Source organism: Oncorhynchus mykiss, chromosome 25 (assembly GCF_057628025.1).
Source record: "Oncorhynchus mykiss isolate SJ-2025 chromosome 25, ASM5762802v1, whole genome shotgun sequence".
NCBI lineage: Eukaryota > Metazoa > Chordata > Actinopteri > Salmoniformes > Salmonidae > Oncorhynchus > Oncorhynchus mykiss.
In genome coordinates, this window is record NC_143046.1 from 83,573,666 (window position 1) to 83,717,844 (window position 144,179).

The window sequence follows — 144,179 nt, forward strand, 5'->3', positions numbered from 1 at the left end:
GTCCCTCAGCCAATACTCCAGGACGCATTAGATCAGTGGACTGGCTTGTCCCTCAGCCAATACTCCGGGACGCATTAGATCAGTGGACTGGCTTGTCCCTCAGCCAATACTCCGGGACGCATTAGATCAGTGGACTGGCTTGTCCCTCAGCCAATACTCCGGGACGCATTAGATCAGTGGACTGGCTTGTCCCTCAGCCAATACTCCGGGACGCATTAGATCAGTGGACTGGCTTGTCCCTCAGCCAATACTCAGGGACGCATTAGATCAGTGGACTGGCTTGTCCCTCAGCCAATACTCCAGGACGCATTAGATCAGTGGACTGGCTTGTCCCTCAGCCAATACTCCGGGACGCATTAGATCAGTGGACTGGCTTGTCCCTCAGCCAATACTCCGGGACGCATTAGATCAGTGGACTGGCTTGTCCCTCAGCCCATACTCCTGGACGCATTACATCAGTGGACTGGCTTGTCCCTCAGCCAATACTCCAGGACGCATTACATCAGTGGACTGGCTTGTCCCTCAGCCAATACTCCAGGACGCATTAGATCAGTGGACTGGCTTGTCCCTTAGCCAATACTCCGGGACGCATTAGATCAGTGGACTGGCTTGTCCCTCAGCCAATACTCCAGGACGCATTAGATCAGTGGACTGGCTTGTCCCTCAGCCAATACTCCGGGACGCATTAGATCAGTGGACTGGCTTGTCCCTCAGCCAATACTCCGGGACGCATTAGATCAGTGGACTGGCTTGTCCCTCAGCCAATACTCCGGGACGCATTAGATCAGTGGACTGGCTTGTCCCTCAGCCAATACTCCGGGACGCATTAGATCAGTGGACTGGCTTGTCCCTCAGCCAATACTCCGGGACGCATTAGATCATTGGACTGGCTTGTCCCTCAGCCAATACTCCGGGACGCATTAGATCAGTGGACTGGCTTGTCCCTCAGCCAATACTCCGGGACGCATTAGATCAGTGGACTGGCTTGTCCCTCAGCCAATACTCCTGGACGCATTAGATCAGTGGACTGGCTTGTCCCTCAGCCAATACTCCAGGACGCATTAGATCAGTGGACTGGCTTGTCCCTCAGCCAATACTCCAGGACGCATTAGATCAGTGGACTGGCTTGTCCCTCAGCCAATACTCCAGGACGCATTAGATCAGTGGACTGGCTTGTCCCTCAGCCAATACTCCAGGACGCATTAGATCAGTGGACTGGCTTGTCCCTCAGCCAATACTCTGGGACGCATTAGATCAGTGTACTGGCTTGTCCCTCAGCCAATACTCCAGGACTCATTAGATCAGTGGACTGGCTTGTCCCTCAGCCAATACTCCAGGACGCATTAGATCAGTGGACTGGCTTGTCCCTCAGCCAATACTCCAGGACGCATCAGAGCACTAGGCTGGCTTGTCCCTCAGCCAATACTCCGGGACGCATTAGATCAGTGGACTGGCTTGTCCCTCAGCCAATACTCCAGGACGCATTAGATCAGTGGACTGGCTTGTCCCTCAGCCAATACTCCAGGACGCATCAGAGCACTAGGCTGGCTTGTCCCTCAGCCAATACTCCGGGACGCATTAGATCAGTGGACTGGCTGGTCCCTCAGCCAATACTCCAGGACGCATTAGATCATTGGGCTGGCTTGTCCCTCAGCCAATACTCCAGGACGCATCAGAGCACTAGGCTGGCTTGTCCCTCAGCCAATACTCCGGGACGCATTAGATCAGTGGACTGGCTTGTCCCTCAGCCAATACTCCAGGACGCATTAGATCAGTGGACTGGCTTGTCCCTCAGCCAATACTCCAGGACGCATTAGATCAGTGGACTGGCTTGTCCCTCAGCCAATTATCCGGGACGCATTAGATCAGTGGACTGGCTTGTCCCTCAGCCAATACTCCGGGACGCATTAGATCAGTGGACTGGCTTGTCCCTCAGCCAATACTCCGGGACGCATTAGATCAGTGGACTGGCTTGTCCCTCAGCCAATACTCCGGGACGCATTAGATCAGTGGACTGGCTTGTCCCTCAGCCAATACTCCGGGACGCATTAGATCATTGGACTGGCTTGTCCCTCAGCCAATACTCCGGGACGCATTAGATCAGTGGACTGGCTTGTCCCTCAGCCAATACTCCGGGACGCATTAGATCAGTGGACTGGCTTGTCCCTCAGCCAATACTCCTGGACGCATTAGATCAGTGGACTGGCTTGTCCCTCAGCCAATACTCCAGGACGCATTAGATCAGTGGACTGGCTTGTCCCTCAGCCAATACTCCAGGACGCATTAGATCAGTGGACTGGCTTGTCCCTCAGCCAATACTCCAGGACGCATTAGATCAGTGGACTGGCTTGTCCCTCAGCCAATACTCCAGGACGCATTAGATCAGTGGACTGGCTTGTCCCTCAGCCAATACTCTGGGACGCATTAGATCAGTGTACTGGCTTGTCCCTCAACCAATACTCCAGGACTCATTAGATCAGTGGACTGGCTTGTCCCTCAGCCAATACTCCAGGACGCATTAGATCAGTGGACTGGCTTGTCCCTCAGCCAATACTCCAGGACGCATCAGAGCACTAGGCTGGCTTGTCCCTCAGCCAATACTCCGGGACGCATTAGATCAGTGGACTGGCTTGTCCCTCAGCCAATACTCCAGGACGCATTAGATCAGTGGACTGGCTTGTCCCTCAGCCAATACTCCAGGACGCATCAGAGCACTAGGCTGGCTTGTCCCTCAGCCAATACTCCGGGATCACTAAATTAGCTTGTCCCTCAGCCAAAACTCCGGGATCACTAAATTAGCTTGTCCCTCAGCCAATACTCCGGGATCACTAAATTAGCTTGTTCCTCAGCCAATACTCCGGGATCACTAAATTAGCTTGTCCCTCAGCCAAAACTCCTGGATCACTAAATTAGCTTGTCCCTCAGCCAAAACTCCGGGATCACTAAATTAGCTTGTCCCTCAGCCAATACTCCGGGATCACTAAATTAGCTTGTCCCTCAGCCAATACTCCGGGATCACTAAATTAGCTTGTCCCTCAGCCAATACTCCGGGATCACTAAATTAGCTTGTCCCTCAGCCAATACTCCGGGATCACTAAATTAGCTTGTCCCTCAGCCAAAACTCCGGGATCACTAAATTAGCTTGTCCCTCAGCCAATACTCCGGGATCACTAAATTAGCTTGTCCCTCAGCCAAAACTCCGGGATCACTAAATTAGCTTGTCCCTCAGCCAATACTCCGGGATCACTAAATTAGCTTGTCCCTCAGCCAATACTCCGGGATCACTAAATTAGCTTGTCCCTCAGCCAAAACTCCGGGATCACTAAATTAGCTTGTCCCTCAGCCAATACTCCGGGATCACTAAATTAGCTTGTCCCTCAGCCAAAACTCCGGGATCACTAAATTAGCTTGTCCCTCAGCCAATACTCCGGGATCACTAAATTTGCTTGTCCCTCAGCCAATACTCCGGGATCACTAAATTAGCTTGTCCCTCAGCCAAAACTCCGGGATCACTAAATTAGCTTGTCCCTCAGCCAATACTCCGGGATCACTAAATTAGCTTGTCCCTCAGCCAATACTCCGGGATCACTAAATTAGCTTGTCCCTCAGCCAATACTCCGGGATCACTAAATTAGCTTGTCCCTCAGCCAATACTCCGGGATCACTAAATTAGCTTGTCCCTCAGCCAAAACTCCGGGATGCATTTGATCACATATTTTGCAGCAGTCAATAGATTCTCTATTTAATCCAGAACTCTAAACTGATGACCTCATCGAGGCCCATCAGCATGGAGTATCATAAACACTTATCTTGGTGTGGAGTTAGGATTGATGCATTTCTTATGCGTGTTGTTTGCTGCTCTGTCCATGACTGTTACGTCTAAGTCTACTGTTTCATATATTTGCATGATTGCTGAGCTAAGTTCTGATGTGCAAGTTCAATTCCCTTCAGGCCAATAATGGTTTAATCCATTCAGGATCAAGGTAATTGTGGATTAACTCTCTCTCTCTCTCTCTCTCTCTCTCTCTCTCTCTCTCTCTCTCTCTCTCTCTCTCTCTCTCTCTCTCTCTCTCTCTCTCTCTCTCTCTCTCTCTCTCTCTCTCTCTCTCTCTCTCTCTCTCTCTCTCTCTCTCTCTCTCTCTCTCTCTCTCTCTCTCTCTCTCTCTCTCTCTCTCTCTCTCTCTCTCTCTCTCTCTCTCTCTCTCTCTCTCTCTCTCTCTCTCTCTCTCTCTCTCGTCATTTGACAGCCTTCCTAATACTCCCAGACTCTGTGTGATGAGTTAGATCCGGTCTAACCTGGAACACGCTGTCATACAAGTCAATCCAGAGCATCCCAAACATGCTCAATGGGTGACATGTCTGGTGAGTATGCAGAACATTGAAATAACTGGGACATTTTCAGCTTCCAGGAAATGTGTACAGATCCTTGCATCATGTATACGTGCATTATAATGCTGAAACATGAGGTGATGCCGGTGGATGAATGGCACGACAATGGGCCTCAGGATCTCTTCACGGTATCTTTGTGCATATAAATTGCCATCAATTAAATGCAATTGTGTTCGTTGTCCGTAGCTTATGCCTGCCCATACCATAACCCCGCCGTCACCATGGGGCGCTCTGTTTACAACACTGACATCAGAAAACCGCTCGCCCACACGACGCCATACACACCTGCACATGACCACCTGATAATTTATCACTCCAGTGTTAATCTGCTAAATTGTAATTATTCGCCTACCTCCTCATGCCTTTTGCACACAATGTATATAGACTCTTTTTTCTTTTTTTCCTACTGTGTTATTGACTTGTTTATTGTTTACTCCATGTGTAACTCTGTGTTGTCTGCTCATACTGCTATGCTTTATCTTGGCCAGGTCGCAGTTGCAAATGAGAACTTGTTCTCAACTAGCCTACCTGGTTAAATAAAGGTGAAATAAAAAAAATAAAAAAATAGTCTGCCATCTGCATGGTACAGCTGAAACCAGGATTCATCCATGAAGAGCACACTTCTCCAGCGTGCCAGTGGCCGTGGAAGGTGTGCATTTTCCCACTGAAGTCGGGTTACGATGCTGAACTGCAGTCAGGTCAAGACCCTGGTGAGGACGACGAGCACGCAGATGAGCGTCCCCGAGACGGTTTCTGCAGCAATTTTTACCCACAGTTTCATCAGCTGTCCGGGTGGCTGGTCTCAGACGATCCCGCAGGTGAAGGTGCCGGATGTGGAGGTCCTGGGTGGGCGTGGTTACACGTGGTCTGCGGTTGTGAGGCTGGTTGGACGTACAGCTTACGGTAGAGAAATGAACATTAAATTCTCTGGCAACATCTCTGGTAGATATTGCTGCAGTCAGCATGCCAATTGCACACTCCCTCAAAAACTTGAGACATCTGTGGTATTGTGTCGTGAGACAAAACTGCACATTTTAGAGTGGCCTTTTATTGTCCCCAGCAATAATGATAATGTGTAATGACCATGCTGTTTAATCAGCTTCTTGATATGCCACACCTGTCAGGTGGATGGATTATCTGGCAAAGTAAATGTAAACAAATTTGTTCACAAAATGTGAGAGAAATAAGCTTTTTGTGCGTACGGAAAGTTTCTAGGATCTGTTATTTCGGCTCATGAAACATGGGACCAGCACTTTACATGCTGATTTATATTTTTGTTCAGTATATATAATGCACCCTAAGTTGTGCACTAAATAGCGAAAAGGGTTTCATTTGGGATGAGGCCTATACAGTTACACTCTTAAAGGTGAAAATGGAGAGGAAAGAAATGATGGTTCCAGGGTATCAGAATGACTCAAGAAAAGAGGTCATAGGTCAGAGTTCATAGGTCTTCTTGTATACATGTCCTGCTGGTGCTGATCGTAATTTATGTTCTTGTGGAACAAAGCAAGGTTAAAGTGTGTCCAAAAAAACAGTTTTTTTTTGCAGCCTGATTGGATTACGAGGGAGACAGAGAGGGAGAGAGAGAGGGAGAGAGAGAGGGGGAGAGAGAGAGAGAGAGAGAGAGAGAGAGAGAGAGAGAGAGAGAGAGAGAGAGAGACAGAGACAGAGACAGAGACAGAGACAGAGACAGAGACAGAGACAGACAGAGAGAGACAGAGAGAGAGAGAGGAGACTTTTTCTCTCCTGTGTTATAGTCTTATATGTAGGAATGTAGCGATATAGGGCAGAGTAGAGTTAGGTGTCTGATCTGGTCTCTGAGCCGCTGGTCTGCTCATCATCTGGTTGTCTGGGCTCCATGGGATAGTAAAAAGTGGGTCTTCCAGAGCTGCCTGTCATCCATTGCAGATGCAATCTCCTCCTCCTCCAGTCCGGTGTCGCTCCTGTGCTGGTCCACGTACGTGATCTCTGCCCTGCCCCTTCTGCTGGTACTGGGCTGTGATTGCCAGAGGATCAGTTGACTAGAAGGGGTATTCTTCTACTTGTAGACATGACCAGGTTTGGTGTGGAATTCATTGCAGCATCAGAGGGGTTATCAGAGGGGTGAGAGGTGAAAGGTGAGGGGTGAGCCTCTTTAGTCACGGGACATGAATCTTCCACATGAGGCATGGAAGGAATCTGAAAATCCCTGCTCCAGACACTCTGGAGTTCCCTCCTGGGAGTTCTGGAATGCCAGAATCCCAGCACCTGTGATGTTCCTCTTCTTTTCCGAGCGAACTGTAATAGTCTCTGAACATCACGGAGTCTGGGGGGGGGGGGTGCAACTCACTAGATGGGTTAGCACAGGTGAGAGGAGAGCACATACAGTTGTTACCATATCACAGATAAAGCTTATAGAAAGCATCTTTCTAAAGGAATATGTGTTTTTTTCTAAAGGAATATGTGTTTTGGAGCTATTTATATTTATATAGGCAATAAATGGGAAGTTCACCCCAAAAGAGGAACGTTTGGAAAGCTGATTCTTGTGGATGTGTTATGGACAGCTCTCTCCTGTGCCAGAGGCTTTTCATAGGGAATCTTCCCAGACAGACCCTCACCAGAGAGGGATGACAACACTATTCCACCCACTGAACACTAGCGTTGCGTTCCAAATGGAGTACTTTTTGACCAGGGCCCATTTGCTTCGGTTTCACCATTTCATTTTATATTCTCTTTGCAGGTTGAACCTTTGAAGGTAGCGTGAATGTGATTTACGGTCACTATGATGACTGGAACTCAGGTGACAGTCGGTTCTGTTTGCGGTACGACTGAGACTGGGAGCTACACACAGATGGAAATTATTAAGCTAGCCCGCTATCCCAAGGCTAGTACTTTTGTGCTCAAAATCCTTAAGTTCCATCACTGGGACAAACAGTACCCTCACAGTAAACTCTTAGAAAAAGGGGTTCCAAAAGGGTTCTTTGGCTGTACCCATAAGAGAACCCTTTTTGGTTCCAAGTACGGAAACAAGCGGGCTCTTCCTCGAACCAAAAAAGGGTTCTTCAAATGGTTCTCCTATGGAGACAGTCGAATAAACATCTTAGGTTCTAGATACCACCCTTTTATTCTAAGAGTGTACACTACCCTGTCTGTACAGTACTGACACATTACACTACCCTGTCTGTACTGTACTGACACATTACACTACCCTGTCTGTACAGTACTGACACATCCCCTTATCCTCACATTACACTACCCTGTCTGTACAGTACTGACACATTACACTACCCTGTCTGTACTGTACTAACACATTACACTACCCTGTCTGTACAGTACTGACACATTACACTACCCTGTCTGTACTGTACTGACACATTACACTACCCTGTCTGTACAGTACTGACACATCCCCTGTATCCTCACATTACACTACCCTGTCTGTACAGTACTGACACATTACACTACCCTGTCTGTACAGTACTGACACATTACACTACCCTGTCTGTACTGTACTAACACATTACACTACCCTGTCTGTACAGTACTGACACATTACACTACCCTGTCTGTACAGTACTGACACATTACACTACCCTGTCTGTACAGTACTGACACATTACACTACCCTGTCTGTACTGTACTGACACATCCCCTTATCCTCACATTACACTACCCTGTCTGTACAGTACTGACACATCCCCTGTATCCTCACATTACACTACCCTGTCTGTACAGTACTGACACATTACACTACCCTGTCTGTACTGTACTAACACATTACACTACCCTGTCTGTACAGTACTGACACATTACACTACCCTGTCTGTACTGTACTGACACATTACACTACCCTGTCTGTACAGTACTGACACATCCCCTTATCCTCACATTACACTACCCTGTCTGTACTGTACTGACACATCCCCTTATCCTCACATTACACTGCCCTGTCTGTACAGTACTGACACATCCCCTGTATCCTCACATTACACTGCCCTGTCTGGCAGGGGGTAGGAGATGTAATAGACCAATGAAAATATTATACATGAGCAGTCTATCTGATGAGTCCATTGCTGCAGTGAATTAACAGATGTGTTTCTCCTCTATCTCAGTCTAATCAGCAGTCTAATCCTCCTCACCTCTTCCTCCTCCCCACCTCTTCACTAGCTCCTCCTCCCCCCCTCACCTCATCCCCACCTCCTCCTCCTCTCATCTTCCTCCCCACCTCCTCACCTCCTAACAAAACAAATCATCATTACTAACCTAGAGATATGAGTTACCACCCCCGGTCTCAGAAATGGCTAACTCTGGAAATTCCACCGGTCTGTTACTCAGTTGGGGAAATCTTTTTTTTTGCACTGTATTTGTGGAACAATCTTCAAAATGTTATTAAATGTGATGCTCTCGTGCCTCTAGGGCAGGTATGCCCTCAGGGGTACACCAAATAAAAATGTGATTTTAAAAAATGTATTGTCTCTTCATATTTTCAAAAAGTCCATTTAGATTTTCCAACGGGGCTGTACATTTGGGTGAGTTTTTTTTCTCGTCTGAGTAGCCTCGTTTCACTGCCAAAAATAAAATGAAACCATCTAGTGTTCAGCGAAATAACAACACAACGTCAAATACAGGTAGCCTAGTCAAATAATTAACATCCAAAACTGATAAATGGTTTAAAAAAGTAATGTGCATCAATAGAGACACATACCAGCTCTAATGGTAGTACTGCTACTACCATCAATAGAGACACATACCAGCTCTACTGGTAGTACTGCTACTACCATCAATAGAGACACATACCAGCTATACTGGTAATACTGCTACTACCATCAATAGAGACACATTCCAGCTCTACTGGTAGTACTGCTACTACCATCAATAGAGACACATACCAGCTCTACTGGTAGTACTGCTACTACCATCAATAGAGACACATACCAGCTCTACTGGTAATACTGCTACTACCATCAATAGAGACACATACCAGCTCTACTGGTAGTACTGCTACTACCATCAATAGAGACACATACCAGCTCTACTGGTAGTACTGCTACTACCATCAATAGAGACACATACCAGCTCTACTGGTAGTACTGCTACTACCATCAATAGAGACACATACCAGCTCTACTGGTAGTACTGCTACTACCATCAATAGAGACACATACCAGCTCTACTGGTAGTACTGCTACTACCATCAATGGAGACACATACCAGCTCTACTGGTAATACTGCTACTACCATCAATAGAGACACATACCAGCTCTACTGGTAGTACTGCTACTACCATCAATAGAGACACATACCAGCTCTACTGGTAGTACTGCTACTACCATCAATAGAGACACATACCAGCTCTACTGGTAATACTGGTACTACCATCAATAGAGACACATACCAGCTCTACTGGTAATACTGCTACTACCATCAATAGAGACACATACCAGCTCTACTGGTAGTACTGCTACTACCATCAATAGAGACACATACCAGCTCTACTGGTAGTACTGCTACTACCATCAATAGAGACACATACCAGCTCTACTGGTAATACTGCTACTACCATCAATAGAGACACATTCCAGCTCTACTGGTAGTACTGCTACTACCATCAATAGAGACACATACCAGCTCTACTGGTAGTACTGCTACTACCATCAATAGAGACACATACCAGCTCTACTGGTAATACTGCTACTACCATCAATAGAGACACATACCAGCTCTACTGGTAGTACTGCTACTACCATCAATAGAGACACATACCAGCTCTACTGGTAGTACTGCTACTACCATCAATAGAGACACATACCAGCTCTACTGGTAGTACTGCTACTACCATCAATAGAGACACATACCAGCTCTACTGGTAGTACTGCTACTACCATCAATAGAGACACATACCAGCTCTACTGGTAGTACTGCTACTACCATCAATGGAGACACATACCAGCTCTACTGGTAATACTGCTACTACCATCAATAGAGACACATACCAGCTCTACTGGTAGTACTGCTACTACCATCAATAGAGACACATACCAGCTCTACTGGTAGTACTGCTACTACCATCAATAGAGACACATACCAGCTCTACTGGTAATACTGCTACTACCATCAATAGAGACACATACCAGCTCTACTGGTAGTACTGCTACTACCATCAATAGAGACACATACCAGCTCTACTGGTAATACTGGTACTACCATCAATAGAGACACATACCAGCTCTACTGGTAATACTGCTACTACCATCAATAGAGACACATACCAGCTCTACTGGTAGTACTGCTACTACCATCAATAGAGACACATACCAGCTCTACTGGTAGTACTGCTACTACCATCAATAGAGACACATACCAGATCTACTGGTAGTACTGCTACTACCATCAATAGAGACACATACCAGCTCTACTGGTAATACTGCTACTACCATCAATAGAGACACATACCAGCTATACTGGTAATACTGCTACTACCATCAATAGAGACACATACCAGCTCTACTGGTAGTACTGCTACTACCATCAATAGAGACACATACCAGCTCTACTGGTAATACTGCTACTACCATCAATAGAGACACATACCAGCTCTACTGGTAGTACTGCTACTACCATCAATAGAGACACATACCAGCTCTACTGGTAGTACTGCTACTACCATCAATAGAGACACATACCAGCTCTACTGGTAGTACTGCTACTACCATCAATAGAGACACATACCAGCTCTACTGGTAATACTGCTACTACCATCAATGGAGACACATACCAGCTCTACTGGTAATACTGCTACTACCATCAATAGAGACACATACCAGCTCTACTGGTAGTACTGCTACTACCATCAATAGAGACACATACCAGCTCTACTGGTAGTACTGCTACTACCATCAATAGAGACACATACCAGCTCTACTGGTAATACTGCTACTACCATCAATAGAGACACATACCAGCTCTACTGGTAGTACTGCTACTACCATCAATAGAGACACATACCAGCTCTACTGGTAATACTGGTACTACCATCAATAGAGACACATACCAGCTCTACTGGTAATACTGCTACTACCATCAATAGAGACACATACCAGCTCTACTGGTAGTACTGCTACTACCATCAATAGAGACACATACCAGCTCTACTGGTAGTACTGCTACTACCATCAATAGAGACACATACCAGATCTACTGGTAGTACTGCTACTACCATCAATAGAGACACATACCAGCTCTACTGGTAATACTGCTACTACCATCAATAGAGACACATACCAGCTATACTGGTAATACTGCTACTACCATCAATAGAGACACATACCAGCTCTACTGGTAGTACTGCTACTACCATCAATAGAGACACATACCAGCTCTACTGGTAATACTGCTACTACCATCAATAGAGACACATACCAGCTCTACTGGTAGTACTGCTACTACCATCAATAGAGACACATACCAGCTCTACTGGTAGTACTGCTACTACCAGCAGTACTACACCTGCACATGTCGACGACAAGTTGTTCCTCTTCCACGAGCACATCCGATGCTAACATCAGTAATTCTACATTTGTTGTTCGCCCAGCTAGCATGGACACTGACGGTTGTGAATCTGATGCAGCTGAAGAGCTACTGCCCCCTTACCTGGGAAAGCACCGAACAACAGACAGGGACGTTGGACCATCGAAGAGGAGCAAATATGATGAGAACTACATTGATTTGGGGTTCACTTATATTGGGAGTAGTGCCTTTCCTCAGCCACAGTGTGTTATATGTCCAAAAGTACCATCTCACAACTCACATTTAGAAACAAAACATGCCCATTTGAAAAATAGACCACATTAGTTTTTTTGAGTGAGAATGAAGACAACTTTTGAGTGGTAAGACATGTATAAAAGCAACAGAAACCATTAATAAGAAGGGGTTAGAAGCGTCTTATATGGTGAGCTACCGAGTGGCTAGGACAGACAAGACCCATACTATCGTGGATAGTACTTCATTCTTCCTGCTGCCACAGATATGGCTGGGACATTTCTGGGGGAAAAGGCCCCAAAAAAACTATACAGACAATGTCTTCATCAAACAACACTGTTTCACCACGCATCAGTGAGATGTTTTGAAACAATTACTGTTTCGCATACAAGCCAGTGAATTCTATGCATTACAGCTGGATGAGTCAACAGACGTGGCGGGCCTGGCACAGCTCCTGGTATATGTCCGTTACGTTTATGGGGGGTCAATTAAGGAAGACATCCTCTTCTGAAAACCACTGGAAACCAGGACAACATGACAAGATATTTTTAAAGTACTGGACAGCTTTGTGACATCAAATGGACTTTGGCGGTCAAGCTGTGTTGGTATCTGTACTGATGGTGCAAATGCCATGACAGGGAGACATAGTGGAGTGGTAACTCGCGGAGTGGTAACGCGCATGCAAGCAGTTGCTCCCGACGCCACTTGGGTACACTGCAGCATCCACCGAGAGGCTCTTGCTGCCAAGGGAATGCCTGACAGCTTGAAAGACTTTTGACACTACAGTGAAAATGTTTAACTTTGTTAAAGCAAGGCCCCTGAACTCTCGTGTATTTTTTGCACTATGCAATGATATGGGCAGCGACATGTAATGCTTTCACAACATACAGAAGTGCGCTGGTTATCAAGGGGCAAAGAATTTACACGTTTTTTTTAAAATTGAGAGACGAGCTTTACTGACCATAATTTTCACTTGTCTGACTGCTTGTATGATGATGAGTTTATCACACGACTGACCTATCTGGGTGATATTTTTTCTCACCTGAATGATCTGAATCTAGGATTGCAGGGACTTTCCGCAACTATATTTAATGTGTGGGATAATATTGAGGCTGTGATTAAGAAGTTGGAGCTCTTCTCTGTCTGCATTAACAAGGACAACACACAGGTCTTTCCATCATTGTATGATTTGTTGTGTGAAAATGAACTCAACCTTACCGACAATGTGAGCAATTAGGTACTTTCCTGAAACGGATGAGACAAACAACTGGGTTCAGTATCCCTTTCATGCCCTGCCTCCAGTCCACTTACCGATATCTGAACAAGAGAGCCTCATAAAAATTGCAACAAGCGGTTCTGTGAAAATGTAATTTAATCAGAAGCCACTGCCAGATTTCTGGATTGGGCTGCGCTCAGAGTATCCTGCCTTGGCAAATTGCCCTGTTAACACACTGATGCCCTTTGCAACCACGTACCTATGTGAGAGTGGATTCTCGGCCCTCACTGGCATGAAAACTAAATACAGACACAGACTGTGTGTGGAAAATGATTTAAGACTGAGACTCTCTCCAATACAACCCAACATTGCAGAGTTATGTGCATCCTTTCAAGCACACCCTTCTCATTAACCTGTGGTGAGTTATTCACAATTTTCGATGAACAAATAAGGTTTTACATGTAAGATGGTTAAATAAAGAGCAAAACGATTAATTATTATTATATTATTATTTGTGCCCTGGTCCTATAAGAGCTCTTTGTCATTTCCCATGAGCCAGGTTGTGACAAATCTCACACTCATTCTTATGTTTAATAAATGTAACGTCTAGTGTGTGTGTGGCTGGCTTACAATGATGAAAAAAAAACGACATTTGAGAGTGCGCTGCCCCTGGTGCTAAAGGCGGTACGCAGCTGGAGGTTGAATGTTTGAAGGGGTAAGGGGCTATAAAATGTTTGGGAACCACTGGTCTAGGGCAATTCAGAAAGCTGATTGAGGAACTTATAACTGATGACTGTCTGGTTTTTGTTATGATTTTGATGTGTGTTATAATGTAATTTATGTCATTCAGGGCTCATCTGTAAAAATAGATATTGACCTCAGTATGACTCCCTGATAAAATAAAGGTTAAATAAATCCAAATGTATCTCTCTATTCTGCACACACACTGATTTGACGTTTCAAGTTTGTTCTGCCTGCCTGTCCTATTACATGATCTATGCGCTCGTTGCTCTCACACGCCGTCCAATACAGTAATAGATTTACCTCTGCAGTCTGAGGTGAATTCAAAGTTACTGTGTCCTTAAATAGTAGCCTACTCCTTATGCAGCGCACTACTGGTCAAAGGTAGGGAGTAGGGTGCCATTTGGGAGGTGCCATTGTGACCGCACAGGACAGTCCTAAAGGGCATAACAACCTGTCACCTGTCATTTTATTGTCACATGTGGCGAATACAACAGGTGTAGATCCTTACCGTGAAATGTTTACTTACAAGCCCTTAACCAACAATGCAGTTTTAAGGAAAAAAAATAAATATTTACTCAAATAAATTAAAAGTAAAAAATAAATAACTACAACAATGTAAAAGTAAGAAAAATGACAAATTATTTTGGAGCAACAATAAAATAACATTAGCGATGTGTCAATGTGCGGGGGCACCGGTTAGTCGAAGTAATTGAGGTAATATGTACATGTAGGTACACTTTGATGCCACATCTCACTGGGTGTGCTTCCCAAATGGCACCCTACTCCCTATATGGGCATTGGTCAAACGTAGTGCACTATCAAGGGAATATGGTGGCATTCGGGCCAGAGCACTGAGTAAAGGTAGCCCTAGAGCGCCAGGCTAACCGTAATAACAGAGGTAGATATGATAGCTGAGAACGCTGCGAAGCATCTCTCCTGTCACCACTGGTATCCTCTGGAGAGTCAACATAGTATATACCCTTTTTATTAAAGTTATTCATTTTTACATTCTGCTCAACACAGCCTATTTGAGGGTCTAGAGAGGGGTGATATGCACAAGGGCCGTCTTTCAGATCAATATGGATCCTGACTGCCAAGGAGGTAGAAACCTGGAGACAATATAAGTACAGTATCAATAGCCGATTTTACCTTTTCAAATAAACAGTATGGGGGGGGGGGGGTTATGTTTATTCAGACCCAGAGATAATGATGTGTGGAGGTTTTCGCCGAACAGCTGGGCTTGCATCCCAAATGGAACCCTATTCCCTACATAGTGCACTACTTTTGTGGGGAGCCCTATGGACCCTGGTCAAAAGTAGTGCACTATGTAGGGAATAGGGTTCCATTTGGGATGCAAGCCCAGCTGTTCGGCGAAAACCTCCACACATCATTATCTCTGGGTCTGAATAAACATAAACCCCGTTCCAACACCAGAAACAACTATCCCTTTACGTCCTGGTCACCCCAACCCACCTCAAATCCCCAAGTTACGACTTACCTAGCAGGGTACCTCGGTCACGAAGGAGGTTCCCCCGGGCCAAGGCTCGGCCATTGATGACCCCTGCAACTTTCACAAACGTAGGAATCGCGACTGCATAATTAGTGGTAGTGGCGCACTGCGTCCACAACCTCCCCTGAGTAGAAAACAAAACAAACAAACAAGGGTAGGCATTACTATGGCATCACTCAAAGAGCTGAGACATCTTCATAGGAAGTTCTGTCATTCTAGAGTTTCTTTCCCCATATTTCCCACCTCCAGTTGTCTATTAGACCTGTGTGAAACCCAGCAGTTACATTTCCCTATCTGCGTCTCAGATGGCACCCTATTCCCTATATAAGTGCACTACTTTTGGCCATGGCTCTGGTCAAAAGTAGTGCACTATGAAGGGCATAGGGTGCCATCTGGGATGTAACCCCTGTGTTTATTCTCACAGGAGCCCATGCTGCTATTTTAGTCCAGCGTACATACACAGAGAGACAGACGCATGGATGGAGACAGAAACAAGGGCATGATTTTCTCTCTAAAAATACTATCTGGGGGTTTAACAGCCTGCACTTATAGAGAGAGGAGACCTGTTAGCAGAGTCCATTTCTCAACAACATGTATTCATGAAACAATGGAGTTTCACAGATTCATACCACAAACACACAATTACTCACAGACAGTCATGCTTATTGAGAAATGTTACTGTATACAAAAGGCATAAGCCCGAAAACACTATCCCCTGAAGGCAAACACCAGTCCAGACTTAACGAAACAAGTGATGCCTTGTCCGTCCCCTACACCCCTTGCACCTCGCAAACACACACACACACTCAAACATGAACGGACACACGCACAGACACACACAGATACACAGACACACACACACAAATATGAACGGACACACACACACACACACACACACACACACACACACACACACACACACACACACACACACACACACACACACAGGACAGGCGTAAGAGGCAGAAAATACTCCCTATGTACTGATGTCATCCAGCTCCTTAAAACAGGCTAGGTGTAGCAGGAGAGAGTGAGGACAGGGTTAATGGGGGACCATAGCTACTATTGGCTGTACCACATGGAGCCTAAGCTCAGGGTATTATTTTCCACCTCCCTCTACGGAAGCCCCCTGAAAGCACAGTGTCACAGTACAGAATCATCATGCTGGAAAAGGGTTCGGCCAAGGGGGGGGAGTAGAAGGTGAATTGAGACCCGCCCCTCTTGCTGCCGGATGAGCTGTCATTCTACTCGGGAAGCACTTCCCTTTACACAGGTGGGGAGGAGGACATCTGTGAAACCACCCTGCATGGGTAGGGATGGGAGGGGAGCGCCCTAACCCTAACCCTGAGTCACTGTTTCCACCCCAGTGGAGGTGTTGGTGAGAGCACCAGACCATTAAATAAACAGTGATTTTAGAGGTCCTGCTTTTCCCATCTTCTGCTCAATGGTTGGATATATTACAAGGCTGTTTCAGGGCTGCGTTTCAGAATACAACTCAGGAAGAAACCACATGGAATTAGTGGTAGGCAAGTCAAAAATGTATTGTGCTAAAGGTTTCATGACGCTTGTATCTAAACCAAAGTAGATATTTTTAAGATTGTTCTATACATCAGTTGGGGTCTCTATAAGCTACAATATGAGGTCATAAACTTAGCATGAAAGTGCATCCTTGTAGCTGTTTGGGCTAATATAGTAAAAATGTTTGCCTTGGGTAAGTTGAGCCAATGGCCATGGGGCCTGGCCTATGTTAAAAGTGTTTTTAAAAAGTACAAAGGAATTTGTTAGGTGTTAATTAGCCTGTGTTAAAGATGCTTAAAATGATTAAAATACAAAAAAAAATGATTATGATTGTGTTGAATTGTGTTTGGGAAATAAAGATAGACATGGTTTTAAAAACTTGGTAGTACAGTGTATAATGGTATAGTATAGTGTAGTTTAATATAGTGTAGTATAATACGGTGTACTATAATATAATGTAGTAAAATTAAGTGTAGTATAATATATTGTAGTATAATGTAGTGTAGTATAGCATACTATAGTATAATGTAGTGTGGTATAGTGTAGTATACTATAGTGTAGTGTACAGTCGTGGCCAAAAGTTTTGAGAATGACACAAATATTAATTTTCACCAAGTCTGCTGCCTCAGTTTGAATGATGGCAATTTGCATATACTCCAGAATGTTATGAAGAGTGATCAGATAAACTGCAATTAATTGCAAAGTCCCTTTTTGCCATGCAAATGAACTGAATCCCCAAAAAACATTTCCACTGCATTTCAGCCCTGCCACAAAAGGACCAGCTGACATCATGTCAGTGATTCTCGCGTTAGCACAGGTGTGAGTGTTGACGAGGATAAGGCTGGAGATCACTCTGTTATGCTGATTGAGTTCGAATAACAGACTGGAAGCTTCAAAATGAAGGTGGTGCTTGGAATCATTGTTCTTCCTCTGTCAATCATTGTTACCTGCAAGGAAACACGTGCTGTCATCATTGCTTTGCACAAAAAGGCCTTCACAGGCAAGGATATTGCTGCCGGTAAGATTGCACCTAAATCAACCATTTATCGGATCATCAAGAACTTCAAGGAGAGCGGTTCAATTATTGTGAAGAAGGCTTCAGGGCGCCCAAGAAAGTCCAGCAAGCACCAGGAGCGTCTCCTAAAGTTGATTCAGCTGCGAGATCGGGGCACCACCAGTACAGAGCTTGCTCAGGAATGTCAGCAGACAGGTTTGAGTGCATCTGCACGCACAGTGAGGTGAAGACTTTTGGAAGATGGCCTGGTGTCAAGAAGGGCAGCAAAGAAGCCACTTCTCTCCCGGAAAAACATCAGGGACAGACTGATATTCTGCAAAAGGTACAGGGATTGGACTGCTGAGGACTGGGTTAAAATTATTTTTCTCCCCTTTCCGATTGTTTGGGGCATCCGGAAAAAAGCTTGTCCGGAGAAGACAAGGTGAGTGCTACCAGTCCTGTGTCATGCCAACAGTAAAGCATCCTGAGATCATTCATGTGTGGAGTTGCTTCTCAGCCAAGGGAGTGGGCTCACTCACAATTTTACCTAAGAACACAGCCATGAATAAAGAATGGTACCAACACATCCTCCGAGAACAACTTCTCCCAACCATCCAGGAACAGTTTGGTGACGAACAATGCCTTTTCCAGCATGATGGAGCACCTTGCCATAAGGCAAAAGTGATAACTAAGTGGCTCGGGGAACAAAACATCGATATTTTGGGTCCATGGCCAGGAAACTCCCCAGACCTTAATCCCATTGAGAACTTGTGGTCAATCCTCAAGAGGTGGGTGGACAAACAAAAACCCACAAATTCTGACAAACTCCAGGCGTTGATTATGCAAGAATGGGCTGCCATCAGTCAGGGTGTGGCCGAGAAGTTATTTGACAGCATGCCAGGGTGGATTGCAGAGGTCTTGAAAAAGAAGGGTCAACACTGCAAATATTGACACTTTGCATCAACTTCATGCAATTGTTAATAAAAGCCTTTGACGCTTATGAAATGCTTGTAATTATATTTCAGTATTCCATCATCTGACACAAATGGCCTCCCGGGTGGCGCAGTGGGTTAAGGCACTGCATCGAAGTGCTAGCTGTGCCACCAGAGATTCTGGGTTCGAGTCCAGGCTCTGTCGCAGCCGGCCGCGACCGGTAGGCCCATGGGGTGGCGCACAATAACCTCGCGCACTAGCGACTCCTGTGGCGGGCTGGGTGCAGTGCATGCTGACCAGGTCGCCAGTTGTACGGTGTTTCCTCCGACACATTGGTGCAGCTGGCTTCCGGGTTGGATGGGCAGTGCGGCTTGGTTGGGTTGTGTTTCGGAGGACGCATGGCTCTCAACCTTCGCCTCTCTGGAATCCATACGAGAGTTGTAGCTTTGAGACAAGACTGTAACTACTACCAATTGTATACCATGAAATTGGGGTAATTAAATAAATAACAAACATCTGTGTCTAAAGACACTGAAGCAGGAAACTTTGTGAAAATGTATATTTGTGTCATTCTCAAAACTTTTGGCCATGACTGTAACTACTACCAATTGTATACCATGAAATTGGGGTAATTAAATAAATAACAAACATCTGTGTCTAAAGACACTGAAGCAGGAAACTTTGTGAAAATGTATATTTGTGTCATTATAGTGTAGTTTTACATTATAGTGTAGTGTAGTGTGGTATAGTGCAGTACTGTATAGTGTAGTATAACATAGTGTAGAGTAGCGTCACAATAGATGTAGCGTCACAATGAGCTGCAGTGCCGTGTTAGGTCACCCCTGGTGCTTGTTTCCTGAGTGTCCCTCCTCATTAAATCACACAGGAGGCAGAAGAAGGGCACACACACACAACCTCTCTGTGGTTGAGTCAGCCAGTGAGAGAGGCAGGATCTATAACACAAGGTTGTTTTTCAGTTTGAGGCAGACAACCCCTTCTGGTCTCTGGCCCAGGGGCTTCAAGTCAAACAGGCCTCTCTACCCCACTCCTTACCTCTTCTGGTCTCTGGCCCAGGGGCTTCTAGTCAAACAGGCCTCTCTATCCCACTCCTTACCCCTTCTGGTCTCTGGCCCAGGGGCTTCAAGTCAAACAGGCCTCTCTATCCCACTCCTTACCTCTTCTGGTCTCTGGCCCAGGGGCTTCAAGTCAAACAGGCCTCTCTATCCCACTCCTTACCTCTTCTGGTCTCTGGCCCAGGGGCTTCAAGTCAAACAGGCCTCTCTTCCCCACTCCTTACCCCTTCTGGTCTCTGGCCCAGGGGCTTCAAGTCAAACAGGCCTCTCTTCCCCACTACCAACTTAAATACATGTGTGCTGTGCTGTATAGAAGTCAAAAGGACTGGACTTCCAGAGTTCTCCCATGGATGTTGGGTGGTAGGGGAGAGTGGGGTACGTTGAGCCGTTTTGTACATTCAGCATCACTCCATCAAGGGAAATATAGTATTCTTTCCTACAAAGACATCTACATACTGTATTTTCAGGATGCGTGTTCCTGTAAATAATGAAAATTCATGTAAACATTACAAATTTGAAAACATTGCTCATCCGAAATAAGTGGTCTCTTGGTACACCCATAACATACATGTAGACACTATACACCCATGATAACATACACACTGTACCCACACATGATAACATACGCCCTATACACACACACACACACTATACACACACATGATAACATAAAACCATGTATATCTTTGTTTCCTAAACACAATTCAATACAATTCAACAATCAGAATAATTTTAATAATTGGTATTAATAATTGGTATTAATAATTGGTAATAATGGTATTTTAATAAATTTTAAGCATCCTTTAACACACTTTTTCCATTATACTCTGAGTCCTCTCTCTGCACCTTCACCAGCTCCAGTCTGAGTACTCTCTCTGCACCATCACCAGCTCCAGTCCCTGAGTCCTCTCTCTGCACCTTCACCAGCTCCAGTCTGAGTACTCTCTCTGCACCTTCACCAGCTCCAGTCCCTGAGTCCTCTCTCTGCACCATCACCAGCTCCAGTCCCTGAGTCCTCTCTCTGCACCATCACCAGCTCCAGTCCCTGAGTCCTCTCTCTGCACCTTCACCAGCTCTAGTCTGAGTCCTCTCTCTGCACCTTCACCAGCTCCAGTCTGAGTACTCTCTCTGCTCCTTCACCAGCTCCAGTCTGAGTCCTCTCTCTGCACCATCACCAGCTCCAGTCTGAGTCCTCTCTCTGCACCATCACCAGCTCCAGTCCCTGAGTCCTCTCTCTGCACCTTCACCAGCTCCAGTCGGAGTACTCTCTCTGCACCATCACCAGCTCCAGTCCCTGAGTCCTCTCTCTGCACCTTCACCAGCTCCAGTCGGCGTACTCTCTCTGCACCTTCACCAGCTCCAGTCCCAGAGTCCTCTCTCTGCACCATCACCAGCTCCAGTCTGAGTCCTCTCTCTGCACCTTCACCAGCTCCAGTCTGAGTACTCTCTCTGCACCATCACCAGCTCCAGTCCCTGAGTCCTCTCTCTGCACCTTCACCAGCTCCAGTCTGAGTACTCTCTCTGCACCTTCACCAGCTCCAGTCCCTGAGTCCTCTCTCTGCACCATCACCAGCTCCAGTCCCTGAGTCCTCTCTCTGCACCATCACCAGCTCCAGTCCCTGAGTCCTCTCTCTGCACCTTCACCAGCTCTAGTCTGAGTCCTCTCTCTGCACCTTCACCAGCTCCAGTCTGAGTACTCTCTCTGCTCCTTCACCAGCTCCAGTCTGAGTCCTCTCTCTGCACCATCACCAGCTCCAGTCTGAGTCCTCTCTCTGCACCATCACCAGCTCCAGTCCCTGAGTCCTCTCTCTGCACCTTCACCAGCTCCAGTCGGAGTACTCTCTCTGCACCATCACCAGCTCCAGTCCCTGAGTCCTCTCTCTGCACCTTCACCAGCTCCAGTCGGCGTACTCTCTCTGCACCTTCACCAGCTCCAGTCCCAGAGTCCTCTCTCTGCACCATCACCAGCTCCAGTCTGAGTCCTCTCTCTGCACCTTCACCAGCTCCAGTCCCTGAGTCCTCTCTCTGCACCATCACCAGCTCCAGTCCCTGAGTCCTCTCTCTGCATCATCACCAGCTCCAGTCCCTGAGTCCTCTCTCTGCACCATCACCAGCTCCAGTCCCTGAGGCCTCTCTCTGCACCATCACCAGCTCCAGTCCCTGAGTCCTCTCTCTGCACCATCACCAGCTCCAGTCTGAGTCCTCTCTCTGCACCATCACCAGCTCCAGTCCCTGAGTCCTCTCTCTGCACCATCACCAGCTCCAGTCTGAGTCCTCTCTCTGCACCATCACCAGCTCCAGTCTGAGTCCTCTCTCTGCACCATCACCAGCTCTAGTCTGAGTCCTCTCTCTGCACCATCACCAGCTCCAGTCCCTGAGTCCTCTCTCTGCACCATCACCAGCTCCAGTCTGAGTCCTCTCTCTGCACCATCACCAGCTCCAGTCTGAGTCCTCTCTCTGCACCATCACCAGCTCTAGTCTGAGTCCTCTCTCTGCACCATCACCAGCTCCAGTCTGAGTACTCTCTCTGCACCATCACCAGCTCCAGTCTGAGTACTCTCTCTGCACCATCACCAGCTCCAGTCTGAGTACTCTCTCTGCACCATCACCAGCCTGAGTCCTCTCTCTGCACCATCACCAGCTCCAGTCCCTGAGTCCTCTCTCTGCACCATCACCAGTCCGAGTCCTCTCTCTGCACCATCACCAGCTCCAGTCCATGAGTCCTCTCTCTGCACCATCACCAGTCCAAGTCCTCTCTCTGCACCATCACCAGCTCCAGTCCATGAGTCCTCTCTCTGCACCATCACCAGTCCGAGTCCTCTCTCTGCACCATCACCAGCTCCAGTCCCTGAGTTCTCTCTCTGCACCATCACCAGCTCCAGTCCCTGAGTCCTCTCTCTGCACCATCACCAGCTCTAGTCTGAGTCCTCTCTCTGCACCTTCACCAGCTTCAGTCTGAGTACTCTCTCTGTACCCTCCCTCAGCTCTAGTCGGTATCTAGAACAAATGACACCCTATTCCTTATACAGTGTACTACTTTTAAGGGTAGTGCACTATATAGGGAATAGGGTGCCATTTGGGACATACTAAAAGGTATCCCCCAGAGGCCAGAGAGCACAGCAAGCTTCAAGTTTTATTAGTCGTATGTATAGGATACACATGGTATACATCATCCAGCGAAATGTTACCTTGCAGGTTCCTTCTGAACAATGCAACAATAATAAGAAATAAGAAAAGATAAGAAAACCAACACAAAGTAAATGGCTCAGTAGAATTAACATTGTAATAACCCCACCCCCCAACAAAAACAAATTAAGTAAAAATCAACATGAGTAGGATTGCAATTTCCTGTTTCCAATTCCCATTTTTATTAAAGCTACTAACACATTGACCTAGAAAGTACCAGTATGCACTAAACATTTACAGTAGGGTTTTCAGCATTACTGAAAAGTATGCAGGATAACTAGCTACTATGTTAGCACAAATGCAATTGTTTCAAGGCAGTAGAAAACAACATTGCCACCTATTGGACATTAGTAGTATTACAAAACTGCTATAAAACACTAAGCTGTACTGTAGGCCTACTCGGGCTCAAACCCTGTCATGAATACAGGAATTAAAAGCTTGGGGTCTGTCATTGTACAACTCTAAGGTACATACATCTAGAAGAGTGGTCTCGCTCTCTCTCCCCTCCCGGAGGACCTGAGCCCTAGGACCATGCCTCCGGACTACCTGACCTGATGACTCCTGGCTGTACCCCATTCCACCTGGTTGTACGGCTGCTCTGCCTGCAGCTATGGAACCCTGACCTTGTCCCGGACCTGCTATTTCAACTCCCTCGGTCTCTATTTCGCTCTCTCACCTGCTGTCTCGACCTCTGAATGCTCAGCTCTGAAAAGCCAACTGACTTTTACTCCTGACCTGTTGCACCCTCTATAACCACTGGTACTATTATCTGACCATCTATAAATGTTTGAACAACTTGAAGAATGATCTGGCTTTAGTGGCCATGTACTCTTATAACCTCCACCCGGCACAGCTAGAAGAGGACTGGCCACCTCTCAGAGCCTGGTTCCTCTCTAGATTTCTTCCTAGGTTCCTGCATTTTCTAGGGAGTTTTTCCTAGCCACGTGCTTCTGTCTCTGCATTGCTTGCTCTTTGGGGTTTTCAGCTGTGTATTTGTAAAGCACTTTGTGACAAATTTTGAAATACATTTGATAGAGTTCATCTATGCAATTTCTAGAAGTTATTGTAAAACCTCACAGTCCATCACTCACTGTGAGTCACCTACACAGAGTGACAAGTACAGATCGATTCAAACAGGAGTTGATTCTTTATTGAAGAAGCTCTCGTTGGACACCGGTAAGAACAGAGTTGTCTCAGTGTTCTACGTGACATCTCTCCATGCTTCTCAAATGGCACCCTATTCCCTATATAATGCACTACTATTGACCTGCACTATATAGGGAAGGGAGCCATTTAGGATACGCACTGCAGCTGAAGCGAGGAAAGCTAGAAGCCACGGTTACATTTTAAACCACATGGATCCATGTTAAATGTTCAGGTGGGTGTATTTTGATGTTCTACCCTTGTCACAACTTGAGAAAAATAGCTTGTAGGAAAGAAACAATAGCATTTAAAAAGAGAAGCCATTGCTAAAAATGTGGAACCTCAACACAGGTCATAGGTCATAGGTCATAGGTCTACACCGGTCTGTTATACAAAGCTGGAATACATAAACAGGTTTTTGTGAGCATCTGTCAGTTCTAACAGATAATGAAAAGTCAGTAAATACTCGTTCCCGGTTACAATGCCACGTCTACTGCCCACTCAGAAAATGTAAAACTATATGTCCTACGCCAAACACTATTTTATGAACGATGCACAGTTCAGTCACAAAGTCCTTCTTGTGAGACGTCCTGTTCTACTGAAAGAACAAGACCAAACTGAATCCATAAAGCATCTCAGTATAGGAGTGCTGATCTAGGATCAGTTGACACATCTTATTCATATGATTCAAAAAGGTCAAACTGATCTCAGGTCAGCACTCCTACTCAGATGCTTTACGGGCCCTGGCTATGATCATTGGTACTCTGCATCGACTGCCCTGGGGATTTACCTTGGCCTCTTTTCAAACCATGAAAATAGGTTAATGACCTAGAGTTCAAACTCTTAGGGACAGTTTCCTGGAGACCAATTAAGCATAGTCCTGAAGAATGTACATTGAAATAGCTTTTCATTCCAGGATTAGGCTTAAATCGGCATCCAGGAAATTTCAGTTAAACTTCAAAAAGCAGTCTCTCGCCATCCCCCTCCCCCCACTCTCCCTCTCTCTCTCTCCCCCCATCACCTCCCCCCACTCTCCCTACTCTCCCCACTCTCACCATCCCCCTCCCCCCACTCTCCCCATCCCCCTCCCCCCACTCTCCCCCTCTCTCTCGCCCTCTCACACAGAGAGAGTAAAGCAGGAGCCAGAAAACTAAGGAGCAGAAGTAGGGTTAAAATAACATCACCTGTCACGCATCCCAAATGGCTCCCTGTTCCCTATATAATGCACTACTTTGGACCAGGGCTATATGGGTCTTGGTCAACAGTAGTGAACTATATAGGGGCTAGAGTGCCATTTGTGAGCGGGATATTGAAGAACCCCCATAATAACTGTAGTTGTAAAGACGGCATGCATTGTGTCTGTCTGACCTGACAGCACTAAACTATTTCCTAGTAATATGGAAGAACATAAGATACAAATCTCACATACATTCCACTGCCAGCTTTACAAAGGGGTGGATATTAGCTTTACAGCAGAGATCAACAAAACAAGGGTATTAACATTTTACACCACAATATCTTTGTATCATGCTGGGGTTGTGAACGCAGCCCTGTTCTGGCCAAACAAGGGGCGTGCGTCTTCACAACTCCAAAACAGTTCAATCCTTAATGATCCATACTGATCAACGTCCACCTCCAGGGAGGTTTAGTAAGCACCACAATCTTTTTATAAAGTGGAGTGAGACTTCCTCAAAACCAGGCAGGCAGCAAATAGCAGTTCCCTTCCGCCAGAGATGAAAGCAACAACTGTACAACTCAACATCTTGGTGTCGACCAAACAGAAACATATGAAGGGGCCGAAGAGATTTGATCTTAGTTGCCTGTAGAAAAGCAAACTGCACTGCGCTCACTAAAGCATTATGAAGTTCAAGGGTGGGCGGATACCAGGTCTGTCAAGGAAGACTTGGATGAAAACAAACAATATGCTTTCTGAGGTAAATAAAATGATAAAATAAAAAGTGGAAGAGGAGAAACAGAAATATACAGATGGAAGATATACACTGAGTGGACAAAACATTAAGAACACCTGCTCTTTCCACGACACAGACTGACCAGGTGAATCCAGGTGAAAGCTATGATCCCTTATTGATGTCACTTGTTAAACCCACTTCAATCAGTGTAGACGAAGGGGAGGACAGGTTAAAGATGAAAGGGAGGAGACAGGTTAAAGAAGGATTTTTAAGCCTTGAGACATGGATTGTGTATGTATGACATTCAGAGGGTGAATGGGCAAGACAAAATATTTAAGTGCCTTTGAACAGGGTATGGTATTAGGTGCCAGGTGCACTGGTTTGTGTCAAGAACTGCAACGCTGCTGGGTTTTTCACACTCAACAGTTTCCTGTGTGCATCAAGAAAGGTCCACCACCCAAAGGACATCCAGCCGACTTGACACAACTGTGGGAAGCATTGGAGTCAACATGGGCCAGCATCCCTGTGGAATGCTTTCAACACCTTGTAGAGTTCACACTCTGACCAAATGAGGCTGTTCTGAGGGCAAAAGGGGGTGCAACTCAATATTAGGAAGGTGTTCTTAATGTTTTGGACACACAGTGTACAATGAAATAATGATCAAGAGCTGTATATAATTTGTTGAACAGGGATTAATGAGGAATACAATAAAAACCTAAGAAATGCATAGCACACAAAGTGGTAAAACGATCCTGTTCTAGTGCCCTCCATACCGTCAGGTAAACTCCACCCAAACACGATCCAAAGGGATTTGTTTCATTAGTCCATTGCTGACATAGTCACAAAAAGGTTTTTGCTTGTCAGCACTCAAGTTTTCAAGATACGCAACTTTGAAAATACAGCAATCATCCCCGCATGATGCAGTTTGTATCATATGAGGCAAAATGCATCACACGGGGATGATTTCTGGATTTTGAAAGTTACACATATTTTGGGACTATGTCAACAATGGACTAAAATTGGGGTGGAATTTTCCTTGAAACCTCACCTAACCACCCAATTGATCCGTTTCAAAAGAACAAGGATGAACAGGTTTGTGTTCATTAGGGACAATTTTTGTTCATTAGGGACAAATTTTCCTGTTCCAGTCTGTTTCCTTCATTTGATGCCTAAAGAACATGATAATGGTGTTGGGAGTGTGCAGTAGCACCTCCAGTCCAGGGGAGGGTGCTGGTGGTGAGAGCAGAGCGGTCAGAATACGGGGCGCTCCTGGTGAAGCTGAAGGGAGAAGAAGCAAGGCGTCGCCGAGGCCTTGCCAGCGTGTTGCTATGGCTCTGTAAGCTGTAAACTCTACTGCTGCTCAGGACCAGGTCCCGTGTTCATAAAGCACCGCAGAATGGGAGTGCTGATCTGGGATCAGTTCCACCTGTCCATGGCATCTTAGTTATCATGATCTAAAAATCCTAGATCAGTACTCCTATTCTGAGGCACTTTATAAAAATGAGCTTAGGCCCCAAACCAGGCCCCCTCCCCTTCCTCGATGTTTGAAGGGGCATCTTCAGTTCCCCTCCTGGCCTCTAGGAGTCCTCATCCTGGTCCTCGCGGTTGCCCACCACCCTTTTTCGCAGCACCTCCTCTGGACGCCCCTCGGGAGACGCTCTCCTCCTCCTCCAGACATCGTCCTGTTCTCCATCTTCATCGTCCTCATCATCCTCTTCTCCGTCCGCCTCCTGCTCCTCCTCCAGCTGCTGAATCAGCCTGGCTTGTTCCATTGTCTGTTTCTCTGGAATGGGACAATAAAGACTATATGAATAACGGGACAATAAAGACTATATGAATAACAGGACAATAAAGACTATATGAATAACAGGACAATATGAATAACAGGACAATAAAGACTATATGAATAACAGGACAATAAAGTCTATATGAATAACAGGACAATAAAGACTATATGAATAACAGGACAATAAAGACTATATGAATAACAGGACAATAAAGTCTATATGAATAACAGGACAATAAAGTCTATATGAATAACAGGACAATAAAGACTATGAATAACAGGACAATAAAGACTATATGAATAACAGGACAATAAAGTCTATATGAATAACAGGACAATAAAGACTATATGAATAACAGGACAATAAAGTCTATATGAATAACAGGACAATAAAGACTATATGAATAACAGGACAATAAAGTCTATATGAATAACAGGACAATAAAGTCTATATGAATAACAGAACAATAAAGACTATATGAATAACAGGACAAAGACTATATGAATAACAGGACAATAAAGACTATATGAATAACAGGACAATAAAGACTATATGAATAACAGGACAATAAAGACTATATGAATAACAGGACAATAAAGTCTATATGAATAACAGGACAATAAAGACTATATGAATAACAGGACAATAAAGACTATATGAATAACAGGACAATAAAGACTATATGAATAACAGGACAATAAAGACTATATGAATAACAGGACAAAGACTATATGAAAAACAGGACAATAAAGACTATATGAATAACAGGACAATAAAGACTATATGAAAAACAGGACAATAAAGACTATATGAATAACAGGACAATATGAATAACAGGACAATAAAGTCTATATGAATAACAGGACAATAAAGACTATATGAATAACAGAACAATAAAGACTATATGAATAACAGGACAATAAAGACTATATGAAAAACAGGACAATAAAGACTATATGAATAACAGGACAATATGAATAACAGGACAATAAAGTCTATATGAATAACAGGACAATAAAGACTATATGAATAACAGAACAATAAAGACTATATGAATAACAGGACAATAAAGACAATATGAATAACAGGACAATAAAGACTATATGAATAACAGGACAATAAAGACTATATGAATAACAGAACAATAAAGACTATATGAATAACAGGACAATAAAGACTATATGAATAACAGGACAATATGAATAACAGGACAATAAAGACTATATGAATAACAGGACAATAAAGACTATATGAATAACAGGACAATAAAGACTATATGAATAACAGGACAATAAAGTCTATATGAATAACAGGACAATAAAGACTATATGAATAACAGGACAATATGAATAACAGGACAATAAAGACTATATGAATAACAGGACAATAAAGACTATATGAATAACAGGACAATAAAGACTATATGAATAACAGGACAATAAAGACTATATGAATAACAGGACAATAAAGACTATGAATAACAGAACAATAAAGACTATATGAATAACAGAACAATAAAGACTATATGAATAACAGGACAATAAAGACTATATGAATAACAGAACAATAAAGACTATATGAATAACAGAACAATAAAGACTATATGAATAACAGGACAATAAAGACTATATGAATAACAGAACAATAAAGACTATATGAATAACAGGACAATAAAGTCTATATGAATAACAGGACAATAAAGTCTATATGAATAACAGGACAATAAAGACTATATGAATAACAGGACAATAAAGACTATATGAATAACAGAACAATAAAGACTATATGAATAACAGAACAATAAAGACTATATGAATAACAGGACAATAAAGTCTATATGAATAACAGGACAATAAAGACTATATGAATAACAGGACAATAAAGACTATATGAATAACAGAACAATAAAGACTATATGAATAACAGGACAATAACAAAGTCGTTATATTACATGCTGCACCCTGCATGCCACTGCTCTTACACTAAAAACAGAACTGTCCACAACTTAAGAATACAAAAAAGACATGTCTGTTCTCTGTAAAGACAAATGATAAAAGATGATCTTCTACTTCTTTATCCGCCCCAAGAGCTCAGCACATAACACAGTGCTGCACAGCACATTTCACAAAGTTACATTTGCATGGACGTGAACTCTCTGTCATCTCATACTCACTCTGGTAGTAGTTTGGGGAGTTATATCGTCGTGATGGGAAGACAAAATCTGCAATGAACACCAGTATCTGGTAGAGAAGGCAACAAGAGAAGTTGTCTCGGTTGGTGAGGGGAGCAGATGTTACTGTAAAATATTGAGCTCTCTCTCTCTTTCTTTCTTTGCCTCCAGTAACTTCCGCAGCCCTGTGTCATTTTTCCAACACAATACAAAATGAGATGCATTTGCTCCATTGTTTACATGTGTCTTGGTGGTCCACTATGTGAGGGAACGCACATAATACTAGATAATAACAACACTTTTTATGTGACCGGACGCCTTTCAGGACACATTACATTAAAAAGTACATTAAAATCAAAAGTGTAAGATAAATCAAATCCTAGCTCAGTTAAAATTTTTAAAAAGACACATCACATAGGGATTGAACATCAAGGAGTATGACTAACGTACCAGTCCTAGGACTAGGCCAGAGAAGAGAGTGGCCAGTCCAAAGATGACATATGAGCCCCAAACTGGAATCCCCAAATGCTCTATCAGGTAGTTATGGCAACGCTGGAGGGGAGAGAACAAGAAGTCAACTGTCAGTTTCAACTTGGCAATGTCTTTGCAATTTTTTACAAACAAGCGAAGGATTAAAAATATGCTTGAAATGAAAACTGAGATGACTGCATTAAAAGATAAATAGAGTAACTACAATATATACTATATACACTGAGTGTACAAAACAGTAAGGACAGCTGTTTTTTCTGTGACATAGACTGATCAGGTGAAAGGTGTGATCCCGTATTGATGTCACCTGTTAAATCCACTTCAATCAGTGTAGATGAAGGGGAGGAGACAGGTTAAATAAGGATTTTTAAGCCTTGAGACATGGATTGCATTTGTGTGTCATTCAGAGGGTGAATGGGCAAGACAAAATATGTAAGTGCCTTTGAACAGGGTGGGGCAGCAGGTGTCTTTGAACAGGGTGGGGCAGCAGGTGCCTTTGATCTGGGTGGGGCAGCAGGTGTCTTTGATCAGGGTGGGGCAGCAGGTGTCTTTGAACAGGGTGGGGCAGCAGGTGTCTTTGATCAGGGTGGGGCTGCAGGTGTCTTTGATCCGGGTGGGGCAGCAGGTGTCTTTGATCAGGGTGGGGCAGCAGGTGTCTTTGAACAGGGTGGGGCAGCAGGTGTCTTTGATCCGGGTGGGGCAGCAGGTGTCTTTGATCCGGGTGGGGCAGCAGGTGTCTTTGATCCGGGTGGGGCAGCAGGTGTCTTTGAACGGGGTGGGGCAGCAGGTGTCTTTGATCCGGGTGGGGCAGCAGGTGTCTTTGAACGGGGTGGGGCAGCAGGTGTCTTTGATCAGGGTGGGGCAGCAGGTGTCTTTGAACAGGGTGGGGCAGCTGGTGTCTTTGAACAGGGTGGGGCAGCTGGTGTCTTTGATCAGAGTGGGGCAGCTGGTGCCTTTGAACAGAGTGGGGCAGCAGGTGCCTTTGAACAGGGTGGGGCAGCAGGTGTCTTTGAACAGGGTGGGGCAGCAGGTGTCTTTGAACAGGGTGGGGCAGCAGGTGTCTTTGAACAGGGTGGGGCAGCAGGTGTCTTTGATCCGGGTGGGGCAGCAGGTGTCTTTGATCCGGGTGGGGCAGCAGGTGTCTTTGAACAGGGTGGGGCAGCAGGTGTCTTTGATCAGGGTGGGGCAGCAGGTGTCTTTGAACAGGGTGGGGCAGCAGGTGTCTTTGATCAGGGTGGGGCAGCAGGTGTCTTTGATCAGGGTGGGGCAGCAGGTGTCTTTGATCAGGGTGGGGCAGCAGGTGTCTTTGATCAGGGTGGGGCAGCAGGTGTCTTTGATCCGGGTGGGGCAGCAGGTGTCTTTGATCCGGGTGGGGCAGCAGGTGTCTTTGAACAGGGTGGGGCAGCAGGTGTCTTTGATCCGGGTGGGGCAGCAGGTGTCTTTGATCCGGGTGGGGCAGCAGGTGTCTTTGATCCGGGTGGGGCAGCAGGTGTCTTTGATCCGGGTGGGGCAGCAGGTGTCTTTGATCCGGGTGGGGCAGCAGGTGTCTTTGATCCGGGTGGGGCAGCAGGTGTCTTTGATCCGGGTGGGGCAGCAGGTGTCTTTGATCCGGGTGGGGCAGCAGGTGTCTTTGATCCGGGTGGGGCAGCAGGTGTCTTTGATCCGGGTGGGGCAGCAGGTGTCTTTGATCCGGGTGGGGCAGCAGGTGTCTTTGATCCGGGTGGGGCAGCAGGTGTCTTTGATCCGGGTGGGGCAGCAGGTGTCTTTGATCCGGGTGGGGCAGCAGGTGTCTTTGATCCGGGTGGGGCAGCAGGTGTCTTTGATCCGGGTGGGGCAGCAGGTGTCTTTGATCCGGGTGGGGCAGCAGGTGTCTTTGATCAGGGTGGGGCAGCAGGTGTCTTTGATCAGGGTGGGGCAGCAGGTGTCTTTGATCAGGGTATGGTAGTAGATGCCAGACGCACCGGTTTGTGTCAAGAACTTCAACGCTGCTGGGTTTTTCACACAACAGTTTCCTGTGTGTATCAAGAAGGGTCCACCACCCAAAGGACATTCAGCCAACTTGACACAACTGTGGGAAGCATTGGAGTCAACATGGGCCAACATCCCTGTGGAACACTTTCAACAACTTGTAGAGTGCATGTCCCCACGAATTGAGGCTGTTCCGAGGGCAAAGGTTAAGGTGAGATTTGACTGGAGAAACCTGATCTGAGACCAGCACTGCGTTTCTTTCCATTCTATCAGTATCAACACATGCCTCAACGACACACGTATGGAATGTTCGCTCTGCATGGTGTTCTGGGAAATATGGTACATCTTTGGCGTTGTAGGAAAGATGCATCGTTAAAAACAACACTCTGTAAGCCCAAAGTCCATCGCTATCGGGAAACCCGGGCCCTGGTCAAAGTTCAAAGGTGGTGCACTACATAGGGAGCCATTTGGGATGCAGACAGTGTTAGTGTGGGTGTGGTGTTGGTGTGTGGTGTCTGACAGCTCACAGAGTGAAGGCAAAAGCAGCACTCACCCGAATGAACATTGACAGCTTGAAGAGAGCGGACATTGTGTTCATCCTTCAGGGGGAGAAAAGGGAGAAATACCTTTTAGACATTTTAAATTTAGATAATTTAAGAATTACCAGCTAACCTGGTTAAAGTGTCAAACTATCATGGTCCAAACACACCAAGAAAGTTGTGAAGACGGTACGACAACACATTTTCCCCCTCAGGAGAATGAAAATTTGTCATCGTCGGCCCCAGATCTGCACCATTGAGAGCATCCTGACCGGTTGCATCACCGCCTGGTATGGCAACTGCTCGGCATCCGACTGTAAGGCGCTACAGAAGGTAGTGCGTACGGCCAGTACATTACTGGGAACAAGCATCCTGCCATCCAGGACCCAAATACTAGGCGGTGTCAGAGGAAGGCCCCAAAAAATTGCCAAAGACTCAGGTCATCCAAGTCAGACTGTTCGCTCTGCTAACACACGGAAAGTGGTACCGGAGCGCCAAGTCTAGGTCTAAAAGGCTCCTTAACAGCTTCTACCTCAAAACCATAAGACTGCTGAACAACTGATCAAGTCGTCACCCGGACTATTGCCCCCCCCCTTTGTTTTTACACTGCTGCAACTCGCTGTGTATTATCTATGCAGTTACTTTACCCCTACCTACATGTACAAATTACCTCTAACCTGTACCTCCGCACATTGATTCGGTACCGGTACCCCTGTATATAGCCTCATTATTGTTATTTTATTGTGTTACTTTATTTAGTAAATATTTTCTTAACTCCGTTTTCTTAAACTGCATTGTTGGTTAAGGGCTTGCGAGTAAGCATTTCACTATAAGGTCTCTGTTGTATTCAGAGCATGTGACAAATACAATGTGATTTGAAGGGTTGGAGTGGCTGACAGGCACCCTATTCCTTATATTCCTACCTTTGACTAGGGCTCTGATGAAAACTATTGCACTATGCTGGGAATAGGGTGCCATTTGGGGTATACAGACTTGGATGTGTTGGTTGGATGTTTAAACACAAAACTAAGAGGCTGAGTAACTAGTGTAGCGTTTGGATATGTCCTGTTGTCCTGAAGTGTAGTGTTTGGATATGTCCTGTTGTCCTCAAGCGTAGCATTTGGATATGTTTTCATTAATCTTTTCATTTCACCTTTATTTAACCAGGTAAGCTAGTTGAGAACAAGTTCTCATTTGCAACTACGACCTGGCCAAGATAAAGCAAAGCAGTTCGACACATACAACAACACAGAGTTACACATGGAATGAACAAAACATACAGTCAATAATACAGTAGGAAAAAATAAGAAAACAAAGTGTTTATACAGTGAATGCAAATAAGGTCAAATAAGGGAGTTGAGGCAATAAATAGGCCATGGTGGCGAAGTAATTACAATATAGCAATTAAACACTGGAATGGTAGATGTGCAAAAGATGGATGTGCAAGTAGAGATACTGTGGTGCAAAAGGAGCAAAATAAATACAGTATGGGGACGAGGTAGATAGATGGGCTGTATACAGATGGGCTATGAACAGGTGTAGTGATCTGTGAGCTGCTCTGACAGCTGGTTCTTAAAGCTAGTAAGGGAGATGGGAATCTCCAGCTTCAGTGATGTTTGCAGTTCGGAGTGTTAAGAAGAATGTGCTTGGTTAGGAGTAAAAACAGGTTGTGGTTTTAGAGACGACTACACATGGAAGTGGACTGCAGCTATTTATTCACTGTTATCTACTTCTTTAAAACATACTGGCTACATTCAGACTCAGTCACTACATGTTGTAAAGTAGGGACGGGTAACTGGTGATCCACGGGCCCCTTTTGTAGGGCCACGCATAAAAAAACACACATATATACATATATATATATACAGTGCCTTGCGAAAGTATTCGGCCCCCTTGAACTTTGCGACCTTTTGCCACATTTCAGGCTTCAAACATAAAGATATAAAACGGTATTATTTTGTGAAGAATCAACAACAAGTGGGACACAATCATGAAGTGGAACGACATTTATTGGATCTTTCAAACTTTTTTAACAAATCAAAAACTGAAAAATTGGGCGTGCAAAATTATTCAGCCCTTTTACTTTCAGTGCAGCAAACTCTCTCCAGAAGTTCAGTGAGGATCTCTGAATGATCCAATGTTGACCTAAATGACTAATGATGATAAATACAATCCACCTGTGTGTAATCAAGTCTCCGTATAAATGCACCTGCACTGTGATAGTCTCAGAGGTCCGTTAAAAGCGCAGAGAGCATCATGAAGAACAAGGAACACACCAGGCAGGTCCGAGATACTGTTGTGAAGAAGTTTAAAGCCGGATTTGGATACAAAAAGATTTCCCAAGCTTTAAACATCCCAAGGAGCACTGTGCAAGCGATAATATTGAAATGGAAGGAGTATCAGACCACTGCAAATCTACCAAGACCTGGCCGTCCCTCTAAACTTTCAGCTCATACAAGGAGAAGACTGATCAGAGATGCAGCCAAGAGGCCCATGATCACTCTGGATGAACTGCAGAGATCTACAGCTGAGGTGGGAGACTCTGTCCATAGGACAACAATCAGTCGTATATTGCACAAATCTGGCCTTTATGGAAGAGTGGCAAGAAGAAAGCCATTTCTTAAAGATATCCATAAAAAGTGTCGGTTAAAGTTTGCCACAAGCCACCTGGGAGACACACCAAACATATGGAAGAAGGTACTCTGGTCAGATGAAACCAAAATTGAACTTTTTGGAAACAATGCAAAACGTTATGTTTGGCGTAAAAGCAACACAGCTCATCACCCTGAACACACCATCCCCACTGTCAAACATGGTGGTGGCAGCATCATGGTTTGGGCCTGCTTTTCTTCAGCAGGGACAGGGAAGATGGTTAAAATTGATGGGAAGATGGATGGAGCCAAATACAGGACCATTCTGGAAGAAAACCTGATGGAGTCTGCAAAAGACCTGAGACTGGGACGGAGATTTGTCTTCCAACAAGACAATGATCCAAAACATAAAGCAAAATCTACAATGGAATGGTTCAAAATTAAACATATCCAGGTGTTAGAATGGCCAAGTCAAAGTCCAGACCTGAATCCAATCGAATCTGTGGAAAGAACTGAAAACTGCTGTTCACAAATGCTCTCCATCCAACCTCACTGAGCTCGAGCTGTTTTGCAAGGAGGAATGGGAAAAAATTTCAGTCTCTCGATGTGCAAAACTGATAGAGACATACCCCAAGCGACTTACAGCTGTAATCGCAGCAAAAGGTGGCGCTACAAAGTATTAACTTAAGGGGGCTGCATAATTTTGCACGCCCAATTTTTCAGTTTTTGATTTGTTAAAGTTTGAAATATCCAATAAATGTCGTTCCACTTCATGATTGTGTCCCACTTGTTGTTGATTCTTCACAAAACAATACAGTTTTATATCTTTATGTTTGAAGCCTGAAATGTGGCAAAAGGTCGCAAAGTTCAAGGGGGCCGAATACTTTCGCAAGGCACTGTATATATATATATATATCTCTCTCAACTTACTGTTAAGAGTTAGAATAGTAGAATACACAAGGTGCAATTTCAAAATATGGTTGTGCATCAGCAGTTTTGCCCTTGAAAGCCCATTTCAGCAAATGGGGGGGGGGGGGGGGTAAGTTAGACCAGCTATCTAAACTCATATTAATCATGGTCAAATTACAGACCGGGGAAACCCCATTGATTTTGTTTGTCACTCTCACCCAGTTATCATATTAAAAACGGCAAACATTTCTCTCCACTCCATGGCAAAATGTCGGGGGGGGGGGGGCCTCTGACTGCATGTGTGGGTACGGATGTGGGTAAGCAGACCCACGACCCACTCCGGCCCCAAACCCATTAAAGTTGCCCATCCCTGTTAAAAAGTCTTAAGAGGCCTGGCTGAGGCCAAAAAGTCACAAATATCCCAACTTCAACTCATCATTTCTCAACAATCCTTTTAGACAGAAAAGTAAATAAACGTCCTTCCTTCAAAAGGACCTTTTCATGCATTACATTTCAGTATTTTTCCCCCCCTCCAGTTTCACACATTAAGGCCCCCTATTGAGAGGAGACTCACATCAATCACTCAATCAATCAATTATGAATCCACTCACATGAAGGAAGATGGTCCAAACCAGGAAGACACGGGCTCAATGCCCTGCCATTTCTTCTCATCAATAAAGCTTAGCAAGTCATCTTTGGTGCGAGCCCCCTGGTACCTCCTGAACACACCATCCTTACAGCTGACACACACCACACACACACACACACACACGGTGTCATCATAGAGATCTATCACAATTAAAGCCAAATTAAGAAGCCAATATTGTGGCATTAAACACAACAAAGCAACAGTTAGATTATTTGCCCATTGTGCCACTAAGCAATAATAGGGTCATATATTTACAGTTCTTCTACCATTGACAGACAAGGTTTTATAGCAACATATAAGGCTAGCGTCTAAACTGGGTCTAGAATCATAACAGTAGCAACAACAACAAAAAGAACATGCTAGAAAGACACTTCCTCTTCCTGACAAAGTCTGAAGCTAAAGTATATAACAGCATCTCACATTCCAGTGAGGGTTACTGGTTAAAATGTGGTTGTAAGATTATCACATTTCCTGATTAGCCTATGATGGGATGATGGGTGGTGGTTGAGTTTTGTTGGCCTGCGTCTGTGAGAGGAACAGGATGTGAGACATTGCTTGAGGCACTAGAGAGATAACTTACTGGTAGATGGTCGGAAGTGAAGTGATGATGAATCGCCCGCTCAAACCTAAGGCGTGGGTGGGGGGGTGGCGGCGGGAGGAGAGAGCAGAATGTTAGTGAATATGACTAAATATCTCTCTGAATGAGTCCAACATCATCTTGTTCTTGACTGATATTACAAAGGGTCTACAAAAACACGATAGACCTAACAAATTATATCAAATGGTAATAGTGGACTATAGCTGGATCAGATTACATGCGTCGTCTCAACTACAAAACATAGCGGACCTCTCCCCTTCTCATTCCTCTGAAAGCAGTAGTTTGCAGCTGGCCCAAGAGACAGTGATCTTTGGTCTGTTTAGCATTTTACCCACTAAAGGTTAAGGTTTGGATTGGAGAAGCTAGGATGATCTGTACCATGGGAAACTTCGCGAAACGTGAGAAGGGAAATTATTCATAGGCAGTCAGGAAGCCAGGGAGATATACATAACGTACCAGGCTGTTCTGTAACGTCCACCTTCGCTATGTTGACGCCCATGTCCTCACCCCAGTCGGCAAACTCATTCCACACGGGCTGGAGCTGTTGGCACGCCGGACACCACGGGGCAAAACTGCCGGGGACGAGTGAGGTGGGGCCAAACATTGGCATGACAATAACATTAACGTTAGATACCGTTTTTCAACAACAGAAATATCTGACACGGCTATCCAAGATTCAATGGCAGCAGGTGTCAACATGTTATGAGTGACAGGTCAACATGTCTTAACTACATCATACAACTAACGTTAGCTACATAACAAAAACACTCCGTAGTCCAGCAGCCTAGCTCTATCTTTCCAACTCCACCATGCCATGGTCTGTCACATCATTTGAGATTAATCTGAAAGCGTGGATTTTTAGATTGTTAGCTGCAAGCCTTTGAAACAATGTAACGTTAGCAAGCCATCTATCTAAGATAAGAAACTATCTAGCTAGGTGTGGCGTGGTAATCAACAAGTGCCAATTCAAGACTAGAGAACGACCTATCGCAAAGTAACGTTAGCTGTATGTATTGCCAGCCTAACTAAGCAGTTAGTTTACCATGCTTGCTACCTAGCTAGATGGACTTACAATTCAATCATCCATTCCCCTGCCAAGATGTCTTCCCAGTTTCCGTCCGTGATCTCTTTGAGGCTGCTCGGCTTGGCCAAGGATGGATGCGACGTCAGGTAAATAAGCAAAACGAGTGAACATGTCAAGAGATTAGATTTTGATCGCCAAGGTAAAGAAGATAACATAGCGTCGCCAATTTTGTGATCCAGCAAAGGCGCCATGTTTAGGTCAACTAATCTACCGTTTCTACTTCCGTTTACCTAGTTACCTCTGAAACCGCCCTTCTCAGCAGTTTTTTAAACAATTGTAAAATATACTGCTCACATTGACAGCTCTCTAATGTCACAGAAAAACACACAATGGGTGGTATTTTATTTTCTAGTTTAGCAATTTAGCAATAAAAAATATGTGTTTATTGAATCTTCCGTTGCGGCTTTTGGCACGCAAATGAAATGTACCATTCAAGACCGCAACGTTTTGCAACGTCTTGAAATAATCCGTTTCTGCTTTATGTTTACCACCAGAAAGTGGTACTGTGACGTGTTTGTGTGTGAGATGCGGTTTGAATAGAGAAAACAATGCATTTAAAATACCTAAAACTATACTTTTTGTGCAATTCATATCAATAGGCTACATTAGGTTTTCCTTTCATTATTTTTTATCTGATGTTAGTGCGTCACCTATGCCTAAACTTTAGGGCCTAACTGTACATTAGCCAAGACACATGCCAATTGCAAATGCTTTTTGGAATTTGGGCAGAACAATTTAGTCGATCCACTGAGGCAAAAAAGACACTGGGAAAGGGGGATGTTTATTATCTATTTCAGTTGGTTTGGCAATGTAAACATGTTTCCCATGTCAATAAAGCCATTTGAATTGAATTTGATATTAAAGCCACGTTCACCTGCTATTCGGAACTAGGAAACTCTGAAATGTTCTACTTGTTAACTGGTTGTAGTTATTATACACGTGCCGGTTCGATTTTCTTAGTTCCGAGTGAATAGCTATAATGAAACAACTGAATGCAAATTGCCATAAATTAAAACAATGCAAACCATAGTAGTTGTAATGTGCATAAACTGAGTTTAGGAGACGTTACAACAATTTACCAGATGAGGATGAGTAACTACAAACCAATACAATACACGAGTTTGAAGACTGATCCCTCCCTGGGACCAACCCTTCAGTTCCTTGGTTAGTCACGTGACAAATAAACTGCCGCAATATTCTGGGGGCGGGGACTTTGTTCAAATTCAAGCGTCCAATCAATGGTGAGTTTCTGACAAAGTCACTATAATCATCCAATCAAACGCCGCATCGGAGATTACTGGGGATTTTGAATTCTCAGCAGCATTTTGTCTTTCGGAGCGAAATCTCAAGAACCAGAATCACCGCTTTTAGGTGAGTTCAGATTTCTACCTAAAAATTTGTTTTGCAACAGGTTGGTAAAGCAGATAGTTAAATTGCACCCAATATTTGTTTTGAACAGTTTTGGTAGTTGCAAAAACTACTCTCTGTTCGTCCGCTGTGACTTTTACTTTGTTTACATTCGATATGAAAAGCGGTCTAGCTAGCGCTAAATGTAGGCTAACGGTAGTTTGATTAGCTAGCGTTAGCTATCTAAGCTAAAGTGCATAAACGCAGAGAAATATATTTGATAAAAGGCAGTAGAGGTATGCCTCATTTATAACCAAGACATATGATTCAAAACGAGTAAGTAGCAGAGAGTTTGAGATTTCTTTTAGTTTTTGATAGTTCATGATTCTCCACTAACGAAAGTATGCGATACATTTGATAAGAATTCTTGAAAAAAAAACATTTTTGGGTGGCGGGGGACATCTTGTTCAGTATTTTTTTTCAAGGTCTACTTAAATAATTACTTTGCCACATTGAATAGTATGAATGAGGTATTGAATCAATTCATACATACTCTTAAGCTTTTCCCAAAAATGTTTTATGTAAATACCCCTGTATGTGTTTTTGTGTTTAACGTTATCTGTTTGATGTGTTGTGTAAAAACAATTGAAAGATTTATAGATTTTTTTTTTTTGTAACACATTCGAATTTGTATCTTCAAAATGTATGGAATTTCAATAACCCCCCCCCCCCCACACACACACACTATTTACTGAGTCAAACCTGTCAGATAAACTTTGTCACTAGTAGCCCTATAAATGTGACAAATTCCTGATAATTTTATATGCACTTTTACATTTGGATATTGTATTTATTTTTATTTTTTTTACATCAATAAAATCAAATAAATATCTGAATTGTGAAATTCAATATAAAACATGAATCTGGTGTACTATTTAGTGCTATGTCACTAGCACTGCCTCCATTCAAATATGCTTAGCTAGCTAACGTTAGTTTTGGTGGTACTTCTCCCCTCCCAGGATATGCCGGTTGAGGCTTAACGTAGCTAGCTACAGATATTGAAGCATTATGAGCTGGGTAGTGGAGGAGTGGAAAGATGGTCTTTCAGGTAAAGCCCTGCAGAAGATACAAGAGATTGAGGGACAGCTGGACAAGCTGAAGAAGGAGAGGAATCAGAAACAGTTCCAGCTCGACTCACTGGAGGCTGTTCTACAGAAACAGAAACAAAAGGTTGGTGACTTAAGTTATGGTGTTGAATTCCAAAACATTAACAATACTTTATCCTATAGGGGAATTTCTGTTTTTACATTCAGTTTGTGTGTTAGACATTCAAAGTTGTGTGTTCTCCAGGTTGACAGCGAGAAGAGCGAGGCGTCTGCCATTAAGAGGGAGAACCAGGCCTTGGTAGAGTCATGTGACGCCGTGGAGAAGGCCCGTCAGAAGGCGACCCACGACCTGGGGGTCAAAGTGCAACAGGTCAGCAACCTGGAGGGTCAGCTCAGCACCAGCAAGAAGACCATAGAACGACTGGAGCAGGAACTCAAGAAGTGAGTCGCTTGCTCAGTACTACTGTACACTAGGGCTGTACGAGAAATCCGTTGGCTTTGTGCACGTACTGGAGATGCTTAGCTAGCCTAGGAATAGGATGGTTACAACATGGTAATAATAACACTGTATTCCTCTCTACAGATATAAGAATGAAAAGGACCGTTGTCAGCCCTCCCACTCCTCTGATCTTCAGTCCTACAGCACTCCTCAGAAGACCTTTGCCACTCCTGCTGCTACTCCCAGCTACAGACAGCATGGTAGAGTACCACAATATGGCCCACTTATATTCTGTGCAATTGGCTCATTCACCCCCCCCCCGCCTCCTCTCCCATGTAACTAATCCCCAGGTCGTTGCTGTAAATGAGAATGTGTTCTCAGTCAACTTACCTGGTAAAAATGTGTCACAGTGCAGTTGTAGCCATGGTTGGAGTCCATTTCAATTCAGAAAGTAAACCAAATTCTGATTTGGCTGCTGTAAAAAGTGCTTTATAAATACATTTCATTTCAATTCCAAATACTACTAATCGAAAACAATTGGAGGGAATTTCAGTGTACTTCCTGAATGGACTGGAATTGAAAGGAAATTGACCCGAACCCTGGTAGCCGCCTCCATCACTAGTATCATCTGTCTATTTTAAGTGCATGGTTGTGGTGTGAACAGATTCTCTCCCTCCCAGACTCCAGGCTGGAGGACCTTCAGGAGAGATACAACCAGGAGGTGGAAGAGAGGAAGAGACTGGAAGCCGAACTGAAAATCACACAGGTCAAAGTGAGTTGAAATGCTCAGTAGCACAACCACACAGTCAGATGCAGTGCAGGGACTACAATTGGGAGTGGTTTTGTTAGCATGATAATCCACTATGACACTCTGGAACTGAAAGGTCCCTGTTTCAAATACCAGAGTCTTTTGATGTGCCTTTGAGCAAGGTACTGAACCCTAATTTGATCCATGGGCGCCGTACTACTATGGCTGACCCTGTAGAACAACACATTTCACTGCACCTATCATACTACTATGGCTGACCCTGTAGAACAACACATTACACTGCACCTATCATACTACCATGGCTGACCCTGTAGAACAACACATATCATACTACTATGACTGACCTTGTAGAACAACACATTTCACTGCACCTATCATACTACTATGGCTGACCCTGTAGAACAACACATTTCACTGCACCTATCATACTACTATGGCTGACCCTGTAGAACAACACCTATCATACTACTATGGCTGACCCTGTAGAACAACACATTTCACTGCACCTATCATACTACTATGGCTGACCCTGTAAAACACCACATTTCACTGCACCTATCATACTACTATGGCTGACCCTGTAGAACAACACATTTCACTGCACCTATCATACTACTATGGCTGACCCTGTAGAACAACACCTATCATACTACTATGACTGACCTTGTAGAACAACACATTTCACTGCACCTATCATACTACTATGACTGACCCTGTAGAACAACACCTATCATACTACTATGGCTGACCCTGTAGATCAACACATTTCACTGCACCTATCATACTACTATGGCTGACCCTGTAAAACAACACATTTCACTGCACCTATCATACTACTATGGCTGACCCTGTAGAACAGCACCTATCATACTACTATGGCTGACCCTGTAGAACAGCACCTATCATACTACTATGGCTGACCCTGTAGAACAACACCTATCATACTACTATGGCTGACCCTGTAAAACAACACCTATCATACTACTATGGCTGACTCTGTAAAACAACACATTTCACTGCACCTATCTAGTGTATGTGACAATAAAACATCTATACCTGTTGAACTAGTCAAACAAATCAAAGCTTTGAAGTAGCATAACATATGGTATATACAGATGCGGTCAAAAGTATCGGCACCCTTGCATAATTCACTATTTCTTCTGAAATGGTTTTAAATGGCAAACACTGTTGGTGTTTACAGGTGTTATTGTTTGATTTGCAACTGCACAGGACCCAGAAGAACTCATCTAAACTGACACTGTTATTTTTCACTTTAAAATTTATAGTTGACTTTTTTTAAAAAGTTATAGTTAGTTTGGTTGGAGGCTGATTCTCGTTTGTGTAATTTAATTCACCTGTAGTGCAGGTGCCTATAGGTAAAAAAAATAGCAATTAAACATGTTTTTTTTTTTATATATATAAAATTGCAGGGGTGCCAATAAATTTGACCACATCTGGATGGTGTAATACCAGCCCCTCCAGGATTGTACTGCGTTTTTCTGTTATATTTGTGGGCAAAAATGTTTGATTTAGCTATTGCAGTTCTTTAGACTTTGCTATGGCAATTTACTATGATTTTTATCCAATTGTCCCAAAACTACGCTGACGCATTTTATGTGGTTAAAGTGCAGCGATAAGCTAAAATTGCGATCCCTCCTTTTGTAATGCTGTGAGCAGACCGTTTTATGCTGTGATATTGCAGTGATTTGTCCAATTTGCAAACCTTCGCAAATATGTTGATTTTGCACACAGAAGAGTTGCAATTGCAAAATCCTGGCGGGACTTTAATACGATGCATACTGATGCATGCTTCTGTCTCGTCTTCTAGCTGTTGAACCAGTCGTCCGTCAGTCATAAGGACATTGCCACCCGGCAACAAGCAGGCTCCTCCATATTCCCATGGCAACAGCAAGACAAGGGCCGCCAGTCCCAGGGCACCATTGAAACGCCCCTGGCTAGGCGGGCAGGGGGCGGGACATCCGCTGGCGGCTTCCTGTGGAACACGGAGGATACACCAATCAAATCCACCCAGCGAATCAGCACATCTGTATCCCAGTTTGATTCTGATGGCTCCTCCCAGCAGATGGAACAGCTGAGGATGCTGAATCAAGGTTAGGCCACGCCCTGTTATACTAATACTATCCTTTAGGCCATGCCCTGTTACACTAATACTACCCATGAGAACACGCCCTGTTATACTGATACTATCCTTTAGGCCACGCCCTGTTATACTAATACTATCCTTTAGGCCACGCCCTGTTGTACTAATACCTTCTTTACAAACCCTGTCAGTAGGCACATTTGAGAAAACGCCTTGTAAAGGAAAAAATTCAATGTTCTGACTGGGAAAACTCTGGTGGTTTCTCAATGTTTGGTCCTGTTTTTTAATGTCCTGTCAGAGCTGAAGAGTAAAGTGTCTGAGCTGGAGCAGCGTCTGCAGTCACAGGAGAAGGACGCGAGGATGCAGAGCGGCAGGCTCCAGGAGCTCCAAGGCCAGCTGGACCAGGCTAGGAGAGACCTGACCGACAGAGACAAGACCCTGGGCAAGAGCAGAGATGAACTAAGCAAGGCTACCACTCAGCACGAACAAGCTGTCGCCAAGGTAGGGGATATATGGCGTATTCAAAAACAATCATTTGCTAATGCATTCCTGTTGTGTTTCTGAGGGCTGTTTTGAACACAAGAAAATGTCTGAATCATTACTGTGCCTCCTCCCAGTGTGTGTCAATGGAGCAGAAATTGAAACAGGTCTCTGAGGAGATGTCCTGCCAGAGGCACAACGCTGAGAGCTGCAGACGAGCTCTGGAACAGAAGGTCAAGGACCAGGAGAAGGAGAGCCAGAAGGTTTGCTCGCTTTGTCCTCTGTTCTTTCAGACTCTGTAGTTGAAATTAATACTGAGAATCCACCTGTGGCAACTTCAATCTCTGTTACCCATGTTTTTTTTGTTGTTGTGTGGAACAGCTGTTGCTGAAGGGAGGTGTTTAAATGTATGTTTTCTTGTGTTTGTGTGTAGGAGCTGTCCCACCTCCAGAGCAGCCACCACTCCCTAGAGCAGCAGTTTAACCAGACCAAGACCAAGCTGAACCAGGAGATACAGCAAGCCAAGAAAGACCACAACATCCTGCAGGCTGAGATGGACAAGGTAATGTAATACGTTGTGATTATGGGCTGGAGTTATTCATTTCTACATGTCACTGACAACCACTCAAAAGTTAACTTCCTGTTACCAAGTATGTCACTTCCCTCCCTGCCCTCTGCCAGGTGTCATGCCAGAGGAGCCAGCTGGAGAGAGACCAGGAGGAGCAGAAACAGAAGTTGCTGAGGTCAGAACAGAGCCAACAGGCCAGCCAAAACAAGGAGCAGGACCTCAGGAAGAAATTTGAGGTGGGCCGTGATTCATGGAATTTCTCTTTTAAACCTGTTATGTATTCTTCTGTAATGTGTTCATTTGTGGAAAAATGTGCTGGACTAAATTAAAAAAAAAATGTTTAACCACAATGAAACCACACACACACCAAAAAAATACTGTTCTAATATACGCACACAATGTTTCACCCCTAGTCTGGATGGTCTTTAAGGACATTGGATGTCCTCCATCTTGGAACCAGAAGTAATCTGATTGTTGTGTGTTTAACTTGTCCAGGAGCTGCAGAGAGAGAAGAACACTGTGAGCGCCCAGCTGGACCAGGGTAGCAAGAGGCTCTCTCAGCTGGAGGAGGAGAAGAAGAGCGCAGAGCAGAACCTCAAACGCACCCAGAGCATGCTGGATGACTTCAGAGGTAGGTTGTTGGTTTTGTTTAACCTTTATTTGTCCAGGTACTCATTGATATAAAATCTCTTGTTTAAGTGAGACTTTGTGCATGGTTTCCAAACCTATCTATTATGATCTAGCAATGTAAAGGTAATGTTTTAAATCCTGTTTGATGTGGAATGAGCTCATTTTCATTCCATGCCTTGTCATGTCATATCTCTGGTTTTGGCTTCCCCACATTAGATGTTGTTTCTGTGTCTGTTGTTCAACAGCCAAAAATGAAGCCCAGTCCGAAGAGCTGAAAGGACTTGTCACTAAACTGGAAAGCCAGACCAGATCGTCAGCCCAAGATCTAGAGAACCTAAAGAAAACGCTCACAGACGCAGAGACCAAGAATGACAAGACTCAGAGTGAACTGAATATCCAAAAACAGGAAGTGGAACAGATCACAAACAAACACAGCGCTCTGGAGAAGGAGATCCAGGAACTGAAGACAACCCTGACCACCACTCAGGGCGAGTTTGTGCAGCTGAAGAAAGAGAACGAGACACTTCAGGGATGGAAAACGGAGAAGGAGACGCTCGTTAACGAGACTGAGGCTGTGCAGCAAGGCTTAGTCGACAAAATCACTGAGCTGGAGAAGAGTCTGGGCTCGTTGAATGACGATAAAATAGGTCTACAGGAGCAGCTGAAGACTCTGGAGGCTGAGAAGGCTTGTCTATCAGGGCAGATCGATTCCCTGAAGGGAGAACTCCTCAACAAGTGTACCGACCTGGAGGAGAAGGGCTGCATGTACGAAGAGCTCCAAAAACAGCTGAAGGAGTCTGACCAGAAACACTTAAAAAACCTGGAGACCGTTGGGTTGCAGATGACCCAGCTTGAAGGACAAGTGAAGGATCTGGGGTCCAGGCTGCAGGTGGAGACTGGCAGGGCGGAGCGGGCCGAAATGTTTCACACTGAGCTCCAGGAGCAGTACCAGGCGGCCTGCGACCTGGCCCGGTCCAAAGATGCTCTGGTGGAGTTAGGCCAGAGCGATGTAGCCCAGCTCAGGGAGAGTCTGGCTCAGACCACAGCCCTACAGGAGGAACAACTGGCCAGATTTACCCAGGAGAAGACCTCCCTCCTGAAGGAGTGTGAGGAAAGCGTAGCATCGAAGGTAGACGAGGTTGAGCACGCCAAGCTGAGTCTGGTTAAGATTCAGCAGGAGCTGCCTTTCCTCCAGGACCAGGTGTCTTCACTGGAGTCCAACCTGAAGATCCAGAAAAGTTTGGGTGTTAAACTACAGGCCAAGTATGACAACATTGTCAATACTAAAGAGGATCTTGTGGAGAAGCTTTCTGAGGCAGAAAAGAGAGGGGAAAGTCTTCAGGGTGAAGTCAATAGCCTCTCAGAGCAGGCGAAGACTGTTGGCTCTCTACAGGAGCGCTGTGATACTCTGACGGCTGCGGCACAGGAGTCCATAAGCGCTCTGCAGAACATGACCGAGACCCTGACCCAGACTGAAACAGAGCTGCACATACTGAGAGACGTGGTTGAAAAACTAGAGGCTCAGGTGTACGAAGCTGAGACCAAAGCCTCAGGTCTTGAGAGGGAAAAGGCAGAGATGGCAGAGAAAGTAGAGAAAATCCAGAGGGAAGCTGAAGAGGTTTCTGTGAAGTATCAAAGCCTTCAGGACTCCCAGGAAGAGGAGAGGAATGGTTTGCTGAAGCAGATCTCTACATTGAAGGACATACTCACTGAGAATAATGCTGCTTCCGCCCAGCTGTCTTCTGACCTGAATAACTCCCTGGAAGCTCTGCAGAAGACACACTCGGCTGCCGTGGAGCTCAACTCCAACCTGGAGAGCAGCCTAGTGGAGAAAACAAACCTAATCTCTTCTCAGGAGATGCAAGTCAAAGAGCTCTCAGAGAGACTCCATAAGGAAGCCGAGATCCATGTCACAGAGCTGGAGACTTACCTCCAGAAACAAAGAGGCCTGAAGGAGCAGCTTGAGATTGTAAAGAGCCAGCTGGAGAGTAAAAGCCAGGAGGGAGCCGAGGCTAAGGAGAAGTGGGAGAGGGCCTCACTAGAGCTGTCTAAGCTGAGAGAAGATTTGTCTTCTGCCAGAAACAGTGTCGATGAGAAAGGCCGTAAGATCAAGAGTCTGAAAGAGAGGTTGAACCAGGCTGAGTCTGAACAAGACAAAGCTACCGACGCCCTGAAAGAGAAGGTCATCAGCATGAACAAGATCAAGGTCCAGCTGGAGATGCTTCAGATGGACCTGGAGGACAACGAGGCCTGCATGAACACCTTTGACACCCAGATAGAGGAGCTTAAAGGAACTGTGGAGGAACTCAGAGGCACCGTGGCCTCTCTGAATGGGAGACTGGAGGAGAGTGTGACGCAAAGGTCCACCTTGGAGACCGAGCTGGGCTCTGTCAAAGAGCAGCTGTCAGAGAAGAGCTGTGAAGTCACCCAGGTGACAGCAACTCTTGAAGACACTCGCCAGCAGATGCAGGCTGCCTTGTCCACAGCAGGTTTAGTGGAATCACTCCAGACCACTGTTGATGGGCTGATGGAGACCCTGGAGGAGGAGGTTAGAAAACATGGCCAACTGGAGATGGACATCATTCAGCTCACTGAGGAGAAGGAGCAGTTGGCTGTGGAGAAGGAGCAGTTGGCCGTGGAGAAGGAGCAGTTGGCCGTGGAGAAGGAGCAGTTGGCCGTGGAGAAGGAGCAGTTGGCCGTGGAGAAGGAGCAGTTGACCGTGGAGAAGGAGCAGTTGACCGTGGAGAAGGAGCAGTTGACCGTGGAGAAGGAGCAGTTGACCGTGGAGAAGGAGCAGTTGACCGTGGAGAAGGAGCAGTTGACCGTGGAGAAGGAGCAGTTGACCGTGGAGAAGGAGCAGTTGACCGTGGAGAAGGAGCAGTTGACCGTGGAGAAGGAGCAGTTGACCGTGGAGAAGGAGCAGTTGACTGTGGAGAAGGAGCAGTTGACCGTGGAGAAGGAGCAGTTGACCGTGGAGAAGGAGCAGTTGACCGTGGAGAAGGAGCAGTTGACCGTGGAGAAGGAGCAGTTGACCGTGGAGAAGGAGCAGTTGACCGTGGAGAAGGAGCAGTTGACCGTGGAGAAGGAGCAGTTGACCGTGGAGAAGGAGCAGTTGACCGTGGAGAAGGAGCAGTTGACCGTGGAGAAGGAGCAGTTGACCGTGGAGAAGGAGCAGTTGACCGTGGAGAAGGAGCAGTTGACCGTGGAGAAGGAGCAGTTGACCGTGGAGAAGGAGCAGTTGACCGTGGAGAAGGAGCAGTTGACCGTGGAGAAGGAGCAGTTGACCGTGGAGAAGGAGCAGTTGACCGTGGAGAAGGAGCAGTTGACCGTGGAGAAGGAGCAGTTGACCGTGGAGAAGGAGCAGTTGACCGTGGAGAAGGAGCAGTTGACCGTGGAGAAGGAGCAGTTGACCGTGGAGAAGGAGCAGTTGACCGTGGAGAAGGAGCAGTTGACCGTGGAGAAGGAGCAGTTGACCGTGGAGAAGGAGCAGTTGACCGTGGAGAAGGAGCAGTTGACCGTGGAGAAGGAGCAGTTGACCGTGGAGAAGGAGCAGTTGACCGTGGAGAAGGAGCAGTTGACTGTGGAGAAGGAGCAGTTGACTGTGGAGAAGGAGCAGTTGACTGTGGAGAAGGAGCAGTTGACTGTGGAGAAGGAGCAGTTGACTGTGGAGAAGGAGCAGTTGACTGTGGAGAAGGAGCAGTTGACTGTGGAGAAGGAGCAGTTGACTGTGGAGAAGGAGCAGTTGACTGTGGAGAAGGAGCAGTTGACCGTGGAGAAGGAGCAGTTGACCGTGGAGAAGGAGCAACTTGAGGCTGACTTGCAGAGGCACAGTCTGAACGCTGGGGATGAGAGAGACGCGGTCAAACAGGAGAACGAGTGTCTCCAGCGTACGCTACAGAGCCTGACGGAGAACTACGAGGCTGTTCAGTCTGCGTTTGAGAGAGCGACCCGGCAGAGCGAGGACGAAACCAGAGAGAGGATCGGAACGTTTGAGAGGGAACAAACCGAGCTCCAGCAGAGACTGAGCGGACTGCAGGGTGAACTAGCCCTGTTCAAGGAGCACTATGACAGCCTGATGACTCAGGTAAATCGATAAAGTGGGAGAGCTAATTGTGTATGTAATTTTGTGATTTCGTTTTTTAGTGTTTATTTTACAAGGCAGGTCAAATTCTTATTTACAACGATGGCCTGTATTGTATAGGTCCTTGGAAGTAAAATGTGTTTAGTAAATGTATTATAATTATTATGACAGGCAAGCCAGCAGCAGTCTCTCATAGAGCAGCTTCAGACCAAGAGAGACCAGAAGGTCTCTACAGGAGAGGCGGACGGACCGACTTCCAGACAGACGTCAGGCTCCTTCTTCAACGTTAGCTTACCCTTAAAAGAAGATCCTGAGGAGATGAAACCCACAGGTTTGTTGATGATATGATAAGACATTGCATTTCTATGCTTTCCATTTACACATCTTAATGTTAATATGATATGCTTCGGGTTCACAAGGATTTACTTTATTTCATTGATCTCATCAGCTGAGCAATCAGATGACCTCCACAACTCTGAGGTACCTCAACAGACAGGAAGTGACGGCAACAATGAGCCAGCTGAAGAGTTCAGTGACTGCATGGATAAAGTCCCTGTAGAGCAGCAAAAAGCGCTCAGTAAAAGCCTAGATGATGATGATGTGACCCTCGGCGGTGAACATCTAGCAGTCTCTGAAGCTCCTCGTGATCAGGACCAGTTGGCCCAGAGCAGGGAGGTGGTCAGAAAGCTAGAGGAGGAGCTACAGACCCTCCACTCCCAGCTTGACCTCGCTACCTCTGAGATGACCCTCAGGAAGGAGCTGTGCTCTGAGCTGGAGGTCAAAGTTGAAGAGTTAGAGGTGAAGGTCCAACAGATGGAGAAAGAGATGTGTGGTGCCGCGGAGAAGATTAGCGCTGCCGTAGTGGAGAGACGAACGCTAGGTTGGTTTTTTACTAAACACTATCTCTCCTTTGTTGCTCCGCCCCCTCCATAATATAAACAAACGCCATACTGTTGTACTTGTCTTTCTTGCACTAACACTTACTAGCAGCACTCATTTGGCTTATCGCTGCTTTTATGTCGAAGGTTTTATATTCTCAATAACGGTGATATGTTGATTGTCTTACCAACCTTAGTTTCATGCAGTAACTGTAAGTTCCTCAGGTTCTTGTTTCAATCTTTTGTCCTGTGTTTTATGTTTACTCTCAAGGGTGTTTTAATGATGACAATGACATGTATTCATTATTATCAGGTGACCAGATCTCAGAGTTGACAGAGGAGGCAGAGTCCCTGAGACTGGCGCTGCAGACCTCTAAATGTCAGCTCTCTGATGTCATGGAGATGCTAGAGACGCTGGAGATGGCCAAAGGTAAGGACCAGAAACCCAAATTGTGGACCTCTGGAAATTATATTATCTCATTTAATCTTTGTAATATGCCTCATTTTAATAGTTTTAGCATCTAATTGGTTTAATTTTTTGTGCTTTAGGCTAATGTATAGAAAGTGAAAAGCTTTTTACTTTATTTATGAATGAATGAAGATATGATTCTTCCATCCTGAAGGTGGTTGGAGCGAGAGGTTCTTCCAGGTGGAAAGCGAACTGAAGAGGGTTCGTTCTGAGAAGGCCAATCTGGAGAAACACATCCTCTCCATGGAGGCTGATTTAGAGTGCCTGACCGAGCAGAAAGTCACGCTGGAGAGGGAGATGGAGGCTAGCCGCAAAGCTAAATGTGACCTGGCCCAGCAGCTGGCCACCCTCACCTCAGAGAACGGACAACTCAGACAGGAGATGGTGTCCTGCAGCGAGGATAGGAATGAGCTGGAACAGTCAGTGGCACAGTGGAAGGATAAGGCAGAGAGTCTGGAGAAGACAAACGTGGATACTAGAGAGGTTATTAAGATCTTAGAGGAAGATATCAGAAATGGGAAGAGGGAATCTGATGTGACGTCTGCTAACCTGGAGAGTCTGCAGATGGAGAGAGGTCAGCTGGTGCTGCAGTGTCAGGCGCTAGAGAAGACCATCACCCTGCAGAGCGGGGAGAAGGACAACCTGATTAACCAACTGAACAGCTTCAAAGATAACCAGAGCTCTGCGAGCAAAAACACTGAGTCCATGGCCTCTAAGATTCAGTCTCTGGAAGGGGAGATATCTAGACTAGCCCAGTCTCTGGAGTCTTCTCTGCTAGAGAAAGGAGAGATAGCCTCACGCCTCAACTCAACCCAGGAGGAGGTGGCCCAAATGAGGTCGGGCATCGAGAGGCTCCGGGTCCGCATAGAGTCCGACGAGAGACAGAAAAAACACATGAGCGAACTGCTGAAGGCTGCCCAGAGGAAAGCAGATGCTCTTCAGGACCAGCTAGACAAACAGGAGAGGGAGAGGGAAGACGCTGACCAAAACCTAGAGGAGGCTGTGCTTCAGGCCGAGACGGCCACGGTCCAACTTGAAGAGTTGGAGGAAGAGAAGAAGGAACTGGCCAGTAAGATTGAGGAGATGACTGCCGAACTGGACAGCCTGAGAAATGAGAAGGAGAGGCTTGAGGAATTGCTCTCTCTGAAGAACGCAGAGATTGAGGAGATGAAGGCAGCAAACCGAGCTGCCACTGAGGAACTGGAGAAAGGGATGAGAGAGGCGGAGGACAAACAGAGGGCAATGGTGGAAGAGTTACAGGCCCAGCTTGACTCTGTGAGCTCTGAGCTGCAGAAATGCAGAGAAGGCCTGGAGGGAGAGAAGGAGAGAATGCGGTCTCTAACGGAGGAATGGGAGAAAGAGCGGGAGAGGCTGAAGAAAGAGGTGGATCGACTGCAGGCTTTGGAGATCGAGCGGGAGAAGAAGAGAGAGATGCTGACTCTGAGACTGCAGGAGGACCTGGAGGCACAGCAGAGAGAGATGGGGGACATCCGAGAGAACAACAACACCCTGCAGCAAGAGATGGAGAAGCTGCAGGCACTACTGTCGGAGCGGGAGCAGAAAGAACAGGCTCAGTCTGCAGAGAGACTAAAACTACAGCAGCAGTCAGAAAGCTACAAGGTCAGTCGTTTTCTATAGTCCTATTGATATCATGTAGAATAGCCTATATTCTTAGTATTTGGGGTTTTCATTCATCAATACGAGACTGGAATGATCTTGGTACTTTGTACTTTTCAACCACGGTTAGCGGTGTTGGAAACAGATGTGTTAAACTGTGCCGGTCTTCTGGTTCAGCAATGCAGTGTGTCAGTCACACTATGTATGTCCTCTTTCTAACACACTACTGACTCCTCCCTAGTTATCCCTGGAGGAGGTTACCTCAGAGAAGGAGGTGCTGAAGGCACAGCAGGAGGAGGAGGTTGCAGCCCTTAGGGGTGAGCTGACCTCGGAGCAGGAGGTGCTGAGGGGACAGTTGGCTGCAGCGGAGGAGGAGGTCAGAGGTCATCTGTCAGAGTTGAGCAGTCTGAGAACCAGAATGGAGGAGCTCAGCACTACCATCACACAGCAGGACAGCAGCAAACAGGTATACAGCCCTTGTCACATTGTTGCTTTACGGCCTGGAAATTCATTGCATTACATTTCAAGTGGTTTTCACTCCTAAATGTATTACTTTTTAAATGTTTTATTATCTGTGAGTGATTATTATGGTAACTAATATTTTTTTATCTGTGTCCTGTCTGGAAGGTATCGGAGCTGAGCTCCAGAGTGGCCCGTCTGTCTAAGGAGAGGGACTCAGCCCTCGGTAAGGTTAACATGTGGATGAACTCCTGTAAACAGCTGGAGAAGGAGAGGGAGGCTCTTGTACTGGAGACCCAGAAACTACAGGCCAGCCAGACACCAGGTACCATTATCTACTACATTACCATCAATAATAAATATCATTGATATATGAAGACAGTAGGGGCCACAGAATTGAACCCTGGGGAACCCCACATGAATACTTACATTATTTGAAACAAGTGGTGGAAAAAGTACCCAATTTGTAAAACTTGAGTAAAAGTAAAGATACCTTTTAGTATAACTTTTATCAAGTAAGTCACCCAGTAAAACACTACTTGAGTAAAAGTCTAAAAGTATTTGGTTTTAAATATACTTAAGTATCAAAAGTAAATGTAATTGCTAAAATATACTTAAGTGCTGAAAGTAAATGTATAAATCATTTCAAATTCCTTATATTGCAAACCAGACGGCACCATTTTAAAATGTATTTTATTTACGGGTAGCCAGGGGCACACTCAGACATAATTTACAGTGCATTTGGCAGGGATACAAAAATTCACCGTTTTTAATCCAAAATAGGTGACCTACATGGTTCGTGTCGATCCGATGCGAAAGTGGAGCTTTGGATCAGTACTGGCTGTAAGCGAAAGAGTGATGCGCGTTTGGAGCGATACTGTCTGTGTCCAAGGCTCAGCCAATCGTTCACATCACATCAGAATGCAACACGCGACTGAAGAGAGAAGAGACAACCAATTCGCTAGTTACAGCATCAGCTTTGTAAAGACGAAGTGTAGAAAGGCAGTTTGTCAGTAAACAGCAGCGCGTCCCCTGAACCATAGGTGAGAAGCCTGACCAGGGGTGAGAAGGTGATGAAGTGTACTTCATGAGCTGTAACTGAAAAAACAACTGGCATTTGGAAAGTTTGAGGTGGGCGAGAAAGTGTGGTGGTACAAGTATTGTTAAGTAACGTTATCTTGCTAGCTTGATCAAATTATCCGTTAGCTAGCCAGAGAAATGTTGCGCAACATTAGCCAACTTAAGTGAACAAATAATTGTGTTTATGGTGTGAAAAATGTGCAGGCTAATAACATCAGACAGCTAACGCCAGCTAGCTAACGTTAGTAACCTAACCAATTCGCTAGTGTTATTAACTGGTCTACGACTCCTTGCCGTTCCTCAATTTGCGTTACTGGACTCTGGTAATCTGTGTGAAATGATAACTAGTTTACGAACTAACTAATATCTGTGAGCTAATGTTTTCCCTCTACAGTATGTGGTTAATTTAAAGAATGAGAGTTAGTTGAAAATAAGGCGTTTGTTCTTTAAACAAGTGGATTCAGGGATCAAGTGTAGCTGGGCAACTACAACTTGGAGTCCACCTGTGGCAAATTCAATTGATTGGACATGATTTGGAAAAGGCACACACCTGTATGTAAGGTCCTACATTTGACAGTGCATGTCAGAGAGAAAAAAACGTTATTATGGTTATTAGAAGTTATTAGGTCAAAGGAATAGTCCGTAGAGCTCCGAGACAGGATTGCGTTGAGGCACATCTAGGGAAGGGTACCAACAAGAACACAGTGGCCTCATTCTTAAATGGAAGAAGTTTGGAACCACAAAGACTATCCCTAGAGCTGGCCGCCCAGCCAAACTGAGCAATCGGGGGAGAAGGGCCTTGGTCAGGGAGGTGACCAAGAAGCCGATGGTCACTCTGACTGAGCTCCAGAGTTCCTCTGTGGAGATTGTTGTCCTTCTGGAAGGTTCTCCCATCTCTGCAGCACTCCTTTTTAAGTTTGCCACCTAAAGGATGCTGACCATGAGAAAAAAGATTCTCTGGTCTGATGAAACCAAGATTGAACTCTTTGGCCTGAATGTTAAGTGTCACGTCTGGAGGAAACCTGGCACTATCCCTATGGTGAAGCATGGTGGTGGCAACATCCTGCTGTGGGGATGGTTTTCAGAGGCAGGGACTGGGAGACTAGTTAGGATCAAGGAAAAGCTGAACGAAGCAAAGTACAGAGATCCTTGATGAAAACCTGCTCCAGAGCACTCAGGTTCTCCGACTGGGGTAAAGGTTCACCTTCCAACAGGACAACGACCCTAAGCACACAACCAAGACAAGAAAGGAGTCTCTGAATGTGCTTGAGTGGTTGAGTGGCTCAGTCAAAGCCTGGACTTGAACCCAATCGAACATCTCTGGAGAGACCTGAAAATAGCTGTGCAGCGACTATCCCCATCCAACCTGACAGAGCTTGAGAGGATCAGCAGAAAATAATTGGAGAAACCACTCAAGTACAGGTGTGCCAAGCTTTGTAGCGACATACCCAAGACTCGAGGCTGTAGTCGCTGCCAAAGGTGCTTCAACAAAGTACTGAGGAAAGGGTCTGAATACTTATGTAAATGTGATTTATATTTCAGGTTTTTTTAACACGTTTGCAAAAATGTCAAATCCTGTTTTTGCTTTGTCATCATGGGGTATTGTGTGTGTGTGGATTGATGAGGAAAAATATAAATTTCATCCATTTTAGTATAATACTGTAGCATAACGATGTGGAAAAAGTCAAGGGGTCTGAATACTTTCCGAATGCACTGTACAAACTAAGCACTTGTGTTTGGTGAGTCCTCCAGACCAGAGACGATGGGGATGACCCAGGGATGTTCTCTTGATAAGTGCATGAATTTAACCATTTTCCTGTCCCGCTAGCCATTCAAAATGCAAGTTGTACTTTTGGGTGTCAGGGAAAATGCATGGAGTTAAAAGTACATTGTTTTCTTCAGGGATGTAGTGAAGTAACAGTAATGGGTCAAAAACATAAATAGTAAAGTACAGATATCCCAAAAAACTACGTAAGTTAAAAATACCTTTTAAAGTACTACTTAAGTACTTTACACCACTGTCTGAAAAGACTTCAGATTGTGGAACATCATATTAGATGTAATTGACAGGGACAATGCACATTAATCATCATTTCTGTAAATGTTGCTAAAAACAGATATAGATTTTTTTTTTCTCCCTTTTCTCTCCATGTAAAACACAACCCCATTTTTATGTAAAACCTCCCTGTTGTTCCAGCTGGTGAAGAGAGGAGTGATGAGGTACAGAAGAGGAGCTCTGAGGAGGTGCAGGCTGAACTCAAAGAGTTGAAGAAAGCTCTAGAGGAGAGGAGTGAGGAGGTGCAGGAGCTCAGCAAGACTCTAGCAGAGAGAAGCAGGGAGTTGGAGGCGCAGAAGAGGAGCAGTGAGTCTGAACTGGAGGAGCTTACTGAAGCCTTGGAGGAGAGGAGCAGGGAGGTGGACGAGAGCATGGATAAATACTGCAGCCTGATGGTCCGTGTCCACAAGCTGGAGGAGACCAACGACACGCTGGAAACACGCCTGGAGCGCCTTGTCACGCAGACCACTAGCAGCACGGCTAACAACGCTAGCAACACGGCTAACAATGCTAGCAATAAAACACCCAGGCGAAAGTCAGGCAGGAGGTCAGCCTCCAGGGCACAGGAAGCACTCATACCGTTGGGTCCCGCAGAGACAGACTCTGAGAACACGGTGCCTGCTGGTCAGGGTCAGGGGTCGTTGGGGAAGAGGGGTTGTGGTGTTCTAGCAGCTAGTGACAACAGCAACACTCCATTTAAAGCCCAGGAGGCCCTGCTGAACACTGCCAAGAGGATCAAAGCAACAGCAACCACGCCCAAACCAGGAAGTAGACAGGAAGAGGAGGAGTTTAGGCCAGAGGGACTTCCTGAGCTGGTGCAGAGAGGTGAGACATGGGAACATGGATTCCAACAATAACTTTGTTCTTATTGAAGCATAATAAACCTGAGCCACTACTATCGGCCTCGTGTTCGATTTGTCTCATGTCTCTCTCAGGGTTTGCTGATATCCCTCTAGGAGAGGCCAGTCCCTTCATCATGAGGAGAACCGCAGTGCAGCGCTGTAGCCCTCGTCTGGCCGCCGCACGACACAATGCCACCACCCCAACTGTAACCCCCCAACACAAGGTGAGTTACACACACACCCACCCACAGGGGGGCAGCAGAGTCCTGAAGGTGAGCCACACACTGCAGTTAAATTAGTGTGTCATTGGTCAGCAGAGAGTTGATATAAGCCATGGGAGAGATGGAGGGTAGAGAACAGACTTGTCACTAAAAGAAGGTGATAGATGGTTGTATTCAGTCAGTCAGCCGGATGTGACCCTAGCCTGGGTCACATCTGCAATGGGGACCCTCTTTCCTCGACATAGAAAATCACTCTTGACTACGGCTCGCTGGAGACCTGATAACATATACATTCACTCACACTCGTCAGTAGCTACGTTTCCATCCAATTGGTGACCAGATTTTTGAAAGATGCCACCATGTCAAAAATGAACAAATTGTCTGCATTTTATAGAATTGTACTGGCATTTCCATCAGCCTGTTGTGACTTTTATTTCTCCGCAAGACATTTGTGAGACGGCTTCCTCTCTCGGGCCCATTCAGGAATAGCACTTAAAATAACACCCTCTCCATAACTTCAGTCTAGTGAAAGATCACATCCATATTCTGGACATATTAACTTGTGGTGAAGCCTCCCTGTGGTAGTTGCAGAGCACAGGAGGTTGGTGGCACCTTCATTGGGAAGGACGGGCTTGTGGTAATGAGTGGAGTGTTATCAAATACATCGAACTCATGGTTTCCATGTGTCCGATGCCATTCCATTTGCTCTGTTCCAGCCATTATTCTGATCCGTCCTCCCCTCTGCAACCTCCAGTATCGCAGAGGAACTTTGCTATGCTGTAACTAGTTTGTCATTACCACCAGGTACCTTAGAAGACGGGGGGGGATGGACCATTTCACTTTAGGAAGCTGGGGGGGGTGGACCATTTCACTTTACGAAGCCGGGGGCGTGGACCATTTCACTTTAGGAAGACGGGGGGGGGGGGGGTGGACCATTTCACTTTAGGAAGACGGGGGGGGTGGACCATTTCACTTTACGAAGACTGGGGGGATGGACCATTTCACTTTAGGAAGACGGGGGGGATGGACCATTTCACTTTACGAAGCCGGGGGCGTGGACCATTTCACTTTAGGAAGACGGGGGGGGTGGACCATTTCACTTTACGAAGACGGGGGGGGGGGGGGGGGTGGACCATTTCACTTTAGGAAGACGGGGGGATGGACCATTTCACTTTAGGAAGACGGGGGGGGTGGACCATTTCACTTTAGGAAGACGGGGGGGTGGACCATTTCACTTTACGAAGACGGGGGGGGGTGGACCATTTCACTTTACGAAGAGGGGGGGGGTGGACCATTTCACTTTACGAAGAGGGGGGGGGTGGACCATTTCACTTTAGGAAGACGGGGGGGTGGACCATTTCACTTTACGAAGCCGGGGGGGTGGACCATTTCACTTTAGGAAGACGGGGGGGGTGGACCATTTCACTTTAGGAAGACGGGGGGGTGGACCATTTCACTTTAGGAAGACGGGGGGGGTGGACCATTTCACTTTACGAAGCCGGGGGGGTGGACCATTTCACTTTTGGAAGCCGGGGGCGTGGACCATTTCACTTTAGGAAGACGGGGGGATGGACCATTTCACTTTACGAAGCCGGGGGCGTGGACCATTTCACTTTAGGAAGACGGGGGGATGGACCATTTCACTTTAGGAAGACGGGGGGATGGACCATTTCACTTTAGGAAGACGGGGGGGATGGACCATTTCACTTTACGAAGCCGGGGGCGTGGACCATTTCACTTTAGGAAGACGGGGGGATGGACCATTTCACTTTAGGAAGACGGGGGGGGTGGACCATTTCACTTTACGAAGCCGGGGGCGTGGACCATTTCACTTTAGGAAGACGGGGGGATGGACCATTTCACTTTACGAAGCCGGGGGGGTGGACCATTTCACTTTAGGAAGACGGGGGGGTGGACCATTTCACTTTACGAAGCCGGGGGGGTGGACCATTTCACTTTAGGAAGACGGGGTGGACCATTTCACTTTACGAAGCCGGGGGGTGGACCATTTCACTTTTGGAAGACGGGGGGGTGGACCATTTCACTTTTGGAAGAGGGGGGGGTGGACCATTTCACTTTTGGAAGACGGGGGGGTGGACCATTTCACTTTACGAAGCCGGGGGATGGACCATTTCACTTTACGAAGCCGGCGGGGTGGACCATTTCACTTTAGGAAGACGTAGGGGTGGACCATTTCGCTTTTGGAAGACGGGGGGATGGACCATTTCACTTTTGGAAGACGGGGGGTGGACCATTTCACTTTTGGAAGACGGGGGGGTGGACCATTTCACTTTTGGAAGACGGGGGGGTGGACCATTTCACTTTTGGAAGACGGGGGGGTGGACCATTTCACTTTACGAAGCCGGGGGGTGGACCATTTCACTTTACGAAGCCGGCGGGGTGGACCATTTCACTTTAGGAAGACGTAGGGGTGGACCATTTCGCTTTTGGAAGACGGGGGGATGGACCATTTCACTTTTGGAAGACGGGGGGGTGGACCATTTCACTTTACGAAGCCGGGGGGTGGACCATTTCACTTTAGGAAGACGGGGGGGTGGACCATTTCACTTTAGGAAGCCGGGGGGGTGGACCATTTCACTTTAGGAAGACGGGGGGGTGGACCATTTCACTTTAGGAAGACAGGGAGCGTCCACTCATGTCTCTGTCCATAACATGACCATTTAAAACCCTTTCCTCCTCTTGCAGGTGCTGGAGCCCCTGTCCCTTCAGAGCCCTGTCGGCATGGCAACTCTGTCTGACAGCCCTGGTGGGAAAGGCCTGTGTGTTAGTCCTGCCTCCAGTGGCGAGGAGAGGCGTGGCCGTCGGTCCCTGAGCACACGGAAGACTCCGGAACAGAGGGAGAAACGCAAAGAGGCCATGATGACTGCATCACGCCAAGAGGAGAACTGCCAAGTGCAGTAACATAGCAACTAACTAACCTGTACAAAGCCAGTAACACCCCAGCCCAAACCAATGTGATGACAGAATACTGGTGTCAGAATGTCTGTAAACTGCATTACTAATGTAATTCATCTGTCTGCTGTCTGTGGTACAGGTGAAATGCGATTCTCCAATGTAAGCTGTAGATATTAAATGTTTCTGTGTTTTTCCTCTGAACCTGTTTTATACTTTCTATTCCTCCTGGTTTACTACTACTGTTAATAGCACAAAAATAAACTTTTTGTTTTGTTTTAATCTGTTATTAGGGCTGTTTTTCCAGACCCAAGTGAATCCTACTGGACTAGAAAGCATGCTCGATGGAGAATCTCCATGCCATTGGAACTTAATGTGTGTCTGTAGAAACTATCCCATAAAGTCGTATAAGATAAAACTCCAATACCTAGTTCTGTAGCAGTTCTAGGCTCTTTTCTGTGTCAATAACTAATAATTCCACTTCACTCCAGCTCGTTGGTTGTTCATAATGATATAACTGCTGTTTTACTAAACATTGTGATCACATTGGCTTGACTGCGTCTCTTTTAACCCATGGTCTCACATCGGTGTACATGTGATTTCATTTTGCTTTGTCTTACTTGGCATTTTCTCACTCTTGGTTGTATTCAGTCAGACGGCGACTAGTCTGTCGACACACACACACACACACCTCGACTCTTATCTCTCACACACGCACAGCTCAGGAAATCAATAATCCTGTCTTTTGAAGCCATAGGGAGAGAGATCTCACTGCACAAAATACCCCTGTATCAAGATCTGACACATTCTGATACACATTGAAATATGATGTATCTGATTGTGTCCAACTCACGTCGTATCAAACTGCTTCAGCCCACGTTGATGCGTCACGTCAATCACCAATCATATTCGTTGACACATCCTAACATCTCAAGTATGCATTTGATCCCTTATTGACTAATTGTATGAAATTAATCTTAAAAGTTACGGTGCTCATTGCTGTCACCATGAAAATACCCCCCTCCCAAAAAACAAAATGTTACAGTAGAACCCAGACCTACAGACCAGGGCTTTTGATAATCGAACTTAATACTGGGTCTAAAACATGTGAATGAAATGTCCCCCCTGTGGGGGCAGTATTGTACAATTTTTCTATTTAAACGGGGAAGTTTATACCTTAATTTCAAGTCTTGTCAGTCAAATTTCAAGATGTAATTTATAGGCCTGCGGTACTTGCTGCATCAGACACTACAAAGAACTATCATTTATAACCCAACAAACAAACATATGGGGATAAAATATAATTCATTTAGTATTGATCTAAATAAATGTTCCTTGTATTCTCAAATGGAAACAAGCGAGGGCCCTCAGGCTCTCTCAGCACTACATATGCTTACTTGTGAAGCGAGGGCCCTCAGGCTCTCTCAGCACTACATATGCTTACTTGTGAAGCGAGGGCCCTCAGGCTCTCTCAGCGCTACATATGCTTACTTGTGAAGCGAGGGTCCTCAGGCTCTCTCAGCGCTACATATGCTTACTTGTGAAGCGAGGGTCCTCAGGCTCTCTCAGCACTACACATGCTTACTTGTGAAGCGAGGGTCCTCAGGCTCTCTCAGCACTACACATGCTTACTTGTGAAGCGAGGGCCCTCAGGCTCTCTCAGCACTACATATGCTTACTTGTGAAGCGAGGGCCCTCAGGCTCTCTCAGCACTACATATGCTTACTTGTGAAGCGAGGGTCCTCAGGCTCTCTCAGCACTACATATGCTTACTTGTGAAGCGAGGGTCCTCAGGCTCTCTCAGCACTACATATGCTTACTTGTGAAGCGAGGGTCCTCAGGCTCTCTCAGCACTACACATGCTTACTTGTGAAGCGAGGGTCCTCAGGCTCTCTCAGCACTACATATGCTTACTTGTGAAGCGAGGGCCCTCAGGCTCTCTCAGCACTACACATGCTTACTTGTGAAGCGAGGGCCCTCAGGCTCTCTCAGCACTACACATGCTTACTTGTGAAGCGAGGGTCCTCAGGCTCTCTCAGCACTACATATGCTTACTTGTGAAGCGAGGGTCCTCAGGCTCTCTCAGCACTACACATGCTTACTTGTGAAGCGAGGGTCCTCAGGCTCTCTCAGCACTACACATGCTTACTTGTGAAGCGAGGGTCCTCAGGCTCTCTCAGCGCTACATATGCTTACTTGTGAAGCGAGGGCCCTCAGGCTCTCTCAGCACTACACATGCTTACTTGTGAAGCGAGGGTCCTCAGGCTCTCTCAGCACTACACATGCTTACTTGTGAAGCGAGGGTCCTCAGGCTCTCTCAGCACTACATATGCTTACTTGTGAAGCGAGGGTCCTCAGGCTCTCTCAGCGCTACATATGCTTACTTGTGAAGCGAGGGTCCTCAGGCTCTCTCAGCACTACATATGCTTACTTGTGAAGCGAGGGTCCTCAGGCTCTCTCAGCACTACATATGCTTACTTGTGAAGCGAGGGTCCTCAGGCTCTCTCAGCACTACATATGCTTACTTGTGAAGCGAGGGTCCTCAGGCTCTCTCAGCACTACATATGCTTACTTGTGAAGCGAGGGCCCTCAGGCTCTCTCAGCACTACATATGCTTACTTGTGAAGCGAGGGTCCTCAGGCTCTCTCAGCACTACATATGCTTACTTGTGAAGCGAGGGTCCTCAGGCTCTCTCAGCACTACATATGCTTACTTGTGAAGCGAGGGTCCTCAGGCTCTCTCAGCACTACATATGCTTACTTGTGAAGCGAGGGCCCTCAGGCTCTCTCAGCACTACATATGCTTACTTGTGAAGCGAGGGTCCTCAGGCTCTCTCAGCACTACATATGCTTACTTGTGAAGCGAGGGTCCTCAGGCTCTCTCAGCACTACATATGCTTACTTGTGAAGCGAGGGTCCTCAGGCTCTCTCAGCACTACATATGCTTACTTGTGAAGCGAGGGTCCTCAGGCTCTCTCAGCACTACATATGCTTACTTGTGAAGCGAGGGTCCTCAGGCTCTCTCAGCACTACATATGCTTACTTGTGAAGCGAGGGCAGCTGCACTGCATTATTTCATCAATAAAAATTGCAGCACCCTCACCCCCAAGCTACTTCCAGTGGCACGTTGCCCCGAGCCTCGGGCTAGTGGGCTAGATCCTACTACCCTGATCTGAACAGTTCTAGCCTCGGGCTAGTGGGCTAGATCCTACTACCCCGGTCTGAACAGTTCTAGCCTCGAGCTAGTGGGCTAGATCCTACTACCCTGATCTGAACAGTTCTAGCCTCGGGCTAGTGGGCTAGATCCTACTACCCCGGTCTGAACAGTTCTAGCCTCGAGCTAGTGGGCTAGATCCTACTACCCCGATCTGAACAGTTCTAGCCTCGGGCTAGTGGGCTAGATCCTACTACCCCGGTCTGAACAGTTCTAGCCTCGAGCTAGTGGGCTAGATCCTACTACCCCGGTCTGAACAGTTAAAGCCTTGAGCTAGTGGGCTAGATCCTACTACCCGGTCTGAACAGTTCTAGCCTTGAGCTAGTGGGCTAGATCCTACTACCCGGTCTGAACAGTTCTAGCCTTGAGCTAGTGGGCTAGATCCTACTACCCCGGTCTAAACAGTTCTAGCCTTGAGCTAGTGGGCTAGATCATACTACCCGGGTCTGAACATTTCTATCCTTGAGCTAGTGGGCTAGATCATACTACCCCGGTCTGAACAGTTCTAGCCTTGGGCTAGCGGGCTAGATCCTACTACCCCGGTCTGAACAGTTCTAGCCTTGGGCTAGCGGGCTAGATTAATATCCATATTATATCCCCCTCTGTTGTTGTTCTCTCTGTCTACTGTGTTGTTCTGTTGTTGTTCTCTCTATCCATTGGATTAGACAGTAAATGGATTTGTTCTACTGTAAATGGGTTGGCTGTGCTGAAAACATATTTTAGCCCTGTGTGTGTGTGTTTGTGTGTGTGTGTGTGTGTGTGTGTTTGTGTGTGTGTGTGTGTGTGTTTGTGTGTGTGTGTGTGTGTGTGTGTTTGTGTGTGTGTGTGTGTGTGTGTGTGTGTGTGTGTGTGTGTGTGTGTGTGTGTGTGTGTGTGCTTCTCTATTCAACCTGGAGTGTCTTTACATGTATAAAGAAAAGCTTTATTCAGAGGGTTTATTTAAGTATTTGGTCCTATTGTTTGATAATTACCTCAAGTCAATGTATTGATCCCTTAGCCTCCCGAGTCTAGGTTTTTGTAATCAGAACTACTGCTATATGAGCAGAATTAGATTCATTTATTGATTGATGACTGTTTGACTATATGCCACAATAGAAAGGCTGTCAGTATAACTGAAGTTGTAAGGTTCTCCATTGACCTAGATCCTGTCTTCTCAGTCTAGGCTTAAAAACAGACGCCTCACAAGTCCTCAACTGGCAGCTTCATGAAATAGTACCCCTGTAATCGAACCCACAATTGTTGATGCTCCAGACACTCAACTAGTCTAAAGAATGCCAGTTTTCAGCTGTGCTAACATGATTGCAAAAGGGTTTTCTAATGAGCAATTAGCCTTTCAAAATTATAAACTTGGATTAGCTAACACAACTTGTCATTGGAACACAGGAGTGATGGTTGCTGATAATGGGACTCTGTACGCCTATGTAGATATTCCATAAAAAATCTGTTGTTTCCAGCTACAATAGTCATTTGCAACATTAACAATGTCTACGCTGTATATCTGATATATTTTATGTTATTTTAATGGACAAAAAAATAGCTTTTCTTTAAAAAGTAAGGACATTTCTAAGTGACTCCAAACTTTTGAACGGTAGTGTATATGAAAGTACAGTTGAAGTCGGAAGTTCACATACACCTCAGCCAAATACATTTAAACTCAGTTTTTCACAATTCCTGACATTTAATCCCAGTAAAAATGCCCTGTCGTAGATCCGTTAGGATCACCACTTTATTTGAATAATGTGAAATGAATAATAGTAGAGAGAATTATTTATTTCAGCTTTTATTTATTTCATCACATTCCCAGTGGGTCAGAAGTTTACATACACTCAATTAGTATTTGGTAGCATTGTTTAACTTGGGTTTAATGTTTTGGGTAGCCTTCCACAAGCTTCCCACAATAAGTTGGGCGACTTTTGGCCCATTCCTCCTGACAGAGCTGGTGTAACTGAGTCAGGTTTGTAGGCCTCCTTGCTCACACATGCTTTTTCAGTTCTGCCCACACATTTTCTATAGGATTGAGGTCAGGGCTTTGTGTGGCCACTCCAATACCTTGAGTTTGTTGTCCTTAAACCATTTTGCCACATCTTTGGAAGTATACTTTGAGTCATTGTCCATTTTTGGAAGACCCATTTGCGACCAAGCTTTAACTTCCTGACTGATGTCTTGAGATGTTGCTTCAATATATCCACATCATTTTCCTCCCTCATGATGTTATCTATTTTGTGAAGTGCACCAGTACCTCCTGCAGCAAAGCACCCCTACAACACGATGCTGCCACCCCCGTGCTTCACGGTTAGGATGGTGTTCTTCGGCTTGCAAGCATCACCCTTTTTCATTTCATTCAGCATTTACCCTTTTTTTTTCAAACAGTTCTATTTTTGCTTCATCAGACAAGAGGACGTTTCTCCAAAAAGTACGATCTTTGTCCCCATGTGCACATGGCTTTTTTATGGTGGTTTTGGAGCAGTGGCTTCTTCCCCGCTGAGCGCCCTTTCAGGTTATGTCGATGTAGGACTCGTTTTACTGTGGATATAGATACTTTTGTACCTGTACAGCATCTTCACAAGGTCCTTTACTGTTGTTCTGGGATTGATTTGCATTTTTCAAACCAAAGTACGTTCATCTCTAGGAGACAGAACGCGTCTCCTTCCTGAGCGGTATGACTGAGTAATTGCGTACTATTGTTTGTACAGATGAACATGGTACCTTCAGGCGTTTGGAAATTGCTCCCAAGGATGAACCAGACTTGTGGAGGTCTACGTTTTATTTTCTGTGGTCTTGGCTAATTTCTTTAGATTTTCCCATGATGTCAAGCAGAGTCACTGAGTTTGATGTCAACTGGCCTATCAGAAGCTTGTAAAGCCATGACATCATTTTTTTGAATTTTCCGAGCTGTTTAAAGGCACAGTCAATTTAGTGTATGTAAACTTCTGACACACTGTAATTGAGATACAGTGAATGATAAGTGAAATAATCTTTCTGTAAACAATTGTTGGGAAAATTACTTGTGTCGTTCACAAAGTAGATGCCCTAACCAACTTGCCAAAACTATAGTTTGTGAACAAGAAATTTGTGGAATGGTTGAATAACGAGTTTTAATTACTCCAACCTAAGTACATGTAAACTTCCGACTTCAACTGTATGTGGACACACCTTCAAATTAGTGGATTCAGCTTTTTCAGACACACTCATTGCTGACAGGTGAATAAAATCGAGCACACAACCAGGCAATCTCCATGGACAAACATTGGCAATAGAAAGGCCTTACTGAAGTGCTCAGTGACTTTCAATGTGGCACCGTCACAGTCAGTTTGTCAGATTTCTGCCCTGCTACATACACACCGGTCAACTGTATGTGTTGTTATTGTGAAGTGGAAACCTCTAGGAGCAACAACGGCTTAGCCGCGAAGTGGTAGGCCACACAAGCTCACAGAACGGGAACACCAAGTGCTGACGCGCGTAACGTGTAAAAATCATCTTTGCTTGATTGGAACACTCACTGCCGAGTTCCAAAATGCCTCTGGAAGCAACATTAGGACAATGACTGTTTGTCGGGGGCTTCATGAAATGGGTTTCCATGGCCGAGCAGCCGTACACAAGCCTAACATCACCATGCACAATGTCAAGCGACTGTTAGAGTGGTGAGAAGCACGCCGCCATTGGATTCTGGAGCAGTGGAAATGCGTTCTCTGAAGGGATGAATCACCGTCTGGCATTCCGAAGGAAGTATCTGGGTTTGGCGGATCCCAGGAGAACGCTACCTGCCCGAATACATAGTGCCAACTGTAAAGTTTGGTGGATGAGGAATAATGGTCTGGGGCTGTTTTTCATGGTTTGGACTAGGCCCCTTAGTTCCAGTGAAGGGGAATCTTAACGCTACAGCATACAATGACATTCTAGATGATTCTGTGCGTCCAACTTTGTGGCAACAGTTTCGGAACAGTACTTTCCTGTTTTAGCATGAAAATGCCCCCATGCACAAAGCGAGGTCCATACAGAATTGGTTTGTCAAGATCAGTGTGGAAGAACTTGACTGGCCTGCACAGAGCCATGACGTCAACCCCATCGAACACCTTTGGGATGAATTGGAATGCCAACTGTGAGCCAGGCCTAATCGCACAATATCAGTGCCCGACCTCACTAATGCTCTTGTGGCTGAGTGGAAGCAAGTCCCTGAAGCAATGTTCCAACATCTAGTGGAAAGTCTTCCCAGAAGAGTGGAGGCTGTTACAGTATAGCAGCAAAAGGGGGACCAACTCCCTATTAATGCCCATGATTTTGGAATGAGATGTTCGAGGTGCAGGTGTCCACATACTTTTGATCACATAGTCTATGTATGTATTAACACATGCGGCAAAATGCACAACAATGGGTAAGAATATGTAAGAACAACAATCTATAATGTCAATTGTCCTTATTATCATTTATTGGCCTACTGTTGTTTTATATGTCAAATATCCACCTTTTAGTGAATGAAAAAATGTCATCTTTGTGTAAATATCAATTTTTTTTGATACACCAGTTGTATGTCCTTGAACCGATTATTTTAACATCACACACGTACACACACGAGAGCCGATGTCCAGAACACTTTCTCTCTCTCCCTCTCTTCCAAAGCGAGCGGATGCAGTCCCGGAGAGCCACGCAGCGCTGTCCATGTTGCTGATCCTGTCTGTGGAAGTCAGCAGTAAAAGCTGAGCCAATAACAACTGGACCTGGGAGATGCGCTGGCACAGGATATGATGCGCTAGCTTGGCCAAGCAATGTTTTGACTGGCACTGAGATGGGTGTTTGAGTGGTGGGAATTGTGTGTTTTGACAGCCGCTGACACAAGTGTGTGTGTCTATGTTCTTTCGTTATGACTGATGTGTGTGCGGTGTTGGTGTATGCATGAGCTGCTCTATTTTCTCCCCGGCAACGCTGTCTAAGCAACCTTCGCCGGGGACAACGCCTGGGCCAAACCACGGCAGGAAGGTGAGACTGGTGAACGAGGGAGAGAGGGAGGAGAGGGGGAACCAGGGATCCCGGGAGATGTTGTGGTACTTGGAGAGCAGGGATGTGTTAACCCAGATTAAAATGGGATTCCTAGACAACTCCCCTGACACACATTCTGCCTTGAGTGTCTCTGTCCCTCCATCTTTCTATCTCTCTCTCTAATTCCGTCCTTCAGTTGAGCCAAACAGAATGGTCAATTTAAAACAAGTCATAATTTCCTCTCTCACAGGAAGGAAGCTCCAGTCTGAGTTCTCCATAGAGAACGATAGAGGCCTCTAGTGGCCAACAGGCCAGGTATTAGCATTGGCAGCGCCATTGAGGGCTTCCACTATTTTAATGCGGTCAACACATACCTTATTTTAAGTGTTTCTAAAATCCCCTATGGGAGAAATTTATGGTGGAAAAAACGATTGGAACCATTTCCCTGTTTGACCGCTAGGTTTTATGGGTATTATGACACCTACACTGTGGCGCTCTATGGCACTGCCAATGCTGTCACAGACTCTAAAATTGCACAAATGCAAAGATGAGTCCTCTATCTATCTCTATGGAGTGCTCTTACTGGTGGTCACCTACAGCATGCTGCTGCTACGACACTGGTAGCTTTGTTTTGACTTGTGACTGTCATTTACTGTAAATACACTATAAATACAGCTTGACCTAAATTGAAATTCATGGTTCATAGGCATCTTCCCCAGGGGATGCTTTTAAAGGTCGGACCTTGGCCTTTTGACAGAGACTCGGTAGTGAACAGCCTTTATATGAAACCCAACCCGAATGTAGATACAGTAACATGATTCTGGAGAAGACTGTCGGTTATATGGCCGCATTAGGTACAACTCCTGTATATGCAGGACATACTGATGGCCTGGGGGTAGAGCTGATGACGTCCTTGTCACGCCCTGATCTGTTTCACCTGTCTTTGTGATTGTTTCCACCCACCTCCAGGTGTCACCCGTTTTCCCCATTAGTCCCTGGGTATTTATTCAGGTGTTCTCTGTTTGTCTGTTGCTAGTTTGTCTTGTTTTATGAAGTCAACCAGCTTGGTTTTCCGTGTGCCTGCTTTGTCTTAGCTCGCTTTTCCCAGTCCTCCTGGTTTTGACCCTTGCCTGCCTTTACTCTGATCCCGCCTGCCTGACCGTAGTGCCTGCCTGCCACTCTGTACCTCCTGCACTCTGACCTTGTTTATGATATTTTGCCTGTCCACGACCATTCTCTTGCCTGCCGCTTGGATTATAATAAATATCAGACTCCAACCATCTCTATCTGGGTCTCGCCCTGTGCCCTTATAGTCCAATTACACACACACACACACTATAGTGCTTAATTTGAACAGGATCCGGGCATCTCAGTTGGAAAAATTCGGATAAAAGCGATTCAAAGTTCATTCGAGTTGACTCTTCGTTAATTATCCTGCCCCGAAAAAAAAGCGTAATGTGGAAAAAAGTATATTTATGGTTTGCGCAACATTGTAACCTACAGTATGTGTGATACGGATTGGACTGTATATCTCACAACTAGAATGAGATGACTTTTCTATGATCTCTGATAGACATGAGAATGCAACTCATCTCTCCTGCCTTGACCTTTAATGTATTTCCTTACTGAATCGTCGCCACGCGACGGGTTCTGAAGGAACTGTATCTCCCCTGACAACTTGAAATACATTTGCCGAAGTTATAGAATTATTTGTCTGTTCAGAGAAAAGATTTCATTCAGAATAGCCTACTACACCACGAGAAGGCCTATAATTTAACCACAGAGGATCAATCATTTATTGTGGAGTGTTACCCAATAACAAGAAATTGCCTGCAGTCGGGAACGCGCGGCAAATCTGCCAGGGAACAAACAGCATGTAGACAACTGGCCTTTTGCAATATTTCAAATGCAATCGCGGGAAAACACAGGTTGGATAAGACTCTATGCTGTAGGCTACCAACATATTTCATCAACTTCCAAATATTGTTTTAAAGTAAAACAAGAGAGAGAGAGCGAGAGAGAGATGGGTTTTTGGCACGAGCGCATCTTCCATCACCATTAGGACTATCATTTCCTCTTCATATTGTAGCCTTCAGTGTCTCCACACACCTAGACTATTGACGGATTCAAGACAAGGTCGTTTTTTATTGATCTCTGATTCTCAGTTTGTCAGTGTCATAGTTTCGATAATTTGTGCTGTATTAAAAAAGATTCCGCCAAAGTCTCCAGTCATTTAAAATAAAGTAGAATTGCATGAAATGCGTTTATGAAAGGCCACACTTTTCCCAGACCATAGGCTACTCAAATTTTACCCAATGTGTGCAACTTCTGTACGTGCTCTTTGTCACTACGGAAATGCGATGAGATTCATTAAATGAAGCACAGCTCGCTGGTTGGTGATGGCCGATGCGCTCGTGCCAAAAACCCATCTCTCTCTCTCTTGTTTTACTTTAAAACAATATTTGGAAGTTGATGAAATATGCTGGTAGCCTACAGCATAGAGTCTTATCCAACCTGTGTTTTCCCGCGATTGTATTTGAAATATTGCAAAAGGCCAGTTTTGTCTACGTGGCATTTGTTCACTGACAGACTAGCCGCGCGTTCCCCACTGTAGGCACAGTGGGGAATCCGTGGGGAATCCGGTTCTGGATCCGGTTCTGGCAGCATCCGGCTCAAATTATGCACTGGATAGTTCACTCTACAATTTACAAAATTACGTATTGGTTTCTTTACCCTGCAGGCAGTCTATGGATAAGGTATGACAGAAATCCATGCTTTGCTTTAGTTTACACAGGCTAACTGTTTCAGCAAGAAGGAGCTGGCTGCTCCTGGCACAGATAAGAGGACTGGCCACCCCTCTGAGCCTGGTTCTGCTCTAGGTTTCGTCTTAGATTCCTGTCTTTCTTGGGAGTTTTTCCTAGCTACTGTGCATCTAAATCTCCAATGCATACTTTTGGGGATTTTAGTCTGAGTATCTATATAAGGCTCCCAAGAGGCGCAGCACTGCATCTCAGTGCTAGAGGCGTCACTACAGACCCTGGTTCGATTCCAGGCTGTATCACAACCGTCTGTGATTGGGAGTCCCATAGGGCGGCGCACAATTGGCCCAGCATTGTCCGGGTTTGGCTGGGGTAGGCCGTCATTGTAAATAAGAATTTGTTCTTAAATAATAAATAAGCACTTTGTGACAACTGTTGATGTAAAAGGGGATTTCTTTATGAAATACATTTGATTGATTGATTTATTGATTGTTAGCATTTGTGGCACAAATACCATTCAAGTCATGGAACCAATATCAGCGTTTTTCACGCATCACATTCAAAATCATCTATAAATTACTTTTTTAGCTTCTTAAATACATTTTTAATAGTTCTGGATCATTTGGACACGATGCACATTAAAATGCTAATATCAGGCCCATGACTTGAATGGGATTTGTGCCACAAATTGCTAAAATGTTAGCATTTGGAAACAGTACCAGGAAAACTAAACCAAAGCATGGACTGCTGTTGTTGAGAGAACACCGAGAGAACATTACGTACAGTGGCGTCTGAGAACATTAGAATATAGAGCAGCATCCCATACAGGGACATCCGAGAACACAGAACAGTAGTCAATAATACATCCTGCCATTTATAATATTAATCCCAGTTCTACTGGAAACTACATGCTCTCCACTGCTTTCTGTGTCATGGTTTCTCTTTTTCCTGTATCTTTCTGTACCATGATCTCTCTTCTTCCTGTGTATCATGATCTCTCTTCTTTCTGTATCTTTCTGTATCATGATCTCTCTTCTTCCTGTGTATCATGATCTCTCTTCTTCCTGTGTCTCTCTGTATCATGATCTCTCTTCTTTCTGTGTCTCTCTGTATCATGATCTCTCTTCTTTCTGTATCTTTCTGTATCATGATCTCTCTTCTTCCTGTGTCTTTCCACTGCTGACCATTCAGATCCTTGACCCTCATCCTCCTGCTCCATATCATCAGAACTTTCAGCCATTTCCAACCATCCGCCATACGTTCCTCGCCCCCCCATTTCCAATCATCCGCCATACGTTCCTCGCCCCCCATTGAGTAAGTCCCCGCTCTCTCCTTGCTGTTATTATGCCGGACAGTTTTGTGCCTTGGCTGTGTTTATTGTGGGTCCTAGAGCTGGCTGTTTTCTAGTCGGTGTTTGGGTTCTGGGTTGCTGCCTATAACTGTGGTGATCGTACAAACTGTGTGATTCAATCTAACTATCACCCTGTGCGGATTGATAGATTTTTTGCTGATTCCTCACAAAGCTATTTTATTTGCGTGAATTTTAACTGACTTTTTCCAAAAAAGGTGTTTACCAATATCTGCGGGGAACTGACCTTTTCCAGGCGACTACCACCTTCAGAAACTACGGAGAAATGTTCATCCTATGTAGGATCTGCACCTATTTTGCACAGTTCCGGGATAATATTGGCTGACCAAATGTCCAATGTAGAAACGTTCAGCTTATTGAGGAATATATGTCTGAGCTGGACTTCCAGAGTAGGCAAATGGAGATATTGCAATGTATCCCATCCCCCCCACACTCTTTATGAGGAGCTGGCCGATGCCGCGGTTATCGATCCTGCATCCCAGTGGAGGCACGTCACACAGTGTAATCCCAGCGCAAGGCAGCGGTCTTTGGTGAATGGGGCTGAAAGGGCTTTGGGGGAATCACATCCTGCTGACCAACAGTTTCGCCCACCTGATTCCAGAGGTTCCTGCTCCTTCATCCTCTACCCTGTCTCCTGAGGGTCCAGCTCAGCGCGTTTCTACCACAGGCCGTACCCCCCTGGTGCCCTCTCACATCAGGCCTCGAGGGTGTCTGAGGTTCCAGCCTCCCCTCTGGTCCTCCGTCCCCCATCTCCTGTCGGTCCTCAAGTAGGCACAATAAAGGCTGGACGTCCATGGCCACTCACCTTCCTCCAGCCATCATCGTTGGTAGCTCCATGGTGAGGCACACCTCAGTTCCTGGAGCAAAAACACTGTGCCACCCAGAGGCTACGATGAAGGATATCACAGGATTTTTTCCATCTGTCCTACAGCCAAGGGCTGCTGCTGTCGTAGTGCCTGTGGGATTAAATGACATCAAAAAGGGTCAATCAGAGATGATGAAACAGGATGTTATTGAGCTGATCAACACCCTGAAAGGCTCTGAAAAGCAGCCGAATATCTCTGGCCCTGTGCTGTCACTGGGTCGTGGCTGTGAAAGGTTCAGCAGGCTCTTAGGACTTCATATCTGGCTGAAGACTACTGCCACTCTTGTTGGCATAACTTCTATTGACAATTTCGACACTTTTTAGAAACAAAAAGGTGCTCTGCATAGGCGATGGATTCCACCCCAACTATCTAGGAGCCTGGACTCTCTCTTCACATTTCAAGGCTGAGTTAAGGTATTGACTCAGAGTTAGACCAAGCCCCGCTTAGAACCTGCGCCTCATGACACTCACCTGGACTCCATCACCTCCTTGATTATCTTCCCTATATCTGTCACTCCCCTTTCGTTCTTTCCTCAGGTGTTATTGACTCTGTTTTCATGTCTGTGCGTTGTTTGTGTTCTCACCCCCTGAACTTGCTTCCCGACTCTCAGCGCACTCACATGTTGTTCTCTAGTTCTGGCAAGAATATTCCAGATGGACTACATATTTATTAATTGGATGGTTCTCCCATTGATCAGGTTCCTGCCTACAAATATTTGGGCATTTAGATTGACAAATACATTATGTTTAAAAAACATACGGATGAGCAAGTTAAAAAGCTAAGATTTAAAGTGGGAATGTATGGAAATGGAAATGTATCTTTCCTCTCCCTAAATAGCAGGAAGTAGATTGTACAGTCAACTTCCCTGCCAGTTCTTGACTGTGGTGACACCATTTCTCTGAACGCAGCAGCCACTACTCTTAAACCTTCGGATGCCGTTTACCATAGTTCCCTTCGCTTTATCACTGATGACAGTTGTAATACACATCACTGCATCCTGTATCAAAAGGTTGTCTGGTCCTCATTAAAGTCCCGTAGTCCACTTCATTACTCCCTCTTTGTTTGCAAAGCTCTACTGCACAAGCTTCCAACATCTCTCACCTCATTGTTGAAGTATGAAGACATGATTTACAAAACAGGTTCGCAGGGTTGGTTAACTCTTGAGGTTCCTCAGGTCTTCACTGAATTGAGTAGATTGGCTTTGAGTTTTAATGCGCCCCACTGCTGGAACAATCTGCAGATGATGTTCTGGTGCTGCTCGGGCAGTTCAGGGTATTAATTGAAGACCTGGTAGCTGAGCGATGTAGATGCTATCTATGATTGTATTTTCCATTGTTTTTTTTTTGTATTTTAACTGTTGCTTGTATTCTATAAAATGTGTAAATTGTAAATTGCAGGGCTGCCTTGTATAAGAGACCTTGGTCTCATTGGGATTCCCTGTTGAAATAAAGGTCAAATTAACTATTCAAATACTGTGAATTATGGATATACTGCATGGCAGGCCTATAGTACTGTTAGCTGGGTAAAGAGTTAGGCCTACAGTAGGTTACAGTAGGCTGAGTAAAGACTTAGATATACTGTACAGTAGGATTCTTCTCTAGTAATAACAGCTCCTGTTGTTGGGTAGCCCTTCACACTCATACCCATATACAGTGCCTTGCAAAAGTATACATCCCACTTGGCGTTTTTCCTATTTTTCATTACAACCTGTATTTTAAATGGGTTTTAATTTGGATTTAATTTAAAGGACATACACAAAATAGTCCAAATTGGTGAAGTTAATTTTAATTTAATTTTTTAATTTAATTTATTTGTAATACATAAATACAGAAAAGTGGTGTGTGCATATGTATTCACCCCTTTGATATGAAGCCCCTAAATAAGATCTGGTGCAACCAGTTACCTTCAGAAGTCACATAATTAGTTAAATAAAGTCCACCTGTGGGCAACCTAAGTGTCACATGACCTCAGTATATATATACACCTGTTCTGAAAGGCCATAGTGTCTGCAACACCACTAAACAAGGTGCACCACCAAGCAAGCGGCACCATGAAGACCAAGGAGCTCCAAACAGGTCAGGGACAAAGCTATGGAGAAGTACAGATCAGGGTTGGGTTATAAAAAAATATCCAAAACTTTGAACATCCCACGGAGCACCATTAAATCCATTATTAAAAAATGGAAAGAATATGGCACCACAACAAACCTGCCAAGAGAGGGCCGCCCACCAAAACTCATGGAGCAGGCAAGAAGGGCATTAATCAGAGAGGCAACAAAGAGACCAAAGATAACCCTGAAGGAGCTGCAAAGCTCCACAGCGGAGATTGGAGTATCTGTCCATAGGATCACATTAAGCTGTACACTCCACAGAGCTGGGCTTTACGGAAGAGTGGCCAGAAAAAAACATTGTTAAAGAAAAAAACAAGCAAACACGTTTGGTGTTCGCCAAAAGGCATGAGGGAGACTCCCCAAACATACTGTATGGAAGAAGGTACTCTGGTCAGATGAGACTAAAATTGAGCTTTTTGGCCATCAAGGAAAATGATACGTATGGCGCAAGCCCAACACCTCTCATCAACCCGAGAACAGCGTCCCCACGGTGAAGCATGGTGGTGGCAGCATCATGCTGTGGGGATGTTTTTCCATCGGCAGGGACTGGGAGACTGGTCAGAATTGAAGGAATGATGGATGGCGCTAAATACAGGGAAATTCTTGAGGGAAACCTGTTTCAGTCTTCCAGAGATTTGAGACTGGGATGGAGGTTCACCTTCCAGCAGGACAATGACCCTAAGCATACTGCTAAAGCAACACTCGAGTGGTTAAGGCCAAACATTTAAATGTCTTGGAATGGCCTCGTCAAAACCTAGACCTCAATCCAAATGAGAATCTGTGGTATGACTTAAAGATTTCTGTACACCAGCGGAACCCATCCAACTTGAAGGAGCTGGAGCAGTTTTTCCTTGAAGAATGGGCAAAAATCCCAGTGGCTAGATGTTCCAAGCTTATAGAGACTGTCGTGGAAATATTCAGTCAATCATATTTCACAAATACCGGAGCATGTGAGTTCAAACATACTTTTATTACATCAATTTAACAAAAGCCGAGCTGGTTCATGAAAACAATAGTCTTCCAGTCTTTGCACAGACTACTATTTGTCCTCCTTACGTCATACTCATAGTAACTCCTCTTAATGGCTCATCACCTCTGGCATTTAGCCACCGTTATCATATTGCCTTCATATTAGGACATGGAACCTGTAGAGCCACAGAAATAGTTTCATGCATGTAGGACCATAGCAACAGACCGTGGCACTCTACAGGAATAACCAATACATGTCATCCTGCTAACTCCTCTGAAAGGGACAACCCCGTTCTGGAAAATACCCAAGAGGTGTAACCATAGCAACAGTACATCGTTGGACATAACAGTTATAGGAATAACCAGCCGTGCATGTCTAATGGTGTCAAATGACCCAAAGCACATAACTAGTTTTGCTGGCTCCTTCTGAAATAAAGAATTGCCACATATGTACTGAAAAATTCACAATAAGACATACCCCAAGAGACTTGCAGCTGTTACTGCTGCAAAAGGTGGTTCTACGAAATATTGTCTTTGGGGGGGGTGAATAGTTATGAACACTCAAGTTCTGTTTTTTGTTGTTTTATTTCATAATAAAAAATATTTTGCATCTTCAAAGTGGTAAGCATGTTGTGTAAATCAACCCCCCCCCCCCCCCCAAAAAAAAAAATAATATTTTAATTCCAGGTTGTAAGGCAACAAAATAGGACAAAAGCGGGGGTGAATGCTTTCATAAGCCACTGTATAAGTTGAAAGTTGAAGATTTGGGTTTGATAAGCACCTAAATTGGAACGCAGTGGCTGTACAGTAACATGCTGTACATGGCATCAGACCATAGGGTCTGCGCTTCACAGCTTTGTATGGGTTTTGACTGACAACTGTTCTTGAGCACCACACGTGACGAGAATTTGCCCCCATCCTTCCCGCTAATTGAGAAACTTTTTCACATGTTTTGTTGTCTGAGTGAGGGAAATGCTGTAAATGAAAGCTGCAATATGTAACTTTTTGGGCGACCTGACCAAATTCACATAGGAATATGAGTAATAGATCTGTCATTGTCATTGAAAGCAAGTCTAAGAAGGGGTAGGTCGGTTCTGTGTGTGCTATTTCTATGCTTCCCATTTTCAAGTTTTGTTTTTGCGTTTTTTACTTTCGGTTTTGTACACCAGCTTTTTTTTTCACCAGCTTTACATTTTTTTTTTTCAAACAGCTGAAAATACAATATTTTTGGTTATGAAAAATATATTTTACATTGGTTTAGATGGTACGGTGATTCTCTTACACTATCCTTGCTTATTTTGTCACATAACCTGAAATTATTTTACCAACCAGGAAATGCCAGATTTTTACAAAGTGCATCTCTAAGAGGTTGGGGACTCCTCAGATAGCACATGAACACGCAATAAGCAATGGTAAAATGAGTAGAATTGCAGAAAAGTAGCTTTAAAGCAACCGTCCACCTGTATTATAACTTATGTACATTACACCACTGCACTCAGGAACATTTAAGCATTCCCATGACATGATGTAGCCACCACCATGCTTGAAAATATGAAGAGTGGTACTCAGTGACGTGTTGAGTTGGAAACAAACATAACGCTTTGTATTCAGGACATTTCACTCTGTCATTTAGATTAGTATTGTGGAGTCATTACAATGTTGTTGATCCACCCTCAGTTTTCTCCTATCACATCCATTAAACTCTGTAACTGTTTTAAAGTCACCATTGACCTCATGGTGAAATCTCTGAGCGGTTTCCTTCCTCTCCGGCAACTGAGTTAGGAATCACGCCTGTATCTTTGTAGTGACTTGGTGTATTGATGCACCATCCAAAGTGTAATTAATAACTTCATCATGCTCAAAGGGATATTCTATGTCTGCTTTTCTTTGTTTTACCCATCTACCAATAAGTGCCCTTCTTTAGGCTTGCTATAACAAAGGGGTTGAATACTTATTGAATCAAGACATTTCAGCTCTTCATTTTTAATTAATTAGTAAAAAATTCTAAAAACATTATTCCACTTTGACATTATGGGGTAGGCCAGCAACACAAAATCTCAATTTAATCAATTTTTAATTCAGGCTGTAACACAACAACATGTGGAATAAGTCAAGTGGTGTGAATACTTTCTGAAGGCTCTGTAAGGTTAAAAAGCAGCTTTTTTTTGTGTGTTTTCTGTTTTGCAATGGTGGCCATACCGGTCATTAAAAATATCAATGCGAGTAGACCACTGATTGGCCAGCTCGTCCTCCTCAGGAGGATGACATCATCCTCTATGAGGAAATAGCAAGCATTTTTGAGATACAAGTTCGAGGTGGATTTTGAAGTGTTTTCTTTTCTTCTCCAATTTATGCTTTGACCACAAAAACGAGTATATGAGTTAACCGAATATTAACTTTAAGAAGTACAATTTTCACTTGACATTTATTTTAAAACTCTTAGCCTCATGGCAAAGTGTGTAGAGTAGCAGGAAATTAGCTTTTAAACTACAAAATGTTTTCATACTCATAGCAAAATATGCTGAATAGTAGAGATGAGCTATAAAAAAAAAAAAAGCACATTTGTCTCTCTGCTCCATGGCAACATTTGTAGAATAGTATAAAACAACACGTGTTGAAATGCAGGAAGTTAGGAATGCACAGGCTTAAGCTCAGCAGGCTAAGACAGTCTTGTGGGGGTAGATGACAAACCCAGTTGATCACACCAGACTTGTCCACTCTCTTCCGTTGAGCTGTTTCTCCTTCCGTGAAACACCTGAATGGACGCTCCTTTCTATAAGCACCAACATTACGATGCGGATCTCTGAATTGCCCTGTGAAAGCCTAACATTTTATAACTTAGCTTGTCATGTGAGCAATAGAATAAGCTGCCGAATGATGCCCACCTGACCCAGATTGTGATTTATAATAGGCAGTTTTTGGATTGCGTTAACAATAGTAATTGTGTGAGGGCGCGGATGCAGGGTAGTGTCCCAAACAAAACAACTACCAGTGTACTTGCTCTAGTTCCTCAACGGCACAGCTAGGAGAGCTTCAAAAAAAGCACCTTATAGTTGAACAATCTTCTTTGAGTCATAAAAATGCATTGGAATTACGTAAGAACTTTGCACATTTTGGAGAGCTGTGGGACCACCAGATAGTCCTCTCACTCAAACCCTTGTCATTGTTTTGTCTTACAGTATGTTGCACCTAGCCCACATTTTCCAGGAATATTCTTACCATGTTACTGAATGTATCCAGAGTATTTTCTAGATTTCGTTAACAAATGCGTACAGTAAAGTACAGTAAATGTAAAATGTACATAAAAATCAACAGTGTAATGTTTGGATTCAGTCTTGTGTCATTTGAACTGTTGTGTCCTCAACTTTGGTCTAATCATTTTCATATAATATCCAAATTGTTACCTTTCAATTGTTACAATGTTTATGTATATGCTATTCATATTTATTCTGTAAGAAACATTTACATTTATCTCTATCCATATAGGCCAGTTCCCACCAGTGTAAAGGGTAATGGCTTCAGGTCAGACAGTAGTCTATTCGTTTCCTGTCACATATGTACAGTTGAAGTCGGAAGTTTACATGCACTTAGGTTGGAGTCATTATAACTAGTTTTTCAACTACTCCACAAATTTCTTGTTAACAAACTATAGTTTTGGCAAGTCAGTTAGGACATCTACTTTGTGCATGACACAAGTCATTTTCCCAACAATTGTTTACAGACAGATTATTTCACTTATAATTCCCTGTATCACAATTCCAGTGGGTCAGAAGGTTGCATACACTAAATTGACTGTGCCTTCAAACAACTTGGAAAATTCCAGAAAATTATGTCATGGCTTTAGAAGCTTCTGATAGGCTAATTGACATAATTTCAGTCAAGGTGTACCTGTGGATGTATTTCAAGACCTACCTTCAAACTCAGTGCCTCTGCTTGACATCATGGGAAAATAAAAATAAATCAGCCAAGACCTCAGAGGTCTGGTTCATCCTTGGGAGAAATGTCCAAATTCCTGAAGGTACCACGTTCATCTGTACAAACAATAGTATACAAGTATAAACACCATGGGACCACACAGCCGTCATACCGCTCAGGAAGGAGACACGTTCTGTCTCCATGAGATGAACGTACTTTGGTGTGAAAAATGCAAATCAATCCCAGAACAACAGCAAAGGACCTTGTGAAGATGCTGGAGGAAACAGGTACAAAAGTATCTATATCCACAGTAAAACGAGTCCTACTGTATATCGACATAACCTGAAAGGCCGCTCAGCAAGGAAGAAGCCACGGCTCCAAAACCGCCATAAAAAAGCCAGACTACGGTTTGCAACTGCACATGGGGACGAAGATCGTACTTTTTGGAGAAAGGTCCTCTGGTCTGATGAAACAAAAATAGAACTGTTTGGCCATAATGACCATCGTTATGTTTGGAGGAAAAAGGGGGAGACTTGAAAGCAGAAGAACACCATCCGTGAAGCATGGAGGTGGCAGCATCATGTTGTGGGGGTGCTTTGCTGCAGGAGCGACTGGTGCACCTCACAAAATAGATCACATAATGAGGACGGAAAATTATATGGATATATTGAAGCAATATCTCAAGACATCAGTCAGGAAATTAAAGCTTGGTCGCAGATAGGTCTTCTAAATGGACAATGACCCCAAGCATACTTCCAAAGTTGTGGCAAAATGGAATGCGATGAAAGAAAGAAATCTGAAATAAATAATTCTCTCTACTATTATTCTGACATTTCACTTTCTTAAAATAAAGTGGTGATCCTAACTGACCTAAGACAGGGAATTTGTACTAGGATTAAATGTCATGAATTGTGAAAAACTGAGTTTAAATGTATTTGGCTAAAGTGTATTTAAACTTCTGACTTCAACTGTAGGTCATAATAACTTTTCCACAAACAGATTTAGCAGCTGAGTGATTGTTATGCAGTGATACCACTGTGGGAACTAGGATTGTACAATAACATCCTCTGCTCTGTCACACTGCCATGCATATCTGTGCTGTATGATGTGCAGGGTTGGGGGTCAATTTCATTTCAATTCCAGTCTATTCAGAAAGTAAACCAAACACTAAATTCCAAAATTTTCCTCATTGAAAAGCATTGAAGATAATAGGAATTTCAGTGTACTTCCTGAAGTGACTGGAATTCAAAATGGAATTGACCCTGACGCTCTGTGTGAATCCGTGCCTGCCTGTGTGTAGTAGGTTGATGGATTAATATCTGTGGGCTGCTGTATCTGAGGCCTGGGATATCGGTCTGCATACCGTCTGTCTGTCTGTTGACTTTGGCCACCCAGTCCAGCTTACATAACATCACCTCACACTCCAAATGGCCCGTTCTGAGGACAGACAGTATGTCCCAACCAGAGACTTAGTTTGGGGGTGTCTCTCCGCTCTCATCATCAGATTAAAGTGCTAGTCCACCCCGAAACAAAACCCTGTCACAACTTACCATACCTCAAAATATATGGTCTAGAGTCCATATCCCATGCTATCTGTTGTGTAGATACTGTAACAGGAGAAATATGCAGGCTTTTCATACCAATGAAGGGGAAAGTTGGGCAGGCACCATCTGATTCCATTATATTTTGAGGTGAACTATCGTTGTAAAATGATAATGAAACAACCATCACATACTCATCCACATGAAAGGTCAGTTATGTTGTCTAATTGAACAAAACCACTGACCTCAAGTTATATCAATAGATGTCCTATGGCAGGTGAGTGTTTTTGAATGAGGCAGTAAACAGAAGAATTGAGAATAATGTATATTTTCAAGCCATTAGATATATCAAAAAGAAAGAAATCAGTTATATAGACTGGTTCTACAGACGTTTTTTTTCAGAATCAACGTTTATCTGTGGATGACAAAGTCTGGGCCGAACAGCCAGAGCGCCAACAGTGTAGAATAAAATAAAACAAACAAAACAAAGATGAACAATCATAAAATACTTAACATATCTGGTGTTGTATTTGCAGAACACTTAATAACAGTTCATACATGTTAATTAATAGCCATCAGTAACCCATGTTAGAGTCAAAGCTAATGATACTGTAATAATAGCCAGACATGGGCCAAATACACAGTTCGTATGCGCTTGATTTAGCTTGTCTGGCCCAAGCCCAATAATGGACTATAAGGAGCCTAACGTTCCTCCTCCTTGTAGTCCAAGGACCTTTCATGTTCTATGTAAGAGGGGGAATTGGCTCTGGCAGCCAAAACAACCAAATACTCCATCTAAATGTGAATCGATTCTCAATTGCGGTACAGTTCAGGAAATAATAAAGTCAGCTACTTTCATATCACATCAAAAATTATTTCACAAAAATGCAAAATATACACTTTTACTGTAGAGTATTTTAACTGGTTTTACCACAGTTTTGGAGCCGACAGTGCTAATGCTAGTTAGCGTCTATGAAAAGGACTAGTCCAGCCCAATGGAACCTATGGAATAGTCCCAAGTGCAAACTCTGCATGCTAGCCATGATAAATCAAATGCACCTCAAGTATTTGGAACAAAACAAATGCATATTGGACCCAGGCCTGACAGTAACACAGACAGAGAAAAGGCAAAAGACAGACAGACCAAGCCACTACTATGGCACAGCCGTGGAAACAACAAGCAACACATTGTCAGGACCGGAATCACTTCTCCCCAAGCTTGTAAGACCATGGCTGTGTCCTAAATCATGCCTACTACTTACTACAACAACATACCGTGTGCTAATACTAGTAGTACATACTATTAAGAAAATGCTGTTTAGTAAAAACATATGCAGTAAGCAACAAATAACATACTGAGAAGACGGCATCTACTTCCTCGTTACCTTGTTATCTTACCTTGTCATTTGTTCATTTTAGTTGCGCCTCTATTATTGTGATTGTCGGCTGTTGTCAAACACACGTGAGTCGGGAAATATGATTCTCTTCCTCACTAACGTGCAGCGAATTCTACTTCATGAAAAGCCGAAATTAGTATAACATCCTGGCATTTATTAAATCATACTAATTTTTCAAACTCTCAAATACTATAAAATGTTCTATTTCCTCATACCCAAAACGAATACTACAGTATTTACAATGCAAGAATGGGTATTCAGACACAACCCATGTTATTACAGTACTTCATTGTTCTCTATCCCCCTAACACACTCCCCAATAGATGCACTCTTGATTTTACCTTGCTTCTCACAGCAGGAAATGGGAATTATGTGGATTACAATTAATGGAAATTTTTGTAATTAATGGACTTAATCATAATTGGATATGCTGAGACGAGTGGTTGATACATTTTTCATTAGGGCAAATCTAGTCTGACATTTTAAAGTGGAAATTCCAAACTTTAGACCTTAAACCTTGAATACAATATAATTAGCATTTCCTGCTGCACAGCATCAGCAACGCCAGACCAATCAAATTAAGATAGCAGGTCTGTATATCTCTCTACTACCTAATAAATAATGGTGTTCAGTCAGAGATAGTAGCGCTCTCTGAAATGATAGTTTTTTGTGTCATGGATTTCACATACAGGATCTGTTCCAATATCCACTTTAGCATCTCGCCTGACACTTATTAAGCTTGCATTCTAGATGGGATACAAGTGTGGACATTGGAACGGTAGCCGTGGTTTCACACTGGTGCTAATGAATTACATCACAGCTCTGTGGACTGCGCGCCAGACAGGCAGCAACATCGCTAGAAAGAGAACAGTTACAGTTTATCTCCGCATAACGACGATACAAAAGCCTTCATGGTGAATAGTGTTAGCTGTGAAAACAATAAAAATGTTGTAACTTTAAAACACAAGCGGTAAAATAAAAGTGCATTGTTGAATGGCAGGTGTACACAGGGTGTGTGAGAGAGAACCCCTCAGGTGTGTGTGTGTGTGTTTGTGAGTGTGCGTGTAATGCTGAATGATTTCATGTGTTGGTGTTTTTTTTTGCCTGTAAAAAACTGTGTTTCATCAGCTCTTTGTCCGTTTGTAACGTTTCAAGTAACATTCAAAGTCATCTGGCCTGTGTATCCGTCTGCAACACATCCAATTCGATGTAACAGAGTTCCTCCCTGTACGGGGAACCCGGGACTCAAACCCACAGCAACACTCATGCACTCAAGTCAACCGTGTTACTGACAGAGCAAGATGCCGACCAGCTCGTCACTCTGCGAGCGACAGTTGACTAGATCTCCGGGCGGTTGACGTCACTGCACGATGGCTAGCTCTCACTGGCTAGTTCACATCGGCTAGGTCAAACCCCTCCTCCTCCTCCTCCTCCTTCTCAATGACCCCACTATGGTTTCATTCAAACAGACCTTAGATTGAACATAAAAAGGATTGCTATAAGATAATGTATCATATGAAAAGACAGATAGTCATGTGAAAACAAATCAATCCTAATTGGATAAGGATGACGAGCGGTGGCGGAGAGCTAGCTGAGACATTGAACAGATCGATGAACCATGTGGATCTACTTCCTCCACCTCCTTACGGAGAAAGACATGATATAGGGATCTGATTTTACGGTCTGGACACAGCAGGTATCTTAACAGTCAACCACCACACCCTCATCTTAGGGCGGCAGGTAGCCTTGCGGTTAGAGCGTTGAGCCAGTAACTGAACGGCTGCTAGTTTGAATCCCAGAGCTGACTAGGTAATAAATCAGTTGATGTGATCTTAAGCAAGGCACTTAATCCTAATTGCTCAAGGGTTTCCGTTGATTATGGCAGACCCTGGCTGTTACCCCACTATCCGAGGCTGCCTCAGGAAAATTTGGGATATGCAAAAAAACACATTTCCAATTAATAAATTAATATATACTCGTACATGTGTGAAATAGGACAAATATAAGCACCCACCAAATTCAAATATTTTTTTTATCTCCTTCAGATTTGGCATTAGCTCTGAATACGACAACATAATGTTGAACAGAACTGTCGATTTAGGAACTGTGTCGAAGCAAGGCAGCCATTTTTTGTCATCATGGCGAGGGTGAGTTTTGGTTCACATTGATGTTGCATGTACTGTAGTAGGACGTTTTGATAACACAAATAATTGGCACTTATGTCAAAAGACATAAGCCTCCGTTTTTTTTCCAATGTTAAAATATCTGTCCAGAAACAGTCCTAGTGGAATGGAGCATCCATTTGATGCTCCAAACACCCAGCATCCCTGGAGCAGCTCGGAGGACTACAGCCACGTAGTTCTACAGACAAACTGTCTCGTTGTTTTAAATGACAAGAGTGAGCGTTATGATCGACAAGAGAAATCATTGTCTGTTCATTCACATGGTAGAAAAGGACTAAGGCACCGCTGTGGTTCCTTCAGTAGAAAAAAACCCTGAGTGGTCCGGTTCTGGTTAACAGTCAGGGAAAGGTTCCCTCTTGGAACCCTTTAGAACCCTATAGAACCGAACCATACTCTGACTCAAGGCATAGAGACGTACTAATACTCACTGATATTCCTCATACATTGGCAACATAATAAATTGTATACATAAACCAAGGTTGTGTCCTAAGTTATACCCTATTTCCAATATAGTTGACTGCTTTTGACCAGAACCCTATGAGGTTATGGCCATTAAGTAGAACACTATACAGGAAATAGGATGACGATTCAGCTTTGCCCTGACCTTACCCTGACCTTACTCCCCAAACATGACTCTTCTATTCAGATACATCTGTTCACAGTTCACAATTCATGTTGTTATTCGGTTGTAGTTCAAAATCAAAATGCTTCATAATTGATTCATAGTGTTATATTGTTATATAGTCCGTCATAAGGGCAGTTGTTTATCAATGACATCATCCACTTTGTGCTGAAAGATGGCTGCCATTGGTTGTTGTAACCAGGTGGGCGTGGCTTGTGCTGAAGCAGAGTCAGAGGTGAAAGGTTGTGACCTCTACTTGAGGTGTAATAGCAATGTCACCTCTCTTAGGGTCCACCCCCTTCCCGTTTAGGAACGGACTTCCATTTTTGGTAACAGGCGGGGACACCGGCTCCTTCTCCCGATCCAATTCATTGGTGAAGTTGACGGACATCTTCCTTTTGGGTGGGGTGAGCTCGGGGTCAGAGTTTAGGCCCAGCTCGGATGACATTTTGCTTTTGATTGACGCGGCTCGCTGGAACTTGTCGTAGACCTCAACGCTGAGGCGACGCCTAGTCTCCTTGAACTCTGCCGAGACGTTAGCCGTCCACTCTGCTGCGTGAGCCCTGATCTCCCCTACCTAGAGGGAGAGAAATAAGGGAGAGGGTGGAGAGGAGGGGGAGAGATAAGGGGGAAAGGAGGGGAGAGGGGGGAGAGGAGAAAATATGAGGGGGAAAGCAGGGGGAAAGGAGAGGGAGAGGAGGGGGAAAGAGGGGAGAGATGAGGGGGAAAGAGGGGAGAGATTAGGGGGAAAGAGGGGAGAGATGAGGGGGAAAGAGGGGAGAGATGAGGGTGAAAGCAGGGGGAAAGGAGAGGGAGAGGAGGCGGAAAGAGGGGAGAGATGAGGGGGAAAGAGGGGAGAGATGAGGGGGAAAGAGGGGAGAGATGAGGGGGAAAGAGGGGAGAGATGAGGGGGAAAGAGGGGAGAGATGAGGGGGAAAGAGGGGAGAGATGAAGGGGAAAGAGGGGAGAGATGAGGGGGAAAGAAAGGAAGGGGAGAGGAGGGGGAAAGAAAGGAGTGGGAGAGGAGGGGGAGAGGAGAGAGATGAGGAGGAAGAGGATGAGAGATGAGGGGGAAAGACGAGGAGAGAGGAGGGGGAAAGGAGGGGGAGAGGAGAGAGAAGGAGGAGAGGAGGGAGAGGATGAGAGAGGAGGGGGGACAGAGAGAGAGAGAGAGAGATGAGTGGGAAAGGAGGGGGAGAGGAGGGGGGAAGGAGAGAGAGATAAATGCTGTGTGAGACTGTGCTGTTCTCATCATATCCAGGAAGTCACCTGAAAAAGATGAAGCTGTAGTGGATAGCAGACGTTTTAAGGGCTCCTGTTCTGCTACTGTTTTTTTTAACATAATGTCTCCGGCATCATTTCCTATGACCGAAAACGGCTTCTGGACATCAGAACAGCGATCATTAACCTTGATTTGGATTCAAATGTCTACTTCAACGAGTCGGCAGCTCTGGACGTTCTGCTTACTCCTGACTAGTCCCTAATTACTCCAAAGAGGAAGCATCGGTAAATCAAAAGACAAGTGAGGCGACCTCCTAACGAGATTATGTTGGCAAACAAATATATCGCCATTGCCCTTTGTTCTGTTGGCGAATGTGCGGTCCCTGGAGAACAAACTGGATGAACTCAGTTCAAGACTATCCTATCAACGGAACCTGAAAAACTGTGTTCTATCTTTCTTGGAGTCTTGGCTGAAGGACATGTATAATATGTCTGGATAATATACAGTGCATTCGGAAAGTATTCAGACCCCTTCCCCTTTTCCACATTTCCATGACTCCGTAAAACAGAGTGTGTTACAGTCCCTGATGTCTCTCTGGGAAGGAGATCCTCGCCCTGAGCTCATCTACTTTATTGTTAAGAGACTAAACATTAGCAGGTATTATACTCGGAAGCGGTGGATGGTTGCACGCCTCCTGAGTCGGACTAGAAGTCCACTCCGAATACCTCTTCTCCGCCGGCGGCATCTTGGAGCAGCCTCTGGAATAAGTTCAATTGCCCCGGGGGGTACGAACAAAGGATCCATTTCAGGAAACTCGTATTCCTGGTCGTAATGCTGGTTAGTTACCGCTGCTCTGATTTCCAAAAGTTATTTCCTGCTGTATGTAATAACACCAAAAATATTCTGGGCTAATAATGTAAGAAGAAACACACACAAAAAAAATAAAAATACTGCAAAGTTGCCTAGGAGCTAGAAGCAGAGCTGCCATGTCTGTCGGCACCATCCTACTAGCACAGACACCAAAAATATTCTGGGCTAATAATGTAAGAAGAAACACACACAAAAAAAATAAAAATACTGCAAAGTTGCCTAGGAGCTAGAAGCAGAGCTGCCATGTCTGTCGGCACCATCCTACTAGCACAGACTGGATTTATCCGATAACATTGAGGAGTTTACCACATTAGTCACCAACTTCATTAATAAGTGCATTGACAACGTCCCCCCCCCCCCCCCCCACAGTGACCGTACATACATAACCCAATCAGAAGCCATGGATTACAGGTAATTTCCGCACTAAACTAAAGACTAGAGCTGCCATTTTCAAAGAGTGGAACACTAATCCGGAGGCCTATAAAACATCCCGGCCTATCACGAGCCATCAAACAGGCAATCTGTCAATCCAGGACTAAGATCGAATCCTACTATGCCGGCTCTGATGCGCGTCGGATGTGGCAGGACCTGCAAACTATCACGGATTACAAAGGGAAACCAACAGCAAGCTACCCAGTGACGTGAGCCTACCAGACAAGCTAAATGCCTTCTATGATCACTTCGAGGCAAGCAACACTTAACCATGCATGAGAGCGCCAGCTGATCTGGACGACTGTGTGATCTCGCTCTCCGAAGCCAATGTGAGTACAACCTTTAAACAGGTTAACATTCACAATGGAATGGATTACCAGATGCTTACTCAGAGCATGCACTGAACAGTTGGCAAGTGTCTTCACTGTCATTTTCAACCACTTCCTGACTCTGTCTGTAATCCCTACATGTTTCAAGCAGACCACCCTAGTCCATGTGCCCAAGAACGCCAAGGTGACCTGGCTAAATGACTTTCACCCTGTAGCACTCATGTCTGTAGCCATTAAATGCTTTGAAAGTCATGGCTCACATCAATACCATCATCCCAGACACCCTGGACCCACTTCAATTCGCATACCAACCCAACAATCTATATTGCACTCCACACTGCCCTCTCCGACCTGGATAAGAGGAACACCTATGTGAGAAGGCTTTTAATTGACTACAGATCAGCGTTCAACACCATAGTCCCCTCCAAGCTCAGAACCCTGGAACTGAACACTCCCCTCTGCAACTGGATCCTGAACTTCCTGACGGCCGCCCCCAGATGGTGAGGGTAGGCAACAACACATCCGCCTCGCTGACCTACAACAAGGGGGCCCCTAAGGGGTGCGTACTTAGTCCCCTCCTGTACTTCCGGTTCACAAATGACTGTGTGGCTGCGACACGACTTCAACACCATCATTAAATTAGCTGACTTCATGACGGTGGTAGGCCTGATCACCAACGACGATGAGACAGCCTATAGGGAGGAGGTCAGAGACCTGGCTGGACAACAACCTTTCCTTCAGCGTCAGCAAGACAAAGGAGCTGATTGTGGACTACAGGAAACGGAGGGCTGAGCACGCCCCCATCCACAGGGCTATAGTGGAGGGTATTGAGAGCTTCAAGTTCCTTGGTGTCCACATGATCCACAAACACCAACACAATGCCTTATCCATCTCAGGAGGCTGAAAAGATTTGGCATGGGCCCTCAGATCCTCAAAGTTCTACAACTGCACCATTGAGAGCATCTTGACTAGCTACATCCCCGCTGGGTATGGCAACTGCTTGGCATATGTCCGCAAGGCGCTACAGAGGGTAATGTGTATGGCCCAGTACATCACTGGGGCCGTGCTCCCTGCCACCTATACCATGCGGTGTCAGAGGAAGACCCCAGAAATTGTCAAAGACTACCGATGCACCAAGTCTGGAACCAGCAGGACCCTGAACAGCTTCTACCTCCAAGCCATAAGACTGCTAAATAGTGTTGGGTTCTGTGACTATGAAATGTTACTTATTCATGTCACTGATGGAGGGCTAAGTTTGAGGGTCTACACCAGTAGTTAAGGGTTATAGGAGGAAGGTATATAGTGGGTGCAACTAAGCTTGGAATGTGTTGAGTGCAGGGAAGCGATTACATGTGGCAGGCATTGATAAGGGGAGACGGGTGGAGATCTTGGAAACTAACAATGTCACTGAGGGAGAGAGGGTAATGTATAAAGTTTACATTATGTCAGGATATGTTATTGTTAGCCACCAGGGATCCTCTGGGAGGAGAAGCTACACCAAATGTTCGTTTTTTGTCTGAATTACAGCTGTAACGACCCTTTGGGAAGAATTAAACTTGGTTAAGCTTCTCTAGTGTCCGTGAGTTATTCACTCTGAAAAATTAGAACCTAACAATAGTTAACCAAATTTGCATTTGACTGATCACATACACTACTGCATACACTACACTATATGTACATACCTAAATGACCTCGTATCCCTGCACATAGAATCGGTACTGGTACCCTGTGTATATAGCCTAGTTATCGTTACTCATTGTGTATTTATTCCTTGTGTTATCTTAATTGTTGTATTTTTTTTGTGTATTTTTACCCCTCTTTTTCTCCCCAGTTTCAATTTTGTCTCATCGCTGCAACTCCCCAACATGCTCCATCATGTGTCCATCCGAAACATGCCCCGCCAAACCACGCTTCTTAACTTCTTGGTGACAGGGGCAGTATTTTCACGTCCATATGAAATGCATGCCCAAATTCAACTGCCTGCTACTCATCCCCAGAAGATAAGATATGCATATTATTAGTATATTTGGATAGAAAACACTCTGAAGTTTCTAAAACTGTTTGAATCATGTCTGTGAGTATAACAGAAATTATTTAGCAGGCAAAACCCAGAGGACAAAACCTTCAGATTTTATTTTTTTGAGGTCACTCTCTTTTCAATGGGATTTCATTGGTAATCCAGATTTCTAAGGGACCTTCTTGCTGTTCCTTTCACTTCCACTGGATGTCAACAGTCTTTAGAAATTGGTTGAGGTTTTTCCTTTGTGTAATGAAGAACTACGGCCATCTTGAACGAGGGTCACTTGAAGTGTACTGTTAGATAGAGGCGCGTGACCAGAACGCTAGCAACATTTTGTTTTCCTCCCGTATTGAACACAGATCATCCCGTCTTCAATTTTATCAATTATTAACGTTAAAAATACCTAAAGATGCATTACAAAAGTAGTTTGAAATGTTTTGGCAAAGTTTACAGGTAACTTTTGAGATATTTTGTAGTCACGTTGCGCAAGTTGGAACCAGTGTTTTTCTGGATCAAACGCACCAAATAAATGGACATTTTGGATATATATCGACGAAATGAACCAAACAAAATTAAAATTTGTGATGTTTATAGGACATAATGGAGTGCCAACAAAAGAAGCTCGTCAAAGGTAAGGCATGAATTATATTTTATTTCTGCGTTTTGTGTCGCGCCTGCAGGGTTGAAATATGCTTTTCTCTCTTTGTTTACGGAGGTACTATCCTCAGATAATAGCATCGTTTGCTTTCCCCGAAAAGCCTTTTTGAAATCTGACATGTTGGCTGGATTCACAACAAGTGTTGCTTTAATTTGCTATCTTGCATGTGTGATTTAATGAAAGTTAGATTTTTATAGTAATTTATTTGAATTTGGCGCTCTGCATTTTCACTGGCTTGTGGCCAGGTGGGACGCTAGCGTACCACATAGCCCGCCACAAGGAGTCGAGGTCAGCCTGCAGCCGCCCGGCCCGCCACAAGGAGTCGAGGTCAGCCTGCAGCCGCCCGGCCCGCCACAAGGAGTTGCTAGAGCACAATGAGCCAAGTAAAGCCCCCCCGGCCAAACCCTCCCCTAACACTGGGCCAATTGTGCGCCACCCTATGGGACTCCCGATCACGGCCGGTTGTGATACAGCTCGGGATCAAACCTGGGTTTGTAGTGATGCCTCTAGACCACTGAACCACTTGGGAGGTCCTCTATTATTTCTCAAGCTTTCTCTCTGCATTGTTGGGATGGCCCACAAGTAAGCAACTCACTGTTAGCATGTGACAAATAAAAAATGTATTTAAATTTGATTTGACCTCAATTACTGTACATGCATGTTCTATTAAAGCTACCATGGAAACACACACAACTGTACTGACTGCATGGGGTAAATGGCATGTTGGACACTGCGCGCACACACACACACACACACACACACACACACACACACACACACACACACACACACATCATTATTATCAAAACGTGTGATATCTTCTTTGGTTTAGTGGTTGTCAAAACATAGAGGAGATTTATTGATAAAGTATTGATTGTTTGATTGATATATTGATATACAGTATATACTGCATATTGTATAATATACTCAGGGTGAAACAAGACTTGAAAGAGAGAGAAAAAGAGAGACGAGGGATCCCTGGACTAGCACACTGCAGACAGGGTTGCACTGCTCAAAGAGCATTTCAGGATAAGATGAATGTGATTGGCCTAATCAGATCTGTAGTGTAGTTCCTCTTTGCTGAGTTGGCGCAGGGGCTTGCTCTGCCTGGCAGTTTAAATACAGTTCTTCACATGTAAGGAAGAGAAGGGGATGGGAGGAATAGGGGGAAAGAGATATAAACAGGAGAGGAATGGGGGAAAGAGATATAAACAGGAGAGGAATAGGAGGAATGGGGGTAAAGATATATAAACAGGAGAGGAATAGGAGGAATGGGGGAAATAGATATAAACAGGAGAGGAATAGGAGGAATGGGGGAAAGAGATATAAACAGGAGAGGAATATGAGAATTGTGGGAAAGAGATATAAACAGGAGAGGAATATGAAGAATGGAAGACACAGATATAAACAGGAGAGGAATGTGAAGAATGGGGGAAAGAGATATAAACAGGAGAGGAGGTGTGGGAGCGGTGGTTTGGGTGGTGTTCACGCAGAGAGCTGTTCAAGTGTAGAAGGTCTGTTATTCTAATCTATTGTACAGTCACTGTTTGGGTGGTAACTATCACACTCTGGAACAAACAAATTATACTGTATGGTCTACTCCATCACTGTTTTGTTGCATTACTGGTGCCTCTGTGGTTCTTAATGAGATCATAGGACCAGAGCCCATTAGACTGTAGAGTGAGACAAGAGAGGAGAGAGTGACACTCATTAACTTGATAAACTTACATTCTCTCTCTCTCTGTGTCTCTTTCTCTCTGTGTCTCTCTCTCTGTGTCTCTCTCTCTGTGTCTCTCTCTCTCTCTCTCTGTGTCTCTCTGTGTCTCTCTCTCTCTCTCTCTGTGTCTCTCTCTCTCTGTCTCTCTCTCTCTCTCTGTGTCTCTCTCTCTGTGTCTCTTTCTCTCTGTGTCTCTCTCTCTGTCTCTCTCTCTCTCTCTCTCTCTCTGTGTCTCTCTCTCTCTCTGTCTCTCTCTCTCTGTCTCTCTCTCTCTCTCTCTCTGTGTCTCTCTCAATTCAATTCAATTCAAGGGCTTTATTGGCATGGGAAACATGTGTTAACATTGCCAAAGCAAGTGAGGTAGATAATATATAAAGTGAATATATAAAGTGAAATAAACAATAAAAATTAACAGTAAACATTACACATACAGAAGTTTCAAAACAATAAAGACATTACAAATGTCATATTATATATATATATACAGTGTTTTAACAATGTACAAATGGTAAAGGACACAAGATAAAATAAATCAGCATAAATATGGGTTGTATTTACAATGGTGTGTGTTCTTCACTGGTTGCCCTTTTCTCGTGGCTTTTCCCTCTCTCTCTGTGTGTGTCTCTCTCTCTCTCTCTCTGTGTCTCTCTCTCTCTCTCTGTGTCTCTCTCTCTCTCTCTGTGTGTCTCTCTATCCCTCTCTCTCTTCCTCTCTCTCTTACTCTCTCTCTCTTCCTCTCTCTCTCTCTCTTCCTCTCTCTCTCTCTTCATCTCTCTCTCTTCCTCCTCCCCATCTGTTGGGTTGTCGTGTGGAGAGTGTCCCTGGAAAGGCTCACAGCAATCAGAAGATAGTTGATTTGAAGGAATAATGTTTACCAGGGGGCAGAAGTTTGTATGTATGTAATGTGTATGCTATTCTCTCTCTGTGTGTGTGTGTGTGTGTGTGTGTGTGTGTGTGTGTGTGTGTGTGTGTGTGTGTGTGTGTGTGTGTGTGTGTGTGTGTGTGTGTGTGTGTGTGGGTGTGTCAGAGAGAAAGAGATACCTCCTCTTTGGTCTTCTTAGAGATGACTCTGAGCCAGTCTCCTATCATGCTGAGTACAGCAGCGAAGTACGCCAGACCCACCAGGATCCAGAACCACACCACAGGCTTGTAATAGTCCAGATACTCTATCTCTGAACCACCTGGAGAGGACACACACACACACACACACCCCATAGACACACACACACACAGACACACACACACACACATACACACACACACGCACACACACACACACACACACACACACACACACAGAAACCCACGTAGACACAAATGCGTGCACACACACACACACACACGCATACATACATTGTCACGCACACACACCCACACCCACACCCACACAAACACGTACACACACACACACACACGTTAGGCTGACCAGCTCCTTGTTGTAGTTCTGAGCAGTCCATTCTATCTGATAGTGCCCTGTCTTAATGTGACCCTGCTTCTCACAGCAGGACAATAATCCTGCAGCAACAGGAAATGTGAATTATTATGTGGATTATAATTCATGGTTGATACATTTTTCATCACAGCTTTGAGTACACTACAATTTAGCATTTCCTGCTGTTGTGATCCAATGAAAATAGCCGATCTGTATGTTCTGTTCACTTTCCCTGAGTGATTGGTTAACATGTGACAGAGACTGATACCTGCACCCTTTACCTAGTCTTTAAAATAGATATTCATCTTAATGAGACAAACCTGTATAAATAAAGGTTAAATTAAAAAAGTGTGAGCGTACGAACGTGTACTTAAGCTAGTTAGGACTTGGCCTGTATCGAATTACTACCGTCGTAAACATTTACCTGCGACAAAGTCCCCGAAACCAATGGTTGTCAAGGTGATGACTACAAAGTAGAGGGACTCCAGGGCACTCCAGCCCTCAATATGTTTAAAGATGGCTGCCGGCAGCGCCACGAAGAGCAGACAGCCGAACAGAATGAAGAGAACGGTAGAGAGGACACGAATCTTGGTCTGACTAACATCCCACTGCTACAGAGAGAGAGGGAGGAGGGAGGGAGGGAGATAGATTAATAATCTATCTAACCATTATTCCAGCTAACTTCACACCACATTTCTCATGTACAGCAGTGACCTTGGGAAGAGTTGCAGAGTTAGCCAACTGGAGTCTGGGGATGATTAGGAGGTGGCCATGAGGGATGATATTCCAGGCAATACTTTAGTGCTGTGGTGTCAAACTCATTTTGCCCCAGGGGCCACATTCGATAATTAGCTGTCATTTCCTGCACTGATGTGTTATCATTTACACACGGTGTCATGTTTCTTTTGTTTTAGTATGCTGCCTCCATTTAAAATATAAATAAAAAATCCTTGACAGGATAATTATTCTCCCCTTTGACTATACATTTTCGTCAATTCTGGGGGTTTCTACTCCCTAAATTGTTGACTGTTTTTGTGCAGTTAACTAGCAGTGCTCCACTGTTAGCAGCCAATGGCTAGTCGTTTCTTACTGCTGATAAGAATGAATGATTTACATAATTTTTTTCCAGTCATTACTGAATTATTTAATGTAACAAATCAAACATTAAACCTCGTAAATAATTCATTTAGACCAGTGGTCACCAACCGGTCGGTCGATCGTGAAAGGTATTTCTAGTCGATTGCCAAACATTTCTGTATAAAAAACAACGATAAAGCCTGTGTCTGAAGGTACAAACTCTGCCTTCCCGGCGGTCCCGGAGAGCAAATCAAGTGCACTATAGGCTTACTGCTGACCAATCGGATGGCTCAGATGACCGTGTCTGCAGTAATGTAGCGGGTGTAAAAGAAAGCTACAGTAAAGTTGATACTGTGAGATTTCAACACTTTTATAAACCACGACTAGAGAGAGACTGTCAACGAACACAGCAAAGAGCTGCTGTTTTTATTAGTGAGTTTATGTTTACGTTCTCACTCAGCACTGTCAACACTTTGTATTCAACACTTTTATAAACCACGACTAGAGAGAGACTGTCAACGAACACAGCAAAGAGCTGCTGTTTTTATTAGTGAGTTTATGTTTACGTTCTCACTCAGCACTGTCAACACTTTGTATTCAACACTTTTATAAACCACGACTAGAGAGAGACTGTCAACGAACACAGCAAAGAGCTGCTGTTTTTATTAGTGAGTTTATGTTTACGTTCTTACTCAGCACTGTCAACACTTTGTATTCAACACTTTAATAGGCTATTCAAATGCACATTCTCCCTACTTCCACTCAGCACTACAACCAACACTGCAGCAGTAATGAATGAGAAGGAAAGTGTCTCTATAGGCTTGTGTTGTTATTATTAGCTCCTTGGGTCTTTTTTAATATCAAGGAATATTTCACTTCCTCTGTTCATAGGAGTAACAACATGAATTTGTTCATGAGCCATGAATTAATGCAGTGCGACTTGAGTGTCGCCATCAGCTGGAAGACAGTGTCCCTTTTTGGTGAGTGTCAGCTGAGACTGACCATCAGATACAGACACCATCAGCCCAGTAAAATATTTTAAATTGTATGCTCACTCAGCTGAGCCTCACAAGTAATACAACAACTGATCTACTACCGTTGTTATCATATACCTCAAAAATGTGTTTGTGTTTTTTTTAATGGTCCAAACAACAATGCATTGGCAGGGAAATTCAAGCAAATTCAATATACACTAATAATGTATTGGGCCTATACCGTACTGAACAAACCTCATTGCTTCAGTACTGTTTTTAATGGGTTCATGTTGCATAGGCTTTGGTTTTTAAGCACATTTTTTAACACATTTTTTAACTAATTTTTGTTTCTTCAAAGTAGCCACACTTTGCCTTGATGACAGCTTTGCACACCCTCTCAACCAGCTTCACCTGGAATGCTTTTCCAATAGTCTTGAAGGAGTTAAATATGCTGAACACTTTTCCTTTATTCGGCTATCCAGCTCATACCAAACCATCTCAATTGGATTGATGTCGGGTGATTGTGGAGGCCAGGTCATCTGATGTAGCACTCCATCACTCTCCTTCTTGGTCAAATAGTACTTGCACAGCCTGGAGGTGTGTTGGGTCATTGTCCTGTTGAAAAACCAATGATAGTCCCACAAAGCGCAAACCGCGTATCGCAAAGGCGTATCGCTGCAGAATGCTGTACTTTAGCAGTGGTTTCTTTGCAGCATTTCGACCATGAAGGCTCCTCTGAACAGTTGATGTTGAGATGTGTCTGTTAATAGAACTCTGTGAAGCATTTATTTGGGCTGCAATTTCTGAGGCTGGTAACTCTAATGAACTTATCCTCGGCAGCAGAGGTAACTCTGGGTCTTCCTTTCCTGTGGCGGTCCTCATGAGAGCTAGTTTATCATCGTGCTGGACTTGAAGAAACTTTCAAAGTTCTTGAAATTCTCCGGATTGACTGACCTTCATGTCTTAAGGTAATGATGGACTGTCGTTTCTCTTTGCTTATTTGAGCTCTTCTTGCCTGGTCTTTTACCAAATAGGGCTATCTTCTGTATACCACCCCTACCTTGTCACAACACAACTGATTGGCTCAAACACATTAAGAAGGAAAGAAATTCCACAAATTAACTTAAAAAAGGAACACATGTTAATTGAAATGCATTCCAGGTGACTACCTCATGAAGATGGTTGAGAGAATGCCAAGCATGTGCAAATCTGTCATCAAGGCAAAGGGTGGCTACTTTTAAGAATCTAAAATCTAAAATATATTTTGATTTGTTTAACACTTTTTTGGTTACTACATGATTTCATTTGTGTTATTTCATAGTTTTGATGTCTTCACTATTATTCTACAATGTAGAAAATAGTAAAAATCAAGAAAAACCTCTGATTGAGTAGATGTGTACAAACTTTTGACTGGTACTATATATATATATATAATAAGAATTATGATACATTTTTTGTTGTTGTTGTGATTTATCTTTTTGTTGCTCCAACCACCCGCAGACTGGATTGGAAGCCTGGTGGGCCATGTGTTTGACACCCCTGTTGTACAGTGTTGCTAACTGTAATGAAGTAATGGACAGTCATTTCAAAACCTCCTGACAGACAGGCCTCTACTCTCCTGGGATAGAGAAGTAATTAAGAGTGGCTACACACACACACACACACACACGCACGCACACGCACACACACACACTCTCTACATGGACTCACCACAAACATCTTCTCGACCCTGGCGGTGGCCTTCCCAAAGATGGTTCCCAGTTGGTCTCCTACTCCAGCCAGCAGGAAGCCAAACAGAGGGATGCCCAGAAGGGCATAGATGATACAGAAGATACGCCCTCCCTCCGTATGGGGGGAAATGTTCCCAAATCCTGGAGAGGCGGAAGAAAGGCGGCATCTTTAAAAGACTGTGCAGTTGAAATATTGTTTTATGTTCTATTTCCTTGTTATTCTACTAGTTATTTGATTGTTTAGTTCTTTGTCACTTAAATGTTTTCTTCGTCCGTAATACAGCAATTCTGTCTGGAAATGAAATCACTTGCAGAGTTGCTTCCTTTGGGAACAAGTGAATGTAATTTCCCTTTATAAGGAGGAAGACAAGGCAATAATAATATCCATTAGCTACAGCAGTCTATGTGCTAGGTTTACACTATTCACTCTTTCTCTTTTGTCTCTCTTTTCTTCCCTTTCTCCCCTGTGTCCTTAGGGTGGGTCACCAACCAATTAGTCCTAAACTTTAACCTCCACCTCTCCCTCTCCCCCTCCATCCCTCCACCTCTTGTTAGAGGCCCCACCCTCTTTTTGAAGTGCAATTAAATCCCAGGTCCTTGGGGAGTGAAGGGAGAACAGAGAGATAATAGGAAGGATAGAATCATGAAAATTGATTTACAGAAGAACGTTGTAATGACGACTGTACTGAGAGGGTAAATGAGATGTTCGACACACACACACACACACACACACACACACACACACACTTACCGATGGTAGTGATGACAGTTCCAGCGAAGAAGAAAGAGGAGCTTAGGTCCCAGAGGCTGCTGTGATTGGTCAGAGTCCCGGCTGGGTTCACCCCTGAACGGATCGCTGACACCACTTGCTGTGGATGAGACACACACATAGACCATGTCTGAATACCAATACTTAAGTATTAAGTAATTAAGAAGTGGGAAGTACTTAGGTTGGAGTCATTAAAACTCGTTTTTCATCCACTGCACAAATTTCTTGTTCACAAACTATAGTTTTGGCAAGTCGGTTCAGATATCTACTTTGTGCATGACACAAGTATTTTTCCCAACAATTGTTTACAGACAGATTATTTCACTTATAATTCACTGTATCACAAATCCAGTGGGTCAGAAGTTTACATACACTAAGTTGCCTGTGCCTTTAAACAGCTTGGAAAATTCCAGAAAATGATGTTGTGGCTTTACAAGCTTCTGATAGGCTAATTGAAATAATTTGACTCAATTGGAAGTGTACCTGTGGATGTATTTCAAGGCCTACCTTCAAACTCAGTGCCTCTTTACTTGACATCATGGGAAAATCAACAGAAATCAGCCAAGACCTCAGAAAAATAATTGTGGACCTCCTTAAATCTGGTTCATCCCTGGGAGCAATTTCCAAAGGCCTGAAGGTACCACATTCATCTGTACAAACAATAGTACACAAGTATAAACACCATGGGACCACGCAGACATCATACCGCTCAGGAAGGAGACACGTCCTGTCTCCTAGAGATGAACGTACTTTGGTGCGAAAAGTGCAAATCAATCCCAGAACAACAGCAAAGGACCTTGTGAAGATGCTGGAGGAAACAGGTACAAACGTATCTATATCCACAGCAAAACGAGTCCTATATCGACATAACCTGAAAGGCCGCTCAGTAAGGAAGAAGCCACTGCTCCAAAACCGCCATAAAAAAGCCAGACTACGGTTAGCAACTGCACATGGGGACAAAGATTGTACTTTCTGGAGAACTGTCCTCTTGTCTGATGAAACAAAAATAGAACTGTTTGGCCATAATGACCATTGTTATGGTTGGAGGAAAAATGGGGAGGCTTGCAAGCCGAAGAACACCATCCCAACCATGAAGTACAGGGGTGGCAGCATCATGCTGTGGAGGTGCTTTGCTGCAGGAGGGACTGGTGCACTTCACAAAATAGATGGCATCATGAAGTGGGACAATTATGTGGATATATTGAAGCAACATTTCAAGACATCAATCAGGAAGTCAAATGGACAATGACCCCAAGCACACTTCCAAAGTTGTGGCAAAATGGCTTAAGGACAACAAAGTCAAGGTATTGGAGTGGCCATCACAAAGCCCTGACCTCAATCCTAAAGAACATTTGTGGGCAGAACTGAAAAAGCGTGTGCGAGCAAGGAGGCCTACAAACCTGACTCAGTTACACCAGCTCTGTCAGGAGGAATGGGCCAAAATTCACCCAACGTATTGTGGGAAGCTTGTGGAAGGCTACCTGAAACGTTTGACCCAAGTTAAACATTTTAAAGACACACACACACACACACACACACACACACACACACACACACACACACACACACACACACACACACACACACACACACACACACACACACACACACACACACACACACACACACACGACTTTCGTATTGTTTTCTGGTTCTTGCCTGTTCTTTAACGAGTAGACCAATATCTAAACAAGAGGTTTTCAACAGCAGAAGAAAACAGTAAACCCTGTGTGTTCTGATGGTCTAATGGCTCTACTGGACATGAGCAGAGAAGGGAGAGCCAAACGACTGCTGGTTGCTTAATGTCACCTCTGTCAGACTGTGAGAAGAGTTAAAGCTGAGAACAACCTCGCCTCTGTCTGAGAGGAACTCTGACTCATCCTTGCGGCACACCGGTAGTTCATATCTCATTATGACATTGAATAGATTGGTAGTGCAGCTGTTAGCCCCAGTCTCAGTAATGGGAGGACCAGGGAGTAGGCTCATTCCCTGACGAATTCAGTCTGCCACCATGTACAGTACATCTGTTACCATGGTCAGTGAGGTCACTCCAAGACCCAGATTGGTTTTTAGTCCTTTTTAATCAACTTATTTATTTCCTGAAGCCACACTGTGACATCAGTGTGTGTTAAAACGTTAACATTTTGGAATTCACCACGCAAATCAGCACCAATGGCAGCAAAGATACATTCTCAATGAGTCACTCTGGCAATTAACATGATTACACACACACACACACAGACACACAGACAAGCAGTAACAATGGTACCTTGACCAGTTCCTCCAGTTGGCTGTGGTTTACACAGGAGTGTGTAGAGAGGAAGTCTAGTTTCTGAGTCAGGATGGCCAGGCGCTGAGCACTGGAGAGAGAGAGAGGAGGATGACAGGTTTACAAAGAGATAAAGGAGGGATAGAGAGAGTGACGAGAAAGAGAGGGAGAGAAACAGAGAGATGGATAGATACCTCTAGAGAGAGAGAGAGAAACAGAGAGAAACAGAGAGAAACAGAGAGATGGATAGATACCTCTAGTGAGAGAGAGAGAGAAAGAGAGAGAGGGAGAGAGAGAGAGACACAGAGACACAGAGACACAGAGAGATGGATAGATCTCATGGGGTTGTTCCTGGGCTTTGAACATGGATAGATTGAGAGAGAGAGTGAGGGGGGGGGATTGTGTGCAGGGAGAGGGAGAGATATATAGGAGAAAAAGGGAGAGAGATGGAGAGAGAGCGCGAGAGAGAGAATGATAAATACCTCTCATGGGGTTGTTCTAGGGCCTTGAAGACGGCAGCTCCAACGACCAGGTAGAGAACCACCAGGAGGAAAATGGCCGACACCGTCTTCCACTTCATCACCGTGGCAATAGCCTGACACTCCTCTGTGGGGCTCAGTGTGATTGACTTGGCGGAGAAGGAGCGGCGGGGCTTGCTGCTGTGAGTGGCGGATTTGGGGTCCACTAGGTCAGGTGCTGCCACTATTTGGGCGATGGGGAGAAGAGATGATTAGTTGATTGAGAATGTATTTTACAGTATCTTCTTTATTTCCTGTCAACAAACTCAGATAGTTCATACTTTAAAATGAAGTTTCATTGATATGACATCTTGAAAGTCTTAAAGGGAAGTAGAAATTAGAAGGAGCCCGTGTGTGTCCATGTCTTAAAGGGAAGTAGAAATTAGAAGGAGCCCATATGTGTCCATGCTGTGCTGTGGCTGGTGAGTCATTCTTGTGTGTGTTTTCTCTATGCTTCTGTGTTGTGTAGGTCTGACACGTGCTCTTCTGCAGAATGAGAACACATTGGCTGTTTGTTCAGGAAATGTACCAATAAATACTGTTGTGTGAGACACGGCCGTCGAGCAGCCGGGCTCTGTGTGTGTGTGTGTGTGAGAGAGAGAAATGTACCAATAAATAATGTTGTGTGGAACATGGCCGGGCTCTTAAACTGCTGCGCTAACGTATATCGTATAGCACGCCCCCATCTGCATCGACTGGGCTGTAGTAGAGAGGGTCAAAAGCTTCAAGTTCCTTGGTGTGCACATCACAGAGGACCTGACATGGACCCATCACACCAGCATTAGGGTGAAGAAGGCGCAACAGTGCCACTTCAAACTCAGGGGACTAAAAGTTAGACTGGTAGACTATACTGACCTGTGGGTTAGTAAAAGTTAGACTGGTAGACTATACTGACCTGTGGTATAGTAAAAGTTAGACTGGTAGACTATACTGACCTGTGGTATAGTAAAAGTTAGACTGGTAGACTATACTGACCTGTGGTATAGTAAAAGTTAGACTGGTAGACTATACTGACCTGTGGGTTAGTAAAAGTTAGACTGGTACACTATACTGACCTGTGGGTTAGTAAAAGTTAGACTGGTAGACTATACTGACCTGTGGTATAGTAAAAGTTAGACTGGTAGACTATACTGACCTGTGGTATAGTAAAAGTTAGACTGGTAGACTATACTGACCTGTGGGTTAGTAAAAGTTAGCACATGGAAATGCGTAATGCATAAGGGAAGTACGAATACACCTTGATAAAGGGGAGGAGCCTGCAAGCAGATGAGGAAATGAGGATAGAATAAATTATATAGTGAAACCTGTAAAAGAGTGAATGTTAACCAATAAAAACCACACAACCCTACCCTGTGACCAATAAAAACCACACAACCCTACCCTGTGACCAATAAAAACCACACAACCCTACCCTGTGACCAATAAAAACCACACAGCCCTCCCCTGTGACCAATAAAAACCACACAGCCCTCCCCTGTGACCAATAAAAACCACACAACCCTACCCTGTGACCAATAAAAACCACACAGCCCTCCCCTGTGACCAATAAAAACCACACAGCCCTCCCCTGTGACCAATAAAAACCACACAGCCCTCCCCTGTGACCAATAAAAACCACACAGCCCTCCCCTGTGACCAATAGAAAACCACACAACCCTCCCCTGTGTCCAATAAAAACCACACAACCCTACCCTGTGACCAATAGAAAACCACACAACCCTACCCTGTGACCAATAGAAAACCACACAACCCTACCCTGTGACCAATAGAAAACCACACAACCCTCCCCTGTGACCAATAGAAAACCACACAACCCTCCTCTGTGACCAATAGAAAACCACACAACCCTCCCCTGTGACCAATGAAAAAAACATATATATATATATATATATATATATATATATATATAGAGAGAGAGAGAGAGAGAGAGAGAGAGAGTGTTGCAATGATGTGCAAATAGTTAAAGTACAAAAGGGAAAATAAATAAGCATAAATATGGGTTGTATTTACAATGGTGTTTGTTCTTCACTGGTTGCCCTTTTTTTTGTGTGGAAACAGGTCACAAATCTTCCTGCTGTGATTGCACACTATTTCACCCGATTTAGATGGAAGTTTATAAAAATGTATTGAGGAAAAGGCCTTTTTAAATGCCTAATGAGTTTACAACTGTTTTACCCCAACTCCATGATCACCCAAAGTACAAGGCCTAAACGTGTATTTTTAAACAAGAAAGGCTTGAACTGGTTGAATCAACGTTGTTTCCATGTCGTGTTGACAACAAAAATGCAATGCGACGACGTTGAATTAACACGGAAAACTGATTGGATTTGCAAAAAAGTTATCACGGTAAGGCAATTTTTTTCACCCAACTTTTAACCTAAATCCAATGACATTATGACACTTTTTTTGTTGATTTCATGTTGAAATCAAGTCAATTGACAACTCAAACCAAAAATAAATCTAAACTATTCAGTCTCAATCACATGGGCCTACAATAAATGCTTATTATTATTTAAATAATATTGTAAATGTGCAGAAAAAAACACTTAATACGCGTGTTTGCACTGATCTATGGACAGGATATGCTATGCCCGCGCGCAGAACGCTGCACCTGTCCTTCATACGCACGCAATAGCGCTATGCTGCATGATACAAATGTAGTTTTCTGGAAGATAAAAAGTACCGAATCAGTTTTAGCCTATCTAAAGTAGTCCTATGTGTGTACAAATGGTAGACCCGCGGTCTAAGTAGAGTAGGAAACTCACAAGCTACCACAATAACAGAATCTACCAAAACACACCAAAAAAAAAAATCAAAACATCTACGAAACAGAAATGTTGTGCAGTGGGTACTTTTCATGAAATCATGGTCTAACCTTGTCTCACCACAGAGAAGCAGCAGGCAGTCCTGTCCTCTGAAGGGGAATCCGTATCAGAATGACCAATAGTATAGTAAATTGTTCAGTACTTTCATACAATAGTCTATATATAGTCTACACCGGGCAGCTGCCGGCCCTCCCTCTATAAGAGATATAAGATCTTGAATAAAGGGCAAGCACACACAAGCAAGCACACGTAGCCTACAGTACATGCGCGCACCTAAACTCACACAGCGGTCCATTGGCGCACCTACACACACCGGTCCAGTAAACGATAAAGACCGCCACTTACTTATTCTCTAGCCGATGCCCTCTGCTCTCCGCTCCTCACAAGACGTTCTCTCCGTGATTAGTGGAATGTTTTATCTTCTTTTCCAGTTCTCTCTTCTTCCCTTCCTTTGCCTCTGTTGGTGTTCACACGCAGGTGCATGCAGGGCGGACGTTTCCACATGGCACCACAGCCAAGACCTCTCTCTCTCTCTCTCTCTCTCTCTCTCTATGTCTCTCTTTCTTTTGCTCTTTCTCTCTCTTGCTCTCCCTCACTCTCTCTGTCTTGCTCTCCCTCGCTCTCGCTGTCTTGCTCTCCCTCACTCTCGCTGTCTTGCTCTCCCTCACTCTGTCTCTCTGTCTCTTTGTCAATTAAATTCAAGGGGCTTTATTGGCATGGGAAACGTGTTAACATTGCCAAAGCAAGTGATGTAGATAATATACAAAAGTGAAATAAGCAATAAAAATGAACAGTAAACATTACACATACAGAAGTTTTAAAACAAAAAAGATGTTACAAATGTCATATTATATATATATATAATATGTGGGGATAACAAGTATTTGATACACTGCCGATGTTGCAGGTTTTCTTACTTACAAAGCATGTAGAGGTCTGTCATTTTTATCATAGGTACACTTCAACTGTGAGAGACGGAATCTCATTGTATGATTTTTAAGTGAATAATTAGCATTTTATTGCATGGCATAAGCATTTGATACGTCAGAAAAGCAGAACTTAATATTTGGTACAGAAACCTTTGTTTGCAATTACAGAGATCATACGTTTCCTGTAGTTCTTGACCAGGTTTGCACACACTGCATCAGGGATTTTGGCCCACTCCTCCATATAGACCTTCTCCAGATCCTTCAGGTTTCGGGGCTGTCGCTGGGCAATAAGGACTTTCAGCTCGCTCCAAAGATTTTCTATTGGGTTCAGGTCTGGAGACTGGCTAGGCAACTCCAGGACCTTGAGATGCTTCTTACGGAGCCACTCCGTAGTTGCCATGGCTGTGTGTTTTGGGTCATTGTCATGCTGGAAGACCCAGCCACGACCCATCTTCAATGCTCTTACTGAGGGAGGGAGGTTGTGGGCAAGATCTCACGATACATGGCCCCATCCATCCTCCCCTCAATATGGTGCAGTCGTCCAGTCCCTTTTGCAGAAAAGCATCCCCAAAGAATGATGTTTCCACCTCCATGCTTCACAGTTGGGATGGTGTTCTTGGGGTTGTACTCATCCCTCTTCTTCCTCCAAACACGGCGAGCGGAGTTTAGACAAAAAAGCTAGATTTTTGTCTCATCAGACCACATGACCTTCTCCCATTCCTCCTCTGGATCATCCACATGGTCATTGGCAAACTTCAGATGGGCCTGGACATGCGCTGGCTTGAGCAGGGGGACCTTGCGTGCGCTGCAGGATTTTAATCCATGACGGCGTAGTGTGTTACTAATGGTTTTTTTTGAGACTGTGGTCCCAGCTCTCTTCAGGTCATTGACCAGGTCCTGCCGTGTAGTTCTGGGCTGATCCCTCACCTTCCTCATGATCATTGATGCCCTACGAGGTGAGATCTTGCATGGAGCCCCAGACCGAGGGTGATTGACCATCATCTTGAACTTCTTCCATTTTCTAATAATTGCGCCAACAGTTGTTGCCTTCTCACCAAGCTGCTTGCCTATTGTCCTAAAGCCCATCCCAGCCATGTGCAGGTCTACAATTGAACCCTGATGTCCTTACACAGCTCTCTGGTCTTGACCATTGTGGAGAGATTGGAGTCTGTTTGATTCAGTGTGTGGACAGGTGTCTTTTATACAGGTAACAAGTTCAAACAGGTGCAGTTAATACAGGTAATGAGTGGGGAACAGGAGGGCTTCTTAAAAGAAAAACTAACAGGTCTGTGAGAGCTGGATTCTTACTGGTTGGTATGTGATCAAATACTTATGTCATGCAATAAAATGCAAATGAATTACTTCAAAATCATACAATGTGATTTTCTGGATTTTTGTTTTAGATTCTGTCTCTCACAGTTGAAGTGTACCTATAATAAAAAATTACAGACCTCTACATGCTTTGTAAGTAGGAAAACCTGCAAAATCGTCAGTGTATCAAATACTTGTTCTTCCCCCGTTATATACAGTATATATATATATATATATATATATATATATATATATATATATATATATATATATATATATATATATATATATATATATACAGTGTTGTAACAATGGTTATAGTACACAAGGGATAATAAATAAGCATAAATATGGGTTTTATTTACAATGGTGTTTGTTCTTCACTGGTTGCCCTTTTCTTGTGGCAACAGGTCACAAATCTTGCTGCTGTGATGGCACACTTTGGAATTTCACCCAATAGATATGGGAGTTTATCAAAATGGTTTTGTTTTCGAATTCTTTGTGGATCTGTGTAATCTATTCTTTGTGGATCTGTGTATCTATCTATCAATATAGAGCAGAGAGAAGAGATAAGGAAAGTGGTAGGGGAGGAGAGGAGAGGATTGAAAGGGGGAGAGGTGGGGGAGGAGAGGAGAAAGGGGGAGAGGTGGAGGAGAAGAGGAGAAAGGGGGAGAGGTAGGGGAGGAGAGGAGAAAGGGGGAGAGGTGGGGGAGTAGAGGAGAAAGGGGGAGAGGTAGGGGAGGAGAGGGGTAGAGGTAGGGAGGAGAGGAGAGGGGTAGAGAGGTAGGGGAGGAGAGGAGAAAGGGGGAGAGGTGGAGGAGGAGAGGAGAAAGGGGGAGAGGTGGGTGAGGAGAGGAGAGGGGGAGAGGTGGGGGAGGAGAGGAGAAAGGGGGAGAGGTGGGGGAGGAGAGGAGAAAGGGGGAGAGGTGGGGGAGGAGAGGCGAAAGGGGGAGAGGTGGGTGAGGAGAGGAGAGGGGGAGAGGTGGGGGAGGAGAGGAGAAAGGGGGAGAGGTGGGGGAGGAGAGGAGAAAGGGGGAGAGGTGGGGGAGGAGAGGCGAAAGGGGGAGAGGTGGGGGAGGAGAGGAGAGGGGGAGAGGTAGGGGAGGAGATGAGAGGGGAGAGGAGGAGAGATGAAGAGAGGAGTAGATGGGGGGGAGGGCAGGGGCTCTCTGGGTTGATGGTGGGAGCAAATTTCTTCCAGCAAATTCAGAAAAGTGCTGTTGTACACCAACAGCATGGTACTTCAGAGGAAAATCAGTCAATTGAAATTCATTAGGTACTAATCTATGGATTTCACATGACTGGGAATACAGATATGCATCTAGTAGGGGAGTGGATCAGAAAACCAGTCAGTATCTGGTGTGACCACTCATTCAGCGCAATACATCTCCTTAACATAAAGTTGGCTGTTGATTGTGGCCTGTGGATTGTTGTCCCACTAATCTTCAATGGCTGTGCGAAGTTGATGGACATTGACGTGAACTGGACAGTGCTGGAGTACACGTCAATCCAGAGCATCCCAACATGATCAATGGGTGACATGTCTGGTGAGTATGCAGACCATGGAAGAAATGGGACATTTTCAGCTTCCAGGAATTGTGTACAGATCCTTGCGACATGGGGCCGTGCATTATCATGCTGAAACATGAGGAGATGACAGCAGATGAATGACACGACAATAGGCCTCAGGATCTCATCATGGCACTCAAATTGCCATCGATAAAATGCAATTGTGTTCGTTGTCTGTAGCTTATGCCTGCCCATACCATAACCCCACCGCCACCATGGGGCGCTCTGTTCACAGCATTGGCATCAGCAAACCGCTCGCCCACACGACGCCATACCAGGTACCGGTGAAACTGGGATTCATCAGTGAAGAGCACACAGTGTGCCAGTGGCCATTGAAGATTAGTATTTGCTGAAGTCGGTTATGACGCTGAACTGCAGTCAGGTCAAGACCCTGGTGAGGACGACAAGCACGTAGATGAGCTTCCCTGAGCCACAGTTTGTGCAGAAATTCTTTGGTTGTGCAAACCCACAGTTTAATCAGCTGTCCAGGTGGCTGGTCTCAGACAATCCTGCAAGTGAAGAACCCGGATGTGGAGGTCCTGGGCTGGCGTGGTTACACGTGGTCTGCGGTAGTGAGGCCAGTTGGACGTATTGACAAATTCTGTAAAACGACATTGAAGGTGGCTTATGGTAGAGAAATTAACATACAATTATATGGCAACAGCTCTGGTGGACATTCCTGCTGTCAGCATGCCAACTGCACGCTCCCTCAAAACCGAGACATCTGTGGCATTGTGTTGTGACACAACTGCACATTTTAGTGACCTTTTATTGTCCCCAGCACAAGGTGCACCTGTGTAATGATCATGCTGTTTAATCAGTTTCTTGATATGCCACTCCTATCAGATGGATGGATTAGTTTGCCAAAGGAGAAATAAATGCTCACTAACAAGGATGTAAACAAATTTGTTGAGAAATATTTTTGTTTTGTGTGAATGGAACATTTCTGGGATCTTTTATTTCAGCTCATGATCAATGGGACCAACACTTTACATGTTGCGTTTATATTTTTGTTCAGTGTATTTGGATGATACTCTTATGTATGCTATTGCCCCTGCTTTTAAAACTGCATCGTGGGTTAATTAAGGGCTTGTAAGTAACTATTTCACTGTAAAGGTTGTTGTATTCAGCGCATGTGACAAATAAAATTTGATTTGATTTGGCTGCGTCAAAACTACAGTCAGATTTTATAGCTATGTAGGAATCCTTTGTTGATATAAAACATGTGCTTTAATATGGGCAAAACGAAATACATGTTGTTTTTAAACTCTCTTAAGAATGTTTCTGATGAATTACGTGTTCACTCATAACTTCTCTAATCAAACGTGTTCCCGCATATAAATACTGAGGCATTTGGATTGATATGGATGTGATGTTTAAAAAACATATAGAGTAAATCAAATTCAAATCAAATGTATTTATATAGCCCTTTTTATATCAGCTGATGTCACAAAGTGCTGTACAGAAACAGCCTAAAACCCCAAACAGCCTAGAAAGGCAGGAACATAGGAAGAAACCTAGAGAGGTACCAGGCTCTGAGGGGTTGGCAGTTCTCTTCTAGCTGTGCCGAGTGGAGATTATAAGAGTACATGGCCATTATGGCCAGATTTTTTTCAAGATGTTGAAACATTCGTAGATGACTAGCAATATCAAATAATAAAATTGAAAACTCTACAGTGGTTGTAGAGGGTGTAACAGGTCAGCACCTCAGGAGTAAATGTCAGTTGGCTTTTCATAGGTGAGCATTCAGGTCGAGACAGCAGGAGCGATAGAGAGAGAGAGAGAATGAGAGAGCGAGAGTCGAAAACAGCAGGTCCGGGACAAGGTAGCACGTCCGGTGAACAGGTCAGGGTTCCATAGCCACAGGCGGAACAGTTGAAACTGGAGCGGCAGCACGACATGGTGGACTGGGGACAGCCAGGAGTCATCAGGCCAGTTAGTCCTGAGGCATGGTCATAGTGCTCAGGTCCTCCGGGAGGGGAGGGAGAGAGAGAGAATTAAAGGGAGCATACGTAAATTTACACAAGACACCAGATAAGACAGGAGAATTACACCAGATATAACAGACTGACCGTAGCCCCCCGGCACATAGACTATTCTTATTTATGGATCCCCATTAGCAGCTACTCTTCCTGCGGTCCAGAGAAATTCTGGCAGTTATACCATTTAAAAACATTACAATACAGTCATAACAGTTTCACAACACACTAAGTGTGTCCTCAGGCCCCTACTCCACTACCACATGTCTACAACACAAAATCCATGTGTGTAGTACATATGTTTTCATGTGTGTGTATGCATGTGTATGTGCTTATGTTTGTGTTGCTTCACAGTCCCCGATGTTCCATAAGGTGTTTTTTCTATCTGTTTTTTAAAATCTGATTCTACTGGTTGCATCAGTTGCCTGATGTGGAATAGAGTTCCACGTAGTCATGGTGCTATGTAGTACTGTGTGCCTCTGATGTAAAAAGGGCTTTATAAATACATTTGATTGATAGTTTGTTCTAGACTTGGGGACTGTGAAGAGACCTCTGGTGGAATGTCTTGTGGGGTATGCATGGGTGTCCAAGCTGTGTGCTAGTAGTTTAAACAGACCCCTGGTGGCATGTCTTGTGGGGTATGCATGGGTGTCCAAGCTGTGTGCTAGTAGTTTAAACAGACCCCTGGTGGAATGTCTTGTGGGGTATGTATGGGTGTCTGAGCTGTGTGCTAGTAGTTTAAACAGACCCCTGGTGGAATGTCTTGTGGGGTATGTACGGGTGTCCAAGCTGTGTGCTAGTAGTTTAAACAGACCCCTGGTGGCATGTCTTGTGGGGTATGCATGGGTGTCTGAGCTGTGTGCTAGTAGTTTAAACAGACCCCTGGTGGCATGTCTTGTGGGGTATGCATGGGTGTCCAAGCTGTGTGCTAGTAGTTTAAACAGACCCCTGGTCGAATGTCTTGTGGGGTATGCATGGGTGTCTGAGCTGTGTGCTAGTAGTTTAAACAGACAGCTCGGTGCTTTCAACACGTCAATACCTCTCACAAATACAAGTAGTGATGAAGTCAATCTCTCCTCCACTTTGAGCCAGGAGAGATTGACATGCATGTTATTAATGTTAGCTCTATGTGTACATCCAAGGGCCAGCCATGCTGCCCTGTTCTGAGATAATTGCTAAGTCCCTCTTTGTGGCACCTGACCACACGACTGAACAGTAGTCCAGATGTGACAAAACAAGAGCCTGTAGGACCTGCCTTGTTGATAGTGGTGTTAAAAAGGTAGAGCAACACTTTATTATGGACAGACTTCTGTTTTCCCCATCTTAGCTACTGTTGTATCAATATGTTTTGACCATGACACTTTACAATTCAGGGTTACTCCAAGCAGTTTAGTCACCTCAACTTGCTCAATTTTGAGTTTTAGGGTTTAGTGGATGATTTGTCCCAAATACAATGCTTTAAGTTTATTCAAAGCCAGTGGCATGTCGTTAGAAAAGATTGAAAAAAAAGTGAGAGGCCTAGACAGCTGCCCTGGGGAATTCCTGATTCTATCTGGATTATATTAAAGAACACCCTCTGTTCTGTTACAGGTAAACTCTTTATCCACAATATAGTAGGGGATGTAAAGCTACAACACATACGCTTTTCCAGCAGGAGATCATGATTGATAATGATCGATAAGTAAGCACTGTGCTTGTTGAAAGCCCTTCCCTATAAGCGTGCTGAAAGTCTGTTGTCAATTTGTTTACTGTAAAATAGCATTGTATCTGCTCAAACACCACTTTACTAAGGGTTGGTAACAGGTTGATTGGTTGGCTATTTGAGACAGTTGAAGCATAGATACTGGAGGCTGAGACGGGGGGGGGGGGCCACACACTGTGACCACTGTGGCCTAGTCCGATGATACCCCTGGACAGGGCCAACCAGGCAGGATATAACCCCATCCACCTTGCCAAAAACGCACCTGGTTAAGAAGCTAAGATTTAAAGTTGTCTTTTTTTACAGAGATAAATTATGTCTTTCTCTAAGCAGTAGGAAGCAGATTATTCAGTCAACATTTTTATCTGTTGATTATGGTGATATTATTTATTAAAGTGCAGCTGGTACTACACCTCTTTGGATGGCATCTGCCCTTCGTTTTGTTACGGGGGACAGTTTTGATACTCATCACTGCATCCTGTATCAAAATGTTGGTTGGACTTCGCTAAAGACCCCCCAGATCTCTACATTACTCCCTTTTTAGTTTACAAGGCCCTCTGTTACGAATCCCTTTTGGCCCGACAGTCTAGGTGGGATGGTAATGAGACGCGTAACATAACTCATGCAAATTATAATTGTGACAAAGTAAAAGTGTGAACGTAATAACCAGGACAACTGAAATCTACCGTCAAACTCAAGGTTTATTTGATAAACACACGGTAATGGGGGGAGCAGGAAAAGGGGCTGAGCTGGACCCAAAGAAAGAAACAAATATGCAAAAACACCCCTAAGCTAGACAACTTTAACAACAGCTAACTAACCAAAAATACAGTGGGTGGTCCGCCCAGTTCTAACTAGTGTTTTTAACAAAGTTTACCTACGGGTAGTGTATGCCCATGGGCGACTTGTCTTGGTTTCCCCTTTTCCCACCAGCAAACACCATAAGCAAAACAATACTCACAGGAGATGACAAAGTGATTTGGAGGTGCTCAAACAAAAGAGAGGTTAAGACACAAAGAGAGAGAGTCGAAAAACAGAGATCTACAAACATGGCATTTACAAAGAGATTGAGCTCTTGAAATCTACGAAGAACAGAGATCTACCAACATGGCATTTACAAAGAGATTGAGCTCTAGAGCAAACAAATGATGGGGTTTTTAAACCATGGGGAAGGAACTGTGATAGGGTAGGAAACAGGAGGAGGTGTGTCTTCTGATTGATGGGTTGATTGTTGACTGATTGGGGAGTGCTGATTTTCACCTGTGAGGGGAGAAGGAGAGAAAAGAAAACACACACAGGATACACACACACACAGGATAATGGTATCCGTAACACCCTCCCTACTTTATAACCTTCCGTCTTATCTAATTTTGCTGTTGAAGTACAGACACCTGAGTTGCTTCATCCGTTGACAGGATAAAGAACTCTTGAGGTTCCCAGGGTCTCCACCTAGCTAGGTAAATCTGTTGACAGGTCTGGTTAACTCTTGAGGTTCCCAGGGTCTCCACCTAGCTAGGTAAATCTGTTGACAGGATTGGTTAACTCTTGAGGTTCCCAGGGTCTCCACCTAGCTAGGTAAATCTGTTGACAGGATTGGTTAACTCTTGAGGTTCCCAGGGTCTCCACCTAGCTAGGTAAATCTATTGACAGGATTGGTTAACTCTTGAGGTTCCCAGGGTCTCCACCTAGCTAGGTAAATCTGTTGACAGGATTGGTTAACTCTTGAGGTTCCCAGGGTCTCCACCTAGCTAGGTAAATCTGTTGACAGGATTGGTTAACTCTTGAGGTTCCCAGGGTCTCCACCTAGCTAGGTAAATCCGTTGACAGGATTGGTTAACTCTTGAGGTTCCCAGGGTCTCCACCTAGCTAGGTAAATCTGTTGACAGGATTGGTTAACTCTTGAGGTTCCCAGGGTCTCCACCTAGCTAGGTAAATCCGTTGACAGGATTGGTTAACTCTTGAGGTTCCCAGGGTCTCCACCTAGCTAGGTAAATCTGTTGACAGGATTGGTTAACTCTTGAGGTTTCCAGGGTCTCCACCTCGCTAGGTAAATCTGCTTTTAGTTTTATTGCCCCGTATTGCTGGAACAAAATTCTAAATAGATTTCATCTTGATGTTCTGGTGACATTCTGGTAATTTAAAGTATTGATTGGGGACTTATTTGTGGAGCAATGCAACAGTTTTCTGTGTGATTTGTAATGTTTTATTGTGCTCCCCATGACTGGGTTTTGAATTTTAATATACTGTATATATACACAGTATATACAGTACCAGTCAAAGGTTTGGACACCTACTCATTACAGGGTTTGTCTTTATTTTTACTATTTTCTACATGAAGACATCAAAACTATGAAATAACACATATGGAATCATGTAGTAACCAAAAAACTGATAAACAAATCAAAATATGTTTTATATTTGAGATTCTTCGAAGTAGCCACCCTTTTGGGGCGGCAGGTAACCTAGTGGTTAGAGCATTGGGCCAGTAACCGAAAGGTTGCTAGATCAAATCCCCGAGCTGACAAGGTATAAATCTATCATTCTGTCCCTGAATAAGGCAGTTAACCCACTGTTCCTAGGCCGTCATTGTAAATAAGGATTTGTTCTTAATTGACTTGCCTAGTTAAACAAAGGTTACATTTTAAAAAATGTTTTAAAAAATGTGCATGCTCTTGGAATTCTGTCAACCAGCTTAATGAGGAATGCTTTTCCAAACATTCTTGAGGGAGTTCCCACGTATGAGGGCATTTGTAAAAGAGACCTAGATCTCAAAATAAAGGTTAAATCAAATAAATAACTTAAAATTAAACTCATCATAAATTTAAATTATTAGGCTCATCACTAAAGCCTGGTTATTAGTCTGAGATCTAACACAACTCGTCGAGTCTTTAGTTTGGGCCTATAGCCTACTCATCTTACAGATGTAGTGCAGAGAACCACGTTCTCTACAGGAGCTATAAGTTGGCCCACAGTCAACTCCTCCAGGTCTGTCAGTTCTGTGGTGTGAGTGATGTCATAAATACCAGACAATAGAACAACACTTGATATTTCCACCTGATGACTCATAGCAAAAATACCAGACACATGCATGTTTAGCGAGGCTAAAGATAGCCAGCGTTGCTAATCAGGAGCTATGGTTTGATCGTGCAGGGTTTGCATAATGAAACACTTCCTTGGCTAAGTTAAGCTAGCACCCGCTGCTAACTGTGGGTTTCAGGGTATGAACATGACCAATATTTACAGATCTAGGATCACCTTACCCTCTCTGGATGCTAACCTTAATCAGTAGAGGGTGGGGGGGGGCACAAAACCTGAGATCAGTTTTAAGAGACTTGGTTCTACTGTGTTTCAGGGTGGTCTCAGAGGTGGGTTGTTGGTGATTAGCTAAATGAGTCTGAGGAGTTGTGTTTCCTCTGGCAACAGAGCTGTGTGTCTGGACATGGCCCATTTACGGCAGCGCAGCAATAGAACAGTTGATTTAGATGTATGTGTGTTTTCTCTCATTAGTCTCCAGTCTGTTGGCATGGACAGTGTATGGGTTTTAAAAATAGCCCCAATCATTCAGTTCATTGTGTCAAGGTAGCCTAAAGTCTGTAAATTATATCTGTTATTTTGGTCCTATGTGTGGTAGGAACATTCAGCGATAGCTTGTCAATGCAAATTACTCACAGATTTGGAAATGCTTTGGTCTAGAGAATCAGTAATCTTATTAAAGTTTTTATGGGTCATCTCTGTTGCTCCATGATCAAGTCAAGTCTATCTGTATTGTGCCAAAGGGGAATTTAGTGGTAGTCACTTGATGGCCGTGCTAAAATATAGAATCAAAACGGTGAAACTAAAGAGCATTTCTGATTCTCTCCCTTCTCCCCGAACTGTGCAATCATTCACTTCCTCAATGAATCAAACTTATTTTATTGGTGTAAACATGGACTAGCGGGAAGAAGGGTTGGAAATCAGACCATAACCAATATCTGACTGAAGTACAAGTCCAGTTTCACCCAGTGGATCTGATGGATGTCTCTCTCGGTTGTGGACGTCACCACTCAAGGGTCACTCATTTGCACGTGCCCAGTAAGGTTCCATCTCAGAGTCAGTGGCTGTATTCAAGAGCATCAAGTCAACGATGCATTGTGTGTAAATGGCGACTGACTGACAGATCTACAAATAATAATGAGTCATTATTTATGATACAAGGTGATTTGTAGACGGTGGTGGAAAAATTACCCAATTGTCAAACTTGAGTAAAAGTCAAACTCATTAAGTAAAGTACTTGAGTAAAAGTCTAAAAGTATCTGGTTGTAAATATATGTAAGTATCAAAACTAAAAGTATCTGGTTATAAATATATGTAAGTATCAAAACTAAAAGTAAATGCTATAATTAATTTTAAATTCCTTATATTAAGCAGATCAGACTGCACGATTTTCTTGTTTTTTAATTTACAGATAGCCATGAGCAACACTCCAACACTCAGACATCATTTACAGATAGCCATGAGCAACACTCCAACACTCAGACATAATTTACAGATAGCCACGAGCAACACTCCAACACTCAGACATAATTTACAGATAGCCACGAGCAACACTCCAACACTCAGACATCATTTACAGATAGCCATGAGCAACACTCCAACACTCAGACATAATTTACAGATAGCCACGAGCAACACTCCAACACTCAGACATAATTTACAGATAGCCATGAGCAACACTCCAACACTCAGACATAATTTACAGATAGCCATGAGCAACACTCCAACACTCAGACATCATTTACAGATAGCCACGAGCAACACTCCAACACTCAGACATCATTTACAGATAGCCATGAGCAACACTCCAACACTCAGACATAATTTACAGATAGCCACGAGCAACACTCCAACACTCAGACATAATTTACAGATAGCCACGAGCAACACTCCAACACTCAGACATCATTTACAGATAGCCACGAGCAACACTCCAACACTCAGACATAATTTACAGATAGCCACGAGCAACACTCCAACACTCAGACATAATTTACAGATAGCCATGAGCAACACTCCAACACTCAGACATAATTTACAGATAGCCACGAGCAACACTCCAACACTCAGACATAATTTACAGATAGCCATGAGCAACACTCCAACACTCAGACATAATTTACAGATAGCCACGAGCAACACTCCAACACTCAGACATCATTTACAGATAGCCACGAGCAACACTCCAACACTCAGACATAATTTACAGATAGCCACGAGCAACACTCCAACACTCAGACATAATTTACAGATAGCCATGAGCAACACTCCAACACTCAGACATAATTTACAGATAGCCATGAGCAACACTCCAACACTCAGACATAATTTACAGATAGCCATGAGCAACACTCCAACACTCAGACATAATTTACAGATAGCCACGAGCAACACTCCAACACTCAGACATAATTTACAGATAGCCATGAGCAACACTCCAACACTCAGACATAATTTACAGATAGCCATGAGCAACACTCCAACACTCAGACATCATTTACAGATAGCCACGAGCAACACTCCAACACTCAGACATAATTTACAGATAGCCATGAGCAACACTCCAACACTCAGACATCATTTACAGATAGCCACGAGCAACACTCCAACACTCAGACATCATTTACAGATAGCCATGAGCAACACTCCAACACTCAGACATAATTTACAGATAGCCACGAGCAACACTCCAACACTCAGACATCATTTACAAACAAAGCATTTGTGTTTAATGAGTCTGTGGGATCAGAGGCAGTTGGGACGACCACGTGTTCTCTTGATAAGTGCGTGAATTGGACCATTTTCCTGTCCCGCTAAGCATTCGAAATGTAGTAAGTACTTTTGGATGTCAGGTAAACTGTATGGGAGTAAAAAATAATACATTTTCTTTATTAATGTAGTGGAGTAAAAGTAAAAGTTGTCAAAAATAGAAATAGTGAAGTACAGATACCTAAAAAAAAGTACTTGAGGAGTAGATCAAAGTATTTTTACCTAGTTGCTTTACACCACTGTTTGTAGATCAGTCAGTCTGCAGTTGCGTGCAATGTCGAACAAACCCAATCACTCTTCTGTAAGAGTCGGGCTCCACCTCAGAGTCAGGGTCAATGTTCTGCACGTGCCCAGTAAGGTTACACCTCAGAGTCCTCGCTCTCTCTCTGACCTCTTTAGTGCAGAAAACCTGGTATTTCCACAACGGCCGGAAAACCTTATTTAGGGAGTTCGTAGAAACTGCTGCTAATCACTGTACCAGGGTCCCCTAATGGTCAAGGTTAGGGCTGGGGCAGCATAGACTAGCTTCCTGTCCCTGTGATAGACTAGCTTCCTGTCCCTGTGATAGACTAGCTTCCTGTCCCTGTGATAGACTAGCTTCCTGTCCCTGTGATAGACTAGCTTCCTGTCCCTGTGACAGGCTAGCTTCCTGTCCCTGTGATAGACTAGCTTCCTGTCCCTGTGATAGACTAGCTTCCTGTCCAGAGGGTGTACTTGTACATCAAGTCTCATGTTACAGAAACAGGAGATAGGCTTCTGCTCCTATGAGCTGTTCCGTCTCTCACAAACCAAGGCTCCTTACAGAGTGGGATTTATGAATGCCCCGGGGCCCCTGATCAACCCTCCCAAAATATATAATATTTTGAGAATATATTATATAATATTTTGGGGGCTGGCGGCCCCCTGGAGATCGGGAGGGACCCAGATAGCATATGAACCTGTCATTAAGACATGGCAAAATGTGTAGAATTGCAGGAAATTTGCTTGAAACAGCAACATTTTCTCTCAGCCTCAAGGTTTCGAAAATTACACACGCGAATCGATGTGGCCGAAGGTCAGCTACTGTAGCTAGCAACAATGACACGAAACTACCTTGTAGGAAATCATAGGTGGCTCATTTCAGCCCATTGTATATTGTTATTGATACCATGTCTTGTTTTGAGGTGTTTTGACTGATGTCATGTCTACACTATTATGGCAAAAAATTGACTAGCTAGCTAACCAACAACTGTAACAATGTATTTGGGAGACAACAAGTGCTCATTGTGCAAATGTATTTATGTTTTCAATAAACATTGGAGACTAAATATAGTTCCCATGACGTCAACAGTCTAAGCCAACCCTGTCTGTTTTGCCCCATAGTTGTTCAGGCCTCGGTTTTGTTGCTAAACAACCAAAGGCAAAATGTGTAGAATAGCATGAGGTGAGCTATTAAACAGCACATCTCTCTGCCCCATGACAGAATGTGTAGAATAGCATGATTAAACTGCAGTTTTCTCTCTGCCCCATGACAGAATGTGTTGAATAGCAGGATTAAACTGCAGTTTTCTCTCTGCCCCATGACAGAATGTGTTGAATAGCAGGATTAAACTGCAGTTTTCTCTCTGCCCCATGACAGAATGTGTAGAATAGCATGATTAAACTGCAGTTTTCTCTCTGCCCCATGACAGAATGTGTAGAATAGCATGATTAAACTGCAGTTTTCTCTCTGCCCCATGACAGAATGTGTTGAATAGCAGGATTAAACTGCAGTTTTCTCTCTGCCCCATGCCTTTCTAAGGTCTTCGAAAGCCAAGTCAACAAACAGATTACCGACCATTTTGAATCTCACCATACCTTCTCTGCTATGCAATCTGGTTTCAGAGCTGGTCATGGGTGCACCTCAGCCACGCTCAAGGTCCTAAACGATATCTTAACCGCCATCGATAAGAAACATTACTGTGCAGCCGTATTCATTGATCTGGCCAAGGCTTTCGACTCTGTCAATCACCACATCCTCATCGGCAGACTCAACAGCCTTGGTTTCTCAAATGATTGCCTCGCCTGGTTCACCAACTACTTCTCTGATAGAGTTCAGTGTGTCAAATCTGAGGGTCTGTTGTCCGGACCTCTGGCAGTCTCTATGGGGGTGCCACAGGGTTCAATTCTTGGACCGACTCTCTTCTCTGTATACATCAATGAGGTCGCTCTTGCTGCTGGTGAGTCTCTGATCCACCTCTACGCAGACGACACCATTCTGTATACTTCCGGCCCTTCTTTGGACACTGTGTTAACAACCCTCCAGGCAAGCTTCAATGCCATACAACTCTCCTTCCGTGGCCTCCAACTGCTCTTAAATACAAGTAAAACTAAATGCATGCTCTTCAACCGATCACTACCTGCACCTACCCGCCTGTCCAACATCACTACTCTGGACGGCTCTGACTTAGAATACGTGGACAACTACAAATACTTAGGTGTCTGGTTAGACTGTAAACTCTCCTTCCAGACCCATATCAAACATCTCCAATCCAAAGTTAAATCTAGAATTGGCTTCCTATTTCGCAACAAAGCATCCTTCACTCATGCTGCCAAACATACCCTTGTAAAACTGACCATCCTACCAATCCTCGACTTTGGCGATGTAATTTACAAAATAGCCTCCAATACCCTACTCAACAAACTGGATGCAGTCTATCACAGTGCAATCCGTTTTGTCACCAAAGCCCCATACACTACCCACCATTGCGACCTGTACGCTCTCGTTGGCTGGCCCTCGCTTCATACTCGTCGCCAAACCCACTGGCTCCATGTCATCTACAAGACCCTGCTAGGTAAAGTCCCCCCTTATCTCAGCTCGCTGGTCACCATAGCATCTCCCACCTGTAGCACACGCTCCAGCAGGTATATCTCTCTAGTCACCCCCAAAACCAATTCTTTCTTTGGCCGCCTCTCTTTCCAGTTCTCTGCTGCCAATGACTGGAACGAACTACAAAAATCTCTGAAACTGGAAACTCTTATCTCCCTCACTAGCTTTAAGCACCAACTGTCAGAGCAGCTCACAGATTACTGCACCTGTACATAGCCCACATATAATTTAGCCCTATCAACTACCTCTTTCCCAACTGTATTTAATTTATTTATTTATTTTGCTCCTTTGCACCCCATTATTTTTATTTCTACTTTGCACATTCTTCCATTGCAAAACTACCATTCCAGTGTTTTACTTGCTATATTGTATTTACCTTGCCACCAAGGCCTTTTTTTGCCTTTACCTCCCTTCTCACCTCATTTGCTCACATTGTATATAGACTTGTTTATACTTTATTATTGACTGTATGTTTGTTTTACTCCATGTGTAACTCTGTGTTGTTGTATCTGTCGAACTGCTTTGCTTTATCTTGGCCAGGTCGCAATTGTAAATGAGAACTTGTTCTCAACTTGCCTACCTGGTTAAATAAAGGTAAAATAAATAAATAAAAATAAATAAAATAAAATGACAGAATGTGTAGAATAGCATGATTAAACTGCAGTTTTCTCTCTGCCCCATGACAGAATGTGTAGAATAGCATGATTAAACTGCAGTTTTCTCTCTGCCCCATGACAGAATGTGTTGAATAGCAGGATTAAACTGCAGTTTTCTCTCTGCCCCATGACAGAATGTGTTGAATAGCAGGATTAAACTGCAGTTTTCTCTCTGCCCCATGACAGAATGTGTTGAATAGCAGGATTAAACTGCAGTTTTCTCTCTGCCCCATGACAGAATGTGTAGAATAGCATGAGGTGAGCTATTAAACAGCACATCTCTCTGCCCCATGACAGAATGTGTTGAATAGCATGAGGTGAGCTATTAAACAGCACATCTCTCTGCCCCATGACAGAATGTGTTGAATAGCATGAGGTGAGCTATTAAACAGCACATCTCTCTGCCCCATGACAGAATGTGTAGAATAACATGATTAAACTGCAGTTTTCTCTCTGCCCCATGACAGAATGTGTTGAATAGCATGATTAAACTGCAGTTTTCTCTCTGCCCCATGACATAATGTGTTGAATAGCAGGATTAAACTGCAGTTCTCTCTGCCCCATGACAGAATGTGTTGAATAGCAGGATTAAACTGCAGTTTTCTCTCTGCCCCATGACATAATGTGTTGAATAGCAGGATTAAACTGCAGTTTTCTCTCTGCCCCATGACAGAATGTGTTGAATAGCAGGATTAAACTGCAGTTTTCTCTCTGCCCCATGACAGAATGTGTTGAATAGCAGGATTAAACTGCAGTTTTCTCTCTGCCCCATGACAGAATGTGTTGAATAGCAGGATTAAACTGCAGTTTTCTCTCTGCCCCATGACAGAATGTGTAGAATAGCATGATTAAACTGCAGTTTTCTCTCTGCCCCATGACAGAATGTGTAGAATAGCATGATTAAACTGCAGTTTTCTCTCTGCCCCATGACAGAATGTGTTGAATAGCAGGATTAAACTGCAGTTTTCTCTCTGCCCCATGACAGAATGTGTAGAATAGCATGATTAAACTGCAGTTTTCTCTCTGCCCCATGACAGAATGTGTTGAATAGCAGGATTAAACTGCAGTTTTCTCTCTGCCCCATGACAGAATGTGTTGAATAGCAGGATTAAACTGCAGTTTTCTCTCTGCCCCATGACAGAATGTGTTGAATAGCAGGATTAAACTGCAGTTTTCTCTCTGCCCCATGACAGAATGTGTTGAATAGCAGGATTAAACTGCAGTTTTCTCTCTGCCCCATGACAGAATGTGTAGAATAGCATGAGGTGAGCTATTAAACAGCACATCTCTCTGCCCCATGACAGAATGTGTTGAATAGCATGAGGTGAGCTATTAAACAGCACATCTCTCTGCCCCATGACAGAATGTGTTGAATAGCATGAGGTGAGCTATTAAACAGCACATCTCTCTGCCCCATGACAGAATGTGTAGAATAACATGATTAAACTGCAGTTTTCTCTCTGCCCCATGACAGAATGTGTTGAATAGCATGATTAAACTGCAGTTTTCTCTCTGCCCCATGACATAATGTGTTGAATAGCAGGATTAAACTGCAGTTTTCTCTCTGCCCCATGACAGAATGTGTTGAATAGCAGGATTAAACTGCAGTTTTCTCTCTGCCCCATGACATAATGTGTTGAATAGCAGGATTAAACTGCAGTTTTCTCTCTGCCCCATGACAGAATGTGTTGAATAGCAGGATTAAACTGCAGTTTTCTCTCTGCCCCATGACAGAATGTGTTGAATAGCAGGATTAAACTGCAGTTTTCTCTCTGCCCCATGACAGAATGTGTTGAATAGCAGGATTAAACTGCAGTTTTCTCTCTGCCCCATGACAGAATGTGTTGAATAGCAGGATTAAACTGCAGTTTTCTCTCTGCCCCATGACAGAATGTGTAGAATAGCATGATTAAACTGCAGTTTTCTCTCTGCCCCATGACAGAATGTGTTGAATAGCAGGATTAAACTGCAGTTTTCTCTCTGCCCCATGACAGAATGTGTTGAATAGCAGGATTAAACTGCAGTTTTCTCTCTGCCCCATGACAGAATGTGTAGAATAGCAGGATTAAACTGCAGTTTTCTCTCTGCCCCATGACAGAATGTGTTGAATAGCAGGATTAAACTGCAGTTTTCTCTCTGCCCCATGACAGAATGTGTTGAATAGCAGGATTAAACTGCAGTTCTCTCTGCCCCATGACATAATGTGTTGAATAGCAGGATTAAACTGCAGTTTTCTCTCTGCCCCATGACAGAATGTGTTGAATAGCAGGATTAAACTGCAGTTTTCTCTCTGCCCCATGACATAATGTGTTGAATAGGAGGATTAAACTGCAGTTTTCTCTCTGCCCCATGACAGAATGTGTTGAATAGCAGGATTAAACTGCAGTTTTCTCTCTGCCCCATGACAGAATGTGTTGAATAGCAGGATTAAACTGCAGTTTTCTCTCTGCCCCATGACAGAATGTGTTGAATAGCAGGATTAAACTGCAGTTTTCTCTCTGCCCCATGACAGAATGTGTTGAATAGCAGGATTAAACTGCAGTTTTCTCTCTGCCCCATGACAGAATGTGTAGAATAGCATGATTAAACTGCAGTTTTCTCTCTGCCCCATGACAGAATGTGTTGAATAGCAGGATTAAACTGCAGTTTTCTCTCTGCCCCATGACAGAATGTGTTGAATAGCAGGATTAAACTGCAGTTTTCTCTCTGCCCCATGACAGAATGTGTTGAATAGCAGGATTAAACTGCAGTTTTCTCTCTGCCCCATGACAGAATGTGTTGAATAGCAGGATTAAACTGCAGTTTTCTCTCTGCCCCATGACAGAATGTGTTGAATAGCAGGATTAAACTGCAGTTTTCTCTCTGCCCCATGACAGAATGTGTTGAATAGCAGGATTAAACTGCAGTTTTCTCTCTGCCCCATGACAGAATGTGTTGAATAGCAGGATTAAACTGCAGTTTTCTCTCTGCCCCATGACAGAATGTGTTGAATAGCAGGATTAAACTGCAGTTTTCTCTCTGCCCCATGACAGAATGTGTTGAATAGCAGAATATTATGTAAAAAAAAAAGCAAAAATACAATAATGTTGGGTTAGAGGTAGGTGGGGGGACCCTGGCTACTAACTTAGTTTTACTTACTGGGGGGCTATGCCTCTGTGCTTAATTAGAACTAACAGGAGGTGCCCTGTCAGGTGCCTGTGGAGAATTAGCTCAGAGTTCCTGAACACGCGTGTAGTTAAGATACCCGTGCCACAGAAATACCTGACACATGTCCCTGATCATGCTGATTAGTGGGTAGCTGATCGTGCTGATTAGTGGGTAGCTGATCGTGCTGAGTGATTACTAGTTATCTGATCATGCTGATTAGTGGGTAGCTGATCGTGCTGATTAGTGGGTAGCTGATCATGCTGATTAGTGGGTAGCTGATCGTGCTGAGTGATTACTAGTTATCTAATCATGCTGATTAGTGGGTAGCTGATCGTACTGAGTGATTACTAGTTACTGATCATGCTGATTAGTGGGTAGCTGATCGTGCTGATTAGCGGGTAGCTGATCGTGCTGAGTGATTACTAGTTATCTGATCGTGCTGATTAGTGGGTAGCTGATCGTGCTGAGTGATTACTAGTTATCTGATCATGCTGATTAGTGGGTAGCTGATCGTGCTGATTAGCGGGTAGCTGATCATGCTGATTAGTGGGTAGCTGATCGTGCTGAGTGATTACTAGTTATCTGATCATGTTTAGTGATTATTTTAACGTCCTGTACCTATGACCATAGCACACCAGTGATAAAACCACAATTTATAACACACACCCTTGTATAATTAGCGCTTTAGGATTCGGTAACGTTGAGTGATTATTGGTTGTTTGGTACTATTGACGAAAGAAACATGTTCTATACATGACACTACTCCGGTGCTTGCCTCGCCATCCTCTGTACATTCGCTTAGAGGTCAGAGGTCAGGAGGCTCCCATCACATCCATCTGTAAGTCCAACAATCACTATTATTATGCCTGGACTATAAATAGACCTAGTGGTTTTCACAAAGGGGTCAGAGATAGGCGAAGGGGTAATCCCTCTGCCCCTCTGTTACATAACTAATGGGGCGGTGGGGTGCTCTGTCTGTGTGTGTCCTGACTCTGTGGGCCGTGAACGTGAATGCACTTACGCTATGCCTTGGACAAACACAGTCGCTGTGTTGCGTGACTAGAACCTGAGCAGACCAGCCTGGATGATGGGAACAACCAACAGAACATAGTTAGCACGTAACGTTCACTCTCCTCCAGTGCTCTATTGTTCTCTCTCTCTCTCTCTCTCTCTCTCTCTCTCTCTCTCTCTCTCTCTCTTGCTATCCCTCTCTCCATCCCTCTCTCTTGCTATCCCTCTCTCCGTCGCTCTCTCTTGCTATCCCTCTCTCCATCCCTCTCTCTTGCTATCCCTCTCTCCATCCCTCTCTCTTGCTATCCCTCTCTCAATCCATCTCTCCATCCCTCTCTCTTGCTATCCCTCTCTCCATCCCTCTCTCTTGCTATCCCTCTCTCCATCCCTCTCTCTATCAGTCTATCTTTCTCTCTCTATCACCCTCTCTCTCTCTCTCTCTTGCTCTCTTTCTCTCTCTCACTATCCCTCTCTTGCTATCTCTTTCTCTCTCTCTCTTGCTATCCCTCTCTCCATCCCTCTCTCTATCAGTCTATCTTTCTCTCTCTATCACCCTCTCTCTCTCTCTCTCTCTCTCTCTCTCTCTCTCTCTCTCTCTCTCTCTCTCTATACTAAGATAAAAAAAAAGTTGGGTTTCCATGTAGAAATGAACTGCATTGAGTATATGAAACATTAAGAACACCTGCTCTTTCCATGACATAGTCTGACCAGGTGAATCCAGGTGAAAGCTATGATCTATTATTTATGTCACTTGTTAAATCCACTTCATTCAGTGTAGATGAAGGGGAGGAGACAGGTGAAATAAGTATTTTTAAGCCTTGAGACAACTGAGACATGGATTGTGTGTGTGTGTCATTCACAAAATATTTAAGTGCCTTTGAACGGGGTATGGTAGTAAGTGTCAGGTGCACTGGTTTGTGTCAAGAACTGCAACGCTGCTGAGTGTTTCATGCTCAACAGTTTCCTGTGTGTATCAAGAAGGGTCCACCACCCAAAGGACATCCAGCCAACTTGACACAACTGTGGGAAGCATTGGAGTCAACATGGGCCAGCATCCCTGTGGAACACTTTCAACACCATGTAGAGTCAACATGGGCCAGCATCCCTGTGGAACACTTTTGACACCTTGTAGAGTCCATGTCCTGACTATTGAGGCTGTTCTGAGGGCAAAATAGGGGGGTTCCTGATGTTTTGTACCTCAGTGTGGATGATCATATCATTATTATCATGCCAGTTTAATACCAGTTTAATGTCTAAATGTAGTCTGATGCCATGTTGGAAAACTTCTTCAGTTTCCCCAACAGAACCATCAGTGTGTCAATAACCTCGAAACCTTATAATACATATATATATATATATAACATCTAATCAAATAATGTTATTGGTCACATACACGAATTTAGCAGATGTTATTGGTCACATACATGTGTTAGGCAGATGTTATTGGTCACATACATGAATTTAACAGATGTTATTGGTCACATACACATGTTTAGCAGATGTTATTGGTCACATACACATGTTTAGCAGATGTTATTGGTCACATACACATGTTTAGCAGATGTTATTGGTCACATACACATGTTTAGCAGATGTTATTGGTCACATACATGTGTTAGGCAGATGTTATTGGTCACATACATGAATTTAACAGATGTTATTGGTCACATACACACATTTAGCAGATGTTATTGGTCACATACACACATTTAGCAGATGTTATTGGTCACATACACACATTTAGCATATGTTATTGGTCACATACACGTTTAGCAGATGTTATTGCAGGTGTAGTGAAATACTTGTGTTCCTCGCTCCAGCAGTGCAGTAGTGTCTAACAATTCACAACAATACACAAAACCTAAAAATAAAAGAATGGAATGAAGAAATGTCTAAATGTTAGGATGAGCAATGTCGGGGTTAACATTTTGGACATATCTCCCTTCATCCCCCTTTCTTTGTCATCCTCTCTACCCTTTCATACTCTTCATCCTATCTCTTCATCCTCTTCATCCTCTCTACCCCTTCATACTCTTCATCCTCACTACCCCTTCATACTCTTCATCCTCTCTACCCCTTCATACTCTTCACCCTCTCTACCCCTTCATACTCTTCATCCTCTCTACCCCTTCATACTCTTCATCCTCTCTACCCCTTCATACTCTTCATCCTCTCTACCCCTTCATACTCTTCACCCTCTCTCTTCATACTCTTCACCCTCTCTACCCCTTCATACTCTTCACCCTCTCTACCCCTTCATACTCTTCATCCTCTCTACCCCTTCATACTCTTCATCCTCTCTACCCCTTCATACTCTTCACACTCTCTCTTCATACTCTTCACCCTCTCTCTTCATACTCTTCATCCTCTCTACCCCTTCATACTCTTCATCCTCTCTACCCCTTCATACTCTTCATCCTCTCTACCCCTTCATACTCTTCACCCTCTCTACCCCTTCATACTCTTCATCCTCTCTACCCCTTCATACTCTTCACCCTCTCTACCCCTTCATACTCTTCATCCTCTCTACCCCTTCATACTCTTCATCCTCTCTACCCCTTCATACTCTTCACCCTCTCCACCCCTTCATACTCTTCACACTCTCTCTTCATACTCTTCACCCTCTCTCTTCATACTCTTCATCCTCTCTACCCCTTCATACTCTTCATCATCTCTACCCCTTCATACTCTTCATCCTCTCTACCCCTTCATACTCTTCATCCTCTCTACCCCTTCATACTCATCACCCTCTCTACCCCTTCATACTCTTCATCCTCTCTACCCCTTCATACTCTTCATCCTCTCTACCACTTCATACTCTTCACCCTTTCTCTTCATACTCTTCATCCTCTCTACCCCTTCATACTCTTCATCCTCTCTACCCCTTCATACTCATCACCCTCTCTACCCCTTCATACTCTTCATCCTCTCTACCCCTTCATACTCTTCATCCTCTCTACCCCTTCATACTCTTCACCCTCTCTACCCCTTCATACTCTTCATCCTCTCTACCCCTTCATACTCTTCATCCTCTCTACCCCTTCATACTCATCACCCTCTCTACCCCTTCATACTCTTCATCCTCTCTACCCCTTCATACTCATCACCCTCTCTACCCCTTCATACTCTTCACCCTCTCTACCCCTTCATACTCTTCATCCTCTCTACCCCTTCATACTCTTCATCCTCTCTACCCCTTCATCCTCTCTACCCCTTCATACTCTTCATCCTCTCTACCCCTTCATACTCTTCATCCTCTCTACCCCTTCATACTCTTCATCCTCTCTACCCCTTCATACTCTTCACCCTCTCTCTTCATACTCTTCATCCTCTCTACCCCTTCATACTCTTCATCCTCTCTACCCCTTCATACTCTTCATCCTCTCTACCCCTTCATACTCATCACCCTCTCTACCCCTTCATACTCTTCATCCTCTCTACCTCTTCATACTCTTCACCCTCTCTCCTCAGATGCTCGCTCTGGTGAACTCAAGTTAATTATGTCATGCTTCTAATTCTGGAGCGCCCCCGAAACATGGGGAATCTGTGTGTACTTATTAAACATCCCAACAGACAAGGTGAGTGATAACACACACACACACAAGCACACACACTTGCACACGCACACACATCCACAAACAAGCATGCACACACACAGGCACACACAGGCACACACAGGCACATACAGGCACACACAGATGGGGAATCTGATCTCACCTCATTTAGGAAACTCCTGTTCCTATTCCCCTGAGATGCTGCTGTTGCCTGGGGTGACAGAGTGGAGGAGAGGAGAGGTGGAGAGCATGAGATTGGTAAATGAGAGAAAACACAGAGCTGCCATTAGCAGGCACCGCAAATGAGGATAGAAATAGACAGGAGACAGCTAACTATAGAACAGTTATCCATTAAATATAGAACAGTCATCCATTAAATCTAGAACAGTCATCCATTCTGTAAAACAAACTGAGACACAAGTGTTTTATCTAAGAGGCAGAGAGACAGTGTAACGTTTATGGTAGGAGACAGGAAGCAGATGCAGAAAGTGAGTTTAATGGTGAGAATAAGCAGATAAACAAAACAGGAGAAGCGTTCAGAACGTGAACAAAACCAATACTGCCTGAAACTGAGGCTACTGAGGGCTAAATAAAGGGGAAGTAATCAAGGTATTGATGAAGTCCAGGTGTGTATAACAATGGGTTGCCAGGACCTGTGGTTAGTAGACCAACGACGTTGAGCGCCGGAGAGAGGGAACGGGAGTAGGTGTGACAGAGAGGGGAGAGAGAGAGAGAGAGAGAGAGAGGGAACGGGAGTAGGTGTGACAGAGAGAGAGAGCGAGAGAGAGAGAGAGAGAGAGAACGGGAGTAGGTGTGACAGAGAGGGGAGAGAGAGAGAGAGAGAGAGAGAGAGAGAGAGAGGGAACAGGAGTAGGTGTGAAAGAGAGAGAGAGAGAGAGAGGGCGAGAGGGGCTGGAGAGAGAGAGAGAGAGGGAATGGGAGTAGGTGAGAGAGAGAGAGAGAGAGAGAGAGATCTCCTTCCCAGCTCTCTCTCTCTCTCTCTCTCTCTCTCTCTCTCTCTCTCTCTCTCTCCTCTCTCTCTCTCTCTCTCTCTCTCTCAAATTCAAATTCAAGCTGCTTTATTGGCATGAAAAACATTGTGTCAATATTGCCAAAGCAACAATGTATACAATATACATTGTAACAAAATTATAAATGATAGCAAATAATAATATAAAATGGTAGTAAATAATAATACAAAATTAAATACAAAAATAATAACAATAAAATGGTAACAGTCTACAGTAAACATTAATAATTATAGTAATAACAATAATAGTAATAATAAGTAAGTTACTGTTTACTATGCAGATGTTATTATTCAGTGTCCCTCAGGCTATGGCAGGAAAATACATATTTGGCTGCAAGAGGAGCCATTGCTCCTTCGCCCATGAGTATTCTTAGTTTTTCCTCTGGGTTCAATTTGTAAAAATTTGGAATATATGTAGTCATTTCTGTGAATAATGAATCTCTTTGTGAGGAATATTTATCACAGTAAAGGAGAAAGTGCATCTCTGTCTCTACCTCCCCTGTCATGCAGTGACCACATACACGCTCCTCTTTGGGTAGCCATGTCTTTTTATGTCTGCCGGTTTCTATTGCCAATCGGTGGTCACTCAGCCTGTACTTGGTAAGGATCTGTCTCTGCTTCGTATCTCTGACAGAGTAGAGATAATCAGCCAATTCATATTCTCTGTTTAGGGTCAGATAGCAATTTAGTCGGCTTTGGGATTTTGTTTCGTTTTTCCAGTATTGTAAATATGATTCCTTTGATTGGTTCATGATTTTGCTTATTGGAATTCTTTCTTTTGAAGCAGTGCTGGCGTCAGCTTGGTTGGTGAGGTCCAACACCAGCTGACTGAGAGGGCTCGTTTCTGGGCTCAGCTCTTGGGCTTGAAGTGCTTTAAATTGCAGACTCGAATTTGGACTTGAATTTAGATGTAGCCAAAATTTTAATGATCTTTTCTGTATTTTCATTATTACTGGAAAACGGCCCAATTCTGCCCTACATGCATTAGTTGGTGTATTTCTCTGGACTTGTAGAATTTTCCGACAGAATTCTGCATGTAGGGCTTCAATTGGATGTTTGTCCCACATTTTAAAATCCAGTTTATTGAGTGGCCCCCAAACCTCACTTCCATAAAGTGCTATTGGTAGGATTACACTGTCAAATATTTTAGTCCAAATTCTAATTGGGATGTTGATTTTGAATAATTTCATTTTTATTGCATACATTGCTCTGCGGGCTTTTTCTTTGAGTGCCTTCACTGCCATATTAAAGTTTCCCGATGCAGATATGGTCAGACCAAGGTAGGTGTAATTTTTTGTGTGTTCAATTAAGGTGTTGTTCAGGGTGAATTTACATTTGTGTTTCTGACATCTGGGTTTTTTTTGGAAAATCATGATTTTAGTTTTTTGGAAATTTACTGCCAGGGCCCAATTATGGCAATATTGCTCCAGAATATTAATGTTTTGTTGAAGACCTTCTTTGGTTGGTGATAGAAGTACCAAGTCATCAGCATATAGCAGGTATTTCACCTCTGTGTCAAATAGTGTGAGTCCTGGGGCTGGAGATTGGTCCAACATGTCTGCTAATTCATTGATATAAATGTTGAAAAGATTTGGACTCAAATTGCAGCCTTGTCTCACACCTCGACATTGTGAAAAAAATTCTGTTCTTTGGTTTTTGATTTTTATTGCACACTTATTTTCTGTGTACATACATTTTATTAAGTCATACACCTTACCACCAAGCCCACTTTGTAGAATTTTGTAGAATAGCCCTTCATGCCAAATCGAATCAAATGCTTTTTTAAAGTCAATAAAGCAAGCAAAGATTTTGCCCTCTTTTTTTTGGTGGACGTGTTTATTAATTAGTGTGTGTAAGGTGTATATATGGTCAGTAGTGCGATGGTTAGGGAGAAAGCCAATTTGACATTTACTTATTACATTTTTTTCTTGAAGAAAGGTTTGAATTCTTGAATTCAAAATGCTACAGAAAACCTTTCCCAAGTTACTGTTGACGCAAATTCCCCTGTAATTATTGGGGTCTGATTTGTCTCCACTTTTGTGGATAGGGGAGATGAGCCCCTGGTTCCAGACATCAGGGAAGCAGCCAGAAGTTAAAACCATGTTGAACAATTTAAGCACAGCATTTTGCAACTCAGGTGTGCTGTTTTTCAGCATTTCATTTCTGATGTTGTCTACACCACAAGCCTTTTTTGATTTAATAGATTTTAGCTTTTCATTTAGTTCTTGTTGGGTTATTGGGTAATCTAATGGATTTTGGTTGTTTTTAATGACTGATTCAAGGATGTTCAATTTTTCTTTAATTTCTAATTGGTTCTGTTGTAAGTCTTTTTGTGGGATGTTTTTGTATAGATTATCAAAGTAAGTTTTCCAAATTCCTACATCTTGTATGGCTAATTCTTGTGGCTTTGATGTGCTTAAATTGTTCCACATGTCCCAGAACTGATTTTGGTCAATTGCGTTTTCAATTTCAACAAGTGTCTTGTTGGTATAATTCAATTTCTTGCATTTCAGTGTTTGTTTATACTGTTTCAGAGTTTCAAAGTATTCATATCGTAGCTCTGGGTTGTTTTGCTGCTTATGTTTTTTGTTTGACATTTGTCTTAGGTGTTTTCTAATTGTTTTACATTCATTATCAAACCATTTGTCAGAAACATTTTGATTTTTGCTTCTGATGTTGCATTGCTTTGGTTTTCTCAAATTTGCTTTCGATGCTGCTTTTTGGAATATGCAGTTGATGTTTTGGGTAGCTGAATTGACACCATCTTTATTGTTTTGGTACTGTGAGTTATTGAAAAACTGTATAGAGTTCATCATTTCATTTGAGTTCAATGTTTCAATGAATGCCTCTGCACTGTTTGGAGCCCATCTGAACGATTGGTTTATGTTGTAAAGTTTATTGGGCTGTTTTTTTGAATGAATATTGCCGGTTAATTTCTTCAGAAACACGTTGATCTGACTGTGATCTGACAATGGTGTCTGTGGTCTGACAGTGAATGCACTAATGGAGGAGGGGTCAATGTCAGTGATGGCATAATCGACTACACTTGTCCAAGAGCTCTCTCTCTCTCTCTCTTTCTCTCTCTCTCTCTTTCTCTCGATCTCTCTCTCACCCTCTTTCTCTCAATTCAATTCAATTGACTTTATTGACATGGCAAGTTCATTATTACTTACATTGTCAAAGTATACATATCGAAAAATAAAAATAAAATACAAATATATATTATATATAAAATATATATATATTTGGGACCCAACAGCAATAATAATAGTCGTAGTGGACATGGGATTACCATTAACAACACTACAACAACAATATTAACCTTTCTGATCTCCCCATCCCGGATCCGGGTTCGTGAATACAGACTCAAGCTCATTACCATAACGCAACGTTAACTATTCATGAAAATCGCTAATGAAATGAAATAAATATGCTAGCTCTCAAGCTTAGCCTTTTGTTAACAACACTGTCATCTCAGATTTTCAAAATATGCTTCTCAACCATTGCAAAACAAGCATTTGTGTAACAGTATTGATGGCTAACGTAGCATTTAGCATTAACATTCAGCTGGCAACATTACACAAAAAACCAGAAAGCATTCAAAAAATCATTTACCTTTGAAGAACTTCAGATGTTTTCAATGAGGAGACTCTCAGATAGCAAATGTTCAGTTTTTCCTGAAAGATTATTTGTTTAGGACAAATCGCTCCGTTTTCTGCGTCACGTTTAGCTATGAAAAAAACCCTGTATCCAGGATTGTGTAAATCTATCAGCAAGCTCATTAGCATAACACAACGTTAACTATTTATGAAAATCGCAAATAAATGAAATAAATATGCCATCTCTCAAGCTTAGCCTTTTGTAAACAACACTGTCATCTCAGATTTTCAAAATATGCTTCTCAACCATAGGAAAACAATAATTTGTGTAAAAGTAGCTAGCTAGAGTTAGCATTTCGCGTTAGCATTTAGCGTTAGCATTAGCGTTAGCATCCAGCACGCAACATTAACAAAAACATAAAAGCCTTCAAATAAAATCATTTACCTTTGAAGAACTTCTGATGTTTTCAATGAGGATACTCTCAGTTAGATAGCAGATGCTCAGTTTTTCCAAAAAGATTCCTTGTGTATTAGAAATAGCTCCGTTTTATACATCACATTTGGCCACCAAAAAAAATCCATAAATTCAGTCCTCAAAACGCAAACTTTTTTCCAAATTAACTCCATAATATCGACTGAAAACATGGCAAACGTTGTTTAGAATCAATCATCAAGGTGTTTTTCACATATCTCTTCAATGATACATCGTTCTTGGACACATGCTTTCTCCCCTGAATCAAATGGTAAAGTGGAAGCAGCTGGCAATTGCGCACCGAATTCGACGCAGGACACCAGGCGGACACTTGGGAAATGTAGTCTCTTATGGTCAATCTTCCAATGATATGCCTACAAATACGTCACAATGCTGCTAAGACCTTGGGCGAACGACAGAAAGTGTAGGCTCATTCGTTGCGCAATCACAGCCATATAAGGAGAGAATGGAAAACAGAGCTTCAGAAATTCTGCTAATTCCTGGGTGATGCATCATCTTGGTTTCGCCTGTAGAATGAGTTCTGGGGCACTTACAGACAAAATCTTTGCAGATTCTGAAACTTCAGAGTGTTTTCTTTCCAAAACTGTCAAGAATATGCATAGTCGAGCATCTTTTCGTGACAAAATATCGCGCTTAAAACGGGAACGTTTTTTATCCAAAAATGAAATAGCGCCCCTAGAGCTCTAACAGGTTAATGAGAACAACAATACATTAAAGCAATGGTAGTGGAACAGTGTCATCATGACTGAGAAGACACATGACCTGGTAGTAGATCAGTGTCAACATGACTGAGAAGACACATGACCTGGTAGTAGATCAGTGTCAACATGACTGAGAAGACACATGACCTGGTAGTAGATCAGTGTCAACATGACTGAGAAGACACATGACCTGGTAGTAGACCAGTGTCAACATGACTGAGAAGACACATGACCTGGTAGTAGACCAGTGTCAACATGACTGAGAAGACACATGACCTGGTAGTAGATCAGTGTCAACATGACTGAGAAGACACATGACCTGGTAGTAGACCAGTGTCAACATGACTGAGAAGACACATGACCTGGTAGTGGACCAGTGTCATCATGACTGAGAAGACACATGACCTGGTAGTAGATCAGTGTCAACATGACTGAGAAGACACATGACCTGGTAGTAGACCAGTGTCAACATGACTGAGAAGACACATGACCTGGTAGTAGACCAGTGTCAACATGACTGAGAAGACACATGACCTGGTAGTAGATGAGTGTCAACATGACTGAGAAGACACATGACCTGGTAGTAGACCAGTGTCAACATGACTGAGAAGACACATGACCTGGTAGTAGACCAGTGTCAACATGACTGAGAAGACACATGACCTGGTAGTAGACCAGTGTCAACATGACTGAGAAGACACATGACATGGTAGTAGATCAGTGTCAACATGACTGAGAAGACACATGACCTGGTAGTAGACCAGTGTCAACATGACTGAGAAGACACATGACCTGGTAGTAGACCAGTGTCAACATGACTGAGAAGACACATGACCTGGTAGTGGACCAGTGTCATCATGACTGAGAAGACACATGACCTGGTAGTAGATCAGTGTCAACATGACTGAGAAGACACATGACCTGGTAGTAGACCAGTGTCAACATGACTGAGAAGACACATGACCTGGTAGTAGACCAGTGTCAACATGACTGAGAAGACACATGACCTGGTAGTAGACCAGTGTCAACATGACTGAGAAGACACATGACCTGGTAGTAGATCAGTGTCAACATGACTGAGAAGACACATGACCTGGTAGTAGACCAGTGTCAACATGACTGAGAAGACACATGACCTGGTAGTAGACCAGTGTCAACATGACTGAGAAGACACATGACCTGGTAGTAGATCAGTGTCAACATGACTGAGAAGACACATGACCTGGTAGTAGACCAGTGTCAACATGACTGAGAAGACACATGACATGGTAGTAGACCAGTGTCAACATGACTGAGAAGACACATGACCTGGTAGTAGACCAGTGTCAACATGACTGAGAAGACACATGACATGGTAGTAGATCAGTGTCAACATGACTGAGAAGACACATGACCTGGTAGTAGACCAGTGTCAACATGACTGAGAAGACACATGACCTGGTAGTAGATCAGTGTCAACATGACTGAGAAGACACATGACCTGGTAGTAGACCAGTGTCAACATGACTGAGAAGACACATGACCTGGTAGTAGACCAGTGTCAACATGACTGAGAAGACACATGACCTGGTAGTAGACCAGTGTCAACATGACTGAGAAGACACATGACCTGGTAGTAGACCAGTGTCAACATGACTGAGAAGACACATGACATGGTATGAAAGACAAAACAAAACAAGATGGGAAATATTATCGACATTACTTTGCACTTTTCACTGGCTGTCCCTCAGGTTGTGGCAGGAGGACACATATTTTGTTGCCAAAACTGCACATTTTGGCATTTCACCCAATAAATATTTGATTTATATTTTATAGTTTCAAAATTCTTTGTATTGAATTATAATTTTGGGAAAGAAATATTCTCTTAGGTCTGAGTATTTGTCAGAGTGTAATAGGAAATGCAGCTCTATCTCCCCTGGAGCAGAGTGAGCACAGCCTGTCCTCTCTGGGCAGCCAGGTGTGTCTGTGACGACCGGTCTCTATAGCCAGACTGTGCTCACTGAGTCTGTACCTAGTCAATGTTTTCCTAAGTTTTCTATCAGTCACAGTGGTCAGATAGTCTGACACCATTTGCTGTCTGTTTGGAGCCAAATAGCATTGAAGTTTACTTAGATTTTTTGTGGTGTCTTTCCAATAGGTGATATATTTTTGTTTTGTGATGATTTGGTTTCTGAGTGCTGTCCTGAGGCTCTATGGGGTTGGTTTGGGTTGGTGAACTGAGCCTCAGAACCAGCTGGCTGAGGGGACTCTTTCTCTCTCTCTCTTTATCTTTTCCTCTCTCTCTGTCTCTGTCTCTCTCTCTCTCTCTCTCTCTCTCTCTCTCTCTCTCTCTCTCTCTCTGTCTCTGTCACTGTCACTGTCTCTGTCTCTGTCTCCCTCTCTCTGTCTCTGTCTCTGTCTCTGTCTCTGTCTCTCTCTCTCTCTGTCTGTTTCTCTGTCTATGTCTCTCTGTCTCTGTCTCTGTCTCTATCTCTCTTTGTCTCTCTCTCTCTGTCTCTGTCTCTCTCTGTCTGTCTCTGTCTGTCTCTGTCTCTGTCTCTCTCTGTCTCTCTCTCTCTGTCTCTGTCTCTCTCTATCTCTCTCTGTCTGTCTCTGTCTGTCTCTGTCTCTGTCTCTCTCTATCTCTCTCTATCTCTCTCTGTCTCGTTCTCGCCCCCTTTGACTCGTATGGTGGAGGAGATCTTTGTGGGCTATACTCAGGTAGTAAGGTAGTAAGTTGGTGGTCTGTTGATATCCCTCTAGTGGTGTGGTGTGGGGGCTGTGCTTTGGAAAAGTGGGTGGGGTTATATCCTGCCTGTCCAGGGGTATCGTCGGACAGGGCCACAGTGTCCCCGACCTCCCGTGTCTCTACGCTGCATAGTCTGTGCCAGGGGGCTATGGTCAGTCTGTTATATCTGGTGTAATTCTCCTATCTTATCTTGTGTCCTGTGTGAATTTAAGTATGCTCTCCCTAATTCTCTATCTATCTCCCTACCCTCCTGGGGGACCTGAGCCCCAGGACCATGCCTCCGGACTAACTGGCCTGATGACACCTGGCTGTCCACCATGTCGTGCTGCTGCTCCAGTTTCAACTGTTCTGCCTGCGGCTATGGAACCCTGACCTGTTCACCGGATGTGCTACCTTGTCCTGGATCTGGTGTTTTTGACTCTCTCTCTCTCCCTCATTCTCTCTCTCTCTCAATTCAATTCAAGGGGCTTTATTGGCATGGGAAACATTTGTTAACATTCTCAAAGCAAGTGAGGTAGATAATATATAAGGTGAGTATATAAAGTGAAATAAACAATAAAAATGATCTCTCTCTCCAACTCTTTCTTATTTGACCCTGCTGGTTAATTATGAACTTTTGAACATCTTGAAGAACGATCTACTCTTATAATCTCCACCCGGCACAGCCAGAAGAGGACTGGTCACCCCTCAGTGCCTGGTTCCTCTCTAGGTTTATAATCTCCACCCGGCACAGCCAGAAGAGGACTGGTCACCCCTCAGTGCCTGGTTCCTCTCTAGGTTTATAATCTCCACCCGGCACAGCCAGAAGAGGACTGGTCACCCCTCAGTGCCTGGTTCCTCTCTAGGTTTATAATCTCCACCCGGCACAGCCAGAAGAGGACTGGTCACCCCTCAGTGCCTGGTTCCTCTCTAGGTTTCTTCCTAGGTTCCTGACTTTCTAGGGAGTTTTTCATAGCCACCGTGCTTCTACACCTGCATTGCTTGCTGTTTGGGGTTTTAGGCTGGGTTTCTGTACAGCACTTTGAGATATCAGCTGATGTAAAAATGGCTTTATAAATACATTTGATTTTGATTTGATTTCTCTCTCTCTCTCTCTCTCTCTCTCAATTCATTTCAATTCAATTCAATTCAATTTGCTTTATTGGCATCACGTAACAATGTACATATTGCCAAAGAGTACTTTGGAGATCAAGTGATGAATTTACAAAATTAACATAATTAAAATAATAATAATCAAGATTGTCAACGGGACGATGATTAACAACAATAATCAAGAGTAAAAAATAGCCATACAATGTTTTTTTTTGTCAAGGTTTTTCTAAGGTTTTAAACAGTAACCGTGGTCAAATAGTTTTCCATGATGTACTGTCGATTTAGGGGCAGGTTGAACTGCATTTTGCTTTGTGTTTGTGCTTGTGTTTCCCAATAGACAATGTAGTTTTGTTTTGACTGTGTTGTAATTTGGTTTATTCTGATTGATTAGATGTTCTGGTCCTGAGGCTTCAGTGTGTTAGTAGAACAGGTTTGTGAACTCAGCCCCAGGACCTGCTGGACGAGGGGACTCTTTTCTTTGCTCAGCTCTTGGCATTGCAGGGCTTGGTAATGATATCAGTGGGGTTCACTGTATTTGAGGAGTTTCCAAAACTTAATTGGCCTTTTTTTGAGTTTTTATTATTAGTGGATATTGGCCTACTTCTGCCCTGCATGCATTATTTGTAGTTTTCCTCTGGACATGTAGGAGAATCTTACAGAACTGAGGGTGTTTGTCCCATTGAGTAAAATCTTATTTTGCAAGTGGATCCCACACCTCCCTGCCATAAAGTACAATTGGTTCAATGACACATTCAACTAGTTTTAGCCAAATTTGAGTAGTTATTTAATGATGCCCTGCGTGCTTTCTCAGTTCATTCACTGCCTTATTTAGGTGTCCATTTGCTCTTATTTTTTTATACATATTTTTTATATTTTTACGTTTTCTCCCCAATTTCGTGGTAGCTACTATCTTGTCTCATTGTTACAACTCCCGTACGGGCTCGGGAGAGACGAAGCCACACTGCTTCTTAACACAGCGCCATCCAACCCGGAAGCCAGCCACACCAATGTGTTGGAGGAAACACCGTGCACCTGGCAACCTTGGTTAGCGCGCACTGCGCACGGCCCGCCACAGGAGTCACTGGTGCGCGATGAGACAAGAATATCCCTACCGGCCAAACCCTCCCTAACCCGGACGACGCTAGGCCAATTGTGCATTGCCCCACGGACCTCCCAGTCGCGGCCGGTTACGACAGAGCCTGGGCGCCACCCAGAGTCTCTGGTGGCACAGCTGGCGCTGCAGTACAGCACCCTTAACCACTGCGCCGGGAGGCCCCTATTTGCTCTTATTTTAAAACCTGTAACGACCGTCTGTTGAAGAAGGTGTGAAGAAGAGGAATCATCGGACTAAAGCGCAGTGTGGTAAGTGTTCATACTCTTATTTCAACTGAACACTAAATAACAAAACTAACACAGATAATAAACGAAAACCGATACAGTCCTGTCAGGTGCAGAAACACAAAACAGAAAATAACTACCCACAAAAAACCCTGTGGGAAAAAGCTACCTAAGTGTGGTTCCCAAACAGAGACAACGATAGACAGCTGTCCCTGATTGAGAACCATACCCGGCCAAAACAAAGAAATGCAAAAACATAGAAAAAAGAACATAGAATGCCCACCCAAATCACACCCTAACCAAACCGAAATAGAGACATTAAAAGCTCTACGGTCAGAGCGTGACAAAACCTAAGTAGTGTGTACAGTACTCTATACATTTATCTAGAAAGGTAATTCAACTTCGAATTTCAAGTTGGGAACTCTGGCCTCTTTCTAGAGCTCCGAATTTCTGACCTGAACATCACTGACGTCATGATTTCACCTTCTTTTTTCTGAGTTCCCATTTGTCTTGAAAGCACCATAATACGGCAGGCTACTATGACACTGACAAACTGAGAATCTGATATCAATAAAAAACGACCTTGTCTTGATTCCATCAATAGTCTAGGTGTGTGGAGAGACATATTGTAGACGCTCGTGCCAAAAACCCATCTCTCTCTCTTTCTTGTTTTGCCAAGTAAAACAATATTTGGAAGTTGATCTAATATGTTGGTACCCTACAGTCTTCTCTTTTCAGCAGAGATCAGTCTTCTCTTTTCAGCAGAGATCAGTCTTCTCTTTTCAGCGGAGATCAGTCTTCTCTTTTTAGCAGAGATCAGTCTTCTCTTTTCAGCAGAGATCAGTCTTCTCTTTTCAGCAGAGATCAGTCTTCTCTTTTCAGCAGAGATCGGTCTTCTCTTTTCAGCAGAGATCAGTCTTCTCTTTTCAGCAGAGATCGGTCTTCTCTTTTCAGCAGAGATCAGTCTTCTCTTTTCAGCAGAGATCAGTCTTCTCTTTTCAGCAGAGATCAGTCTTCTCTTTTCAGCAGAGATCAGTCTTCTCTTTTCAGCAGAGATCAGTCTTCTCTTTTCAGCAGAGATCAGTCTTCTCTTTTCAGCAGAGATCAGTCTTCTCTTTTCAGCAGAGATCAGTCTTCTCTTTTCAGCAGAGATCAGTCTTCTCTTTTCAGCAGAGATCGGTCTTCTCTTTTCAGCAGAGATCAGTCTTCTCTTTTCAGCAGAGATCAGTCTTCTCTTTTCAGCGGGAGCCATTTGTTTTCCAACCTGTGTTTTCCCGCGATTGTATTTGAAATATTGAGAAAGAACAGTTTTATCTACATGCTGTTTGTTCCCTGGCAGATTTGCCGTGCGTTCACGACTGTAGGCTATGCCTCGTTATAGGGCTACACTCCACAGCTAGGCTATTTTAAAAAGAAGCTATGTATCCTCTTTGGCTGAATTTTAGGCTTTCTCATAGTGTAGTAGACTATTCCGCATTATTTCATTTCTTTCTGAACAGACAGCAGAAACTCTGCTGCAGCTCCTCCAGAAACCATTAGCGCCGGCTCTATAACGAAATAAATGATTAAGTGCAATGCTGGAGAGATGAGAGTTGCAGGCTCATATCTATCAGAGCAGAGAGAGGAAGAGAGATCATACAAAACGGAGAGGTGCCAGATCCTGTTCCGGCAAGATCCAGCTCAAATTAAGCACGGACTCCAGAAAACCTTCCCCAGGTTACTGTTCACACAAATTCCTCTGTAATTGTTATGGTCAAATTTGGCTACGTTTTTAAGAATAGGGGTTATGAGTCCTTGATTCCAGATGTCAAGGAAATAACCTACACTCGGGATCAAATTATACCGTTTTAATTTAGCCAATTGAAATGTTGCGCTAGTAAATTTGAGCATCTCATTTAGGATGCCATCAGGTCCACATGCTTTTTTAATTTGAGGGCCTGAAGTTTCTTATAGAGCTCCTGGTCAGTAATAGTTTAGTGTCTTATAGAGCTCCTGGTCAGTAATAGTTTAGTTTCTTATAGAGCTCCTGGTCAGTAATAGTTTAGTTTCTTATAGAGCTCCTGGTCAGTAATAGTTTAGTTTCTTATAGAGCTCCTGGTCAGTAATTGTTTAGTTTCTAATAGAGCTCCTGGTCAGTAATTGGGGAGTCCAATTGATTTTGATTGTCCCTTATAGCTTTTTCTAATCCATTCAACTTCTCATGACTTTAGCGTTGCTCTGTGTTTCCATCCATTTGAACAGTGTTATATAGGGTTTTAAAATGGGTTGTCCACATGTCACCATTTTGTATCGCTAATTCCTCTAGTCCAATTTTGCCAGAAGTTGTTTATGTTTATGGACTCTTCAATTAGTGTCAAGATGAAGACAGTTAGAAACAGTACGGCCTATATTAAAGCTGTCCCCTCGTGTCGTCGTTAGATCAGGTAGTGTTCCTGTGCGCGTATTTGGGTCCCCACAGATGAGCACGTTTCCCTGGGCCTGGAAATGGCACGTCTCTTCCTCAGGGGGAGGGGGGGGGGGGATCTCCTCTGAGTGACATGGGGATTCTGAGGGGGGGGGGGGAGATCTCCTCTGAGTGACATGGGGATTCTGAGGGGGGGGGGGGAGATCTCCTCTGAGTAATATGGGGATTCTGAGGGGGGGGGGGAGATCTCCTCTGAGTAATATGGGAATTCTGAGGGGGGGAGATCTCCTCTGAGTAACATGGGGATTCTGAGGGGGGGGGGGAGATCTCCTCTGA

At 44.0% G+C, this 144,179-nt stretch overlaps 3 protein-coding genes across 3 annotated transcripts; 1 reads left to right on the plus strand and 2 right to left on the minus strand.

Moving 5' to 3' along the window:
• Nucleotides 1-24,428: 24,428 nt before the first annotated feature.
• On the minus strand, nt 24,429-40,767 carry LOC110505885 (thioredoxin-related transmembrane protein 1). The gene is made up of 8 exons (XM_021585357.3): nt 39,126-40,767; nt 38,510-38,625; nt 38,036-38,081; nt 37,418-37,546; nt 33,321-33,366; nt 30,761-30,862; nt 30,314-30,380; nt 24,429-28,136 (listed from the first exon to the last, which is right to left on the minus strand). The coding sequence occupies exons 1-8, from the start codon at nt 39,326-39,328 to the stop codon at nt 27,931-27,933; spliced, it is 915 nt and encodes a 304-aa protein (XP_021441032.1). The 5' UTR covers nt 39,329-40,767; the 3' UTR covers nt 24,429-27,930.
• Nucleotides 40,407-61,739, plus strand: cenpf (centromere protein F). The gene is made up of 21 exons (XM_036962699.2): nt 40,407-40,508; nt 41,504-41,714; nt 41,835-42,031; nt 42,174-42,289; nt 42,710-42,801; nt 44,627-44,909; nt 45,198-45,400; nt 45,517-45,642; nt 45,813-45,941; nt 46,061-46,183; nt 46,443-46,578; nt 46,823-50,661; nt 50,830-50,989; nt 51,107-51,538; nt 51,850-51,966; nt 52,160-53,625; nt 53,864-54,088; nt 54,250-54,406; nt 57,359-58,042; nt 58,153-58,283; nt 60,987-61,739. The coding sequence occupies exons 2-21, from the start codon at nt 41,553-41,555 to the stop codon at nt 61,200-61,202; spliced, it is 8,994 nt and encodes a 2,997-aa protein (XP_036818594.2). The 5' UTR covers nt 40,407-40,508; nt 41,504-41,552; the 3' UTR covers nt 61,203-61,739.
• A 24,585-nt stretch (nt 61,740-86,324) lies between these two features.
• kcnk2a (potassium two pore domain channel subfamily K member 2a) lies at nt 86,325-106,399 on the minus strand. Its single transcript, XM_036963026.2, has 8 exons — nt 106,299-106,399; nt 103,093-103,312; nt 102,611-102,701; nt 100,324-100,441; nt 99,553-99,713; nt 96,216-96,402; nt 95,401-95,540; nt 86,325-87,688 (listed from the first exon to the last, which is right to left on the minus strand). Coding segments are annotated over exons 1-8 (1,266 nt in total). The 5' UTR covers nt 106,300-106,399; the 3' UTR covers nt 86,325-87,340.
• Between the last annotated feature and the right edge of the window lie 37,780 nt (nt 106,400-144,179).

What these genes read in the sequence shown, in the direction of transcription:
- LOC110505885 (XM_021585357.3), bottom strand. Translation starts at nt 39,328, where the DNA reads ATGGCGCCTTTGCTGGATCACAAAATTGGCGACGCTATGTTATCTTCT. An exon ending in GGACGTTACAGAACAGCCTG is followed by an intron (nt 38,082 to 38,509) that starts GTACGTTATGTA and finishes CCCACGCCTTAG; the next exon opens with GTTTGAGCGGGCGATTCATC. An exon ending in TCACTTCCGACCATCTACCA is followed by an intron (nt 37,547 to 38,035) that starts GTAAGTTATCTC and finishes GGTGTGTGTCAG; the next exon opens with CTGTAAGGATGGTGTGTTCA.
- cenpf (XM_036962699.2), top strand. Translation starts at nt 41,553, where the DNA reads ATGAGCTGGGTAGTGGAGGAGTGGAAAGATGGTCTTTCAGGTAAAGCC. An exon ending in CTGGAGCAGGAACTCAAGAA is followed by an intron (nt 42,032 to 42,173) that starts GTGAGTCGCTTG and finishes TCCTCTCTACAG; the next exon opens with ATATAAGAATGAAAAGGACC. An exon ending in TCCCAGCTACAGACAGCATG is followed by an intron (nt 42,290 to 42,709) that starts GTAGAGTACCAC and finishes TCTCCCTCCCAG; the next exon opens with ACTCCAGGCTGGAGGACCTT.
- kcnk2a (XM_036963026.2), bottom strand. An exon ending in AACTGGAGGAACTGGTCAAG is followed by an intron (nt 100,442 to 102,610) that starts GTACCATTGTTA and finishes TCTCATCCACAG; the next exon opens with CAAGTGGTGTCAGCGATCCG. An exon ending in TTTCGGGGACTTTGTCGCAG is followed by an intron (nt 95,541 to 96,215) that starts GTAAATGTTTAC and finishes TGTCCTCTCCAG; the next exon opens with GTGGTTCAGAGATAGAGTAT.